Source organism: Cyrtonyx montezumae, unplaced genomic scaffold (genome assembly GCF_038088225.1).
Source record: "Cyrtonyx montezumae isolate F1298 unplaced genomic scaffold, pur_monq_1.0 scaffold_9, whole genome shotgun sequence".
Classification (NCBI taxonomy): domain Eukaryota; kingdom Metazoa; phylum Chordata; class Aves; order Galliformes; family Odontophoridae; genus Cyrtonyx; species Cyrtonyx montezumae.
In genome coordinates this window covers 9,824,024-9,940,222 of record NW_027072100.1, presented here as the reverse complement: position 1 = coordinate 9,940,222, position 116,199 = coordinate 9,824,024, and the positions used below count along the sequence as shown (strand labels likewise).

At 54.2% G+C, this 116,199-nt stretch overlaps 6 protein-coding genes and 1 non-coding gene across 22 annotated transcripts; 3 read left to right on the top strand and 4 right to left on the bottom strand.

Annotated features, from left to right (window-relative positions):
• Window positions 1-13,655: 13,655 nt before the first annotated feature.
• On the top strand, window positions 13,656-28,008 carry TPD52L2 (TPD52 like 2). 8 transcript variants are annotated; one of them, XM_065754386.1, is made up of 10 exons: window positions 13,656-13,711; window positions 14,045-14,190; window positions 15,193-15,341; window positions 16,198-16,257; window positions 17,755-17,814; window positions 21,585-21,686; window positions 25,470-25,496; window positions 25,768-25,809; window positions 26,931-26,979; window positions 27,194-28,008. In XM_065754386.1, the coding sequence occupies exons 1-10, from the start codon at window positions 13,693-13,695 to the stop codon at window positions 27,284-27,286; spliced, it is 747 nt and encodes a 248-aa protein (XP_065610458.1). In that variant the 5' UTR covers window positions 13,656-13,692; the 3' UTR covers window positions 27,287-28,008. The 8 variants fall into 8 exon arrangements, with proteins under 8 accessions (XP_065610458.1, XP_065610462.1, XP_065610461.1 ...); XM_065754388.1 differs by having other exon boundaries at window positions 13,675-13,711; window positions 14,072-14,190; XM_065754390.1 differs by lacking the exon at window positions 16,198-16,257.
• A 1,266-nt stretch (window positions 28,009-29,274) lies between these two features.
• Window positions 29,275-29,346, top strand: TRNAE-CUC (transfer RNA glutamic acid (anticodon CUC)). The gene has a single exon. It is a non-coding gene; the product is annotated as a tRNA-Glu (tRNA).
• A 5,849-nt stretch (window positions 29,347-35,195) lies between these two features.
• DNAJC5 (DnaJ heat shock protein family (Hsp40) member C5) lies at window positions 35,196-43,951 on the top strand. The gene is made up of 5 exons (XM_065754107.1): window positions 35,196-35,409; window positions 38,235-38,370; window positions 40,643-40,856; window positions 40,972-41,143; window positions 41,702-43,951. Exons 2-5 carry the CDS (start codon window positions 38,264-38,266, stop codon window positions 41,803-41,805), a joined length of 597 nt encoding a protein of 198 aa, XP_065610179.1. The 5' UTR covers window positions 35,196-35,409; window positions 38,235-38,263; the 3' UTR covers window positions 41,806-43,951.
• Window positions 43,952-48,228: 4,277 nt separating this feature from the next.
• On the bottom strand, window positions 48,229-48,663 carry LOC136060105 (corticoliberin-like). The gene has a single exon (XM_065754396.1). The coding sequence runs from the start codon at window positions 48,646-48,648 to the stop codon at window positions 48,325-48,327; it is 324 nt and encodes a 107-aa protein (XP_065610468.1). The 5' UTR covers window positions 48,649-48,663; the 3' UTR covers window positions 48,229-48,324.
• Window positions 48,664-56,398: 7,735 nt separating this feature from the next.
• UCKL1 (uridine-cytidine kinase 1 like 1) lies at window positions 56,399-70,283 on the bottom strand. Of its 3 annotated transcripts, none has more exons than XM_065754470.1 (15): window positions 70,193-70,283; window positions 66,911-67,104; window positions 66,552-66,658; window positions 66,212-66,382; window positions 65,878-65,949; window positions 64,968-65,157; window positions 64,470-64,531; window positions 60,839-60,858; window positions 58,804-58,902; window positions 58,602-58,695; window positions 58,384-58,446; window positions 57,954-58,076; window positions 57,721-57,828; window positions 57,227-57,383; window positions 56,399-56,765 (listed from the first exon to the last, which is right to left on the bottom strand). In XM_065754470.1, the coding sequence occupies exons 1-15, from the start codon at window positions 70,237-70,239 to the stop codon at window positions 56,689-56,691; spliced, it is 1,584 nt and encodes a 527-aa protein (XP_065610542.1). In that variant the 5' UTR covers window positions 70,240-70,283; the 3' UTR covers window positions 56,399-56,688. The 3 variants fall into 3 exon arrangements, with proteins under 3 accessions (XP_065610542.1, XP_065610541.1, XP_065610540.1); XM_065754469.1 differs by lacking the exons at window positions 60,839-60,858; window positions 70,193-70,283 and adding exons at window positions 63,600-63,616; window positions 68,606-68,683; XM_065754468.1 differs by lacking the exon at window positions 70,193-70,283 and adding an exon at window positions 68,606-68,683.
• Window positions 70,284-73,211: 2,928 nt separating this feature from the next.
• On the bottom strand, window positions 73,212-100,027 carry ZNF512B (zinc finger protein 512B). 7 transcript variants are annotated; one of them, XM_065754535.1, is made up of 17 exons: window positions 99,915-100,027; window positions 95,788-95,904; window positions 93,209-93,288; window positions 92,344-92,472; window positions 91,870-92,042; window positions 91,468-91,721; window positions 90,645-90,716; window positions 88,735-88,869; window positions 87,338-87,462; window positions 84,772-84,864; window positions 83,831-83,929; window positions 82,886-83,173; window positions 82,141-82,332; window positions 76,763-76,864; window positions 75,804-75,866; window positions 74,134-74,232; window positions 73,212-73,847 (listed from the first exon to the last, which is right to left on the bottom strand). In XM_065754535.1, exons 2-17 carry the CDS (start codon window positions 95,900-95,902, stop codon window positions 73,554-73,556), a joined length of 2,313 nt encoding a protein of 770 aa, XP_065610607.1. In that variant the 5' UTR covers window positions 95,903-95,904; window positions 99,915-100,027; the 3' UTR covers window positions 73,212-73,553. The 7 variants fall into 7 exon arrangements, with proteins under 7 accessions (XP_065610607.1, XP_065610602.1, XP_065610601.1 ...); XM_065754530.1 differs by lacking the exon at window positions 99,915-100,027 and adding an exon at window positions 97,967-98,244 and having other exon boundaries at window positions 82,141-82,325; window positions 82,882-83,173; window positions 95,788-95,902; XM_065754529.1 differs by lacking the exon at window positions 99,915-100,027 and adding an exon at window positions 97,967-98,243 and having other exon boundaries at window positions 95,788-95,902.
• Window positions 100,028-106,889: 6,862 nt separating this feature from the next.
• On the bottom strand, window positions 106,890-112,343 carry SAMD10 (sterile alpha motif domain containing 10). The gene is made up of 5 exons (XM_065754342.1): window positions 112,274-112,343; window positions 110,433-110,617; window positions 108,457-108,625; window positions 107,288-107,428; window positions 106,890-106,954 (listed from the first exon to the last, which is right to left on the bottom strand). Exons 1-5 carry the CDS (start codon window positions 112,341-112,343, stop codon window positions 106,890-106,892), a joined length of 630 nt encoding a protein of 209 aa, XP_065610414.1.
• Between the last annotated feature and the right edge of the window lie 3,856 nt (window positions 112,344-116,199).

Sequence of the window (116,199 nt, the reverse complement as noted above, 5' to 3'; positions counted from 1 at the left end):
AAAAAAAGGCAAGTTGGAGGCAAAAAAAAAGTGCAGTTATGGGATTTGGGGTGTGGAAGTCACAAGACATGGAAGAAGGGAGAAGCACAGCCATCACCCCTCCGGAGGAGTGTCAGGGAGTGCAGACCATGTGCCCAAGCTGAGATTTTGCATTCAATAAGCTGAGATGATTTCTTGTGCCTTTGTCCTGTGGTTAGCTGGGAGGCGTGCTCAAAAAGCCAAGTAGTCTCATTATTCTATTACTCTGTGGGGCTTTTTTTTTTTTATTATTTCCCTAGTAAAATTTTTAGGGGAAAGGGAGGCACAGAAGAAAAATCCCAAGAGATCTGTGATCCAAGGATTGCTTGCAAAGCTCCCCTTTTGTTTCCAGTATGCTCCATCGCCAAAGCCTGTTCTCCTAGCCCTGCAGGAAGGAAGTGATTTTAGGGCTCCTGCCCTGAGCCCTGCACAGCCTGGGACCATCCGCTGCACTCAGAGCAGCTCAAAGAAGGGTTAAGGACCCACATTCCTGTCCCTATTGCTGCAGACCAAAGGTCAGCGGGTTTCTTACCACGAAGGAAGGGAGGGAGGAGGTGTGCAGCCCTGACCAGGTCATTTTAGGAGTGAAGCACATCTGAGCCGTGCTAATGAACTGTGTTTGTCTCTCTCTCCCATGCACGTACTCCCGCTTGGAGCTTGGCGAGTTAGAATTCCTGCTCTAGTGGGAGTGAGCATGTCAATTGTGTTTTTTCCATGATGTGTATTGAGGCATTTGCTCGGTTGTGGGAGTAAACACTTGGGGGAATTCTCCATGAACTAGCGAGGGCAAGTCACAAGCCTACTAAATATGGTGAAGGGAGACTGCAAAAAAACCCCGGAGAATAAAACTCCCTCTTCCCACCCAGCTGCCCCAACCCCCCTCCCCCCCGTGTGCTGCTCCTCCTCATCCTGCTCCTGGCCGAGTGGGTCCCTCCATCCCGGCACACTGTGCCTCTTCCCATCGCAGCCACCTCACTGGGGTCCCGGGGCTCTCAGTGCTGCAAGGGCTGAGCAGTGGTGCTCGTGCACAGGGCATTTGGCCAGCTGCATCCCACTGACCTCCTCTGGTGCCGCTCTCAAAGGGGTTGGCCACATTGGCAAACAGTTGATCTTCAGTCTCCAAAAACCTTCCCCCTCTGAGCTCCGCTCACTGCCTGTGAGCTCACCCCAGGGTCCAGCACAGCTCCCAGAGCTGTGTTTGGGTTCAGTGGATGCAGTGGGGATCCTGGGTGTGTTCTGGCTCCCAAACCCCATCCCCTCTGTGGGAAGCTTGGGGGCCATTTCAGTTTCCAGTCCCTATTCATCCCATGGGAATCCCAGAGGTGGTTTTGGTTCCCAATCCCCATTTCCTCCATGGGAAGCCCAAGCAGACCGGTGCCTGCACACGGACATTGCCCTCTGGCTGCGTTCTGCATTCTCCCTGCTGTACCAGGTGCTGATTCAGGGCAGCTCCCCTTTCTCAAGCAGCACTCTGGGATGTCTTGCAAGCAGCGTGCTCTTCCATTGGAGCTTTTCTTTTTGCAGCTCTTGGCTCAGCTTCGCCTCTTTGCACACTGCTGCTTGCAGCGTGCTCCTGTGCAGGAAGGATGCAGTGAATTTGGGTGTCTGCAGCATCTCACGCCTCCAGCAGCCCCTTTGGCAATGAGAAAATCCTTCCAGCCACGAGATCCAGTCCCTTGGTGATGCACCCATGTTGGCATCGCTCTAATTACTGCTTGGTTCTCAAGCTAAATCCTTTTCGCTGCAGTATCTCAAACTACTCTGTGTTTAAGAGAGATTCATCTCAAGTGTATTCTTCTGCTTGCAAAGATTTTGTTTCCCTTGGAACCCAAACAAATTGCAGGTCTGTCTCTGAGCCCTTTGTTCCATGCAAATGATATAAATAGTGCATGCGATGGAGCTGCGCTTGGAAAGCACAGAGCAACAGTGAAAATATAACTGTGAAGGGTTGGGGAGTGTGGTTTTGGGTTTAGCCCGGCAGTTGGTGGCTCGCCTAACAATTTAGGCCACGCTTGAGGTTTATCTAGGTTAAATACGGTACGCCACATTTCGCCGCTGTTTGCGCAGAGCTCCGGGCACGACCGGAGGATGTGGGGCAATGAATGAGGAGGACCAGGGTAAAATGTCCCCAAAATGTTATTAAGTGAATTAGAAGCCTTTTTTTTCACAGTGTTTGAATCTTTACACTGTTGTCAGGAGGCGTGATGTGGCTGTGGCTTCTACCAGAGGCCATTTGTTGGTGCTGTCCAGCACCCCCAGGTCACGGTGAGTCCCCAGCACCCCCAGGCAGCTCTCCCATTGCCACGGGTCCTTTGGGACCATGCACTGCAGCAGTGTGGGGTCTGACCCAGTTTGAGCCATTGGATGGGAAATCTGGTGGGGATGGGGGTGGGAATGGAGACAGGGATGGGAATGGGATGAAGATGGGGATAGGGAGGGGACAGGCACTGCTCCTGCCAAGGTGGGCTCTGTGTTCACTGGGGCTGAGGGCAACCACAGCAGCAGAGTGGGAGCGCTGGAGACATCCTCATTTTCCTTCCCGTGGATGCAGTCGTTCCAGTCACCTCCAAAAATGCCCACGGCTGCTTTCTGAGCCTAGCTGTGAGCACTGCGCTGACGGCTCTCAGCACAAAGCAGCCCCACTCAAGTCCCTCTGGCACCTGGCCCTTCCCAGGCTTTATTCTGTGCCCTTGCTTGCCGCACCCAACCCCAGTTTGAGCAGCCTCAGCACCTCTGCTCTGCATACCCATTGCACAGCTGCAGCTGTGCTTCATCCTTCCTTTCCCAGGTAAAGCAGTGCCGGAGCAGAGGAAAGGAGAAACATTTCCATGGGGAAGGAGCGGGGCCGGGCAGTGCAGGTCTCTGCATTATGGCTCTGAGCCCCCACCCCAACCCAAGCTGGGGAGCAGCCCCCGCCAAGCGCTCCCAGTTGGCTCTCAGAGCCGTTCACACCTCCCCTTGCTCTTTCCCAGCTTGGCAGTGTCACCTCCGTGGGGGCAGGTGCCCATCTGTCGCCAGTTGCAGTTTTTAAACGATTCCCTCCCTCCCCCTCCCTCCTCTGCCCAGCGCTGCTGACCCCAGCGGGCGGCGTGCATCGCTCCGTGCATTTCTCTCTGCTGCAGCACAGGGGAGGACGGAGCCATGCTGCGGTTGGATCCTGCCGACCTGCGGCGAGGGCACATGCACCGGGAGTTCATTGCACATCCTTGCACACGTCTGTGTGTGTGTGTGTGTGTGTGTGTGTGTGTGTGCGTGCTCAGAGTTGCAGCTGGCCCCAGTAAGGGCAGGGGGAAGGCATACTGCCTGCTCGCTGCTTGGGATTACAGGGGGTATAGCCTGCATCCGTGCAGATGCGAGCTTGTTTACTCGTACCAGATAGTTTGATGGCTTTATCTGATCACAGGTTTTCCTGAGGAAGGAAGGGTGAGTCTGAGTCACTTGAAAATGGGGGCCCTGCACCGCTGGGTAGGACTGGTGGGGCCGGGGATGTGGGGGGGGGGAGGGATGCACCCCGCTGCTGTGCCCCCACTGCACTCACACCGCATGGCCACGGGATGCTGCGGTTCTTCATGGACACCACAGATGAAAATCCAAAGAGAGCCCCTGGGGTGGAGCAGAACTGGGCTGGGATGGCTTTGGGATGGATGGACAAATGATTTTTCCATAAAATGTCCCCCAAGCATTCACACTTTGCATTTGATGAGAACTGAGGGTTTTCGAGCATACTGAGCAGAGGAGCAGAGCCAGCAATCTGCTGAGCACACACCGCATGGCCTCTGGGGTCCAGAATTACTGGGACAGAGAAGGGGCTGTTCCCTGTGTGCTTTATTTATGGGAATCAGGGCAGTGAAGTTCCCCCAGCACGCAGAACTGGGCCCAGTGCTGCCCAGCACCGTGACCTTGAGAGGTGTCTCCACATGGGGCTGGGTTGGGGAAGTGCCACCGTGCTGCACCCTCATCCTGTGCCCGGGTGGGGTACAGTGGGGCTGCTGTGCAAACCTATGGGAAAGGAGCCACGGGAACCCCACCAAAAATCCCAAACACCGGGCAGACGCTGGGCAGCCCCATCCTGACCACCGAGTGGGAAACGAGGGTGGGAGCCAGGAGGCGTTTCCCAAAAACGAGGGGCTGGGAGGGGTCGAGGCCAAAGGGCAGCGTGCCCTGGGCCAGCAGGAAATCCTCCCCACGCATGAGGCAGTGCCGGCACGCTGCGCCCGCCCGGTTGGGTTTGGCTCTGGCATGGTTGGGATGGGGCTGCAGAGCCCATCAAGGACATCCAACACTGCTGCCGCCAGCGGAGCCAAACAAAAGCTCCAACCGCTTCCTGCAGCTCCTCGTGGGAGGGGGGGAATGGTGGCCAGACCCGCAACACCACCGTGGCCCTGGCCTCCGGGGCCTGGCAACCTCCATGGCTCAGGGATCTCTGCAGCCAGGGGACCTCCATGGCTGAGGGCCTCCACGGTCCCCCCCATTCTCCCACCATGAACTGCCCAGGAGGTTCCGCCCAGGGTGTGCCATGGCTGCAGCATCCCTGGAGGTGGGGGAGGAAGAGCCATTTTCAACCTAAAGCCATCGTATCACCTCTTGATGATGCCCTGACGATGCAGCATGAGGCTGTTTACTCCTTCCTAAAGAAAAGAAGCATCTGAAATCTTAAGAAAGGCCATGAATAAATTAATTTAATTAATTAAAGGAGCCTCGTTAGAGTGCAGCAATTATTTACTGAAAGGGGGGATTTGCCAAGTACAATAAACCTGGAGCAATTTTATCCCATCTTCGCTCGCTGGCGGATGCTGTAATTAACCACTCGTTATTTGCAGGGATGACAGCTCTGTATGCTGGGAGCCGAGCAGGGCTCAGATCATTTTTTTCCCACTCTTTAATGTGGGGTTTTTGCCATAGCAGTCCTGTTACACGAGCTCAGAGATACCAGCCCTATAACGAGATTGAACGAGCAGTGGGGCAGATGCTTAAAGCAAAGGGTTGGTGGGCGTGGGTTTCCTGGCAGCATCCGGGAGCCACGTGTCACCCCATGGGGACTTCTCCTTCCCAACCTCCTCCTCTGGGCTTGGAAGGTTTTACGCTGGGGATCCGCGTTGCAGTGGGATCAATAACACAGATGAGGCTCAGCTCCTACACAGAGCTTCACATCTTCAGAGACCTTTACCAGCGTAAACTCATTAACTGAGAGGAAACTAATTCCTAGTCACATAGGTCCCTGGGATGCAGATCTTGGGGGCAATGGACCGGAACGTACTGCAGTAAGAAATAGCTGCTGCTGGTGGGCCAGGGGCTCTCCATGTGTGGGAGAGCACAGCAAAGCAGATGGGGAAGGGAGGGCTCATCTGACCCTGGGTCTTACTCCATTCCAAAGGACACGAGAGGCTCAGGGATGGGCTCCAATATGGGCGTCCCCGGGGTGGGAAGCCCTGGCCCCATGCCCACAGCTGGGTGGGGACCCACAGCTCCTATTTCTGGTGCTCTCCATGGGAGGTGCTCCTGGTCCAGCCCGCAGGACAGAACACCCTGACCTGCTCCCCCACATCCCTGCAGTCCTATCTCCGGGATGTGCTGCACACACCCATGCCCAGGGGATGGCTGTGCTAGGAACAGGAGGGCACGGATGTCTCACACCTCTCTCCTTCCTCATCCCTCCTCCTCACACTCAGTACTGTCCCCAATCTTGTTCCTATCCTTGTTCCCATCCCTGTCTCCATCCCTGCCTCCAGCCCCATTCTTGTCACTATCCCCTTCCCATCCCCATCCCAACCCCACAAGCCAGCCCTGCCTGCAGCCCCGCTGCCCTCACTGAGCCCCCGCCGCAGCCAGGCCCCCGGAGGCTCCTCCATCTGCGGGGGCACGCAGGGATGCGGAGGCCGAGCTCATCCAGGGTTACCTTGGAAACAGTGCCTGAGCCACTCGTCCCTGTCACCGCGCAGGGACCTGTGCTGCGGCCATGCGAGGCACACTGAGCTCGGCACCATGCCCGGGCGGGGACAGCAGACGTGTTCCCGTGTGCCAGCACTGCTGCGTTCCAAACTTGGGATGGGGTGAGGCTGCTGGGGAGCATATCCCATGTCCCTGTGTCCCTCTGTCCCCATGTCCCCACTGTGCTGTGGCAGTGTCATACAGCAGCACCGGGGGCTGCGTCCTCCCCTGGAGACATCACCAGGGGATGCATTCCTGAAGGACACGGGGACACTGACTGCCATAAATCACTGCCAGCACCTCCCGGCCCCGCGGATGTCCCCATGCCAGGACCCTCCCTGCATGCAGGGACACCGGGTGTGAGGCTGTCACTCATGAGATGAGCGTTCGCTGCCAAGTGCTTTGCCTTGGAGAAAGCCAGCAAATATTTCTGGGGGGGCACAGGCAGTGGGGCTGGCAGCAGAGTTCAGGCAGAGGACAGGGGCAGGACGGAGAGCCAAGGAGCTTTGAACAGTGGCTGCAGGCTTCAATTTAAGGATCGTGCCTTAAATAGAGGCTCCGCGGGCAGGCTGGAGCTGGGGGGGCACAGGGCTGGGGGGTGCGGGGACAGAGCAGGGCTGGAGAGCAGCTGGGAGGAAGGAAGAAGCAGCTAAAATAAGCAGGTGGGTGGGCAGGGAGGAAATCATCGTGGGGCTGATAACACGAGGACTGGGGAAGGGGGAAAGTCTGTGACAAAACGTCCCTGGGAAATAGGAACAAATCCTCCCTCACCCCCACCTGATGGCACAGAGAGGTCACTGGGGGTGGCTGGGGGTAGGGGGGTGACATCAAGGGAGGGATGTGGGGCACACGGTGTTCTGCGGAGGGGTGCAGCGGGGGGCATGGGGACACCCACGGGGGTGGGCAGGGGGACAGTGGGGGTGGGGAGCAGAGCATGGTGAGGTGGGGGTCACCGAGAGCATTCCCTGGGAGTGAGCTGCAGTGATTTATGAAATGAACTGCTGTGATTTACACAGGCAGTGCTCGGCCACTGAGTGGGGGTCGTGGACAAACCCAAGGAACTGCCCAGGGGGGAAGGCCGTGGGCTGAGGGGGGTCCATAAGCATCCCCATCTCCTCTCGCATAAAATGGGGCTGGGGATGCTCATTCCCTCCCCCGGTGGGAAACGTGTTCTGGGTGGGTGTCCAGGCAGGGGCAGGAAGTGGCTGAGGGCTGGACAGCAGGACACAGGGCAGCACGGCTCTGCCCTGGGAGTTTCCATATTAACCACACTCTGTTTGCATCGAAGCATTTTCCCCTCTGCGGGGCCGCTGCAGCCGGGGGGTTATTTCCTGCCCTTTTCACTCTCCCCCCGCTGCCCGCCCCCCACCCAGCCCGTCTGCTTCCTCTCTTACGCCCCGGGGGCTTTCCATGCTGCCAGAAAATAAATCTCATGCTATTTATAACAGAGGGGAAAACGCGAAGGTCTCCTCCGGCCCTCTCCGCAGCAGTGATAAGAGCAGCCGGGCACCCCCGGAGAGATGAAGGAGAGAGAGGAATTCGCAGGGAAGGATGTGGGAGGGCAGCGCGCCCCGGCCCCGCTTTCATCTCCTGACCATGGGGCAGGGGCTGGGGGAAGGCAGAGGGGTGGGAGCAGGGGTACAGGGGGCTCCAGTCCCACCCTCTGTGGGCACAGAGGGTCCCCTGGGGTCAGGGCTGGCAGCCGCTGGTTGTAACCCCTGTAAGGGATTTAGGGGCTGTGAGCGGGATCATCTGGATAATGCCTGGCTGGGGCGGGATCATGCCCGGGGGGAGCAGAGATGGGCAGGAAGCATGGGGAGGCCCCCCCCTTGGCTGACCCAATCTGTGCCCCCATCCATGGCCATGGCCCCCCTCCGTGTCCCCCGGAGCTGGCACGCACATGGAGGTGTGGGCACACACCGTGAGCACACGTGTTCCATGCACACACACTCTCAGGGATGCTCAGAGATGTGGGATGTCCCAAATGTCAGTGTCCCTCTGTGTGCCCCATATTGGGCTGGGAGGTGTCTGGGGACGTTCCCATCCCATTCCTGTTGTGGGATGGAAGCAAAATGCCTGCTCCAAATTCTAAGCCGGTTTTTAGGGAAGAGGCTGGGTTTTATCCTGCTGAAACGTTGTCACTGCTGCAGCTCCTGTCCCCTGAACCCTCCCCACGACCGCTGTTGCTGCAAGAGGAGGAGGAGGAGAAGGAGGAGGAGGAGGTCTCACTCTGCACAGACCTTGTGCAGAGCGCAGCGCTGCCATGGCGAGCGGAAACGTGGGAAGAAAACACGGAGAGAAAGAAAAGCGGCTCCCAGGCCCCGGGGAGGGGGGGGGGGGGGGGGAGCAGAGAGGAGGGAGCAGGAGGGGAAATGCCGGACCCTGCAGTACCGAGCTGGGGATGTGGCTGAGGGACAATGGGATACTGGGACATAGGGACGCGGGGATACCAGGACACCGGCTCCTGCCCTCGGTGCCACTTCCCTGCAGCACTGGAAGGAGCCATGCAGCTCACCCACTGCATGTAGCTCCGCAGTGGAAATGGGGTCGAGTGCTGCTGGGAGGGGCTTTGGCACGGGTTGGGGCTCACGGCGCTCGCCCAAAGGACAAACTGGGCTCCAGATGTCACCCATGTCCCAGCGGGCTAGCATCCCTGCGGCTCTCTGGGCACCCTGTGTCCTCATGTCCCCGTGTCCCTGTGTCCCCATGTCCCTGTTTCCCCACGTCCCCCTGTCCCCGTGTCCCCGCATACCCCGAGTGCTGACTTCCTGCCTCCGGAGGCTGAGCCGCCACTGCCGCCGCTCCCTGGCCGTGGGAGCGATCCCAGACACCGGTCCCAGGGAGCCAGGAGCGCGGCCCCACGGGGCACGGCGGTGTGGGGGGAGCCCCACGTCCACTGCACATCCCACCCCGCTGCGGTCAGGGCTGTGTCTGTGCCCCAGCCCCGCTCCCAAGGCTTTTCCCAGCTCCCAGCTGGGGACACAGACCCTTTTCCTTTAGATTTTATCCTGCACCACCCTCTCAGGGTGGCACCAAGGAGCATAACGCCAATTGTCCCCTCTGCCCGTGTCCCCTTGAGCACTGCCATTGGGAACACCGCTATTTTTAATCCCAGGAAGCTATCCTGAAGGACGGAGGCTATTTTTGCTGCCTGGGGCTCATCCCTTCCTTCCAACCTCACCCAGCACTCTCTGGGGTCAGGCACCATGGGATCAGGGTCAGGCACCGTCCAGCTGCACCCTGTGGGGCTGGGGGCAGCACTGGCACTCTGCACTCTCCACACCCCATACCCCATGTGGGACGGGGCCACGGCCAAACTCCACGGCCATAACCGGTTCTGCATCGGGGCCGTGCCCCTTTGGGTGGGTTTTCCAGGATGGAGATGGTAGAGGTGATGGGGCCGCCTTTCCCAAGGGCGTTGCAGGGCCACGGGGGCCTGGGAGCAGCGGGACAGAGCAGGACGCAGGTGTGGGGCACGGCCTGGAGGGAAGGGCGGGATGTGGGGGGCACATCTGGCAGTGGGGGGGCAGGAAGCCCACTCGGTGGCCTCGGGGTCCCAGGGGCCGCGGTGCTGCCAGATGTTGCGCAGCTGTCTGCAGCGCTTCCTCCCCCCACACCCTCCAGGAAGGCCCCCCCATCCCCACACCGCTCCCCTGCCCCCTTTCTTCTCCCGCCAAGCTGCATTCTGGGGGCTGAGTCCCACTGCTGGGGGCACACAGCTCACCCCATGGCTGGGCAGGGAGCAGGGAGAGGGTGGGGGGGCACAGGGCACCTTTTTAATTCTCTTGGAAACCCATGCAGAACCAAAACGCATCAATTCCGCATTTTGCATCAATCCCTCATTCTGCATTTTCCATCACTGCTCCCTCAACACTTGCAGGGCAATGCCACCGAACCCCCAGGTACTCATCCCCACAACTCTGGGGGAGATGCCTGGGGCCTCCAGCTAGTGCAGAGAGGCAGATAGGATCTGGGGGATTAGAGCAGCTCAGGGAGCAGGGGGTTTGCAGGCAGCAGATGGTGCTGTATGGGTCCCAGAGTGAGGTGAGCAGGATGGGACACAGCCCCAGGCAGAACAGGGGAAATCAGGCAGAAGAGGGGAGGAGGTGGATTTCCAGCCCATGTCCCGATGAGAGGCTGCAGGAGGGCTCGGAGCCCCGCACTGTGAGGTCTGGGGCGTGTGGTGCAGCCACGGGAGCACATTCTGTACTTCAGGTGCCCTCTGCCCCATGGCAATGTGTGGTGCTAGTGGTGCGCAGAGCCCTGCGGGTGCACAGGGACTGTGGAACGAGGGACCATAGGACTGGGGACTTCGGGGCTCACTCTTTAGGGCTGGAGAGGGGCAATCCCCACTGACGTTTCCCTAAATGTGGTCAGGGGAATTTCCAGTGCTTGGAGTGGAGATGAGCGGCATGATTTGGTTCAGAGTGTGACGTGGTGGGGACAAGGGAGAAAACCCGCAGTGGGGACATGGTGCCCAGGCAATCCCCACACAGCCCCGGGGCTGTTTCAGGGCTGAGGGCAGCCACATGATAAGGGGGCAGAAATTAAGGCTCTGTTTCCAGGAGGAGGTGTGAAACTAGCCCCAGAAGAAAAGAGGGAAGCTAAAATCTGCCTCCAGCCCTGCCCTGGGCTCCTGCTACGCAGTCCCAGGGCTCTGGGATTTTGGGCAGGGAGAAGCTCAGAGTTCAGAAGCAAGGGGGATCTCATGGGACAGCCTGGCTTCTGGCTGGAGGCTCCCAACACAGCAAGGAAAACCAAGATCCAGCTGTGCCCACATCCCCCCCACCTCATCTGAGAGTCCCATCCCTTCTCCAGTGATGATTCAGAAAGAGGAAGCATCACCTCTGGTATCCCCCCGCTGTGGCCTTAGGGTTATTTTGGGTGCAGAGAAAAGAGGAAGGCTGCTCACGGTGACGGCAGGGCGAAGCCCCCACACCATGCAGGGGACAGCTGTTGGTATGGGAAAGAGGAATGTCACTGTCTCCACCAGCCTGTGGCCCCAGTGCTGCCAGAGATGGGCTGAAGGAAGTGGATCCCTCCCACCTGAAGCACTCAGGGGCTTTTTTAGGTGCATGGGTGATGCAACTATGTAAATACCAGCCTGGTATGGGAGACAGCGAGCAGCTTAAAGCCTTTTTGGTCTGGGGCCAAAAAAGACTGAGTGGGACAGAGAGACAGGGAGTTGCAGGGGGACATGGGGACAGCAGGGTGGCACCCATGTCAGGCTCTGCTCCTCAGGTGTGGATGGAAGGAGAACACGTGGACGGATGGGCAGATGGACACAGGGACAGGTGGATGGGTGGGTGGAAGGACTGGTAGCTGGATTAATGGATGGATGGAAGGATGGATGGGGATGTGGCTGTGGAGGGAGCAGGTAGGGCCAAGAGCTGCACCGGGGTGGCCTCCCACTGCAGAGCAGTGAGCTCCAGTAGTGCTTTGTGCCTGGGAAATAGCAAGCAAAACATGACAGGGGCCCATCATCCTGTGCAGGCTTGTTCCCTGCAGGGCTAATAGCCACCAGCTTAACAAGCATGAGCCAGGACTGCTCCGCTGGGCCTTTTCCAGCTGCAGGGAGGAGCGACGGGGAGAGCTTTGCAGTGGGCAGTGAAATCTAGGTCAGGGCTTTCTCTAAAAGGGGCACAGAGCCCAGCTTGTGTCAGCTTCCACGTGAAGCAGCAGAGCTGCAGCGCCTGTCTGAGCATGGAACAGCAGGGAAATGCCCGTGCTCTCCTGCTGCATCCAGGACTGGGGCAAGCAGGAGTGGTGGGGACCTTGGGACATGATGCCCTTTGCAGGGCTGGCCACAGCTCCTGGCTTTGCTGGGAAACAGCCATGTTTTGTGACTTGTGCACTGCAGGCAATGTGCTGCCTGGGGATGTGCCCTTGTGCCCTTGCCGTGACACAGAGAGGTGCCCAGGCATGGGGACGCTGCTGCTTGTCTCTGAAACACAACATCCCTGCAGCCATTGCAGCCATCCACTCCCCTCCTCGCTGCCTCTGTGTGGGAGCAAAAGCAGTTCAGAGGGGGCACCAGTGATGGGAACTGACTCCAGGTTGACATTTCAACAGAAAACCCCCAAGAGAGTGAAAGTCCCAGCAGCAAAAGGAGAACTGGGGGCAGCATGGAGGGCGCAAGCTGTGGCTGAAACCTCAGGAAAGACTTTGCTGGCAGCTCAGGGATGACAGCTGCCAGAGTCAGCCTCAGCCTTGCTATAGGGAATCCAGCATGCTGCCCGCTGCCCCAAATCCCTGACTGGCCAAACATCCTGGCCCCAACAGAGCTGCAGCTGCTCTGAACAGCAGCAGTGATCCTGGAAAAAGGAGGTTTCTTCACGGCCCAAATGCAGGATTGCTCTGTTTCCCCACTCCAATACACATGCAGGGCTTGGGATGGAGACTCGAGTTGGCACTGGAATATGTTTAATTAAAATCCAGTGCTTGAAGGTACAGCAAAATTAGCAGTGGGAGCGGCGGGCGCTGGGAGGGCAACGTGGTGCTTCCCGGGGAGGCACACCCTGATGCTGGCAGCAGTGGGGCTGGAGCTGAATTGGGTTTTTGTTCCTGGCAGAGCTGTTGGAGCTCTCCCTGTGAGCCAGGCCCTGCGCCTCCTGCTGCCTCTGCTCCGGATTTCCACGTGGGCTCAACACTTGGATCTCCACAGAGCCTAGCTTTGAGACCAGGCTGGTGCTAGACTGCATATAATGCCCCCTATATAAAAACAGCAGTAAAAAACTGAGCTCTCATCATGCCCCACATTCCTCACAGCAAAAGGATGGCCGGGTGCTCTGTTTTATGGGTGCTAGGATGACCTGCAGAGCCCCTGCTGGGTGTTTCCAGCAGCTCTCACCAATGCTAATTGCAAACTCTCTGCTTGGATGTGCAGCGTGCGCTGTTCAAAGCAGCTCTGAAAAATTAATGCACATTTCCCCATTTATATTCGCTTCCCTTTTCACGCTCATCTTGGGCAATGAAAATAGACCAGGTAGAAACGGCTCTGGAGACAAAAGTAGCTGGCAACAGGATTAGAGCCCAGTGGGGCAGGCTGCAGGATTTCTATCAGCGGAGCCACCCAGGGCCTCCCCAGCACGGGGCCGAGAGTTTCCCAAGACCAAGGCAGAACCCGCGTTGTCACAGCTGGGGGGCTTTTATCTCCAAGCCCCTTCAGCCCCACAGACAGCGATAGCAGAAGGCTGCGAGCTGCAAGGAGCGCTGCCCACGGGCTGTCCCCGCTATTATCGCTTCCTCGTTTCAGTGCTGCTCACAACAAGTGGGCATCTCCCGGCAGAAATCTCCGCGTCGGGGGTGAGATGCACCCCGGGCCTGCACCGGAAGGGGGCGGGGGGGGGGGGGGGGGGGGGGGCACGGAGTAGCTGCGCACGGCCCCGAGTGCCGGAGCTCAGGGTCCCAGACTCCGTATGTGAGGTTTGGTCTCCTGAGCGCAGCTGGGCTCCGGGCAGAGGCCGTGCCGCTGCTGCCCCCTTCCCTCCATCCGACCGCACAGCACCGCCGCGCAGAGCCCTACCGCCCCTACGACGCCATTTCGTCCCGCTCTCGCTGACGTCACCGCCGCCGTTTCCGCTTGCGGAAGGCGGAAGTCGGGGGAAGGAAGGAACGTGGCGCTGTTGTCATGGCGACGCGGCGAATGACGTCATCTCCCCGCGCCGCTACGGAAGTGGGTGGGCGGCGCGGAGTGATTGCGTCACAGAGGCGGAGGCGGCGGGCTGAGGGGCCTGGGGCGCCGCCATGGAGAGTGCGAGTCAGGGTAGGGGGCGGCCGTGCTTCTAGGCGGGGGCACGGGGAACAGGGGAGGTCCCGGGGGAGGTCTGTGACGGCCGGGCTGCGAGGGCCCCCGGGCGGGTGCTCAGGGGCGGCTGTTCCCATCCCTCCGGCCGGCGCTGTGCGATAACCGCTATTTTCGGGCGGCGGAGCGCGGCGCTTCTGTTCTGCGCGGGGTTGGGAAGTTCGGCTGAGGGTTTCTGTTCCTTTTTCTGCGAGCAGAGGGCCCTTTTCTTCGCCTTTCCCCGCCAGGTTTGCATATCGTGCTTCGCTTGCTGGCTGCTCACTGTATCTGCCCTGTGCTTCTCGTCTGTGACAGATATCAACCTTAACTCTCCCAACAAAGGTCTGCTGTCGGATGCCATGACGGACGTGCCTGTGGACAGCGCGGCCGCGGGGAGGACGGCAGCGCCCGAGGGGCTGACTGCTGCCGAGGAGGAGGAGCTGCGGGCTGAGATCGCCAAGGTAAAACCGCATCTGGGCCCGGGGTCTTGCCCTGCTGGGAGGGAAACGTGAGGGTTTGGGTGCTGTGGGAGCAGGGTGTGGGCGTTTTTGATTCTGCTTAATGTGGAGCTCTAAGGAAATAAGGGCTTGATATAGCCTTTTAGCTCTGCTCTAAGCAGGAAAGCACCACTTTAGGTGAGTGGTGTGCAAACGTAAGTCCTTTTTCCTTAGGAAGCTGAAACAATGGGGTACTTAATGTGGCTTCTCCTGCCTTTTCTCTTAAATATTTATGACATTTAATGGGTCAGTTATTTTAGATTCCTTTATGCTTTCCTAAAGTTGAGAGCTTGTAATGTAATATCTCAAATTTTAGGCACCCTCTGGGTTTTAAAGGTCAGTTTGTAATTGGCATGTGAAATATAGCTGAAGGTAGCTTTACTTGTTCTTTCTTGCACTTGATAATCTCATGCTGGTTATTTGATTTGCATGGTTTAGCAAGGGAGGAGTTCACTGTTCTGAATGGCCATGCAGGTCTTGGTAAGCTGTGATTAATTAACAAGTAGAAATGAATTCTCTCTGCCCTGAAACCGCTCCGGAGTATTCTGAAAATCTTGTAAGAAAGATCTCTGAGGAAAAGCTCTTTTTCCTCAGGTGTCATTAGAACAAGTCATAAGATTGAAGCCTTAGCTAAATGAGTATTTGGTAATTGTTTTTTTTTTTTTAAGATGGTATCTGCTGTTGAAATTACAGTGTGGGGAATGAGTTCTTTTAATCATAGTGCCATTAAAACACCAGTACAAGGGCTTCTTATGCATTTTATGAGCTGAAATATAAGCCATAGGTCTACTGTTCCAACACCAGTGGTGTTTAGTTGAATTGCTCTGTTCACACCTGAAATTCCTACCAGTTCTTTACATTCGGGTGAATGAAATCATGCTGGTTGTCAGGAAGGGAGAAAGTCAGCTGAATTCTCAGAATCTCAGTAAACTGTGGTATTGAAATATGCATCTGTTGATTTCTAAGGTTGAAGAAGAAATTGGTACTCTCAGACAAGTTCTGGCTGCTAAAGAGAGGCACTGTGGAGAGTTGAAGAGGAAGCTAGGTTTGACTCCCTTGGATGGGTTGAAGCAGAACCTGTCTAAGAGCTGGCATGATGTACAAGTCTCCAATGCGTAAGTGTTGCTTGTGATGTGTTTCACATGAAAAAGGAACTGTAGCATGTTCCAGAGCTTTTCCAGGTGGCTGGAGGGTTTTGCTCTGATAGGTATATATAGAGGAAAAAAAAAAAAGGAATTGAGTGGATCTCATGTGTCCATGTAAACAACTGTATTATCTGTGGTCTGAATGCATTGTTGCTGGATGCTTTCTTGCACGATGTTAAAGACCTTGCTTTCTACTTAACAGTTCAGTTTGTCTATTCCTGCCCATTTCTTTGAGACATGGACTGCTGCTACCTCATTCTGAGCTCAAGCTCAAAGAGAACTGCAAAAAAAATGCCAGAGTTCACTCAGTAACGCATCATGGTATTTGGGAATGTTAGCTGTGTTAGCTCAGTGTGTCTCCTGGGCTGCATGCTTTGGGTTAGAAAGCCTACACTTCCTAGGAAAATAAGATCCATAGCATTAGTCTGCTCTGAATGCAATATGCAGAGACATCTCTGCCTAAAGAAGGTTTAAATTGGACTGTTTCTAGACTAGTACAAAGTGCACAGTTGCTGCACTGTTTGACAGTGCCAAAAGAGAGTGAGGAGTGAATCTGAGCGTAGCTGCCAAATGTAAAGGCCCCTTGGGTACCTGTAGGGAAATAATTCAGTCTAAAAAATCACATGCAACTTAAATGGAATTTGGAATTACTGACATTGTGTCTGCAGGGCAGATCTTTGAGCTGTTCATATCACTGTTCACCCTTTTCCTCATCTTCCCCCTATCTCCCTGTTCAATTTCTGTTACTCCTTTGTGACTGAAATATGTCATTGTCTTCTAGAAATGAATATTATAAGTTATATTCATTAACACTTTCTGTTTCTAGTTATGTGAGAACATCTGAGAAACTTGGAGAGTGGAATGACAAAGTGACACAGTCTGACTTGTGAGTGCCTCGGGCTCCTCAGCAACACCTTCGTGCTCTCTGCTGCATTCCTCATTTGTGCTGCTCCTTGTTCTCACAGGCATCAGGGGTTGATTGGGAGCTGGAGGCATAGCAGAGCTACAATCAGGACTGTTCTTAGCAGCATGCCTGATGTCCAGCTATAAGCACTCCTCAGTTGCAGAGGAGATGAGTAAAATTTACTGCTATCATCTCTCTCATAGTCTTGCCATTGCTGAAGAAAAAATTCCAATCAGTTACCAGACCACACTTGATTTCAAAATAATGTAAAAAATCAACCACAGTTTCACTTTAACTGATCATTATTAGATTCATCTGTTGTAATTAGATGTCTTACTAGTGAACCACTGTCTTTGCTGTCAAACTACTCATCTGATGTGGTAGGAATCAGTTTGATTATTACCTTTCTGTTTGGCCACAGTGGGGATATGATGCCTGAAGATATTTGCCCATAGCTAAACATAGGGGGTTTGCAAATGCAAATATGTACAGTAGGCTTTGAAAGCTGCTACACTGTGACTCTGATGGATTGATGCACGTGAACCTTTCTGAATGCTGTCAGACATTAGAAAGCAATGAATTTTAGTCTTTGCAGTATATACAAGCAGGGGCTAAATGCTGCTGCCTGCTTTGGTCTCTGGAATGTACTCTTTTGTTGTGTTAGACCTCTGTTTTCATTAGTTACTAATCATTTTGATTTTTTCATAGCTGGATGTAAGGGTGACCTTGAATGTTTTCTGTGCTGAAGATTCTCTCCATTTTGCATTTTTGTGTTTAAGAAAGTGATTATTTAGCTAAGAAAGAATGTGAGTTAGAAGCTTCCTGTCAGCAGTTCTGATCTGACTAGGCATAGTTATTTTCCAGGGTTGACAGGAACTGCCTTCAATGTACATCCTTTGAATATTTATACATGTTGTCCAAGCTGGTAGCAGATGCTTTTATAGTACCTGTGCTTTTTCTGTACATCTAGTGTTTATTCTCACAACCCCAAGGATACTGTATTGCATACAGAGAAACATGGTTTTGAAAGATGAGAGAATGAAGTGCAGTTTAACTATTTGTCCAGTTCATACTCTACAGGTAAATTACAGCTTTGAGGATGGCACTGTGCTCAGTTCATTGTTGCGTGCTTTTAATTTTTGGTGTTTAGCTGCCATGCAGTGTTTATGAAGGGAGCAGAAGATCTGAAGTCTTTCAGTTCCCAACACTTTCCAGACTGCAGGCTTTCTTTGTGCACAGAGTTTGGAGATGTTTGGATAAGAAAGAAACCAGAGCTTGGGTGTCTTCCTGCCTCTCAAACAACAGCTCCTTCTCTTCTGTCTGTAACAGAGAAGGGGGAAAGCTGTTATCAGAGAAATGAAACCTGCAATGCTGTAAGTGTAAAGGAGCACTAATGTGGAAAGTGTCAGAAAGACAGCAGTCAGAAGAAGCATCAGTCATGAATCTTGGCACTGTATCTAACCTCCATTGTGTTTGTAGATATCTTTCAGCCAGCAGCACTCTGGAGGACTGGAATGAAAAATTAACTCAATCAGAAGCGTGAGTGTCTTAACCTTCAGCCACTAATGCTGCCACTAATGTTCTGTGCCCCTGCTTGCAGTCCTTTGCTTTCACTAGATCTATTTAAGTATTTCTTTATTCTAGCTTTCACTTTTTTACCCTAATAAAAGTGTGTTCTGAGAGAGGAAGCATTTTTTTCAGGTCAGTCTTTGATTGGTTTCGCTGTGGTCCAAGTGATACTTCAAACAGCTGCCTGCTCTCAGAGGACTGGCTGAAGCCACTGAGTACCTGAGAGCTGCATGCCAGCTTTTGTGACTTCAGCTGGTGAGCTGTGCAATATTCAGACTCATCTCTTCTCGTCACCCCTCTGTGAGGAGCAAGAGCTCTTCTTTTAGCTGTGGTACCTGATGAGAACAAATGAAGCTTCAGTGTTCAAGGCAAGCCATTCTGATACTTTAAGGCTCCGAATGGATGTGAACAGCTTAAACCCCGCAGCTGTTGTACTGTGTTCATTGGCTGCAAAAGTCTCTTAGCTATGTTCTTATTAAGTGTCTGGAATTAAATTCTCATCTGGGCTGAATTACAGAAGCATTTTGCAGAAGCTGGCCTTCATCCTTTTTGCTGCATGTGTCACATTGTACGTAGGTGAAACTCTTCACAGTAGTGCAGGTAGGTAGTGTCATTGCTTTCTGAACTGATTTAAACCATGGTAAGGTGTCTGTTAGGTAAGCATGATATTGCTGTTCTCTGGAGTAGGTATGGAATTCAGTCCTTTGAGGCTGGCCTCTTGCTTTCAGTGTTTGTGAATAGATGGTTTTCTTCATAAGACAGGTGAAAGATGAGTGCAGATGAAAGTTGTTTTGCTTTCTTTTTGGCACTCCTGATGTGTGCAGGTTCTATTTTTGATGTTCTGTGACTGTTTTCTAGATGAAGAAAACGTAAACTGTCACCACTTTACTTGCTATGTAGAGTGACTTTTGTGTTTATGCTTGCCAACAGTGTGACTGACTGCAGTGGTGTGTAATCAGAGTTCCTCCCTGGGCGTGCCTGCTGGAATAGAAAACTTCTCATTATATCTGTTTCTTTGTGCTCATAAGCACCAGAAGTGTACGGTGGGAGCGTGCTTCTGGAGCATGCTCAAGGCCTGAATAGCTGTGGCATGCCAGCCTTCCTGCTTGCTTTGGCACTAGACACCGTGGCAATTCATGCTACCAAGGTAGTTGCCAGTTAAACGGGAAGGATTGTGGGCTTGAAATGTAAAATTCCAGCAGGGTTTCAGTAAAGGAGCAGGATTTCTACTTCCTTTCTGTAGAACTTAGAAATATTAGGGGACAAGTTCAAGACGACCAAAGAAGAGGTTTTCAGTTGTGTGGTTTGGGTTTGTTATGTAAATGAATCCTCTTTCCTGTTGTTTTGGAGCTTCTCTGCATAATAGTTTACAAGCATCCTGACTGACCCAGGACCTTAATGTGCTTCTGTGCTCTGCTGAATTTCCTGGTGGTTGCTGCTCCCGGTCTTGGAGCTTGACTTGTCCTCTGAGTGCAATAGAGCAAGGACAGAGTGTCAGCCCTGCCTCTGTAGCTTCTGTTTTGTGGTATCTGGGATGCAGGGTGACTTAAATGGTACAAGTGGTGATTGCTGGATAAGAGCAAGCAAGAGGAGGCTGGTATTAGGGTAAGGAAGGATTTGAGGATTCATGTCTGGCTCTTCCCTGTTTGGGTTTATAGGAGTGGGATGTGGTGAAATGTTTGAGTACTGCAGGATGAGTGCCTCAAAGCAGAGACCTTTCCTGCAGCTTTCTCTGCAGCCAGTTGCCTGTTGGTATAGTGAGGTGTTTATCAAAGGTCATATTTAACTGCTCCCAGATTTAGGTTATTCCAGTGTGCATTATAGTAGCATCGAGGGAAATAGGTGAGCAGCTGAATTTATGGGGATGGTATACCTAGCCACGTCACTTGCTAGTTGTGACTTCTAGGTCACAGCTGAGTGCAGTTATGTTGCACTGAAGGCTTTTGTAAGCTGGTCCCTGCTTGTCACAGATGCAGTTCCACACATCTGCCTGATGGCAGTTCTGGGTTAAGGAGCTTCTCATCTCTGCTGTGCTTTCCTGGCTCTGCCTCGTGTGCTGCAGTGGTGGAGGTCTGTACGTGTGTGTAGGAGCTGTGGATGCAGGACTAGATTAGTGGACTGGTGCCTGCTATCTTTATTTATTTTTCCATCCAATCACCTGTTTCAGCCGGATCGGTTCCCTGATCTAAATCACTGTGTCAGCACACAGTTGTATTAGCACTGTGCAGGAGCATGCTCAGGGGAAAGGAGCAATGCCTGAGTGCGGAATCTTTGATCATCTTAAGAATACTGCTGTCAAGTGTGGAAAAAATAGTTGGAATATCTTATCTGCTGAAGCTCAACATAATACCTGAGAGTTTTCAGCTTGCGAGGTGTGATGCTGTCCTCTGATTCTGTAAACTCTTCCTCTCATTGCTGCTCTGGTCTCAGTGCTAATCTAGGAGAGCTGGGTGCCAAGCAGTGCAGTAAGCATGGCTGTTTTAGTCAGCACAAGGTCTTCCTTGTCTCTGGCAGACAGCCACGAGCAGCAGGACTTAGGGAGCCACACTGCGAGAGCGGAGGGATGGCATCCTCCTCTTCTGAAGAAGCCTTGGCCCTGCAGTTCATGCCTAGCTGTTGCAATCAGGAGTGCATTCTCGATTCAGAAATACTTGGCTGTGGTCTTGATCAAAACCATAAAGCCAAAGAAACAAATGTGCTGTAGTTGGCATTGCTTCAATCTAGTTCAGGTGTTCTGGTGCTGCCTCCCACTATTTTGTTTGGAGCGAATGAGAAGCTGTCACTATGGGGCTTCAGACCTCGGGAGCTCAGAGATGGGAGCAGTAGGCTGCTAAGGGGAGTCCAGGGGCTAAACTTGATGATCCTCATGGGTCCCTTCCAACTTGGGATTTCTGTTCTGTTTATATTTGTCCTTCTGCTGAATGTAGTTGGGCAAAAAAGTAATCTCAAGCTTAAGTGTTTGGAAAAAGAAAACTTGGCTTCAGTTTTTGGACTTGTTTTCAAGACTTGAGTCTTATAAGAATGTCATAAATGTGGATGTTAATCACCAGCTGTGGGATAGCTTAGAGTGAATCAGTTAAAGAAAATGACTTGAAGAGCCTTTGTTCCTAAGATGTGTCACATTTGATGGAAACAAAGGTTCTCAAGTGTCTGAAGCACTTGTATAAACCCAAATGTAATCAGCTGATAAATGTGAGCTGTCAGACTTATTTATTGTGGTTAATGGTAACTGATAGGAAACTTCTCTATCCATTTAATTCTAAACTGTGGTTATAGAGCTACTGCTGATTCTTGCATTTCTTTTTCTGTACAGTGATCTTAGTCTTGCCTCTATCCTCTGTACCCTGACACCACAACCCATTACTTGCTTCTTCAGTGCTCCAAGCATATTATGGAATGGATTCCTAGATTCAGCTTTCTCACTGTCCAAAATATATTAACAGAGCAAATAGTATGCTACAGTACTTGAATTGCCACATAGAAAATGGGCTTTTTTTTTTTGCAAATGTTTCTCAATTTTAAGAATGTGTGATCAAAATGGTAATGTAACTGAAATGAGTGTATGGAAAAGTTAATCCTACACTCGTTGCCTTCCAAAAACTTCAGTGAACTTAGTACAGCTCACTAACCTAGCTTCTTTCCTTTCATGTGGGCTCCTTTTTAAACTGGGGGATGCATCTCACTTTCAGAGCCTAACCCTGTTAGTTCAGCTTACTGGTTGGTTTTTTCTCTTTACTTAGTTACAAGAAGACCCAAGAAACCCTTTCCCAAGCAGGACAGAAGACTTCAGCAGCCCTTTCCAATGTAGGTTCTGTAATCAGCAGGAAACTTGGGGACATGAGGTAAGGTTTCTGTTTTGTGCTCTGCTGCTTTGATCTTGATTTCAAACAGACTTTAAACAATAACTAGGCTTTTTTCCATTTTTCTGCTTAGTTGGCAACACTCTGCTGTTGATGGACTACCTTCTTATGTGTGGCCCTGTACATCATCAAATTCAAAACAGATTAAACACTTATTTTACCCCTCAACCAGTCTTTAACCTGTTCTGAGGCATTTAACAGCATGATTTTGCTTAGGAGAACTGGCAGAACGTTCTTAGCTCCCTTCTCTCTTCTACTGTCTTAGTTTCACTGCAACTTTTTCACCACATGTAAGAAATTAGTATTCAGGTTTACTTTTCTATCAATTACTGTATGGTGGAGGTGTGTTTTCTCAGTGTTACTGCTTTAGATTAGAACAGGATCATTCTTGTGTGCTTTAAAGTGGAACAAAGTCTGGATGCTGCATATCATGCAATTCCAAACTCTGTGTGTCAGCTTTCCAGGAAGAGGAGCAGCATGCCTTCTGAACACAGTTTGGATGACATGAAATGCATCAGAAGATAGGATAATATTAAACAGTTCTTGTTGTCTCTGGTTATCTAGATTCCTTTAGATGGCAGCTGAATTAGTTGCATATTTAAAACTCTCTTGGATGAAAATTCAAGAGCTGATTCCCTCAGTTGCTCTCTGGGGTTCTGTCTCTGGGAGTTACGAAGCTGGAGGTTGGAACTGATGTTTTACTTCATCTTCAGAAATGTGAGCTAAGGATTGTTTCCCCATTAACAGTGTTGTGCAGATGTTGCATGTGGAATATCTTGCTGACACTCTTCTTGGAATTGAGAGCTAATTTGGAATCTACAGTCTAAGCGACTGAGGAAGTATTCATAGAGCTTGAATTTAATATGATGTTCCAGATCTTGGACAGAAACAGTAGCTGTTGTTCTTTGTAGGGAATTTCCTATTCCACTGTGGCTGGGATTACCCAAGTGGTAAGAACTTACTGCCCTCTGATCACATAGTGCTGATTTGTTCTATGTCTCTCCCCACTGAGTCCCTTACTGTGTTCCTGGAGGGTAATGTTGGTGAATGTTTTCAGTATCTCACTTGCCTGAATTTGGCAGAGGACTAGCTGGCTTCCTCCCCCTTCCAGTTGAGGAAGGAACTGCTTCAAGCTTTTAATTTTTCTGTCCTGGCAACTACCTTATTTATGGGAAGAAGAGATTTATGTATAATCACTTGTGACATCAACAGACAGATGCTGATGCAAGATATTACAGTAATAGCTCTTCCTAGGCTGGTAATGGTGAAGTAATCTTGTAAATTCTGTAGTCTGGTCAGGCTGTTGTGTCCAGGGGATGGGAACTGTACTCTCCAGATCAAACTGAGAGCTCCTGAGCCAGCATTGCCACCAGAAGAAGGGCAGGACCAAGGCTGTCAGCATGGCATCTCTTTGCTGGCAGAACAAGTTCACCATGTGACACAACTGTTGCTGCACAGTTGTTTGGGCCAGCTGATGGAGGGAGGGATGCGTGGCCGAGCCAGGAGTGGAACTTGGTCCTCACACATCAGGCCTTCACAGCCATGGCATTGCTCAGCATTAGTCACCAATTTCAAAACACGGATTCTTTTTTGTAGATAATACTTTGGATGATGTATGAGGAAGCAGAGGCAGCTTCTGTCTTTTAATTTGAGGATAGCCCTGCCAAATTTATTTCAGGAGGATTTGCTTTGTAGGTATGGCCCTATAGGGAACACAGTAATGATGATTATTTTTTCAGAAGACTTTCAGTTTTTTCTGTGCGTATGTAAATGAAATTCTCTCTGCTCTGCTGTATTCAAGTCCCGATATCTCTAATTCTGAACAAAGTTTAACTCTGAGCATAAGCTTCTGCAGGAACTGGCATTTTCTACCTCAACCAGGTGAAACTGTACATGGTTTAGATATGCGATCAGAGCTTCCAGGGTGAAGTCTGTCTTATTGCTGTTACCACTTCTCTGAATGCTGGGGGATGGTCTTTGTGTTCCGAGAATCTCTGTTCCAGGTCCCATAGCCTGCACTGCAGCCTTGTTACTCTACTTGCTTTTTCCTCTTCCACTACAAATTCACTTGTAATGAAGGTTTATTTTCCACCACTGGAAGCGTTGAGATAACAGAAGGGATTTCCTTGTTTAGTCAGCCTTCACCGGTTGATAAATGCAAGGAAGGCCTGATAAATGGACAATCTCCTCAGATATGCAGAGGGTGTAGTCATAATGCCATTAAAAATGTGTGGACTGGAAGGGTGTGAGGTACAGTAACAGGGGCCTGGGTTGAATCTTCAGAGTTGCTGCATTCTGTTCAAAGCACTTGTAAACGTTAAGGCTGTTAATTGCAGGGAGAGATTGTCTCTAAAGGCACCTATTAGTGCTGTTGCTCTATTAGATCACCACCAGTGAAGGAAACGTGGCTTAGTTATTGGGTGGGATTTTTCTAAGCCCTGGCCAATTCAGCTCTTTCTGTTATCTCCACATAAAGTTGAAAAATAAATTGACTTTTAGGCGTTCTGTTCCTGCATTTTACTGACCCCAGTAAACTGCAAATTGAAGGTGTTTTCTTCTTGTCAGATAATAGCTTGCTTTGTGCTTTTGTCTCCCAGTACATTTTGTGGTGTCTGATTAAGTTTGCTACTGTACATAATACTACAAGCAAAGTTATTTATGGTCAGATGGAGCCCCCAGACTCCTGGCTTCACAGAGATTTTAAATCCTTATGACTGGAGGAAAAAGGGCTGCTGCCAAAATGCCTACAGGTTTACCAGTGCTTGTGGTATTGCATACAGAGCAGCATGCTGCATGGATGTTATCTGTGCTCTTCTCCTTTTACAAAGAGCAAGTGGGAAGTTAGTTTATTTCACATGCACAGACAGCATTTCAAGGAGTCTGTGTTACCAAAGGGCCAACTTGAATACAGGGGAAATGAAATCCCAAAGCCTAATGTCATTGCTCTGGCTGGAAGGAAAAGCCTTTGTGTTCCTTGCCAAGCACTTTGCATCCAACGTGCTGTGACTGCTTCCAGCTGCAGAGGTAAAAATGGTATTTGAGTGAAATAAAACACTGCTTCTAGAAGGAGAAGCCTCATTAGAGCATCGTGGAAATCTTACTAGTAGCAGTAAGGAAACATGGTCTGTAACTTCAGACTGAGATGGTACTGCATTGCAAAATCTGATGTGGAAATTGGTAACCTGGTGGCAGATGATTCACCTTAAAAATGGGTCTGTGTGTGTTGGGTGTGCATGTTACCTTTTATCCAGATACTCTTATCTTTATTATGCTGTGATTTGTTTGTTCTCTGTGCTGTAACTCTGAGATCTGCAGGCTTGGCAAGATAACACGCAGGCACCCGGTGCAGGCTGCTGAAATGGGAGGTCTCGGCCAGAAAGCCTGGCCCTGCTGTCCTTGTGCCACAGCTCAGAGGGAAAGGAAGTATTTTTATCAAATCAGCTGGCACTTGGTAGAAACTTTGCTTAGGAAAGCAGGCTCTAAAAAATAATTAAGTAAAAGCAGTGGGTGGGTACGTGTGGTTAGGTGCTGTTACTGTCATCTGAGAAACCACTTAGTCTGGGTTGAGTTAATGAAAAGCAATTGTTTTTTTTGCTTGCTTCTCTAATTTATTTTGAGAGGCTTCCCCCTATGGGGATGACTTTACTGTCCCATGATCCTGCGACCGTGTCCCTGCTCAGCTGCCCTGCATTTAGCATTCAGATCTGCACAAGTGTCTGACTGTTGCTTCCCTTTTCTCTTTTTGCTGTCAATGGCTTCTCTCAGGGCTCACCCCTTCTCGCATTCCTTTAGGTAAGATATTCTCCAAGGTTGCTCTCAGAGCAGATGTTTCTGTGCCAAGTCCTTGCAGGCTTTAGTTAAAGGGGAAGCTAATAATTTAAGCTGGAAACCCCTTTTCTAAATATCTCATTGTCAGGAAAGGGAAGGGAGGGATTTTAGTGCTGCACTAGTGCTCAGCATCCTGTGTGTGGACTGAGGGGCTGAGGGCGTGCTGCTCGTGCGTGGCGTCTGTTGAAAACTGTCATTTAACTTTTTCCTCCTCATTCCAAATGCTTCCAAGCAGCAGTTACTCCATCCGCCACTCGATAAGTATGCCAGCAATGAGGTAATGTCACAGTGTTTCCTCAGTGGGGTGGGTGGGAGTGTACAGCTGAGTGGTGTTCTTTGCTTTTGTGTTCGGTCTGTGCCAGTGGTTCACTTCAGAAGGGTTTGCTGCTCGGAGTCTGGGGTAACAGTGTTGTGCAGTTTAAGTCATTCAGGTTTTCATGTTGGTTTTTGTTTTTAACTCCATCTCATTTTATGGCTATTAGCACCTGTGCTGTTTTTGGACTAAGAACAGTATTGGTACTGGACCAAAGTCTAATTGAAATTTGCAGCTCCCTCCCAGGAGGGGGGGCCATTACAGCCCTTCTCTTGCCATTTACACTGCAGCCATTCCTAATACTGAATCCTAACTCAAACCTTCTGTCTCCACCTTGTGAGCTGAGTGCCCTTCTCAGAGTGCTTCTGTGGTGTATTAGATGGTGATCCTTCAAGAGAAGCAATCACCAGAGCCCTCTCTCTGATCAACAGATGCTGTTTTGTGGGCACAAAGGGAAAGTGCTGATCTGGATGAAAATACCTGAGATGAGGCTGCTTGTTGTTGCCCAGCTCATGGTGCTTACGCAGTCTTCCCTGGGGAGAAGGCTCTGTGTGACTAATTGCCCAGCAGAGTGCTCTGCTCAGTGCTCCCCTGGAAACATTCAGCAGCAAAGCTGTCAGCACCACACAGCTGACCTGGCTTTCATTGCTGATTAATTTATTGCACTGTGATTCTTATGAGCATTTCCTGACGTTATGACCACGGCTGTGGTAACAGAACTGCCCATAGGCACGTGGCCCTTCCCCTTCCTGCCATCAGGATGCAAGGTGGGAAACCGAAGCCTTTTTTAAAACCCTTGTCAGCTTTTCATTTCCATGATATAAGACAGCATAGGATGTTTTGCCCCCAACTTTTTAGCTTGAGATTGCGTGCTGCAGAAACATTTTCCTTCAGAGTTTGTATGTGGGGTTTTTTGACTGGTGTGCCTGAGATATTTGTGCCAAGGGCTAGCATGGTGAGGAGCTGCAAGTGTTCTGGGTGCTCTAGAATTGTGTGGGAACAGCAGGGAGCCCAGGCACACCGTGGTTTCATTTACACAGGAGCTAACTTGTCTTTTTTTGTTGTTGTTTTCCTCTTTCTTCAAGGAATTCTGCAACCTTCAAGTCATTTGAAGATAGAGTTGGGACCATAAAGGTAACTATCTGCTTTGCCTTATACACATACAGTGTGAAGCCCTGAGCAGAAACTTTAATTTCTGCAGTGTTTTTGTTGCAAGCTATTATTTAGGCAAATGGCTTCTCAGATATACTGAGCCTTTGCTCTACAGTAGGTGACCTTGACGAGGGAGATTGGCTTGGTAATCTCAGTGCTGGTTTTTTGTTATCCTAACTAGCTTCTCTCCTTTCAGTCCAGAGTGGTGGGCAGCAGGGAAAACAGCACTGATGGCCTCCAGTCCCCCTCAGCTGGAGACAAACCTCCACAGGACAGCGCTCCTTTCTAGACCTGCAGTGTGGCTTCACACAGCTGTGCACGACTCCAAGAGCAAGCCTCCTCCCTCCCAAATCTTCACAACAGCAACAACATGTAAATCCATGAAGGGGCTGAGAGCCAGTCTGGAGAGATCCGTAACTCATTCATAGACACTGCTGCTGGATCTAAATCAAATAAAGAGAATGCAAAGTTTTGTACACAGATAATATTTTACACTAAAGTTTGTAGATGAATTGTATCACTGTGCTGTCCTTTTGGGAGAGCACTGAAGATGGAGTTTCCCTGAAGTAGCTCAGAAATGCCACTGGTGTAGAAAAAAGCTTTGTTTTTTTTCCCACTTGTGTCAACAGTTAAATTGCCCAGTGCAGTGTGAGGAGGGCAGTTAGGGGAGAAACCAAGAGGAGGGGTGTCTTAGCTTCAGCTTCTGGCTACGTTCTCTTGGTTCAGGGCTCGCCAAGCAGCTATTCTCCCATCTCCCAGGCTTCTCCCATTACTGCTTCCTCTGGTTTCCATATGAGCAGACTGGTAAATGGGGCAAACAGTTGTTTTTCTGGGCTTCCGAGAGGGAAACTTCACTTAGCAGCTGCCTCGTTGTTACACTAATGCTCTAGCTTTAACAAAACTAAGATCTTTATTTTTAAATGCAATGAACTTTAAAGAAATAAAGCTCAAAAAAAAAAAAAGCTTTGGCATCATGTTAGGGAACTGCTCCCTTGCACTCTTGGAACTGAACTGCAGGCCTTACATTGCCTTATGCTTTACTTGCTTATGATTTTTTTTCTATAGAGAAGACTGTAAGGGTTATAAAGCTGGATATTGAGCACTGGAGTTTTGCATCATACAGTAGTAGCAGCATGCTTGTAAGCCAGTTTTGTGTAAACTTTCAGTGGTGCACTCTGTTGCCCAGGTGTATAAAACTTGCTTCTCCCTTCTCAGCTTATGCTTTCGTTCTTGGAGGAAAAGAAATCTGAAGGCTGCTAGCAACAGGGCTGGGTTTAGAAAGGACAAAGCTGTTGCTAGCAGTACTTTACTATGCTGGAGGGACTTTGCTCTCTGTGGGCCTGCCTGTCTGGTACATCTGACTGCGACTGTGTGGGTTTTTCAGCTGAAAGCCCTAGCTGCAACCTTGGTTTACAAAACCAGCAGAGTCACAGAGCTCAGCCAGTTCCCAAAGTGGATGGTTTGCTCTTTTGATGCCCAACTTCATTGCTCGGGAGCTGAAAAGTTGTGAGTTGTCTTATGGAGCCCTGAGCTTATTCTAGGCAAGGTACCTCCACACAGCAACACCTAGAGTGAGCAATTCTGTGCCTTAGAGACCAAGTGGGACTTTTTCAGGTCTTTAGGCTTGCCTATGTACATATCTGGTAGCTTTAGTGGTTTATCACCCCCAAGGGACTGGACTGCCTGACCCTTAGAGAAGCAAGTTTTGACACGTTTCTGCTGATTAATCCCCACTTCCCACCCCTGCTCCCCTCCTGATCTGGGGACCTGTGATGTGAGTAGAAGGCAGATGTGCTAGGCAGTGCAGTGGAGTGGAGTGTCCCTTCCCAGCCTGCCCTGTTTGACTTCGGCTGGCCTCGGTGTGAGGAGCAGAGCGGGTGAGACGGGCCCTGCTGGAGCTTGGCTCTGGAACTGTTTCTTTTCACAGGTCAACTCTGAGGAATCTTGTCAATAAAGCATTCCTTCGGGAGAAAACGGGGTGAATGTTTTTGTCTCGTTCTGCGTGACGGTACTGCAGTGTGTTGTTGTGTGCTGTGAAGCGTTGCTGCTTTGCAGGGCTGGGGAACGCCCACCCCTCAATACAAGGGGCTTTTGCAGGGGAGCGCGAGGTGCGGAGGCTTCACGTGGAGGGCTGGGGGCTGCAGGGGACGGGGTTGCTCTGTCCCACGGAGCAGCAGCGGGCGGACAAACAGAACCGAAACGCGGCGGATTGCAGCGCCTGGGAGGGCGCTCCGAGCTTCAGCTAAGAGGAAACGTGATACGGCGAGCAGTCAGCTCTCCCTGGTGGTCTAGTGGTTAGGATTCGGCGCTCTCACCGCCGCGGCCCGGGTTCGATTCCCGGTCAGGGAAGATCCTTTTTGTCGCTCCCTCCCGGTGAAGAGCCACTTTTCAACCCCGGGCCGCAATAGGGCGCGCCCCACTGCGCGCGCCCCACGCAAACCCGCGCTCCGTTCCCTCCGTTTCTCGCTCGCTCTGCGCACGCTCCATCTCTTCCACGCGCGCTCCCGGCAGGAAGGCGGGGCGCGCGCAGGCGCGTTCCACACTGCGCGCCGCTCAGGCCCCTCCTCCACCCGCCCGTGGTCGGTGTCGCCGGGTCCCGGTGCTGCGGAGCGCTGTGGGCGCCGCGCCGCCAGCAGCCGCCGCCGCCGGGCCGTGTCCCGCCCCGCCCCGCCCCGCCCCGCCCGGGGCTGCGCGGCCCCCGCTGTCCGTCCGCCCGCCCGCCCGCCCGCGGGCCGCAGGTGAGCGCGGTGCCGCCGGGCCGGGCCTCGCGTCGCAGTGCTGGGCCCGGCCCCGCGGGGTTGGGGGGTGGGGGTGGGGCTGAGGAGGCCCGAATGGAGACGCGGGGCCTGGAGGGCCCCCGTGGGGGTGAGGAGGATACGAGCGATGCGGAGGTTGTGGGGCTGCGATGGGAGCGGGGCCCGGTGGGATATTCCCGCTGCCCGGTGACGCGCTGGGATGGGATGGGCCGGGCCGTGATGAGCCGCTGGGTTTAGCGAAGCATCCCTTCGTTGTGCAGGGCCGGGAAATGAACAGTAATAATAACAGTAATAACGATGGTACGCTGTGGTTCCTTCCCTGGGAACCTCCTGCTGGGGGGGTGGAAATCCCATCCTCCCATCGCCCACGCGTGCGTTCCTTGGCCGGGAAAGCAGCGCTGTGAGGGGCGTGGGGGCATGGGGACCCCCAAAAAAACACCCCAGCCCAGGGCTCGGAGAGGTGAGTCCTAACCGCAGCGTGCCGGTGTTACGTGCGGCAGTGATTCACGATGACTGGCGTTCCCCTTGGGGGAAGGGGGTGGGGGGATCTCTGTGCTTCCCCTTCCTGACGTCGTTTCTCCCGAATTATTCTCTAAACGTCATTTGTGACCGCTCGGATGACGATGCGCTCGGGGAATGACGCGGTGCCGGAAAGCTTTTCCCATCGGAAACCTGCCGTTGTGTTTCTCGGTGCGCTGCTGGAATTAAGCATTCCGGTCAGGACGCTGCGGGGATGCACCGCGTAACCGGGAGCGGCGGAGGGACGAGATCTGCAGATCTGCCTTTGTGCCGGGGCCCTCATCGGTGCCTCGCTGCCGGTGACTTTATGGCCGGGTGCAGCACGGTGGGAGCGGCGTTACCCCTGGGTTTGCGGGCTCTGCCCTCTGCCTGCAGCCGTGTGTCTGCGGGGAGCATCGCACCGACCGCGATTTCAGCACAGGGGTTTCGTGGCGGCGTTGGTGAAAAGCGGGTGAGGTCCGCTCTGAGGGACTGAGGAGCAGGTGTCGAATTCAGTTGTGCTATTGAATTGCTTTTAGTAATTGTAAGTGTGGTGCGCATTGGGAGAGGGGGAAAAAGAGTTCCCCGTGCACGCTGGGCTGGAGGAGGAATTGATTTCAGTGCGCACAGTGGACTGAAGAGCAGTGCAGTGTTCCTGGGATGTCCGAAGGACTTCGGGGCAACTTCTGGCAGTGCAGGTGTGCTCTGGGATAGCCCTGTGCTGGCAGGTGAAATGCTCTGCAAACATAAATGTGTTTCCTTCCCTCCCTCCTCTGTTTCATCCATGGTGTTTGAGTGGAAGCAGAGATGCTGGAATGCCATCTTCTTGCTCCCAAACCGTTGCACTGCAGAACTGCAGGTGGTAGATGAGGAGCAGCAGTGAAACCCAAACAGAGATCTGACTTCCCCAGGCAGGTCCAGAGCTCACCAATAACACTAGGACACAAAAAGCAGAAACCTGCATAGCTCTGTTTGTTTTCCCCCTTTCAAGCCTTTGAATTTTTGGCCGTACTTCAAATGAAAATACTCTTTTCCCTTCCATCTGTTGTTGCTCCTCTTGCAGGACTTTCTGTTACTGTGACAATATCTCAGCAATTGTGTTCACACTCAGGAATATTTTGCAGTTCTCGTGCTGTGGTCTCAGTGCGTGCCATACAAGGCTGGGCTGCTCCAAGCTCCAGGTTTGCTCCCAGTTTGCTCCTCCTGAGCTCTGGTTGGACAACGACCTGACTGCACCAGTAACAGATGTGGCTGCAGCACACTGACTTACTGCTGGAAGAGAAACAGGTGGCGAGCTGCATCTCTCCTTTGGAAAGCTGCTTTTCTGATCCTGGGGGCTTGGTGTGACAAATAGGTTCCTTTGGGAGGGCCCTAAGTCACTGCTGGGAAGTGATGCACTCCGCTCGACAGATCACTGGGCAGCACAGCAGTGTGCTGAGCAGCAGTGTTTGTCCTGGGCAGTAGGGAAATACCTCTTCTCTGCAGTTACGGTCTCCCTCGGCCTCTTTCCTCACTCAGTTCCTGATTTCTGCACGCACCCAGCTCATCGCTCCCAGACATTGCTCCGGCACGGTCAACTTCAAAAAGCTGTTAGAAATTATCTTCCAGTGATGTTTTCCACTCTGTTTTCCTTCCTTGCTGTCACGAGGCTGCTCAAACACGCCGGTGTACGAACTGCTGCTTGACAGTGACCCTGTGAGGGTGGGGGGAGCGCTGCGCTGCTGGGACAGTGCACCGAGCACTGTGGAGCTGCAATGTCAGCTGCAGGAAGCAGGCAGGTTCCTGGCTTTGCTCTCGGCTGTTACTTCTCAGTTTCCTTATTACTTCTAAATGATGGGCTCGCATCTTTCCTTGCAAGCTGTGCAGTGGTGTTGCTGGACTGCTGGGCACGCAGACAGCGGATGGAATGCGTGCAGTGTGAGATAACAGCGGGGATAACTCTGCGTGCTGTCTGTGGGAGCGGTGTGAAATACATCTTTTTGTTGATGAAGCGGCTCTGTGTAATTAGAAAATAGCCAAGAATTTATCCCCCATGAGGAAGTGCTGGCTCAGATGAAGGCCTCTTCACTTTGGGTATTTGGAGCCTGCGCAGACTGAGCCAGGTCTGCGTTGTGCTGTGCCCCCACGGCACCGACCAGGCGTCCCCAGGGGAGGAGCGGCCGTGGGGCTGTGTAGAAGTTTGGGTCGTGTCAGTAGCACTGAGCAGTTCAGGTTTCATAACAGAAATCTTTTCTTAACCTGTTTTGTGGTGATAGAATCTGCCTTAGGTTGGAAGGGGCCTTAACAGCCTCATGTCCAGCTCTGAGGAGGTGGTGGGATCCAACTTCAGAGAGCACTGCTGTTGGTTCCCAGTGCCGTGCAGAGGTGCTCCAGCTGCCCTAGAGAGTGCAGTGCTGGGGGTGGTTGCATCTGGGTACTCAGCTTTATTCATCCTGCTCTTCACTTCTGCTTCATTTGGGTTTTCGTTTGTCACTTTTTAATAGGAAGATTGGTGTGCTTGGCTGGAGCAGTTCTGGAGTAACACCAGGCCCTGCTCACCTGTTCCCATAGGGCCTTTCCATCTGCCCCCATGAATGACAGCAGCAGAATCATCACATCAGTGCAATCAGGGAATCATTAAGGCTGGAGAAGACCACGAGGATCAGGCACTGCTACTGATAAGAAATCAGTGCCTTTAGCATGGCTCACCCACAGCAGCGAGCAGTGCTTTATCCTGCTGCCTCCAGTGCACTTGCATGCGATGAGAAGTTGGTGATTCAAGCACTGCAGAGGTTTTTAATAGAGAAGTAAGGGGAAGGAGGTGGGCAGACAGAACTGCTGATTTCCTTTAGACTTTAACAGGGCCGAGCAAGCACATGCAGTTATTTTTTACAGCCATGTGTGGCTCATGACATTTGTACTCTGCCATATAAACTGCTGCAGTGCCATAAACAACGATATAGTTTTGCTAGAGGAGATGAACCCAAAGTAGGGAAGGCACTAAGAGTCGTGTTTGTAAGGAAATTGCTGTAGGTGAGGAGAGGGGATGGAAGATGGGAAGTTGTGGTGTGGAAGCCATTCTTGGGGAGGTTTGAAGCCCTCTCTTGTGTAAGTACAAGGTCACAGTTTTTGTAACAGGTCGGCCATCAGACTTGCATGGCTGAATTTTAATCTGCTAAGCTAATTAGGGGAACAAGGCTGGTATCACTGCCCTTAAGTTTGTTACAAGTTTCAGTGTAACCCCTGGGTTGTTAAGGGTGGATGCTATCTCCCTTAGGCCTGGAGGCTGTGGGGAGGTGGGGCTTTGCTCCAGAAGCGGCCCTGGGCATCTTGCTGTACCAGTGCTCAGTGAGCAATGATTAATTCAGCCCTGGGTCCCAGAGCAGCACCTCACCACGGCCGCTCATTTCCACCGTCCAGCACAGGAGAAACTTCCTGTGCTGTGGGTTTGTGGGACACATCCTCCCCATCTCCAGAGCTGAAACCTCGGAGCAGGACGCATCATACCCGGCTGTGAGTGAAGGGCTGCAACCAGACAGCCTTTGTGCACTGCTTTTCTACACTGCTTCACTTTGCAGGCGATGCAAACAAGCAAGGATGTGAAAACAAAAGCCCAGGCCTTTCCTTTCGACTGCTAATTGTGTTTTCTGCTTTCGCTGTGCTGTTGGTCCTTTAAGTCCCTGTAACTATGACACAGCACGTGTCAGTAGGTGTGGGGCCGGCGCTGGCAGTTCTGTTCCTTTGATTGTTGGATAATAATTGTCCTGGGAGAGGTGGGGCAGACAGAGGCAGTGCTCAGGTCTGAGGGCCGGCTCGTTTCTCTTAGAGGTGACTGTCTGTCTCGTGGTTGGGGGAGGACGTGATGCTGAGTGCTTTGCAGGCTGTGTGTGGGGAGATGTCAGAAACATAAGATAAATCGGGTTCAAATTTGCAGGACAGGTGAGGCTAGAAGAACTGGGTTTGGTACGGACATGGGAAGAACAGGCAGCTTTCTCTGTCTCTTCATTTGTGGTACAAACCTTCTTGCTGTGGCTTTATTCATTGCTGATCTCGGTTTGTGTTCAGGTGGCCTTCCCATGTGTCAGCCTCCTTCCAACTTTTCTTCTGAGCCTCACGTTTAGGAGGCAGAGTGTACAAGGAACTGATGATTGGTAGCTCATTTCTTCTCTTAATTCCACGTGTTCTGCAGCAATCAGTGCAGCTTTGGCTCCACCACTAGAAGGAGGGCTTTGTGCTGCTGGATCTTCTCAGGTTGAAGTGGACCTGCTGGGACCACATCTGAGTGCCCGTCCGCTTCAGGGCTAACCCACAGGGAAGGCATGTTCCTGTGAAGTTTTCTCAGTGCAAGTTTGCCCTGGCTGAACGAGCTGGTACTGCTTGTTTGCAGGAAGGCACCTGGCAGGTGGGTGCTGCTGGAGCTTCCCATGCCATGCTGCCCTGTACCTGAGCTGAGTGCTGCCTGCAGCTCGGCTGCAGCTTGCAGTCCATCGCGTCAGCTAAGCTCCTTTAGCAGTCTCTCTCTAACAACATTACAGATTACCAAGACTTAAAAAACACACTTCTCATGTTTTAAGTACAGCTATTTCACCAAGGCCTGAGATGCAGAAGGCTGGAGTCTCGAGCAGATAGCAGTTGTTATGGTTTCTGTGCTCAGAGCTGTCTGTGTAGTGGTGCCTCGTTTTCGCTGAGTTTATCTTTTGTGCAGTAGGAGGTTCAGGAACGGAGGCTGAAGCTGCAGATAGAAGCACACAGCCCTGGGTCTGAACTTCAAGATGTTTGTACCTTCATCCGACAGCCGATCGCATCGGAAGAGGATACGTTACACGGTGGAGATTTACTGCAGTGTATTTTGGACAGCAGAAGCAGTTCTGATTTTAGTTTGGACTTCTGTCACAAGGCAGTGTGTGATTGAGAGCATCTTGGAAACACAGAGTTCAGAACGTGCCCGCTGGTGCCAGCTGACCGTGCTGTGGGAAGGCATGAGTGCGTAACTGTGTCCATTAACCCCAGGGCCTCAGTATAGATCTGCTTTCAGCTGAAGTCGTGGGATGACAACTTTGCAACAAGCATGAGTTAGTGAAGAAGTGATTCATTTTTGTTTTGTCTTTCAGGAGACTCAGTTCCAGAAGTGTGTGGAGGCAGCTACCTCTTAACTTAGAATAGGCAGACTAGGTACCAGGTAAGTACTGTAGGTTTTGATTTCTTAAAGCTAAAAAACCCTCCACTAATTTACATGCAACGTAATGCTGAGGAAGCAAAGCTCAAAATTTCTTAAGGAATTCTCCCTGCTCATGGAGCCAAACTTAGGAGTGTTAGTCCTGCCTTCAGCCACGTGGCCTGCTGTCACCCTTGGTGCTGGCACTCACTGGGATGTACTCACTGTATTAACTCCATGGAATGACAGGGAACTTCCCATTTCACTTTGGTGCCATCACAGTTTGCTATTTAAATTAAATTCAGGTTATAAAAGGGCCCAATTAACACCTGACATAGCACCAGTGGTGAAGGCCAGGTTCCATATCACCAATGAGGTTTAATCTGCATCCTTCTGTTGAGATGGCACTGAGGACCCCAACGTGGCTGTGCCGCCAGCAGGTGTGTGTCCTGTTACAGCTGGCTGATGCAGGTCGTGCTGGTACACAGATGGTTAAAAACTGCTGTTTAATCCAGGGGATTACCTTTCTTCAGGGCTTTCTGAGAGAAACCTCTTGAGGGAATCCTGCTTGCTTAGAACATACAGCAGATGGCTTGTTACTGCAACCCTCCTTAAAAACACAGAGCAGCTTTTGGTGCTGTGAGTTAGAGCCACTTGTGAAAGCAGCGGGATAGGTCATATCCTGTTTTATGGAGTGCTCTAAACTTAAAGAGCTCGCAGCTTTATTGCGTTTCTGATTCTCTTTTATATTTGAAGAGCCAAAGGTTACATTCATTGTAATAAGACCATTCTTTAAATAACAAGTTTCCCGGATGAATTCCAGTTAGAATCTTGTCCTCTGTTCTTCTGCTACTGAAAATGCAAGCACCCCGTTGCCCTGAACCCCAGGTACCCTCAACTTCTCAGTCTGAAGTCATTGAAGACTGCAGCAGTAGGAAACGTTATTCCTGTGTCCATGTTTATTCTTGACAGGCAGCCTACGGACCGATGGACACAGCTGGATCAAGCTGACTTTGTTTTTACCAAACCCATTGGCTCAGTTTAACGGTGGAGGTTTGATTAATCAACACAGGGACTGTACCTGTGGTAGAGAGGCTTCCCTGGGCTGGGTGCTGCTGGGAGAATTTCCCAGCATGGGTGTGAGGGAGAGGAGGTGGTTCTGGCAGCGCAGGGCAGCTGTGTGCTGCGATTAGCTAGATTAGCTCCACGTCAGGATCAGCAGTCTTTGACCTCAGCACTGGGGCTGCTTAGGTGGAGGGGGCAGGGAGGTTGCTGGTGTGAAAAGCTGCTCCCAGAGGGCTGTGCCTCCTGGGGGTGTCCTATTTCTTAATAATTTTCCTCTCTTCAGTAGTTCTCTTGCCCTATGGATAGGGTTTGGTCGCTTAAGGCTGTATTTTTAAAAGAAAAATAGTTTTTCTCCCTATCTACCTTCTAGATTCTGAGTGTGTTTGAGTGTTATTGTCATCGTTATTAATTTATAAGCTTTCTTATTAGCTAACATTTAATTAAACTTACCAGGGCTGGCAGTGACTTCTGGAAGGAAATTAGATTTTACTAGTTCAGCATTCCATCTAAAGAAGCTGGACACAGAAATCAGCCTCAAACTAATTCAAAGCTGCTGCACCATGGCAGTTCCTGGTAGGCTCAGAGATGAGCAGGGGAGGTGTGGTGCCTGTGTCTGTGCTGCTTAGTCACTGTGTACGAGGATGATGATACCTGTGTGCTGGCAGAAACAGAATTGGTATTTTTTGAAGCATATCAGGAGAGTGTATGGAGAACTTAGTAGGGAAATAGACAGTGTCTGAGAGGTAGCCCTTTGAAACCTGAAGTTATTAGCTTTATTATATAAGATAAAGAGTTAAATTAGAAAAGTCTGGTGCTTTAAATATCTTTTTCAAAGTCTGCATAATCTGGTGTGGGCTAACTGTAATGACATAATCCAAAAATAGCCAATAGTCTTCAATGCTCATCCTTGCTGCAGTTCTGCAGCTAAAGAATGGCAGATGCTAAGCTGCTAAGGATGTTAGAGGACGTAACCATGTCTGTGGCATGTCTCAGGGGACAGCTCGAGGGTCTTGCATGTCTCATTGTAGAGCAGGAGGTTCTCAGGATCCAGTAGTGGGATTTATCTAACGTACATGTGAAACGTTTGATTCACAACTTCAAACTATTACAGGGGAGATTGCCTCCTCCCAGAGCAGGCAGCTGTTGTGTCTGTCATAGTGGGATCATTGGCCTAGTTCTGTTGGATTTTGGCTGAGGGATTGTGTGCCTGCTTCCAGTGATGGGCTGGGGGTTTTGATGGTGCTCGGAGGTGCCTGTGGTTTTCTGTTCTTTTAATGTACAGAATGCTTGCAATGGAAAATGCAAATGAAAGCCCTGGTTAAGGACTTGGAACTTTGTGCTGACCTGCTTCCATCTAACTGCAGCCTACCTGTTGTCCAGTTATTCTTGTAGGCATTATCAGGAGTAAATAACATTGCTACTGAGAAAGAAAATGGAATAGCAGTAGGGATGTGGATGTGATTCTTACAGTTACATTTCAACTGCTGATTTTGAGGTTGTTTTTTTTTTTTTTTTTTTAAATAGAAGAGCTGAGTATATACAGCAGTGATTCCAGAGTGCCAAAACCAGTTGGTTTTGCTGATAATTCCCTGATTTTTTGGCAACCTTTAAACTTCCATGTGTGTTAAGAGCCTTTTTTCTTCAAAGCCCATTAAGACCTAGAATGTGAATTTTCAGTTTTCTCACTCTGAAGCCTCCAGTTTCAAGGCTGAGCTGTTTAAGGTCTACGAGCTTTCTAGTTGAAGCCTTTCTTGGTCTCATTTTTTTTCTCTGTTTTTTGGCAGGGACACTTCTCTGTTCAGGTTGGTTGAAGATGGCAGACCAGAGGCAACGTTCGCTGTCTACGTCCGGGGAGTCGTTGTACCACGTGCTAGGGCTGGACAAGAATGCTACTTCTGATGATATTAAAAAGTCATACAGGTAAAGTTTCAAGTCTTCCATCTGTTGCCCAATAAAACAAATGTCTTTAAGTGTTCAGCGGACGAGGTGTTTATATATAGGCTCCCGTTGGTTTATTTAAAATCTGTGCAAGAAAAGCGAAGGAAAACATATGGTTTGTTCTTAGAAAAATTGCATGAAACCAAAGGCACTGACAAAGTGGCATGACACAGTTGTTAAATCCTTATGTTTTATCTGTCACAAGTTAAATTCTCCAACGTGCAGTACTGTTCTGAAAATTCTTTGGATAAAATGGAACAAAGTTTTAAGAGTGCCACCAGGGTGAAGTTCTTTGCTGTGTGGCTCTGTGTCTGGGTTGGAGACCACAGGTGGGCAGTCTGCACTTCTGTCCATCATTTCAAATTCTGGCACAGCTAGGTATGGAATAAAGATGTGAATAAGAGTGAAAACTAAGTATGAATTCTTTCCTAAAACTGCTTTTGAAATGTCTTATTCTATGTGGAATTATTTTTAAAAGAAAACTTTTTTTAACCCTTTTTCTTAGACACACAGGTTGGTTTCACGCTGACCAAATAAACATCAGAGTCATATTCTTCCTTCCCACATTCCCTCTGAACCTGCTCACGTGCAATGGCTTTGCTGTAAGCATGAGCTGCAGTCCTGTTGGGACTACCTGGAGAGTGGCAGTGTGTTTAACATCACACTAGGTGTCAGTAGTCATCTTCACTCGAGGTTGCTCTTTGCAGAAGTTGTGTTTTAATCTTCAGTGTTTACCTAAACTTTTCCCTTTCAAAGTCACTTTTTTGTATCACTAGCAATTACAGAGTGAAACGTGTGAATAAATGGGTCCAGAATTAGCTGTGTCTTCACCAAGTCCTCCAGCTGCTCACGTGGGACAGTCATCTTCTAGCAAAAGTGACTGAAAAATATTTTCTCCTCATGGGGAGAACAGCTAGAAGACTTTCTCTTTTGGAAGAAGGGCACAGCTGGATTCAAGGGGGAAATGTAGCTGCTTCATTTGTACCTGGAACATTATCTGATCTTGTTGCCTCTTCTGCTCTATTGAAGGCTGCTTCTTGTTTTCATTCCGTTTGAGCTGGAATGTCCTTTGGTGGCCTGTGGGATATGGGGTCTGTGTTCATGTAGCAAGCTGATAGTAGCTAAGTCCTCTGTGAGTTGGCACACCTTCCCTCTAATTATGAAGTCTGCAGTTATTCCAGTCCTTGCTGATCCAGTGGCACCGTTGGCAGCTCTGGGTAACGTTGTCTTCCCAAGCAACACCATTTACAGCTTCCGAATGTTTCAAGTGCAGCTCAATTTGTGGTTTGAATGCTGTGATGGGTGTGTGCATCCAAACCAGTGCGAGCAGAAATCTTTATCATGCACTTGTCTGAATGCTTCCCTGCTGAGGAGCTGTGGTGTGTAAATGTGTGCAGGCTCTCAGTGTGTTTGTCAGACTTGAGGCTCTCGTGGTACGTCCCTGTAGGTCACGTACCATTTTTGGTGGGGCAAAACTGTTAGAACTATTATTCTGAATCATTCTCTCCTTTGGAGCACAAATGACTCAGACTGTGGTCGTGCAGGCAGGAGGTGCTTGCCTTTTATTGCTTGGGTCATGTCTGAATTTGCACATCTATCAGTGCCCAATCTGAATTTCTGTGCTGTGTTCAGTGATCTCTGAGGACTGCAAACTGCTGTCACTTAGTTGAAAGAGATCTAGAACGAGATGGGGAGGTGTGTTGTGATTTCCTGCAGCTGGTTCTCGCCCTCACAGGTGTCTTGTACCTGCATGGGAACTGGTGAATTCACCACAAGTGGTTCTGTTCTGCTTTTGTGTTCAGATGCTGTAGATGAGTTGTTGGAGCTTGCTTGTGTTTGTTCTTTGATGCTGAATCTGAGATTTGTGGTGTGTCTCATTTCTGTTAGCTCGGCCTTTGCTTTAGCAGGAGCAGAACTTGCTGCTGGAAATTGCTGGAGCTGAAGGTGAAGAGAAGTGCTTTCTTTTTGCCTTAAATATTCTGATATTTTCCGTTGGATATCCAAGGGTCTGATCCAAAACTCTGAATTCAATCCTGAGAATTAAGCTAGATAGTGCTGTAGCATTTTGTAATCCACAGGGAAGTGAATCAGAAATGAAGGAAACTGTACTTGTGGGGATACTCTGAACTGAAACTTGAAAGTATCCCTTCAGTGGTGAGCAGTGGAACTGAAAAGAACCAACAAAACCAAACTGAGAAAAGCAGGAACCCAAATCCCAGCTTCTGATCTATCATCTCTTTTTTGCTTTTGGCAGGAAACTTGCACTGAAATATCATCCTGATAAAAACCCTGATAATCCAGAGGCAGCAGAAAAGTTTAAAGAGATCAATAATGCACATGCAATATTGACGGATGCGACAAAGCGAAACATTTATGATAAATATGGATCCCTGGGTCTGTACGTAGCAGAGCAGTTTGGAGAAGAGAACGTGAACACATACTTCGTGCTGTCCAGCTGGTGGGCAAAGGTAAACTCGAGCACAAAGAGAAAGGATTCTGGTTTGGCATTTAAAATGCTTCGAGTACTCAGTTGGAAAACCGTGTTTGTTTTTGCTTCTGGAACTTGCTTTCTGTCCTCTGCAGGCCTTGTTCGTGTTCTGTGGGCTCATCACAGGCTGCTACTGCTGCTGCTGTCTGTGTTGCTGCTGTAATTGCTGCTGTGGGAAGTGTAAACCTAAACCTCCCGAAGGCGAGGAGCAGGAATACTACGTCTCTCCAGAGGACTTGGAGGCACAGTTGCAGTCAGATGAAAGGGGTAGGTAACACAGCTGTGAGGTTTCTAGAACTGGAGACCCTCTGGTGTTCAGACAGCATCCGTGTCTGAGCTGTTTGTGTGCTGGTTGAGGAGCGGTGCCTGCTTTGTAGAGGGATCAGAGCAGGTCCCTGCGGGGGAGTAACTGTAGCACAAGAGTGTAAAGGGTTGTGGGTAACTCCAGCACCAGAAATAGCGTTGCTGAAAACTCCTGGTGGGTCTTCACTGAACGTGGTGAGGTCAACTTCAGAGAAATGGGTGAGTGTTGTGGTTTCACCCGGCAGCAGATAAGCACTGTGCTCCCACCGCAGCAGAGTGGGGGAGGGAGCTGGGGAGCACGAGGCTGAGATAAGGATGGGTTAATGAGAAAGGACAAAGAAAAAGAAAAGGAACAATAACGACAATGAAAATATGCAAAGTGAGTGATGCCAACGGATGCCTGGCCAGACAATGGTGTTATCAGAGCATTGCAGAGAGGTACCTTATGCTGACCAAAGCACACAGCACTGCTTTTTTCCTTTCCTGCCTTGGCATACTAAGCCTTTTGTCTTTGCTTTGCAGAGGCCTCAGACGCACCTATTGTGATACAGCCAGCATCAGCCACAGAGACAACCCAGCTCACAGCTGACTCTCACCCTAGCTACCACACCGATGGATTTAATTAAGTTAAGGAAATACTGTAATTAGAACGGATTAAAAAAAAAATAATACATGGCCAACTCAACACTAGAATAATGAACATTAGAAGTAGAGAATGGGGAGGGGGAAAAACTCTGCCACAATAAGAAGGCAGCTTTCCAACCTGCTGAGAGTATTTTGTAATCCCTTCAGCCTTTTGTCACCTTTCATTGTCGTATCTTGATGATACTGAGTGCTGTAGCATGCAGTATGTAAAGCAGTTTAGCTACGGTCTTACCTTTCCTTTCTCTTCCTTTTTTTTTTTTTTTGTTTTTTTTTTTTGGTTGTTTTTTTTTTAATAGCATGTATGGAGTTGCGTTAAATGTCTGTGGTGTAATGTATTGAGTTGTCACAGTACATGTGATGGAGACATTCTGCATTTTAAGCAGTAGTACTGGCCTAAAATGAGACTTAAAGTTTCACAGGAGCCACCGTTCTTTCTTACAGCCAAGCTGTTGAAGACCCTGAAAAAAAAGAAACCCTCATGACTTTCATTTGGGTGCAACAAGCCAATCCTCTGATTCCTTCTTCTATTCCCACATTGCTACCTAAGCAAGTTTACAAAGCCAAGAACCAAAAAATGCCAGGCCTGCAGAGCCAGAATTCTCTTTTAACGCTGTTTTACAGCTGAAATAAATACACCTTGAAAAATAAGAAGGGAGAGTTGGCAGTCTTTGAACAGTTAAATTGATCAGCAGCTCTTTATGTGCAAGGGTTATCTTCAGTGATGGTGTAACCACAAACCGTAGTGTGTCACAAAGGCAGCTGTGAAGGGTTTACGTGGTGGTGATGGTGGGATTTTAACTTCAAGCACAAATCTGTTCTGGTTTGAGTTCAGTCGTTTTCCTGAAATGCTAAAGACCAAATAGTGCAGCTTCTTTGAGTGCATGAGAATCTTAAAGTGAAACTGGTTAATTGGTTTTCACTGAGCCAGTGAGTAAAACACAGGCAGTAGGTGACAGCATAAATGTTAATTGTTGTTTCTTTTTACATTTCTGTCTAATGGTCTGAGATGCTGATAGACAAGTGGGGTATTACTTGTTTTTTTAAGGTTGCTGTAATGTGTTAGCCCTTTAATTTTCTCATGGGCATCTCTGTGGAGCTTTTTAAGAACAAAACTCTTTTTATGCTGATACTGTATGATTTGCACATTGTCTTACCCTTAGACTTGTTTACACCAGTGTTTTTCTTTCCTTCAGAACAACAGTGGGGAAACAATTGAAAAGTTTCCTGAGATATTTTGAAGCCAAATCATGTTTGAATACTGCTTTTGAAACAGCTGTTCCTTGGGATTTAACTGTTAAATAGGCATTCTAGCTGCTGATTCTGTTATTAATAACCTTGTTTTAAATGATACAGAGTCGGGATATGAACAGCAACCCATAAGCTTGCACTTGGCGTATTAAGCAGTTAATTGCAGCCTCCTGAACTCGTTCCTTGTGGTTTCTTATCACAATGCCTCTCCTGTCCTTTGTACCTCCACCTCCCCTTTCCTGTTGGTCACCTGGTCCTATGGAGAGGCATTTCACAGCCCTCCGTCCCGGGTTTTCTTTGAGGTCTTTCGTGCTGCTCTTTTACAAGACACAGCTGTTACTTGGGAAGGGGGGAAAGAGCACTGTCAGTCTGTAGGAAACAGCCAGAAAACGAAGGGGGGGGGAGGGATCTCCTGACGGATAATCTTTCTGAACATATTTTCACTTCATCTTTGCATGAGCTGCAGCTGGCACTGCACACAGGTCTGACGTGAAGCTGCACTGAGCAGGCTGCTGGAGGAGAGCGTTAGGGCTGTGTCCAGATACGAGCCAGGAGTGTGTGCAGAATGAGGTGCTTGCTGTCACTGTGGGTACCGACACGTTTACTGCCTGCATGTGAGCTTGGTGCAGATATAGGCATGCTTCTGGTGCCGCAGCAGGTTCAAAACACTCCGAATTGCCTGACTAGATTGAAGGGGTGCACTCGTTAAGTTGTTCCTTCTTGGTTGTCCTATCCTGAAATGCTGTGGATTACTGCAGGACACTTCTAACTCAGTGTCTCTTGGCTGCCCTCGGAGATGGCCGTGTGTTATTTGGCTCGAGGTCCTTATTTAATTAAAGCTTTTGTTTGACCCCTTAGAACGAAAAACAGTTTTAAAGCTTGAATTAGCATCACGTTGGCTGTCCTTGTAGTGCTGCCAGGTGCCACTTCTCGATGTCGATCTCCAGGCATCCTCCCTCAGAGCTGGCTGGCTGACGCTGCCCCTACAGGCTGCACGTGTTATTGGTAACAAACAGAGCTGGTAGTGCTGAGCCTGGCCGTCACGCTGTGTGCTGTGCACAGTGCTCCCCGCGTGCATCCAGGTGTGTGGCACAAGGCCCAGCTGTGTGGGACTGCTGACAGCAGAGCTGCTGTGCGGAGGCTGAGGTGAAACCTTTCTGTGTTTTGCACTACTTAAAAAAGGTGATATCCAGGATAAGTGCTGTTTTAGTTCTTAAAGGATGTGTTGAAGAGCTGCTGCTTTCCTTTCGGCTGTTCTGTGGGTGGTGTGAGTGGCAGGTTAGTCCGTGTCCTCTTGGTGCTCCACGGGGAGCTGTGCAGGTCCCTGACCCAGGGAGTGAGGAGAAAACACATCTTTAAGTGAATATTCCCATTTTCTGAAGTGGTTTGGTTGCCCACATTACTCTGAAACCTCTGGATTTAACATTAATGATGCAATTCTTCCTGAATTGTGTAAGGAAGTTGTTTAAGCATTGCTGCTCGAAGAGCTGGAGCAGTGTAATCAGAAGATGTGTAGGTGAGTGCCCAATTGGTTGTAGGTAAGGTACAAGAGCATCCTGGGCTCTGACACTTCAAAATGGCCAAATTTAACCCTAATAAAGGCAGAGTTGTGCTGCAAATAATGGTTAACAGATGCAGTGTGCTTCGGAGCGTGAGCTGGTGGAGCTGCTGCTCGTACACGGAATGCTTCCTTCCAAAGCTCCCCCTCTCCGTTCAGCCTGCTGCCAGAGATAAAACTTGAGCTTTGATTTCTGTTGTTGTTGGTCATGAAGTCGCATCACCGTTGCTTTGTTTTGTTTTATGAGTTGCCTGAGACCTCCGTGTCAGCAGCCCGAGCTCCTCCCCGCTGGGCAGTGCTCCTCCTGGCACTGCAGCTCCTCCTGGTGCAGGACAGCCCCTCTGTGTGCGGGGGGGGGCCAGGAGGAGGGAGAGCTGCTGCCCTGGCTGGGGGTGCAAATGAAGCAAATGAAGGGCATTGCTCCGTTAGGTGCCAGTTTCCTTTAGTTAGTGACGTACGTAGGATACCCTGAAGTATTTATCTGTATATAAGCTGATGTAAAACCTCAGTGGCGTCCGACCCGGTGTGATTCCTGCCGATTCCACGCGGTGATGTTTTCTAGCCACGTTCCCTTTTTAGTCTTATTTTTAAATTTGTAATATTTTTAAACTGCTTTAGATATTAGCTCTCGTCGTGTTGTTCACGTGTGATGCTCGTCAGGGCCGGGCCTGCACGCTCTGCTCCGGAGGGAGGCACGACAGCGGTGTGGACGGGGTGCCCTTCTCCAGACCCTGTGCACCGGAGCCTAGGAACACTGCAGGAGTGTTGGCAGGGTGGGAGCCTGGCAGAAATCACATTCCTGTCCCATTCTTAAAGAGGTTTTGTCGTGTGCTGAGGGACCCCAGCGTGCTGTGCTGCTTTGGGCTGTGTGGCAGAGCGTTGTGCTCCGTCAGCTACCCCTCATCCTCACATCGCTCGGCCTCTCTGGTGCCCTTCAGTGTTGTTGACATTCCTGGGCCGTTTGGGAAATGTGTCAGTGCTGCTTCTCTGTATTGCAGAAATCACCTCGTAGTGCACTGTTGCACCAACAGCTGCTTCAGCTGCCCTGAGAGAAGCATAACTGATAGCTGGCACGGTGGCAGCAGCGCCCGAGTCCTGCAGTGCTCAGAGCTGCAGTGCTGGGACTGAAATGCTCGTGTCATGGCAGGAGGATGTGCTCTGTGCCTCAGGGAGCGGCATGGGGAGGGCTGGCTGGCTGTTATTGCACGAGCCAGACGCCATACATCTGGAAGACAAACTTTGGGTTGGAAACAAAATGCCAGCAGTAACGTGCACAACGGGTCGTTTTGTTTAAAGGATAGGTGCTGGGAATTCCTGGTGGTTATATATATGTATATGTGTAGAGGAAGCTCTTATATCAAATGGCCATTTTATTTCGAGTGCTGTTGTTTTCTCTGCTCTCTCCCCTCCCCCCCAGCAAGGTGGGTGTTTTCTCGTGGTCTGTAGCAATAGTGCACTGTGCTGTCTGTACAGCCATGGCTCCCACACAGTGTGACATGTGCCTGAGCTCTGCCTGCATCCCTTGGCCCAAGTGTGCTTGACAGGAGCAGGGCCTCACCGTTCTGGCTCTGCTGTATGTGGGCTGTGCTAAAAGAGGTTGAGGGACTCAGCTCTGCAGGTGAGTGCGTTGGGTTTTTTCCCTGTACCAGCACTCTACAAAGTGGGACTTGGCTCACAAACCTGTGCTGTAGGCTTTGGACTGCAGCTTTGTGTGTGTCTGTATGCACATATTTATACAACAGGAGTGCACCCAGTCCTTGCTGCTGTTTTTCTGTGGTGGTAAAACATGAAGTTTGGCTCAGAGTCCTCACAAACAGACAGGTTTTGTGTGTCCAGAGCTGTGCTTCCTCCTTTCAGCTGCAGGCAACGCCAAATGAGATCTGTCTGCTTGAACCACTGATGGAGGAAGCGGTGGAAGGCTCATGTTGTGGAAATAAATAGCTGGTACAGCCCAGAGCTTTCTGCTGGGGGGGGAGTGGTCTTCTACCCTTGCAGCATTCCCTCCTTGCTGGGATGAGATGCAGAACGATGTGCTGGCGCAGTCTGATCCATGGCTCAGTGTGTGGTGCTCACGAGTTGGGTGTGTACGGCTCGGAGCTGAAGTTGGGAGCTGATCTGTGCAGGGGCACAGAGCACTGCTGGATGGGGGTGGGCACGTGGGGACTGCCCCACTCTGTTCCACGTTATGGTTGTGTCCCAGCACTGGGGTTTGTTTGCCACGTTCTGCACTGCGTCCTCCTGTGGCGCGGAGCAGAGCTGTGCATCCCTGGGGGGCTGAGGGCAGCAGGACAGAGCGTTGTGGTCACACTGCACTTCAACTCGGGTGGGGTGGGGTGGGGGGAGCCCGAGGCAGAAAGCAAAAGGAAAAAAAAATGTAAAAAAAAAAAAGAGAGAAAAAAAAACCCTCAACCCCCCCCACAATCGAAGTATAAATGCATCTGAGAAGCAATTATAATATAGACATATATATATTTTGTTATGTTACGAAAGGACCATACTTTGAATTGTATGTAAGTAGATGTGGCCGTCAGAACTCTGTGGATTGTAACACTGATACTACTGAGCTCCTGTACATACCCGCAGTTACAGCAGAAGGAGTTACTTTATGTTTTAGCATGGTGATCTGTGTATCGTATGTCCGGATAGAAACTCAAATAAAGATTGCTAAGTTATCTGAAACCACTGTTGTAAAATAAATGTTTTCAATGCAGAAATACGGATGGGCTTTTTCTTTCTGTCTCAGCCCGCGGTGCTCCGCGGGTGGGGGATGCTGTTAGCCGTGCAGGTTGCTGGGGTATGTGTGTGCACCTGCTTGTGCTGTGGCAGTGTGTGTGTGAGGCCACAGCTCCGCGGGCTGTGATTCCCCACGCAGCGTGGGGCGGGTGCAGGAGCGGTCACAGCGGCCGCGCTTTGGCTGCTCGGCAGTAAGTGCGGGCAGAGCAGCACCGGAGCTTTTCCGTTTCTGCCCTCGTCCCCTGAGCGCCGGCGCTCCCATCCGCCCCCTGCAGAGCCCCCCCTTGGTGCGGGGTTCAGGTGCTCAGCCCCATCCTGACGCGCCCCAAACCCCGCTGCGTTCCCCCCCTCCCCCCGACCCCTTTGTGTGACCCCGAACAGATCGCTTTGGGATGGGTGAGGGTGCGTTGCTGAGGTGCCGCAAATGCTCAGCGGTGCCTGCAGTGCTTTCAGATGCTAGAGCTGCGCGTGTGCGCCCACGCGTGGGTCGGTGGTCCCGCGGACGCCCATCTCAGCCTCCCCTCCCCCCGCCCTGAGTGCGCTTCTCCCCGTCCCCAACACCACCACCTCGTGGGTGCGCCGGCGACCCCCCCCCCCCCCCCACAGCCCCCCGTGCTCCCGCAGCTCCCGTGGGTGAGCGGGGCACAAGGGAGCGAGCCCGGAGCAGAGCGGGACGTCCGCAATTCGGCTCTGAGGGGCAATGGGGAAGCTCCATAGGGCTGGGGGGAGTCCCGGCCCCCAGTGTAGGGTGGGATGCTCCAGCCCCGTCCTATTGCCCCCCTTCCTGCAAAGGGAATCCCCTTTGCCCCCCTCGGTACGGAACGGAGACACCGCCACCATCGCGGGTCAGCACCGCAGCGGGGCACGTGCGAGGGCGACTTTAATGTGCAGCGGCAGCACCGCGAGGGGTGGGGGTCCCGAGGGAGAGGGTCCCCTCCGTCCGTTGGGAACCCCCCCCCCGTCATTTCCCTATGCTCTGCAGCAGCAGCTTATTGCTGAGCGCCTTCTGCGCCAGCCTCTCCTCCCGGGACATCTCGAGGAACTCGCGCAGGAGGTGGAAGGTGAGGTCGAGGGAGTTGGGTTTCCCTTCTCTCCTCTTCCCCGCCTGCAGCGCCCGAGGGCCGCGGGGTGGGGCCGGGCCGGGCGCTGCCCCCCGCGGTCGGCACAGTCCGTGGGGGGGGAGCGGGGCGGTCGGATCCCAGCGGGGCTGCAGCGGGGAGCAGCTCTCCGAGGGCAGGAAGAGCAGCACGAGGACGGAGGCAGCCGAAATCATCCCGAGTCGCATCGCAGCCGCTCCGGCTCCGGGGTGAGGGGAGGGGTGTGGGGGACCGGATACCTGCAAAAGAGGTCCCCCCCCGCCCCCAAACCCCCCCCGCGTTCCCCCCCCAACGCTGCGGTCAGGGGGCACCCGACGGGATGAGCATCCCACCGCGAAGGGTGAGAGTCCCCCACCTGCAGGCGGGATCCCACCCCGCCAGCTGTACCGAATCCCCCCTACCACGACCCCTCTCCTCCGGGAACGGTTCCCCCCTCCCCTCACACACCGACCCACGCAGGACCCCACCACCCGGACGCGGGACCCTCATGCTCCGGAGGTGGGCAGTGCTTCGTGTTCAGCGCACCCCCGGCATAGGACAACCCACCCCCCCCACCCCACCCACCCAGGGAACCGGACCCCCACGCCCCCCCCGTGGGGGCTCAGGACCCCCTTCCCGCGTGGGGGTGGGATGTTGGCGGGATGCTCACCGCTGCCGCTCCTCCTCCCGCAGCTCCCGCTGCCCGCACCGCCCGCCCGCTTCGCGCTATATAGGGGCGGCGGCGGCACCCCCCTACCCCCCCCAAACACACCCACCCCGCCACGTGACCGCGCTATATCGGGGCGGCGGCCCCTCACGTGACACCGGGCGGGAGCTGTCCGTGGTTCTGAACGGCCGCGGGGGCACGGGGGGGGGGGGGAGGATCGCACATAGGGGGGTCTGGAAGGGAACGTGGGGCAACGCGAGGGTGGAGGGGGGAGTACCTGGGGGGGTGGGGGCACGTGGGGTGGTGGTGGGATGCAAACGGGGGCGAACGGGATCGGAGGAGTTGGAGAGAGTTCGTTCGTGGGGACACGTGGAGGTGTGATGGGTGAGGACGCTTTGTGGGGTCCATAGGAGTGGGGGGGGGGGAGGGAGAGGGCTGAGTGCCCGTGGGGGGCACGTGGGGATGGAGAAGAGAGCGGCGGGCGGAGGTATGAGCACTGCAGCTGAGCTCCCACACGGACACGGACCCACAGCAGGGCCCCCCCAGACCCCGTGCCCGGGCTTGCTCCGCTCTGCGTTTCACGGGCAGCGTTTCCATGCAGGAATCGAAGGCAGCGAGCTCCTCCGAGTGAGACACTGCGCGAGAGCACGCAGCTTACAACTTTCCTTCCCGAGCTCAAATACACTTCTGGAGCGGAGTGCTCCTCCTCTAAGGGAGCACAGAAGGCGTTCTTCTCCGGCCTCGCCTCCCCGCGCAGATCCGCACCTCCGCCTGCAGGTTGCACTCCTTTTGCCTCCTCCTCCCTCCCCGCCGGAGCTGCCAGCGATCGCTTCCCCTCGCAGAAGTGCTGCCCCTGAAATTTAAATTCCCGATGAGGTATAAATGTTTCAAGAGAAGGAAAGATAATAATAATAATAATAAAAAAAAAAAACAACAAACCACAAAACCGAACCATGAAGTGGAACTTGAGCACAGTGGTGTTTCGGGGCCGCTCTGCCCCCCGTCCTTATGGGGAGCGGCCCAGGCACAGAGGGCTGCTCCATCACAGCAGGGGCAGCCAGCTCGGTTCATCCACGGGCAGCAGTTGGGCTGCTGATGCTTTAGAGCATGACTGAGCCTTTTTCTTTCGGTGCACACGCTTTGGGATTCATCACTTAACTGCTGGGAAGATGACGAAACCGGCAACCGCATCTTGTTTGTTTTATTTAGGAAGCTCAACTCAGGAGATCAAAAGTAAAAAAAAAAAATGATCAGCCACTCGTATTTCTTCTTCCATGGTAAATTAGCGACACGTTCAGTGCTGGAGGGCCCCGTGTGCCGCCTGGGGACTCATTATTGTCACTCACAGGGATGTCACTGTCTCCTCCTCTACTCAGGAGTGTGGTAGCGATGCTTCAGGGATGCTGGGCTCACCCCCAGCTCCGCTCACCAACTCGTGCTGGCACGCAGCTGTGGCCTCGCAGCAGGGAGGAGGCAGAGCAGCTCCTAATGAGGCACTGGGAGCACTCGGAGCCCTCTGGCTCGTGAGCAGAGCTGCAGGAAGGAGCCCCTGCACTGTGGACCGTGACAGCTCCGGTGCTAAAGCACAGCCAAGCTTCCAGAAGCTTCTCCCAAGTAATGCTGCTGCTTATCTCTGTTTGCTCCTGGCACCTGTTCTGTTCTTCCTCCATCCCCATCCCCACCCCCACAGCACAAACAGCCGTGCCAGTGCTCATGCATTTTTCAGGAGTGATGTGCCCTTCATCCCTGGGGCTGTGGGGACGGCGCTGCCCATCCCGCTCTGGAGAAGGCATCTCATGGGCTGACGAACCTGAGATTGACCTTCATGTTTCACCATTCTCAGGTTAGACAGTCCTCGAGGTGCCCCTCACTCGGGCAGCCGCCGCCCCGTGCCCTGCGTCCTGTGTCCGTGCACCCACCCAGAACCCCCATCCGTGGGGATTTTGCAAGAGGGAGCAGGGACGCGGCCCCTCAGCTCCTCTTGGCCTTAAGATGGATGCGTCTCTGCATCCATCCCTCACCACGAGGTTCTGTAGCAGTCAGCCCCTTCCCAAATGCACGCTCACCCACTGTGCTTCCTCCTGCAGCCAGTGGTGGTGGAAACCTTTGCACATCCAGAGTGCGGGGCTGAGAGCCGGGCTGCTGCGTGCACCCAATGCCTCCAGAACAGGGACAGGGCAGCCCCGACCCCACAAATCCCAGTCCGGCCATGGGCTGTGCTGCTGGGACAGAGGTGGAGCAGCAGATTCCCTTCCTTTGCTCCCATGTGTGGTTGGCAGCACGCAGGGAGCATCAGAGCACTTCTGCAGGGCTCACCCCAAATCTGCTCCCAGCTCGAGATGCAGTGGTCTGCACCAGGTAATGGGGGCAGTCAGTTTCCCAATGCTGTGGGGTGCGTAAAATTGCTTCTGTGGGGAGGGGGCTCTCATGGCTGAGGGATTTCCATATGCGTGGAAAAGGAATATTAAAACTTTGACAATTAACTGTGTCATTGAAGGAAAGGACCGCCAATCTTAATGCAAAGCCTGAGCAGGCCCAGGAAGCTGTGAGGAAAGGCACCGAGGAATTAGTGACTGGTTTCAGTCCCTTCTGGATTTCTTGCTCCATTTGGGCCCTTTGGGATTCTTTTAAAGCTTTGCATTTTGGCCTTGCAAAAGCGGGGAAGGACAAGCCCAATGGAGCCCGCAGCAACAAGGCTGGGATGGGGGGAACGTTGGGCAGAGCAACGAAGGAGCAGCAGAGCCCTCCCAGCCCCACTTTTTGCAAGAAGGAGCCCGGCAGAAAGAGACAGGGAGAGCTTCTGAGAGGAGGGGGGAGTCAGCTGTGCAGAGGGGAGTGCTGCCTTACCTCTCATGTGTGGCTCCCGGCCCCATCCCTCCGCCCGCTGCTCCCGTGCTGCTTTTATGGCCGTCCCTGTCCTCGTGGCTCAGAGGAGTGGAGCCGGGCTACGGCGAACTGCCACACTTTCTGCTGGCTTCCTGTTTGTGCATCGCGAGCGGCTGCGGTAAAATTTCCATTACACGCTGGACAGACAGGGCGGCAAAGAGAAGTGAAGAGAAAAAAAAAAGACAAAAAAAAAACCCCAACCCCAACCACCCAACCCAACGCAGCACTGTGCTGCAGCCCATCTCTAGAGCCATCCAAAAGTGAGAAAGCATGCAGCTGTGTGAGGGGCCGGGAGGGATAGAGGGAAGCTCTGGGTGCCCCCTCCCCAGCCCTGGGGGCACAGTAAGTGGGAGATCCTCATTTTCAACCCCTCCACCAGAAGCTGTGGTTCCTAATTGCTGCCCCTGTGAATGGGGGAAGAGTGCTGGGGGAGCAGATTGTCCAGCGAGGCCCACAGCGGAGTGCAGGGCGGCTCCTGCTCCTCTTGACCTTAAGGTGGAAGATGCAGAGGGTGTTCGATTTAATTCCATTCCTTGTTTCCCCTTGGCAGGAAGAGGCTCCAGGCAGTGTTCCTCCCTTGCTCCCACCCAGGCTGCGTCCTGCTCCTTCCCCACGTGCCCTATTCTGGGGATTTGGGGTTTTCTCCCCCTTTATGTCACAACATTTAGATGCCCCTTGTTCTGGCTGTAGTGCAACGTGCCCTGTGCACCGGCAGGGAACCCTGCTCTGAGCTGGGAAGCTATGGGGCTGGAGGAGGAGACCCAAAACAGGAGAACCTTCCCAAAGTGCAGCTCCGTGAGATCCCAAATGCTCAGAGCTTCTACCGTGGACACGGTGGGAACTTTGGGTTTTGCCTCTGAACTCTTTCCCAAAGCTTTCTCTTCTTGCAGTTATTCCGTTTTGGGGACGGTGGGGGAAAATTTCTGTTATCTTTGTCTGTTTTTTTGTAAAGAACTATACTGGTATCTTTATAAATGTCTCTGCGGTGAGCGAACAGGACCGAGGGCTGAGACAACGTGAGGTGTCACTGAAGAAGTTTCCAGTCACTCTCTGTGTTGGCAGCAGGTACACACGTTCGTGCACAGTGCCTCGGATGCACTGTCTGATTGCTGTGCTCAGGTGCACCCCGTTTTCCATGGCCATTTTGATGCTGGCTTCTGAAAAACCGCCCCAGTGAGTGGAGCAACGTTTTCATTGTGAGCACCACTGCAGGCTGCTTGCTGCTAATGTGCACTAATTGCTCCTTTGTGATGCACAGAAATAGAGGTTTGGGGTTTTTCTTTTCGCAATAGGACAGGGCTGTGGGATGGGACTTCTTACTGGAGCCCTGGAGTGCTGCTTGGGGTTGGATGGGAGCCCCCACCGTGAGCTGCTGAGTTTTGGGATGAGTGGTGAGAACTGCCCACATCGAAGCTATCTTTCTGCACAAATAGGAAACCAACGGACAGAGATCTTGAAAGGAAAATAAGATGTTTGTTCTGATCTGAGAGAGCCCCACTGATGGGCAGTGCTGGAGGGGCTCAGCCCAGGGCTGGCAGCAGTGAAACGCTTCATCTCTGTCAGAAAAACCCAGGCCCATCCGCTGCAGAAAGAGAAAACACAACCCCAGAACTCTCCTTGCAGGTGCTTCTGCCTCGAAATGAGTGTATTTGCTCTTTGATGGTCAAGCAGATATTGTTCTCAGGTTGGGTTTCTTTTTTTTATTTTTTTTCTTTTCTCTTTTCTTTTTTACCACTCTGCTCTATTTTTAGTGCTGGGAGAACGGTGCCGAAGAGACTCTGCTGTCGGTCAAGGTTTGTGGTTTGGGCTGCTCCTGGGGCAGGGCAGGAAGCCCATGGGGCTGTGAAGGGTCTGGGGGGGCTGAGGTGGGGCAGCACTGGGGGCTGCAGTGGGGCACTGTTGGGGCTGCCCAAGCAAGAGATGGTGATACACCAATATTGCATTATAGTAATGCAATTTGTTCAGGAGAATGTCGGCTGCTTCGTGCAGCACACAGGAGAGCTGGGTGTGTGGCGTCGTCCTGGTGTGTAATGAGAAAAAAGAGTTTTTCCCCATTATTTGGTACCCCTGGACATCAGGTGGAGGTCACTGGGCTCTGGTGATGGCTGTCCAGAGCATCCCCTGTGCTGCAGGGTTATGGGAACGCTGGTGAATGCTAACACTACCTCTCACCCATCAGGCTCTGAGGAGCACCTGCAAATATCTTGGCCGAGAAAAGTGTCATTTTGTCCTCATTTTCACTGCTTGGCCCCACGAGCAGCCATCATGGCTGCCACACCGGGCGGCCCGAAAGGCAGAGGTGGGGAGGGAGCCGCCCACAGCCCACGCAGCGTTTCCGAAGTGGTGTTTTTGCCACCGGCAGTTTGTCACACGCAGAAGAAAGCTGAGCTCAAAGCAATGGCAGTGGTGGCGTGGGGAGAGGGGGACGGTGGCATCTCAAGATGGCGGCCTCTCAAGGTGGCGGCTTCCCAAGATGGCGGCCTCTCAAGATGGCGGCCTCTCAAGGTGGCGGCTTCCCAAGATGGCGGCCTCTCAAGATGGCGGCCTCTCAAGGTGGCGGCTTCCCAAGATAGCACCGTGCCCCGCAATGGTGAGGGCAGCGGCAGCGGGGATGGGGCCGCCCACCATGGCGTGTGCTGCTCATTTCAGCACTTCTGCCTTCAGAGAGGCACGGGGAAAGGCAGGCAGGAGCGAGGAGGGAAGGCGCCATGTTCTTGGGGTGGAATTCAGCACTGTGGTGGCCAAGTGGGGGTTTGGATGTGGTGGGGGGAAAATATGGATCTGTTAAGGGAAAATGTGCATCTGGTGGGGGAAAGGCACGGGTGTGCTGAGGGAAAACGTGGGTCTTCTGAGGACAAATGCAGACACGTGCAGTGGAAAATGGTGGACACAGTGCAGTTAAAGCAGGAGCTGCCCAGGGTGCAGAGGTCTCCAGCAGCTGTCGGGGGCAGGTGTGAGAGCTTGGCCCTGAACATGGCGGCTGTGGGGCTGTGCCATGCCTGGCCGTGCTGTCATAGTGCCAGCTAGGGCTGCGGGTGTGTGGGGCTGTGGGTGTGTGGGTGGCACTCAGCAGCCTGGAAGTGCTGCAAAACAAGACGTGGTGCCACCCCTGCTCCCCGAGGTTGCTCTCCTGCAGCCCTACCGCTGTCGGTGGTGCCCATCAGGCTTGCAGGGTGACGCACACCCTTTGCTGCTGTGGTGGTTCACAGCCCCGTGGCTGCCTCGGGCACGCTGCCCAGCAGGGGCTGTCCTGAGGGGCTGGGAGGTGCCCCAAGGACATGGGGTGCGTGGGTTGGGATGAAGGATGCTGAGTGGGAGAGGGTGCTTTGCCCCCCAAGGAAGTGCTGGCAGACCCTTAGAGCAGATTGGGCTCAGGACCGCATGTGGTCTCGCGTCCCTCAGGGAGCTCTGCAGGATGGTGGGGCATTCCTCCGTGGAGCTGAACATGGTCCATGAAGGGATGCTGGGCTGCACAGAGGCAGCACTCCGGGAGCAGACGATGCCCGGCGATGCTCAGCTCCCGGCCGCACGCCCAAAGCCCCTCGTCTGCCTCTCCTGTGTTTGTGCTTATGAGCTCTCCTTCCACCTACGCAAGGAGCTATTTTTAGAGGCACTAATCAAGCGCCGGCGCTGGCTCAGAGCGTGGCTTTCAAGCCGAGGGCTTCGTGCTTTCACCGCGCGCTTGCAGGAACTCAGGCGGGTGCTTTCTTTTAAATTCAGAGGAGGGTTTACACAACGTGCTGCAGAGCTGTGGCAGTTATTTCGGGCTCCTCACGGCTGAGCCCACACCGAGCTATCACCAGGAGGCTCTGTTTTGGCACAATGTCCCCCTCCTCCCTCTCCCCACCAGTGCCAGCCTCGATCCAGGGCTGCCCAGTGCAGGGTGGGCTCCTCTTGGCCCGCTGACTGCCAGTATAAGATGTGGCGTCGGTACTTTGAATCACTCAGGAAGGGAAAATGCTCTGTGTTCAGCACAGCCTCCTCTGACTGCCTTTCTCCCTCCTGCTGAGGTTTCTCTGGCCGCTGGCAGCTTCCTGCAGGCTGTACAGATCTGCACCTCCATCAGCTCTGATTCAGCAAGAGCAGACTTGTGCTGGGCGAGCCGTGCTTTGGTCTGGCTGCAGAACTGAAAGCAGGGTCAGTGCTTTTTGAGCTCGAGTGAGGCTGGATCCAAGCTGAACTTCAGCATCCTTGCAGGAAGGAGAGCTACAGCAGGCTCTGGAGTGTGGCACTGCATTAGGGTTAGGACACATCTCCAGAGTCATGGAGATGTGGCACTGAGGGATGTGGGTGGTGGGCACGGTGGGGTGGGCTGGGGTTCGGTTTGGGGAATCTCAGAGGTCTTTTCTAACTTTAATGACTCTGTGATTCTTTTAGGGCAGCCCAAAGCCATGACAAGCAATATCTCCATTCAAGAAAACCAGAGAAAATTATTTTTCTTTATAAAATATCTCCAATAAGTTATATAGGCAAATAGTTAAATTAAAATAAATTAACTCCACTCTATGCTGGGACACATGGCTGTCCACAAAGTCACACTAGGATTTGCGTTTGAAAAAATATGCCCTAGATCTCTGATGAAAGATTTGAAAAAAATATATGCTCGGTGAGGGGGGAGGAGAAATCTCTGTGATGGACAGGAGGGGTTAAGGTGCGGTGCTGAAGCTGCCTGGCGCCGGTGGCATCTCCCACCCAGCTAAGTGCTGAGAGCATCCTCATCGTCGCTCCAGTCGGGAGGAGCATCCGTCCCGAAGTACCGATCACCGAAGTTGCCTACGGGGAGAAGGGAGAGATGCAGCTCTGGAGAGCTTGGGACAGGCCCAGCAGGCGAGGAAACAAAAGCAGGTTTATCTGACAGCTTGCACGGTGCTAGTGCTTGTGTAGCAGCAGAACTGGAGCAGCCCGGAGGCTGTTTTAGCACACTGGGGACTGTTTTAGCATGTCATGGCAGGGGTGTTTCCTGGCATAGCAGAGGTGACGATGGAAGGACACAGTGAAGCTTGTTGAGGACAAGCTTCCTTCAGGCAGCAGCTCAGGGAATGAGGCACAGAGCTGCTCCACCTGCCCCAGCCCAACTTCTCCACCTGGTGAGGCTAAGGGCCCCTCAATAAAACAAGGGCAGGCTAAAACAAGGCTGAGCTGCTGACAACAGGGCTTCACCTCGTCTGGTGAGCAGGCCACAAACACCCAACATTTACTCCCCTGCAGCAGCACATTCCTCCTCAGGTACTCACCAATGCCGGGGATGATCCGGAAGAGGTCATTCACCTTCTTGTCCACGGCTGTGGTGATGATCTTCACCCGGGGGAAGGCATAGGCAACCGAGTGGACACCCATCTCTGCCATCAACAGGGAGAGGAGGAAGATCTTGTCTTCTGGGACATCATGATCCTGCAGGAACAGCACAGAGCTGTGTGGGATGAGGAGCCGGGGCACCTTAGGTGTGCTATGACCCTTGTTCTGGAGCTCTTGAGGACCTTCCTGGAACCACTTTCTCCCCCTGAGCATAGGGTTTGCTGGCGTAAGACCAAGGACCCCCATAAATCCAAGCTGTTACTACCCAAGGGAGGGCTTTGTCAACGCCTTGGAGACATTCCAGCTGTTGCTGTGACTCCAACACCCTCCTCTGGAAGGCTCAGTGTCACTTCAAGGCCCTCAGCAGGGCTTTTGTACACTGCCTGGGGGCAAAACCCCCCTCTGGTCCCCACCCACCCAATACCCTCTGTACCAGCAGCACCCGCACGGCCATCATGGCTGCAGCACCCGTGGACACCGTGCAGTCCATCAGGATGACGTGGTCCTCACTGATATCCTTCGGCAGCCGCAGGTAGTGGAGCTGGGCAGGGGGAGACAGGGATCAGCTCAGGGGCTGCAAGCACAGGGCTCACCCCCATCCAGATCTGCTCTCAGGTGGCCGAAGAGCTCTGACAACACACCCGAGCCATCCCCGCGCCTCCGTACCTCCGGCTCGCCCGTGTTGCAGTTGGTCTGGATGAGAATGGTCCCGATGCGGACGTCCTTGCACACAGCTCGCAGCGCTGGCTCCATGGTCTCGCCCGCCCGCAGGATGGACACCCCGGTGATCTGCAGCGAGGGCGCCCGGGCAGGTGGGGGCACACAGTGTGGCATTTGGTCTCCACACTGGGAACCTCTAATGGACAACCCTGAAGCGCACCCCCCCCCCCGGCAGAGGGCCGTGCTGCTTCTCCAGTGGCACTGCTGGTGGCAGCCCTGCCCCAGTGATGCAAGGTACCACGCTCATGGCAGCAGGCACCAAACCCAGGGCTGATGGGAACCCCAAGAAGGTGGTGGTCTTCTTCCCTGCATGCACAGGGCTTTCAGTGCAGCCCCACCTGGAAGTTTGAAAACAACACCTTTTGCTTCTGCTTACTTGCTTCCCACTGTACGTCCTCCCTTCGTAGTCCTGTCCCTGCGGGGTCTGGACAGTGCAACTCTGCAAAAAACCCCATGAGAAGCATTAACACAGTGGCTCTCAGTGAGCCCTGCTGCCAGGGAGCCAGGCAGGCAGGGGCTGCTTGGGAAAGCTAACCAGCCCTAGGAAGCTGAGGTCGGACAAAACCCCATCACCACAGGCAGCCCTGAACCCACCTGGAAAGGGAGAAATGAGAGCGCGTGCTCAATCAGCAACCGCATCAGCCTCTTGGAGTAGAAAATGAACTCGTCCCTGCTGGTCTCCTTGTTTCTGAAAGGCAATGAGCAGAGCTCTGGGGACTCGGGGGCCCAAAGCCAGCTGAGTCCAGCCCAGCCAAGCCCCCTCCTCCCCCCACAGGGCTGTGGTGCCACGTGTTACCTGATGATGGTGTGCATGCCCCGCACCTGAGGGGTGCTCTTCAGCACGCTGAGGGTCTGTGGAAGGGGGTGGTACTGGTGGGCAGAGGCCAGGGCGGCCCTGAAACCAAACACAGGGTCAGGAGGGCTCCGAGGAGCTGCCCGAAGGCTGGGGCACAGCACACGGCCGGAGCCATTCTCCCAGATGTCAGCTCTCAATGCAACCCAACACTGTCTGGGTGAGCTCAATGAGCGGCCAGCCCTGCCCAGGACCCACTAAGGGGCAGGGAAGGGGCAGGCAGTGCAGCCCCAGGACATGCCCTCCCTGCTGGGCCACCTAGCCACAGATGACCCATCTCGGGTGGGAAGTTTCTGTGGAAAACAACATGAAAACTTCCTCCGGCTCGTGAGGAGGACCTGGGGGGGGGTCCCCAGCTCAGTGGGTGAGGAAAGGCCATCACAGTGGTCCCTGCCCCACAGGACAAGGTCTGGATGTGGGGCAGGAGCTCAGCACTGCGGTGCTGTCCCTGGTTCCCCCAGGCAGTGCCGCAGTGGCAGGCTGCAGTGAGGCTGCTTCAGAGAGCATCCGGCCCATTCAGGGCCGGTCGCAGCGATGCCAAATTGGGAACAGCTTCAAGACTTTGCTGCTGGACGGGGCTGGCTTTATGTGAGTCATCTCCACATAACTAATAGGGTTGGGAGCTATTCTTGGATCAAGGGAACACCATTCACAGGGAAAGCACACAATGGGGCCCCATTAGTCACCTCTCTACTTGAGAGCGGCAGTAATGAGATGAAGGTCACAACTCTTTGGCTTCCATGGGGCTGGGCAGGATGGGCCTCAGTCTGGGAGGAGGGCTGGGGTCACAAAGCCACGCGTCGGACCACAAACGTGCCATGGCCGCAGCCGGGCAGGGAGATGGTGGGGAGGGGGAGAAGGGAGCCAACAGATGGAAGCGCCACATGAGTAGGATTTCAAATCAAGCAGAAACCTGCATTAATTGCACACACACACATAGGCACGCAAGCAGAGAGGAAGAGAAAGATGACTGTGTAGGAATGGAGGAGGGCAGGGCATGATGGTGTGGGGCCTCGAGCACACAGCCACCACGGAATCACAGAATGGTCTGAGTTGGAAGGGACCCATAACGACAACCTGGTCCAACTCCCCTGCAACGGACAGGGACAGCTGCAGCTCAGTCGGGTCGGTCTTGGCCAACCGATGCCAAATGAGACATTCCCAAAGCCGGGGGAGGGGGGGGGAAACAGGGCTCCTCCTTGCCACCAAAGCCCCCAGTGCCCCGTGCCAGCCCAGCGAGCTCACTCCGTTAGTCACCAGAATTGAGGTTAGCTGCCCTCGGAGCTCTGCCCACACTGCAACCGCACCGCAGCAGCACTGCATGGCTCTGCCCCCTCCTTCCTGCCACCAACCCCAGCCCAGGGACAGGTCCTGGGGACACAAACAACACCCACAGCCCTGCCTGACCCCCCTGGCCCTGGGGACTCCAACCCAAATGGCGTGAGCCGCTGTGCAGAGGGCTGAGCCCTGCCTTTGGCAGGGTGGGGTGCCTGCTCCCAGTGCAGAGTGAGCTCTCTCATCCCGAACTGCTGTCCCAAAACCCTGGGCGCTGGGGCACGTCCCTGAATATGCAATCACTGTCACCCCATGCAGCTCCACGTGCCCTGAAACCCAGCTCCTGCTCCCACCTCCTGCAGCAGCCCCAGAACACCTCCCCTGCACCCCGAGCTGTCAGCAGCCCTCGGGGGACGCTGTCAGCAGCTCCTCCCTGCACCTCCTGCACCTCCTGCAACCCCCACACAGGGCGGGGTGCGGGATGCAGCCCCGCTCCTTGGGGTGCTGCCTAGCACCATCATTTTCAGGGATGGAGAAAAAGAGACTTTCTGGTCCCACCCACTCTATTTTGACTTGCGAAACCCGAGGGAAGCAGGGACCCCGTGTGCAGCCTGGGTTAGTAGCACGCTCACGCTGCACGGCCCTGGCCCCAGCCACGCTGTTAGTGTCACACCCCGAACGCTGCCGGTGGAGGTCTCCTCACATATCCCAGCGCAGCTTCCTCTGGTCACCAGGTGGGAGGGGCATTCGGGGAGACAAGACGGGAGACACCAGAGTTTTAGGGGAGAGGGGACAAACAGGACATGAAATAAAGGAAAAAGCACTGGCATTAGTCAAAGGGGGGAAAAAAAAGCCCCATTGGATCGGTGGTTCTTGGAGCTGCCCAAGAATGGCTGTCACCATACAGACCCCAACGCCCTCTCCTGGGTCACCCAACCATGTCCCCTCTGCTCCCCAAAGCACCAGTTCAGCTCCGTGCTGAGCCCTGTCCGGGTGGCACCACAGGGATGCTGTCTCATCTCGGTCCCATCCAGCACTGCACTGCAGGGCGATACCTCCTGGGCCAGAGCCCTGCAATCCCAAAGCACGTGCAGGAGCTGAAGCCTGCACAACCTGCGCCCAATGTGCACGCAGCGGTGCCCACCTCAGTGACACTGTAAAGCCAAGAGCAATGGGAACAGTGGGAGGAACACAGCCCTGAGCTGAGCACTGCCAGCAGCTGGAAGACCTGGAGGACCTGCAGGGCCTCCCATGGACCAGATGTCCATGTAGGGGGAAGCACACCATAGAGGGACACAGGGCACGGGGAGAGCAGGTCCTGCAGCCACCAGTGATGCTTCCTGTCCCCTCCCCAGTGAGGCAGTGGAGCATTCACACAGGCAGCCATGAGCACGTCAAGAAGATGTCTCACTTTGGAAACTTATTTTTCTCCCCCAGAACAAAAAAATAAAAAAATAAGAAAGAAAGAAAGAAGAAGAAAAAGAAAGAGAAAAGAGAGAAAAGGGACGGCCATCGCTCAGGAAGGCTTCAGGGAACATCCTCAGCCCTTTGTTGAGCATGCTATCAAACAGGAAGCAGACAAGAGACATCCAGCTACAAAGGAGTGATGCAGTCAAGGCATTTCAAACACGTACAGCAGCTGGCTTTCACAGCTGACATTTCAAACAAGGGCTATCAGACTGCGCCACGGGCTGATATTTAAAGACACAATTGGCAAAGGGCATGCCAAGCTGATCCAGACCTTGGGAGAGGAGGAGGGGATCGATCGGTGAGGGTAAGTCAGCTGAGAAGAGCAGTGGCTCCCCGAGCCAGGCTTGCTGCTACAGGGACAGCAAATGGGCTGCAGGTGCTGCTGGGCACAGGGAGAATCACCTGGCATGATGCAAGGGGAGTGTGTGGGTAACCACAGCTCCAGCACACGCGTGGTTAAACGTGGGGAGCTGGATGGGATGCATCCTGATAGCAACGACCCCAAGACCTGAGCTTCAGCCTGAGAGGATGCAGAGGAAAGTGGAGGTGATTCCGGCTGCCAGTGGTGATGGAGCCACCACGGGTCTGGGGCACCACTCTCTTAAACCTCCTCAGAATTCACTCACTGCATAGAACCACTGAATGGTTGAGTTGGAACGGACCTTACAGCCTGCTCAGCTCCAACTGCTACCACAGACAGGGCCAGCTCCCATAGACCCTGCTGCACAGGGCTGTCCACGGTCGTGGGCACCTCCAGGGATGGGGCATCCAGAGCACTGCCAGGGCCCCACCACCTCACCACGGAGCATCCGAGGTCAGGCAGAGGCACAGCAGCCTGCGTGAGGAGCAGGAGGGTACCCCGAGCCGGGGCCAGGCCCGAGCATCCAGCTTCTATTCAATGGCCTGGTGGTGTCCCCAGAGCCAAGAGACAGTTACACCAGAATGACAACAGTGACATTTTGAGGAAGCCATTCAGGATGGGGAGTTGCCTGGATGAGAAGCCCACTCCCTGCCAAGTGCATCATGCTGGATCTGCATCCCATGGGGCTGCAGAGGAGCGGATGGGAACCCAACATCACTCCAGGAGCATCAATGGATTTTCACAGGATATTTTTTTCAGACTTTCTGGCAAAGGCACACATGGGAACCAGGAGCCATACACAGAACTTAAACATTCCTGTGGCTGTGGTTACCAGCCTGGAGGTCAAAGTCACTTCCCTCAGCTGGCTGTCACTGCACTGCCCACACTGACATCCTGCTCCACACATGGAGAAAATCACCTGTACCGAGGGCCAGATTTGATTAAAGCAGGGAATCACTGGAGAGAAAGGCAATGTGATATAGATCTATCTGTACACACATATCTATGCTACAGAGCAGCTTCCCACCTGAGCCTCCAGGCACACAGGGGGCTCACACAGGGCACTGTATGGAAACACCAGGCCCCACGGTGCTGAACAAGCAAGAAGTAAAATAAAACATCCAGTCGCTCAGGCTGGGAAATAAATGGCTTGAGGAGAAGGAAGTAAAGCAGACAGCCTTTCCCTGTTCATCTCTGGTATTCTGAAAGCTTTTGTGTGCCAAATATAAGTTTCTGGGTTACTTGCCTAAGCGTCTCCACATAACAATGAAGATCTAAATGGAAACCTGAGCGCAGTGATGCTCTGCCTCCTACACAAACCCTGTGAACCCAGCTGGCTGCCCCACGGAGGCACGTCCCACCAGGATCCAAACGCTGCAGGGGGAGGAAATGGCTGCACGCACTGGAGCATCCAGCCAGGGTTGGAAGGTGGCTCTGGATGTCTGTCTTACAGAAGGGCAATGGGATCGGATGCTGGCACACAGAGCGCTGCTGCAGAGCTGGTGTCATGGCCAAGACTTGGTGCCCTTACACCACGGGTCATCCTCGCCTGCGGGGCAGGGTTAGGCCAAGCAGTGCCTGGCATTGGAAATGCCTCTGGCTGCACGGACAGGACAGAGTGAGGGGCTCTTACCTGACACTGAGTTCACGCTGCGGCAGCAACACAAAGACACAATGCAACCGGTATTAAGCATTGCCAACACCAGGGGCGTTTCAAGACAAAAGAAAAGGAAAAATAGGAATATGTTCCTGCATTCACATGTAGCTTTTTTTCCCCTTCTTCCCCTCCCCAAAGAAATGCTAAGCCCCGGCCAAGCCCTCGTTCTGGGCAGGAGCTGCCATGTCTGCTGGCTGCAGATCTCCCAGGGCTCTGGGCTGTGTCCTGTGCCCTAGGAGCAGGGTTCAGACTCCTGACAGAGTGTACTGCTGCAGATTGGGGTGGCCAGAAAGCCCTGGGGCTGCACAGAGCTCACCAGGGGCTCAGGAAGGTCTGCAGGAATTGAGCCCTTTACTTACAAGGGCATCAATGTCCCAGAGCATTGCCCTGAGCACCGTCACAGCTTCAACATCAAAGCCATGAATAGCACGGAGCAGGCTGTGTGACTCAGGGTGCAACACGTAACCATGTCCTCTGGTGGATGGGTCCCAGGCTCAAGGCACTGGCCCAGAACCATACGAAATATGACTGTCTGAAGCCATCGATGGGAAGGACATGGTTCAGGCTGCAAGTAAACTGTGGCAAGGCTTTGGGGTTTGACACCCAGCATCAAAGTGGAAAACGGAGTTCTGGACTGGGAAGGCTGCAGCAATGGCTGCAGGGGGCAAAGAGGAGAAGCCAGAGCTGGAGAGCAGAGGTGCTGGAGCCAGGCAGGATGCTTTGTCCCCACATGGCTCGCTGCCCCCAGGGCACTGCAGTGTGTGGGGTGGGTTCGTTCCCAGCAGAGTACTGGGACACAGAGAAGCAAGGCACAGAGCAGTTCACGGAGCTGAAGCCAGGACATACCTCCTCCAGCTGGCTGTGCACGTGCTGGACAATCAGGTCGATGGCCACCGTGTTTCCACTCCCTGGAGAGAGCCAAAAGCAGAAGAGAAATGGTGAAGTGTGGCCGCAGAGGCTGGCACTGCCCAGCTGCAGAATCCAGAACCTGCTCTTGTTAAACTCCATGCAGTTGGTGATGGCCCAGCTCTCCAGCTTGTCTACATCTCCCAGCAAGGCCTCTCCACCCCTAATGGAGTCAACAGCTCCTCCTATAATGTAGTGCTGTTCCAGAGCCGTGGGGATGTGGCACTGAGGGACGTGGTCGGTGGGAATGGGGGTGGGGTTGGTCTTGGAGATCTGACAGCTCTTTTCCAACCTTAACGATCCCATGGCTGTCAGCAAACTTGTTCAAAACACTTTCTAGTCCTACAACCAAGTCACCGACGAAAGCACTGAAGAGAACTGGACCTAAAACGGAGCCCTGATGGAGCCCCACTCAGTATAACGAGCATGGGGCCGTACCTCGGGGCACGACGATGTCGGCCAGCCGCATGGTGGGCTGGATGTACTGGTCGAAGGCGGGCTTCACAAACTTGTTGTACTGCTTGATGACGCCCTCGATGTCGCGGCCGCGCTCGCTGATGTCCCTGCGCAGGCGGCGCACCAAGCGGATGTCCGAGTCCGTGTCCACGAAGATCTTCAGGTCGAGGAGCTGGAAGGAGAGCAGCACGAACTAACCGCACCAGCTGAAGCTCCAGCAGCTGCAGCCAACCCCAAAACCTGTCCTGCTCCAGGACCTGCCCCCACCCACACGCAGCAGCAGCACTTTGGGGGATGCCATTTCAGAGCAGGGGGGTGGGATCCCTGCTGCTTGCCCTTGGTGGAAGGAGATGTGGAAAGAATGCTGCACCCAGATATCCACTGGAGGTCATCGTTGCTCCAGGAAAGTGCAGCACAAACGCTCCCTTGGCAGGGAAGGGAACTTCCTAGACGGAGCTTGGCTATGCTTGTGCATAGCTATGAGCCTATAGGGCTTTCATGCAGCCAAGCACTTCCCAGGAATGCCTGAGGTGATGGACGAGGTCACCCTGGGAATATCAGGCCGTGCAGAGCACGGGAGCAGCCCACTTTGCTGCAAGCAGAGACGGGCAGCATGGAGGTGTGCTATTTCTGGTCATGTTGATGCACCTTTGCTGCCAAGGACCAGGTCACCACGTGGCTCCATATTCCTGGGAAGGAATGGCTGAGACATGGCTCTCTGCTCCACATCTGCCTGGGCCTCTTCCCCTGATGCACAGCCTCAGGGTGGGCATGCAGGCAGAGCTGGAGCACCGTGGGAAGACAGTGTACCCAGTGCCCCCACTGCAACCAGGACACCCAGCACACCCACTTTACCCAGCAAAGCCCGGGCTGCAGGATGGGGCTGCCTCACCTTCAGCAGTTCCTTGTCTGCGAATGCCATGATACCTTCAAAAATAATCACATTGGCACCATAGAGGGTTTTCTGCAGAGGCAAAATCGATGTGGTTGGATAGAGAACGTGTGCAGAGATACCACGCTCCAGGGAAGATGACAATAACACAATGCACCATCAGCTCCTTCTCTATTTCTCATGCTCTGGAGTCACTACTAGGAGCCAAAAAGCTCTCAGTGACACAAGCACTTAGGTTTCCTCCTCGGTGCAGCCTGCTGCCTTGCAATCTGCAGGCAGGCTGTACAGAGCTGGCAGCCCCCCACCTCTTCCCACACCCCTCCGTGTCCCCTACCCATTCCTTCTTCCTGCTGTGGGTGGTGAAGTCGTAGATGGGGATCTTCACGCTCTTGCCTTGCTTCAGCTTCTTCAGGGTGGCGATGATGAGGTCAAAGTCAAAGGCATCGGGGTGGTCGAAGTTGAAGTCGTTGCTGGCTGCCTGCTCCTGCTGCTGCTTGGTCAGCACCTGGCCCAAAGAGGGCTCAGTGAGTGGCCATCCCCTCTGCAGCCCCGGATCACCATCACCCCACTGCGGTGCCATCTCTCCTCCTGACCCAATGCCACAGGGTCAGGGGAAAGCAGGAGGATGCTGCCTTGTCCCCACCACGTTTCCCCATCGGGCTCTGCAGCCTCACCTTGTAGAAGGAGTCCATGGAGAGCAGAACCACCCAAGGGACATCCAGAGCCTCGATGATCATGGTGGCCACCGTGGTCTTCCCAGAGGCACTGCCCCCTCCCAGACCTGCCAGAAAGAAGGGATGGGGCCACGGAGCCCTGACCTGCCTGCAGGTCATCTCTGCCACACCGACCACAGAACGGCTTGCCTTGCATGACCTTAAGCACCACCCAGCTCCAACCCCAGTGGCACTGGATTATCCTCTCCACCCATCACGACTCTGTGACTGCAATTCTGAGGCTGTGGGAACACAGGGGAAGCAGGAACCCTCTCTGGCTCCCCCAGCAGCACCGACAGGACACAGCCACCCGTGCCCACCTATGACAAAGGCCTCCTTGGACTGCGTCCCGTGCTCATTGTACCAGGGCGGCCGCCCTGCCGTGTAGATGGTCCTTTTGCTGGTGCGCAGCAGCGGGGGCTCCGACTTGCACTGGCTGGTGGTCCGCTTTCGGGGCGGCTTGGAGGAGCCCACTGCTGGGTACAGCCTGTCCAGGGACTCGGCACTGCTGTTGCTGGGGAGACAGAGGGAGCAGTGGGTTCAACGAGCACAGCATCCCCACCTGCAGCTCTGTAACTGTGCCCAAATCCCACACTATGTAGGGCCGAGATCCTTCAGGAGCATCCCATGAGCTTCCCAGCAGCAGGCAGTGGGGCTGCAGGCAAGGACACCCGACCTGGGGCTGCAGAGCTGCTTGTGCCTGTGCTGCTGCATGGGCTGGAGCTGCTGAATGCTCCCTCTTATCTATGCTGAGAGGGAGAGGAGCAAAGGGAGCCCAGAGCCAGCATTTGGCAGTGGGATATGGTGGCTGTGAGGTGATAAGGGCAGGAGATGAGCTGTATGTGCACGGCCGTGGCATTGTGATCAACACCCAGAGCCAGTCCTGCTTCTCCAGAGCCAGCATCTCAGAAATCAGCCTTTCTCCCCCAGAACACCCAGGGGACACAGAGGTGGGATGGGATAGGGACAGTATTTCTGCCAGGTCCGAGAGCTCCAGTACCACTAGGTACAGCCTGGTCGGGCCTTTGCTGCCTCTCAGCTCTGCTTTGCTCTTTGGAGGGCTTAAACTGCAAGGCTTTGCAGGATTTTATTGGGTTTTAAGCTGTTTTGGTATGAAGATTAGTCCCCTTCCCTCCCACGGCCCCTTTTTAGAATAATGCGAGATCATGACCAAAATTTCAGACCGGCCATCTGTGCGTAAAGCTGCCCAGTGCTCCCAGCACAGAGTGCACCCCGTGCACCCACTGCAACCCAGCCCTCCCCAGCACCGGGAGCTCTCACCACCAGCATCACCCCAGACCGCAGCCCCGCTGTGGCAGTGCTGCTCACACTGCCCCATCCCGCAGCGCTGCCATCCACGTGCAGCGTGCTCCTGGCTGCCTTAATCCCATTTCCAGAGCCTCTCTGCTTCCCCTCATCTCACCCGTACCCCCACGGACCTCAGCGTAAATCCTGCACCCCGCCTCTCAAACTGCTGCCGTGATTTATCTCAGACAAACACCGCTTTGGGGCTGCGCGACCGCTTCGGAGCTCTGCAAAGGTCACAGATTCCCTGCGCGGTCCCCGGGGCTGCCCCGACTGCTTCTTGCTCCTCTCTTCTCCTCTCCCAGTTTCCTCCAGTCCCTTCCCACCGTTCAGGGCTGCACTGCTGACCCGATGCAGAGTGCTGGGCACTATTTATAGCAGTGGACCCTGCAGCGCTGCCCTCGTCCTTGTCCTGCACACGGGGCCCCTCACTCGGAGCAGCGTGAGAGCAGAACAAGGTAAATCCAAATGGGAACATCACCCGGGGTGGGGAACCCTCCTGTAGAGCCCTCCTGGGGTCTTGGGGCACCCCGACCTCCCCTGGGGTTGGGGATCCTCCGCAGTCCCCACTTGCCCGTGCATCCCTTTCACTTTGCTGGGGGTAGCCCCGTTGGGTCGGTCCCTTGTGTTGTGATGCCCACTCCCCATCCCCTCTGCTTGGGGAGAACCGTTAACCCTAAACCCAAACCCACCCCAAAAGGGGAGCTCACCTGCCCGCGGGTGCCAGGGCCCGGCAGCCCGAGATGCGGACGCTGCCGTAGGTGGGGGGGCTGCTCATGGCTGGGGGGGGTCGGTGCTGCTCGGCTGGGACGAGCCATGCACGAGATGGCCCCAAGTGGTGCGGGGGGGGCCCGGAGCCAGGAGGCACTGTGGGGAGGGGGGGTGGGGGGGGGCACAGCGCTGGGACGGGAGGTGCTGGGAGCTCAGCGTGCATAAGAGGATAGCTTAACGCCGAGATTATGTTCATTACCTGATATTAATAGCTCTGGCTTGATTAAAGAAAAAACAAGGGGGAGGGAGGGGGGGGGAGCAGGGGTGACACCTCCTGCGGGCGGACCAACAACCAACAGCTGCACAGGGGCTCCTTTGGGCACTCAGAGCATGGGACCGCTGGGCACGGTGAGCGTGGGGCTGGGGGGGTCCTGGGGAGGGATGGAGCGGGGGCAGTGCGGGGGCTCCGAGCCTCCCACAGCTCACAGTGTCCATCTCGGAGCCCCTCCGGCTCCGTGGGAAGGGCCACCAGCGGTAAACAAGTGTGAAACTCAACACCGGCGCTAAGAATAACGCTGCTCGGTCGTCCCTGTGCCGCCTGCTCCCCTCCCCTCCCCTCCCCCCCCCCCTAACCCCCCGGCATTTCGGCAGCTCCGAGCCCAGCGCAGGGCTCGGAGAATCAGCTCCGAGCTATATCCGCGTGGGGACAGCGGGGACAGCTTTGGGGATGGTCACCAAATCACCCCCAGCACGGGCAGGTGGCGGCTGCGAGGGGGCAGTGCAGCACCGAGCTGGGGAAGGGCTGGATGGGGCAGGACCTTCTTCCTCCTCCTCTTCCTCCTCCTCCGGAGATGTGGGGATCCCACGGTCCCGGTGTGCAGCGCTGTAGGACAGTGCCAATGCCGCGGGCAGCAGTGGGATGAGCGCGGGACTCCAGCAGTGCCAGCACAGTGCTGGGGGACACGGGGACCCACGGGCGCACCCGCACCGCTGCAGCCCTACAGCTCTGGAAACGCACTCATGGGGCTTAAGAATAAAGTGCCCTTCCGCAGCGATTTCTCTTCTTTCCCGAAACAAAAAAGGGGATCAGAAACCGGAACCCAGCGGTTCCGCGTCCCCCAGTGCGCTGCCCGCATCCTGCCGCCGTCCTCACCTCGTCCTGTGCGTGGGGGCTCCCGTGCGGGATGGGATTTTATTCTTTCCTACCGGAAGGTTTCTAAGCCCACATCCCACCGCTGAGGGATGGGCTGCAGGAGCAGCGGGCTCGGGCTGGAGAAGAACCGACGCAGAGGGGAAGGGATGGAGATGCTCTGAGCGGCGCGGAACCACGCACGGTCGGACCCCACGGCCCTAACCCACCCCCCGGCTGCCCCCACCCGCGGGACGGACGCAGGAAGGGCCACGGAGCCCCGCGTGTCCCCGCAGGATCTCAAGCACAAAAGGATACGCAAACAAACACCCCACCCCATCCCGGCCCTCCGGCGCTGCGCACGCGGCCCCCGATCCCCGCGGCGCTGACTCAGAGCCCGACCCACGCGGGGACGCGCTCCGCTCCGTGGGGACGCGCGGATCCGCACCGCCCGTACCTCGCGTCCGCCGCCGGGGCCGCCTCGGCCGCCGGGGCCGCGGCCATAGCGCTGCCGGGAGAGGCCGGGCCGGGCCGGGTAGGAGGTGCGGAGCGGGGCCGGGAGGGGCGGAGCTGCCGCGGGGATCCCCGGGACATGTAGTGCGGGAACGGGCACGCGTGGGTGCTGCGAACACGCGGTGCTGTGGAAGCGGATGGGTGCTCCCCCCCCCGGGGGCACATCCCCACCCTCCGGGCTCAAACGCTGGGGTAAGGGAGCGCTAAGAGCAGGGGGAGCACGACGAGGAAGAGGTGACATCGGACGGCGAAACGACGACGACCGTAATAAAAAATCAATAAACATTTATTCGGTACAGCTGCTTTGAATACATACAGCACACGGAGCGATCCCGACGGTGCGCGGCACAGTGCTCTCCCGCTGAGGATCTGTCCGTGGTTTTAAGAACGGATCGTCACAGACCGGGAGGTCATCGTAAGAGTTTTACTGTTCAAACAAGGTTGGTTGGGTGGGTTGTTGTGTTTGGGTTTTTTTTTTGTTTGTTTTAATTTTTATTTTTTGCAAATAAACACTTTTTTTTTAATATATATATTTATATATTTATATATATGGTTACAAGTGATAAATTGAAAATTCTTAATTTTTTTTTTATTATTATTTTTATTTCTCCCTCCCCTTCTTTCCCCCTCTCCACCCCCCAAAAAAAGCGCTCCTAACCCGGCATCGACGGGAAACATTCGGGTATGGCATTGGGGCGGGCATCGCGGGGAGAGGAAGGAACAGAGGGCCCGGCAATTATGTGCGGGGGGACAGCGCTGCCGGGGGGGACCCGTGCAGCGGGGACATGTCACCGTGGGGCTGGGGGGGTCTCCTTCCTGCCCCTCCCCCCCCCCCCGCGCCCCGTGCTGCCACGTGTCCCGGCCGTGTGCTCCGTGGGGTGGGTAGCGCCGGTGCTGGGCGCTGCCGGAGCCGTCGGTGGGGTGGGCTCTGTGGGGAGGACGTGTCCCCCCCTCCCCACGCACGCAGGTGTAGCCCTTTCCTGAGTGATGTGCGGCTGTGGCGGTACCGGAGGGGTCGCGGAGGGGGACCCGAGATGGAGGAGATCCGGAGGTGCTGAGCTCACCGCACCACACCGACCTTAACCACCCCCCCCTCCCCACTGCCGACCCAACCGGCATTGCTTTGGAACGGGAAATCAAAGTGCTCAGAGCAAAGCAAAACGAAAGCGTTTCCTGCTCCGCAGGGCAGAGCCGGGCGCGGGGGATGCGCGGGGCTCCCGGTACCGGCAGCGGTTCCCTGGGGCTGCCCCCAAACCCGGCCCTGCCCCAAACCCGGCCCTGTCCCAAACCCGGCCCTGCCCGTCGCTGCTTGGGAAGGAGTACCCCCCTGCGCTTTGATGATCACTCATAGGTTGGTTTTCCTTATTATTCTTGCAGGATGCCTCCTCCCTCGAGAACAACACAGTGGGACAATGCATCCCTGCTGAATAACGATGAGCGGGGGGGAAAAAAAACCCCACAAAACAAAAAAACCCCAAACCCCAACCGTGAGGAGTTCAATTCCTCCTAAACACGTCCCTTTTCCCCAGGGCACCACGTTCACACGGGGCTCAGAGGCTCTGCTCTCCCAGCTGCAGGCTGACAGCACCCCCGAGCTGTCCCTCATCACAGCACCCTGCGGTGCAGGATGCCACCCCTCCTCACCTCCCCCCCTTTTTGCTCTGCTCTGCCCAGAACCACCCCACAAGAAGGGATGACCGTGGGGATGCATCTCCCATCCCGTGGGACATCCCAGCTGCCACCTCTGAGCCCTTTGCTGCGGGGCAGCAGCACTGACACACGGACTGGGTGAGGCTGGGAGGCAAACAGGGCCAGCAGAGCGGCTAATTACGCTTCCTCTCTAATTGCTCCACAGCCACAGAGACCAGCAGTGCCCTGAACGCATTCGTTCCCTCGCTGTGGGGCAGTGCAGTGCCCGGCCGTGCAGATGTTGGGCACTGGCTCCCAGAGATGCCACCACGCTGCCCACGTCCCCACCCGCAGCGCACTGGTGGGGAAGGATGTGAAGGGAACCAGGGGATGCTGCTGAGATGGGCTGCGAAGAGCAGCGAAGGAAACTGAGGGCTGGGATGTCAATCCAACCGAGTAAAAGTGGAACCTCTTCTCCCACAAAGGTCGCCTTCCTGAGCCCCGATATGGGGGAGAGTGCAGGAAAACCAGAGTTAAGGTTTTCTGCTGTTACTGAGAGAAAACCCTGGGGAGACATGTCCACAGCCCGAGGACAGAGGTAGCCTGGCTCCTGTCTGCGCACACAGCTCGCTCTGGGGCGCTTCCTCCAAGCCAGAGGTGTCACACGGACACCAGTGCGGGAATACAGACACGAAATACAGCAAGGACGGCACAGTGCCCCGCGTGACCCCGTCCCCAACGCTCGGCTGCACTCAGGGCCCAGCAGAGGGGGCTCACCCGCCAGCAGGACCCATGATTGTCACTTGATGCTGACCCGGTGTCCCCATTGCACACCGCCCGCAGCCGAGCACGGAGCCGGCTGACTGAACACCCCCTCCCCCATCCCAAATCAGCACCTTCAGGATGGGCACGGGATGAGGACCCCCAAGTGCCCTCGGGCACTGCTCTGTCCGCCGCACGCCCTTCCATCCCTCACCCTCGCATCATTTCTGCAACTTTCGGTTACTCCCACAAACCCTAACCCATCCTGCAGCAACCCTCCTCAGTCCCCTCCTCGTGCCGCCACCAAAGCCCTGCAGCACACACATCTCAGGCACGTCCCTGCTGATGCACGGCCCCACACAGCCCAGTGCTGCAGCAGGAAGTGCCACCCCACGTCCCCTGCCCCCCCCCACCTCTGCAGGCTGCCTGCACGGGATGAGCACCACCGGGAACAACGTCCTGGGGGGCTGTGGCCACGGGGGTCCAAGAGCAGGTGGGTGTCCAATGCGGCCCTGCTGCTATTGCACTTTTCTTTCGCTCAAGTGTCACCAGTTTCACACTCAGGCGGAAGGGAAATCACGTTGGGGGGGTGGGGATGGCAGCAGGACCCCACCGGGCAGGGATACAGCCACAGGGGTATATACACGGGCAGAGGAGGGGACAGTGGTCCAGCTTGCTTGAGCCTGTTTGTTTTCCAGTGTGAAACAAGGTCCGTGATTTGCTTAAAGTGGTTAATTGGTATTTTCTGTCTTTTTTTTTTGTCTTTTTTTTTTTTGTAAAAACAAAAAAAAAAGGGGTGAGCGAAGGGTGGGGGAGAGGAAAAAGGGGGGGGGGAGGGGATGGAAAACTGGGAGAGACCCCCACCCTGTTACCCTGGGCTGTAAACGAATCCTCACAGATGAGTCTCTGAATGCTCACTTCTCGGGTGCCTTGCTGGCTCCCCCCTTGCGCTGGCTGGGGGGTTTGGGGCCACACTCATCCCCATCAGAGCTGCATCGGGAGCCCTCCCAGTGCTCAGGGCTTTTCTTGTGATTAGTCTTTGCTGCCACGCTCTCTCTGCTCTTCAGGGATGTTTCCAGAGGCCTGTCCTTGGGTTTTCTCCCTCTTTTCTTCCCGTTTGTGCTTTTTTTTTTCTCCTCCTTGTTGGATGAAAGCTGTTCCCTGTTTTTCTTTTTCCGGTTGGTTTCTGAGGAGGTTCGGAACCAGTTCTGTGTCCACGGGGTGACAACATGGTTGGTTAGGGACCTGCCTTGGGCTGGCACCCCCCTGACCCACATCAGCCCGGGGCTCTCCTGCCCTCTTTCCCCAAGTTCTCACTCCCCCATGCCCCATTGCTGTCCCCCCAAGGACACACAGCCTGGCATCAGCCCCCCAGCAAGGGATGCCAAGTCTGTGCCATGTCACCACTGCTGACAGGAGCTCCTTGGTGGAGAAGGACAGAGCGAGAGCACTGGCACGTGGCAGTGACCTGAAGTGGCCCCGGAGCTCTCTTACCTCCGAGTGAGCCTTGATGATGTGGTACTTGACCCCACTCTCAGAGCTGAACTCCTTCTGGCACAGCAGGCAGCGGTACTTGCCCACTGAGTGCTCCCCCTGCAAGACAGAGCACTGCTGCACCCCACGCAGAGCCAACGCACCCTTTCCCTTCTCCTTCCCAGCCAAAGCACACTGACCCTTCCACCCCTCAGAAGCAATAGGAAATAGACAATCATTTCTAAAGCACCAGAACTGCCACCGACACGGCGTGTGTCCATGTGGCCACGTGGGCTCACTTCCTCACTGTCAGCACATTTGTGATCTACTGGGACTGAGCCCTCAGCTAATTTATGTCCAGCAGGCTCACCTCATTTTCCTTTTATGCTGGCAGGGAGATGCAGCCACTGCTGGATTTCTGTCATTGGAGCCCTTCTGGGGATGACTGATCTCCTGCTCCGCTGCAGTTCACGACTCGAGGGAGATAATGTGCTCTCTATTGACGAGGGGTTTATGGATGGGCCTCTCCAGGCAGTACATCCCCTGCGTGGGAATTTCCCCGTAGCTGGCTCTGCGCCCTAAATCAGCAGCTAGACAGGGCTCCCATTTGGGAGACAGGCAGGATACGGGCAGCCTGGCCCCATAAATCCTCATGCAAAAAATCATCTCAGCCTATCAATCCCTGCTGAGGATGGGGCAGTGCCTGGGAGCCTCCTCCACTCTCAGTGCTCAGCTGCACCGTGGGCTATGCCAGGCTCAGCTGACCTGGGTGGTGCAGCTGCGTGCTTACAGAAAGCACTCCTGGAACTGCTGGCTGCTTTCTGTGCACAGCAGCGGAGCAGCGACAACAGCAGCAGCCAGAAAAAGGCTCCATTTTCTCCCAGAAACCATTTTCTGGTTCTGCATACCAGCGAGGGAACTGCTGCAGCCTTCTGAGCTTGCACTTTTGTCCGTTTCTTCTGCTGGATCTCTGCAGCCCACTTTCCAAATGATCTCATTAGGGGCTGATGTTCCAGCTAGTGCTGGAGGAGTGCTGGAGTTTGTGTTTTCAATAACGATGGGATATTTATTGGAGCTGCCTCCTGGAAGCTACATTCAATGAAGCTGCAGCTGGAAATGTTTCAGGGTATAAAGCTTTATGAGCTCTTACCCAGTTCCAGTCTAAGGGACCTACGCTGAGCCCTTCTCCCGTGGTGGCTGCAGGCAACTGGAGCCCCATGCTGGGTGCTGGCCCCGGCCACAGATGAGCTGGGGGCTGCAGGAGCTGTGCAGGGGCTGCTGTGTGTTGTTCTGGGGTTTGCACAGGAAAGAGCTCTCCTCCAAGGCTCAGGTGCTGGCTAAGTCTGCTCGGTGACTTCTGCTGGGTGGGATGTGACACTGTGGCTGTGGGTGTGATCCTGCCCAGCACGGTGCTGGGCTCTGGCTGCAGTAGTGCCACAGCTGAGCAGTGCCATGCTGATGGCAGCGTGTTGCTGGCCAGCCCTCCCTGCAGAGCTCCTGCCCTGCCTTCAGCCAGGGCACTTCAGGCAGCTTCCATCCCTCCCAGTGCATGCTGAAAGCCACAGGGATGCGGTCACAGTCCTTTAACCCATGTCATTGTCCCTAGGAACACTTCTCCCAAAAGATCTGTGGGCACGGAAGGATAAAACCAACCCCATCACTGAGCCAAAGCTGTGAGATGAGGGACTTACCTTATTGCAGTTGGCCAGGTGAGCTTTCAACCCGGAGACGCTGGAGTAAATGGCTTCACAGCACTGTGGAAACAAACAGAGGAGGGTTTGCCATGATCCCTCATCTCTGTGCCTTCCTCCACCCCGTGGCCAGCAGCCTGCTGTGCCAGCAAGGCCACGGGTCTGGGCTGAGCAGCGTGAGGTTAATGCTCTGCAAGGCGTCCAGGGCTCCGGTCACACGTTTCCTATTAGTGCTAATGGGAGTCATGTGGCCACATCCTTCTGCAACGGGCTGAAAAATGTCTCCCTTAAACGTCTCAGTGGAAAACGTACATTTGGGAGCAGTCAGGAGGTCCTGCTGGGCTACAGGAGTTCCTGGAGCCACAGCAGACACTTAACGGAGGACAGAAATCACCCGGGCAGCAGCATGACTAGTTTCTGAGCAACGACTTTTCAAAGTGCCTGTGCATGACATTAATTAGGCAGCGTGTCTCCCCCGGCCTTGTGGCAACAGCTCCGTTCAAAATTCCCATTACTAAGGCTTTGTTTCAGATTATAAATCAATGGCCCAGCACGAGGGTGGAGTTCATCTCCCTGCGTGCTCAGGCCAAGGCTGTGCTTTACAGCGAGATGGAGCACACACACCATGTCCTGGAGGCCTCTGCCTATCCCAGCACTTCAAAAAAAGAAAAGAAAATATATAAAGATCTAAAATCAGCCCCAGCTTTGCTCTGGGAAAAGCAGGTTCTGTGCAGAAAAAGGCTTAGCACAGATGATGCAGCCTTCGCCCAGTGCTGGTGCTGGGAGCCCCCCACCAAGCAGCTCCAGAGCCCAAAGCATATGGTGCAGGCTGACCCCAGGGCCAGGGGCTGAGCAGTAACAAATGAGAACCTGGCACTGGTGGGTTTCTGCCCCCAAAATTCCCCCTGCCTCCTGCAGAGCAAAACCAGACTGGCCCAGAGAAGAGAAAAGGTGCTCACGTTGTTGGGACAGTTGATGTGGCCCTTCTCCTTCACTTCATTCTTCCAGTTTTCCAGCAGCCTTGGATTCAGCTTTGGGAGTCCCGGCCGGGTGTAGTTGAGCTGCAAACAATGGAAGATGATTACTGGAGCGGCACGCACCGGTCCCATCCTTGGTGGAGTCCTTCAGCAAAACCAAATGGGTTTTGTCCCCACCACGGAGGTGAACTGGAGCCAAAAATGCACTGGGAAGCTGCCCTACAGGCTGTCAGCCCCTTGGAGTGGCTCTCCTTCCACTGGTGAAGGGAAAGGACAGCAGGAACAGCAGGGCAGGAAGCATGGCCACCTCCGTGCGGTGTCACAAGTCTCTCGTGCTCCTGCTCCCTGGGCACATACCCCACTGCTGCACGGGGCCAGGCTCTGCTATTGGTGCCCTGTGTCAGAGCTGCCCTTCAGCCATGTTTCATAACCCACAGAACAAACAGCCCTGCATGCCGGGCAGAGAGGACCATGCCAAGTTTGAAGAGCCTCCATGGCTGCCTTCCACCCATTAATGAGCAGAGCCTATTAAACAATGAAAGGCTCTTGTGTCTCTGCCTCTCCTGGCAGGGCAGCTCTTCCCAAGTGCTTTTAATTACTACTTTATTAGTGACTTTGAGGTTCAGCACAGCGGGCTGGCCTTTCCCATTCTGTTTCTGCATCTTCAGCACATGCAGGAGTGGCCGTGGCACCTCGTGCCCGGTGCCCACCACAGCACATGGCCCTACCTGTGGGTGTGTGCCCTGAGGTCTGCAGCACAGAGCTGCCCTTGGCCACATGTGTGCCAGCAGGAGCTCTGCAGGGATGCTGATGGTGTCCTGAACTCCCAGCTTGCTCGCTGGCAGAGCATGGCTAGGTGAGCTCAGAGATGGTGATGAGTGGGTGCAGGTACCCGAGCAGCTTCAGGGCCACACAGCTCTGCTGGCACATTCATATTCATACATCCCTGCTCTCTGGAGAGGAGATATGCACAAACTGTGCTTGCAGAGAAGTGCAAACCCAAGCTGTTTTGTCCAAGCGTGCTCCTCGGACTCTGCGCTCCCGTTTGGTGACACGAGGAGGTGGCCAGCTGTATTTCTTCCCCAGCTGTGACTTTTCCTGGACGTGCTCATAAAGCTGCAGATTTGCCTTTGTCCAGCTGGGTCAGCCCCGAGCATGCTGCTCCAAATCCTCCTGCTCCATGCCTGAGGGACTGGTGATGGGGAGGGCAGGCTGTAGATGCTGTCACATCGACCCAGGAGGTCCCCTCTGTCCCCAGCTCGGCCAGAGGAGGGAGAAGGGGCACAGGGACTTGTGAAAACGGCGGTAGGGCCGTTCCTGAGGATGGATGTGGAAATATGCCCCAAGGCCTGGTGTGCTCTGCAGCCACGAGGATGCCAGCACAGCTCTTTGAACCGCTGGGATGGTGCTCGCCAACCACTCGGGGAAGGCAATGCCACCTCCGGGGGAGAACACAGGGCTCCCTTTTTGTCACTGATGCTGAGAGCTGGGATGCCAGCCGGCCTCCTTAATTAAAAGCCAATCAATCCCATGAATGAGCAAACATTAATGGTAACCGCACACAGCCCCAGCAACAACCTCTCCCTCTGCGTGTCCCCAAGGAGGAGGTGGGGGGGATGCTCAGAGATGTGGATTCAGCTGCTCCGGATCCCACTGCACAGAAGAATCCCTCCCTGCTCCGCTCCAATAGGCACTGCACAATAACATGCAAATCCCATGTCTTCCCGGGGCGCTGCGGTTCTGGGAATGTCAAAGCCATCTTTATGTCTCTATTAAGAAGGAGCCCCAGGCATGGAATATTTTATTTTCTGCCATTTATTTTCCTCAAACAGCCTGTAAGTGAAAATCTTCATGGCCAAATCATTAAATGACTACAACTGGTTTTGGCCACGGCCCATCTCCCCTGAACAGTTGAAGGATGCTAGGGTGGGAAGGCTCATTCTCTTTGACTGACAGTTCTATTTAATTAACTTTCATATTTCCATCCCCTTCTGCTCCCTAGACAGCTCTCCCCTTCCTCAAAATACATCGCAACAAATGAGATCCATGTGTGCTGCCTCGGCCCCAGCCAACATCTTCCCCTCAAACAGACCTGCCTCGGTACGGGGTCCTCAGGATCGCCCCGTGCTCCTGCCCCAGGGAAACCACAGCTCCTTCCATCCTGGAGGCAAAGCCAAAGCACGGCCAGAGGAGGGCTGGAAGCTGCTGCAATGCACAGGGCAGCTCTGCCACCCAGCCAGGGCTCCTGAGAGAGGGCAGAGAGGAACGATGACCCCATGTGGTCCTTACCCTGCACTAGGATCCAGCTCAGCCCACCAGTGAGATGAGTTTGTAGGGCTCAGCCTAGCTCCAGGACTTCTGCGGGGATTGCAGAGCCATTGTGTCGGGAGATAGACCTCAGCCAGATTTTTCTGGTCTAGAATATATTCTGGTTCCAGTATGGGATTCTCTTAAAGACTCAAGCCCGCAGATGACTTTTGCCCTCCAGCTTTCAAACTGGCCTACTCCAGCCCTTTGATGAGAGCACTGACTCTGCCAGCAATCACAGCCCAGGCCTGCCTGGCCACATGTGAGAGCAGCCTGGCACCACAGTGCCACGCAGACCCCGTGCCATGAGCAGACCCTAAAAGGCTGGGGATGGGATGGCTGTGCCCCCCCTTCCCCCCATCACATGAATCCCACAGCTCTGGCACAGAGCTCAGCTGGGATCCGACCTTCCTTCCTCGCTGCAACCAGAAATGAGGCACCCCACCTGGAGCTGTCACCAATTAATAACTCATTAACTCGGCAGTCTAAAGCAGCTTGAGTACAGCAAGCAGGCAGTTCTCTCCAGGAGCAAGCACAAAGGCAAACTGTTCCCTAAAGAGCCCAGGAAGGACTAGGGTATAGGGCCAGAGCTCACTGTGTCAAAACAACATCCTTCCCCTAAAAACCTCTGAGAGCACTAGCTGCTCCACAGGGATGCAGAGAAAGCATCAAACCACAACCTAGCTAGGTTTCCACAGTGTTTTTTCCCACCTCACCTCTTCTCTAGGAGGCTGCTTCTCTGAGGCCAACCTCCAAAAAGGGTCAGGGCACTCCCCTGCTGACAGGATTTGCAGGGCCCAGCCCAGCTTGTACCTCCCAACCTCTCGCTCCTCCTGCTCAGAGCTGGAATTCTCCTGCAGCACCAGGGCTGAGCTGAGCCTTACAGCGGGCAGGTGATGGCTCTAGCAAAGGCCAGAGGAGACTCAGAGGATCAGCAACATCTTCATGGAGCTTCTGGAAAGGGGATTTTTCCCAGAAAAGCAGCAGGGGTGTGTCCTTCCCCATCTGACATCCTCAGCAAGCGGCCGTTGTGAAATACCCCATCTGTTTCAGCTTATCCAGAGGCAAATAAAGATCAGCGCGAGAAAATAAGGCTCCAGTATATATTTAGAAGTGCTGGATTTGGTTAGTGCAGAATGAAGGCACTGCAGGGCCTGGGATCCGAGCAGCAATCGTTTATTCCGATGCCATCGCTTTGGTGCGGAGGAATCCACCCTCCTGGGAAAAGGCAAACACATCTCACCATGGGCCACCAACGGGATCCGGAGCCGGCATCCCTCCCCGGCCAGGACCGGATGAGGCACGAGGGCTGCAGTGTCACCGGGAGCTTGGGGACACAGCTCTGAAGCAAACGGTGAGCAGCCTGGACACATCCAACCATCACTGGGTGCTGCCTGGAGCTGGGAAGCATCGGTCCCTCTGGGACACTATAGATCCTGAAGGGATGGTATCTGTGCAGCTGCTGGCCCCCATCACCTCACCTCTCCCTGGGTCCAGTGAGGGGCCTCAGAGTTGGCAGCATGCATCCAACAGCTGGAAACAGCCCGTGGGAAGAAGGGGTGGTGGTGCGCTGGGAACCATCTGCCCTGCTGCCCTGGTCATGGTTAGCCTGCATTTGTCTTTGCAGCCCTGGTGGCTCTGGGTTGTCAGCTCCCTTGGAGGGACTGCCACAGCTTGTGTTTAGCAGCAGTGCTGAAGCAATGCAGAAGGATGAAGGGATATAGGCATGCTCCCCACTGCTCCTGTGCCGCCCAGGGTTGGACCCACTGCAGAACAGTTCTGCCAGCATGACTGAAGCTGATCCCGAGGAAGCAGCTATTTGGGGGCCGTATTTGGGATGCTGGGATGCTCTTCCTTACACTAATCTGAAGTACCTTTTAAATACAGGCACCTCCTGAGCGATGCAAGGCACTCCTTGTCAGGGCAGTGCTGGACCCAGCACAGCTCTCACCCTCTCCCACCTCCCCCAGTACTGTGCCTCGAGAAGACAGCACAGACTGAGCAGCTGATATTCGAGAGTGTTGTCAAGGGAACGTGACAGCCGCTGCAAGACGTGCCCAGAGACAGACAGACACAGCTTACACATGCATTTGCTCCCTTCGCTGACCTCTGATTTGTCAGGGCAATGCAAGCCCAAACAGCTGGGGACAGCAGGGACAGCAGCACGTGCAGGTCTCAGGGTCCCAGTCCTCCATGCCAAGAGCCTTGTTTGCCACCTGGGATCTGGTCCAACTCCCCCCTCTCTTGTCTTCAAATCCAGCCCGCTTCCACCATCCTCCCTGCGTGTTGTTTTCTTAGCACTGACGTGGGGCTCACATTAAACAATTAGACTCTGAACACGTGAAACATTTCATAAAAAGCACAAAAGGAACACCATGGTGCAGCTGTGCCGAAACCCTTCAGGTGTCTTTGTGCACTCACACATGGATCTGGTGTCCAATACCCAAAGTCAAGAGAAAAGAGGAAAAGAGGAATGCATGAAGGGGGGAAAGACAGCACAACACCTCTCCTCTCCGAGGACTGCAAAGCATTTTAAATGAAACAGCTCCTTTGGGCTTAGTTATTTTTATGCTATAAATGCATTACAGCTGAAGTCATCTGGAAACACACTGGGGAAATCAAAAGTGTTCAACCACCACTAGCTCTAAACCTTCCAGTTCTGCTCCAAGACGGGTGGTGGCACCATGGCCTGATCCTTCTCCAAGCTGTGTACCTCGCAGAGATGCCAAGATACATAAGAAAGATGCCAGTTTGTGTGCTAGTTTCCTGCCTGCCTGCTACATGCCAGTGAGCTCACCCGAGCTCCTCTGAGCCTCTGCAAGATGATGTGCTACAAGCACACACCCCAGGACAGGACAGCACAGCCCACCCAGCAGTGAAAAGGCATTCCCACTGCTGGGTGGGCTGTTCAGCAGTACATTTACCATCACTGCTGATTCACTGAACGCACAGCATTCGGTACATGTGTGGCCTCAGCCACCTGGTACCACACTGCCCTTCCAGGAGCTCTGTGTACAGTTAGCCTGAAACAAGGAGAAAGAAAATTCTCCTACCCGCTTAGTTTCGGGTACCAAATCGTCCTTCATCCTCCGCTTGGTCCAGTCCCTGGAGAGCTCATCCTCTGCTATCTCCTGGAGGTGGAAGACGGCCACTTGAGCCGATGTGCGCCGGATGCGGCCGCTCGGGGTCCTTTCAAAATCCTCCACGGGGGTGGGCTCTGGCTTCACCTCTGGCTCCTCTGGCAGCTGCAAAAGAGATGTTGCTATGAGAATGGGAGAAGAGGTGAGCTCCAGCCCTGGGACGCGGATGCTCATGTTCAGGTTATGTGTTTGCCAACCTGCTGTGTGCAGAAACACCAGCAGCCCAAGTTAGGGACCACAGGCACACACACAGCTGCCTCCTCCCACCACCACTCAGCCCGAGTACTGTGCTGACGGCATCCCTCCATATTTTCAGCCCTCTCACGGGTATAAACATCCCCATTTATGAGTTACAGGGTTATCAGAGCCAGACACGCTGCCAGTAGGGATCAACAGAACAGAAAAGGATGGATCCTGCCACCCCAGCACTTGTGAGCAGCTGGCCCTGAGGATATTACCCTTAGGTGTAACCACGGATGGAGTGCTGGCTGGAGGTCAGACAAATTGCCCGCCACACCACTCACTTAGAAACAGCCCCCTGTTTTCTTGGAGAGGCAGAGAGTGCTGTCACCAGCTCCCCACCTACACCGCACAGTACAATGCACGCGCGTGGTAACGTGAATGGAGAGAACAACATCAGTCTGACGTCTGCACCTGCCTTGCCCGGCCCGGCTCTGCCCGGCTCGCTCCTGCCCACCGGCTCTGCAGCTCTGCAGTCACCCCCAGGGAGGGATGGCCCCGCTTCTCGGGCGGCGGAGGTGTCCGGGGGGCTCACCGAGGCCGGGTGTTCTGACCGCACATGGTAGTCGTGGCCAGCCTTGGATTTGTACTTCTTCCCACAGTGTGGGCAGCTGAAGACAGGCTTGTCAGCCTCGGCGAGCTGCTTCCCGCAGCGCTTCTGGTGGTACTGGTAGCCCATCAGGCTGGAGAAGTTGGCTGTGCAGCCCTGCAGAGGTGGGGGGAAGAGAGGAGTGAGGGAGGGCTGTGGCAAAGCAGTCACGGTGCCGTCGATCTGGGCACGGCTGGGACACGTCCTGCTCCGAAAACCCCTCCGAGACACAGGGGATCACCTCCCCGACACAGACAGGCAGAGGGAGCAGTCCCAGTGCCCTGTGCTACCTGCCCTGCTCTGACACACAGACAGGGCTCCCCAGACAGACAGACAGACGGCGGGCAGGGAGCAGCAAGTGGCGGGCAGGCACTGCCATGTATGCTATGCAGAGAGCAAACCAGCTGCAGAGACAAACCTCAGCCACACACCCTCGTTACCTGTTCGTGACTTGTCTGCAACTGCCTCGTCACCGTTCTGGCGCTGTTTGGTTGATTTTTATGCTGTGCCAAGGACACCACCAGCAGCCCTGTGTCCCTTGCTGGGTTTAGGAGGCAGAACTTGGCCTTCAATGCTCCTCAACCCGCCCTGCTGCCACCCTCCTGCTGGGAGCCAGAGGGAGGGAGATGGGGACAGGGACAGGTGAGCTAAGACAGAATTGTGTGCAAAGTCGAGAGCACACCAAGGGATGCCCAGAGGACACGTGTCCCCTCTGCACTGGGACTTGCCCCTTCCACCTTCTCATAGAACAAGAAACAGGAATCATTCTTATACCTCATTGGGGCATTTCAGTTTTCCCATCTGCTTTAGCACTTTCCTCAGCCTTTCCCGCTCTTCCTGTTCACCAAGTGCAGCGGTTTCCACAGGAACAGGCTGGAAACAAGGAAGTAACAGAAGCGACAGAGTCAACCATTTACTCATGTCCTCTGTGCCAGGAGTGGGTGGTACAGCCCTGCCTCACCGCACCTGTGAACCTCACACTAGGTCTCCCACTGCCTGGAGCCTCCGTTCAACACCAGATTTGCTCATGCATTTCCTGTGTTTGCACTGAAAGGGTTAATTGAGAAACGCATGAGCAGTTTCTGCACGGAGAATGCACCAGCCAGGCTAAAGAGCAGGAGATGAACACACAGGTAAAAGACAAGTCACAACTGGTAAGCACGGGACATGTAGAAATACGGTTATGCCTTGCCCTGGTATCTCACAGGCAGATGTGACTGGCTTGTTAAGCACAGCATCAAAATAGCAGCCTGCCAGACTTTGTTCATGACCAGTTTTGTTGCTATTTCTCATGTGGATGGTGGAGAGCAAAACATCGGATTTTGAGACTTGTGCAAAGCAGAATCCATCAGTCCTAAGTGTGTAGGCACAGTTTTGGAGGCAGAGCTTTGCCACTCAAAATCCACCTCACCATACTCACTGTCTTCCCCCATTCTGGGATTGGAATTCCTGTCTTATTTTTCCAGTTCTCTGCTCTATTCCCAGGGATCAACACGAGCCTAACTAGCTGCCCAGGGATGAATGGCTTTGCTTAGCAAGGATAAGGCTACTGTTTGGACTGAGCAGCATGCAGGACACTGCAGAGACAGTGTTGTGAATCCCTCCTTTGTAAAGACGAAGGAATGTGGACAGTTGATTGCTTTGTCTTCTGTATCTGCTTCTTTGGGGAGAGAGGAGAAATGAGGTGTGAGATGAGAGCTGCCCAGCTCTCTTACCTTGCTGACGTGTTCAGCCATGGTGTGGTAATTCAGCCCAGCTTTGGACTTGAACTGCTTTTTGCAGTGTTGACACTTCAAGGCATCCTGCAGCTGAAGGAATCAGAGGCAAGTCACCACGGAGGCCCCGACACCTTCAGTTTTCCAAGGGTTGCCCATCAGTGAGTCCCACAGACAGCTGCTGCTGCATTATTACCAATGGAGGGACTCAGAACCCCGTCCCCCCAACCCAGTTTGAGCCTGCAGCTCAGCTTTCTCTTTGTTGGCCGGGATCTCTCTGTAATCTGGATACTGTTATCAAACCCATGTGCCCCTATTTTTGGAAAACATTCAATTTTGCATGTAGATTTAAACCCCACTGGCTGGAAGCATCTGGACCTGGTGTCTTGGTCTTCCTGTGAGAGGGTCAGGACAGAGAAGCAGCTTTGATCTACTGACATGCAAGAGGCCTCTGCTCTGCAGCCCTGTTAACCATGACAGATGCTGCTGTATGATGTGCTTTCTGGGTGTCTGAACTGTTTAGAATTAAGACGCTGCAGGACACAATCACACAGACACTTCCTGCCTCATATTACTCCATCGTTTGACCCAGTTTGGTCTCCTGAATGATGCACACACTGATGCACAGGGGGAACTTGGGAAGTGACTAAGTGGGTGATGACTTTCGCTGGGGCAAGTACAAGAATTTATTGACTCAGGAGGGGAACGCTCTGAGCATTAAGAGACAGGATGTCTCAGCAGGGAGACTGTGTTGGGGTGGCTGTGGCTATTCCTGCTCCTCCTGCCTGGAGGATGCTCCACCTTCACCACAGTCCACTCATTCAAATCTGGCCTAGAAGCTGAAGGAGAATGCAGGCTGAACTGCAAACCCCTCATCATCCTGGAGCTCTTGAAAACAAAACCTCACAGCAGCCAATTGGAAATGACTCACTTGCACCTCTGCTCTGATGAGTCTTGTTCCAGACTGCAGCACCAATCCTAACAAGGTTGATGCTAAAAGAACCTGAACTCATCAGATGCCAGTGTCAGCCAATGTAGAGTTTCTTGATCTGGTTAACACTGAAGAACATGATAAGTTCATATCTTAATCCACGTGGGATGCTGGCAGGATATATGTACCTGGTGTCAACTCCTTCAAGCCCAAGCATGTTGCAACCCTCCCTATTCTTTATTTCCTTTCCAAAATCTAAGGAAAGAAGGCAGACTCCAGCTAAGAAATACTTCAATCATTACAGCAGAGATCAAATGGAGAGCGTGCCTGCACTCCAGGCTCATTTCTGATGGGTGTAGCTCAAGGCAAAGCTGCAGAGATGCTGCTGGGAGGTGGAACTGCAGCCAACACCCTGAATAGAAGGACGGTCCTTGCTGGGCCACAGACTGCGCTGGGAAGGGTGCTGTGAAGCACCCCAGCTTCTTAAGTGACAGTTACCTCAGGAGTGACTATGCCTCGTGGGAAAAAGGAGCAGCACAGCTGTTCCTACAGCCAGAGCATGCACATCCACCGGGGCTGGTGTGTCTGTGCACACAGCTAGAGCACAGGTATGCCCTCTTGGGCAGGTCTGGCTCTGAAGGCCATTGTTATTTCTCTCTGCCGTAAGCTTGGCAGGCTGTGCAAACCCCAATTCCTTGGCTGAACACCCACAGGCCTATTTATAGAGAGGAAGACAGGCCCGACGGCTCTCACAGATCTGCATTCATCAGGCTGGCTGGCCTTGCAGCCCACTCGGAGCCTGCCTGACTAGGGAGCTGCTTGGAAAGCACAGAGATAGGAGATAAAATGGCCAAGATCCCTACTCCACTCAAGCCAAGACCCTAGCAGAGGCAGGAGGCTGCCCAGCATCAATGTAATGCACCGTTTGGAAGGGCTAATAGCCTCCCACTGCCATATAAATAGTGAGGCACAGGCTGAGGAAGCATTTACAGAAAATGAATGTGGAATCAAAGCTGAGCAAAGTGTTTTCAAAGCAGGAGGCATTGATCCCACGTTGGCTTTCTGGGGCAATGGCTCTGCACCACACCAGGTGACGGATGAAGATGTAATCCTTTGCTCTGACGGATGGTGGTGTGGCGGAAAGACAATTTTTCACTGCACCATTACTGAACTGCTTCTCAACAGTCTGTCCAAGCACACCCAGGCTTGGTATCTCAATGAGACATGCTCTCATTCAACCACAATTTATCTGGCCTGATGCAAGGCATGGCACAGAGCAAAATCCTGCAGCCAGGGCTCTGTAGGAGGCCAGATCAGAGACAACCCTAACAATCTCTCCAGCTTTGAAACTATCTATTTAGCTACTAGAAATACCCAGCTCTGCTGGAGATATGGTAACAAGGGGTCCAGATCACAAAGGGATTCTGAATTGATGGGAATTAGCTGTCCATGTCCCCCTGTGAATTCATATCAAAGTGAGGCAGCCAGCTTTCAGAAGATGACTAGCAAGTGCTCTACCAGCCACAGCCCAGAACTGGTTTTAGAAATACCAATACACGTTTAAAAGCAGCACATGCACGCAGCCAATCCCCTCCAAAATACAGATGTGTGTGACAGAGTATGGCAAGCTCTTACTTTCTGGCAGACATCCATATGCTTTTTGAGTCCGACAACGGTTTTCCGGGTTATAACACTACAGGTTGGACAGGCAACTTCTCCCTTCTCACTGATCTCCCGCTGCCACTGGTCCTCAGGATTTGCTGGTGAGAGAGAGGAGAGACGTGTGACACCCAGAGACAATCAGAGAGCAACCCTTTCATAAGCCTTGGTTAGTCAAGTTGAAAGGCACTGAAGCAAGGAAGTTTGTGATGTTTAAAACACACTTTCATAAGCACGAGCCAAACCAAAGTTGGACACAAACCATGCAGGTGTAAACCATGCCTGTCCCTGCAGCTGCAGCAAACAGGGTCACTGATGTGGGGTACCCAACCTGCTGGCATTTCGTGGTACCTCACATTTCCAACCCCTGCTGGTATTCTACACATTGGGAGTAACGGTGCCCTCGTCACCTGAACTTGCTCTGCTTGGAACAACTCCCTCCTGCCAAACAAAACAATTAGTGGAAGTGAAACAAAGGTGAGTGCCTCAGCTCCATTCAGACGTGTGCCTGGAAACCTTCCCTGGCATTCCCCTTCCCAGCAGACACACAGGCAGCTAGGGGAGTGCTGTCTTCCAGGCATGTGTTTATTTGAATGGCCAGGTCCAGCTTAAAAAAGCCTACATTAAAAGATAAGTGTGGCTAAAACCTGCCCCCAGATCCAGAGTTCATGCTGTGTTCTCAGCAGAACTGTGCTGGGTTTCCTGCAAGGGAAGCCCAGTCTGAATAAAATCCACCAAGTCTGTTTATTTGGATGCTTTCACATGGCTGTGAGATCACAGACTCGTTTATTTGAATTTGAAACCAGTAGAAGGTATTGCAGCTGTGTTTATCTTGCACATCCTGCGTTCCTCCTGCTGTCAGAGCTCCCAGGGAAAGTCAGCAACCTGTGCTAGGTTGTAGGCTGCACTCTGAAGGCTTCAGGAAGACACAATCACAGTCAAGATGCTGGCATTGTTCATAGAGATGAAGTTACAAAAATATCAGCATCACAGGAGCTGCTCCGAACTGTGGTCACAACGAAGCCAGGTGGAACCAGGCCATGGCTGCCAACTCCCAGCACTTACAACAAACCCATCTATCTTCACAGAGACCCCCTTCAGGATTTCAGCTGTGGCATTACAGTCAGCCTGCTACACCTCAAAAGGGCAGGAACTGTTTGCTCCTGTTTCATGTCTTGTGCTGAGTTTAGCCCCTGCTTTTGCTCACAAACCTGCAAGAAAACTCACCCAGCACAGAGGATCCCTGACCAGGAGGGCTGCAGGGATCACAAGCAGTGCAGGTGGGGACCCTGCAGGCTCAGTGCAGAGCACAGTGCAGACCCTGCAGGCTCAGTGCAGAGCTGCTGCCTCTGCTCTGCCTCCACCAGCCTTACCTGCAGGTAGGTGCACAGATGCTTCCTTCTTCACACCAGCTCCTGGAGGTTTCTTTTTCAGCTCCTCCATGTTGGTGCTCCCCTCCAGCTTCTTGGCTCGATGGGCTTTTGCCTTGTCCTCTGCTTTGACAAGACCTGTAGAGAGGAGAGACTTTCATTCAGCACTTTAATAGCATCAGACCAACTTACATGTAGCAGGAAAAATACCTCAACTTCTGACATAGGAACAGTGAGATAGGTGCAGGTCTGCTAAGGCTACACATAGTGTAGGACCTCATCCATAATTATGACAGTTACAATTAGCCTGTGGTGCTTTGTAAACTGAATCATTTCCCTCAACCCTCACAATTTAGGAACTACAGAAACACCATGGCAAAGCAGGTAGACTGCTTCTGTCAAGGGAGACAGGGAGAAAGACATTCTGGGGAGAAGGCAGAAGGGCATTCTGCAAGAAACCAAAACGAGCAATTCAATGGCAATTTCAAGATATAACATGGATGTTCCTGCTGGTGAACTTGCTCTGGAAAGGCTTAATGCTTCCTCCAAAGAACGAGGATTCCTCTAAGAAAACTGGATAAACTGAGTTCCCAGATACCAGATCCCAAAGGACCTCTCATCGCTGGCTCTCCTCACAACTGTCACGATGGACACAGGTCTCTCCTGGTCCTGCTGGCTTCTAGGAAGGTGAGGAAGGATAGAAAGGGAGGAGAGGTGACCTGGCAACAGGTGCACAGGAAGAAGAAACCTAGCACAGAACCCCTGGCTGATAGTAACTGTCACTGAGCTGTCTGCAAACCAGAAAGGGCTCTGAAACAGTAAGCTGGGAGAGGGACTCGAAGGCAGGACTCTCCATACATAGAGACAGCATCCCATAACCACAGTAGCACCCTTGCCCCCACGGAGCCGACTCTGTTGTGTTACAGATGGTATGTTGAACCATGGGGACACTGGGAAATGCTGCTCTATCAGTTTCCATTTGAGGCAGCAGACCACAGGGGAATGGGCTTATTCACAAGGAACCCACAGCAGACATTTCAGTCTGTGGCAGTGCCTCTGTGGGGAAGTTAAGAGAAACAACCCCAGACTTCCCAGGAGCCAGAGGACAGGAAATCGCAGAGACCACATCCCATCTGCTCTTTGGTAAGTATGTTTAATTCCTTCAAAGCCATTAGTGCTTCTCCCCCAGGACTTGTACTGGAAGGTGCTGCCTCCTCCAGTGCCTGGAAACGCATGTTTTATTTCCTCGGTTGAATGAGTTTCATAGCCAGTATGAATCCAGTTGCTTTCAAGCTGGGGGTGTTCCAGGTTTCCTCCCTCCATACCCAGCTGGGTGTGCTGATGGAGCACAGTCCCACTCACTCTTGCTTTGTTAGGCTGAAGCAGCCAAATTCTGAGTCCCCTTTCAGAAAAGATCCTGGTAACGCATCTCTTCCCTCTTGAATTCATTCTCTGTAATGTGGGCGAGCAGCACTGGAGACAGTCTGAGGGGTGGATGCGTCACCATTCTGCTTAGCAGAAATCCTTCTCAGCTCCACTGGCAACACTGTGGCATCCCAGGCCAGAGTTTGCCTGCCTCAGGGCTCACTGGTGCCAGCAGCTCTTTACTCTCTGTTACAGACTTAACCAGGTCCTTCCCTCTCTTCCCTCATTTTCCAGGAAAGGCTCCCAAGCAGAGAAGACAAGGTTGGTATCAATGACAACGCTACTGCCTTTCATTTCCTTTTCTTTCCAACTCTACTGTGCTCAAAGGCACCAGTTCCTCTGCTATGACATCTCTGTGCATGGTGGCTCCCACATTACCTCCACCACAGGGATGGCTCTTGGGGAAAGAGTTTGAAATGTCCCTGTAGCTTCTCCCTGAAATGTCCCAGGGAGAAGCTACAACCCACAGCTGAACCATCCCATATTACCTTTTAGTCCAAATGTTCCCGAGATGGACGGCTGCTCCCCAGTAAACTTCTTAGGAGTTTTCTGTTTCCTTCCTGACTCAAAAGAGAGAAACAGAGAGAGAGATTTGGTCAAATACCCTTACTGCCAGGTGGATTTCAGCTGTCCCAGGGCCAGGGCTGTGTACACACTCCATGTCAGGAGAAAAGGGATCACCCCAAGGAGGCCTTTACCACTACAAAATAAAGGAGATGTTGAATGCAGCAGGCAGCCCCAACAAACACTAACAGGATGCTGCTTTCTGCACCACAAAACCAGAGTCATGATATCTAAGGACAATTCAGTGACAGAAGCCATGGTTCTGTCCAGTGCCAAGAGCGTCACGAGCGAAGTGGTTCACTTGGGAGCTACAAGCAGTGCAAACCCACACAATGACAGGGATAACCATGGCCCATCCCAGGCCCACCTCCCAGCAACACAGTGCTAATGGAGCTTCCTGACACCCAACAGGTAAGGAAAATGTGTCTGTCACTCAGCCTGGTTTAAAGCCACACTCATGACAGAGGAGCTGACCAGGTAGCTTGCTACACTGCAGGTAATTCAATCCATGTCCAATCCTATGGGTACTACAGAAATACCTCAACTGTGGCTGCAACCTGTTTTTAACTCACAATGGAAATCACTGCTGCAAGAAACCACGGGAGCGAATTAGCAGGATGTTGAAAACAGGCTTAATTACATCCAGAAACCTGCAGCAGCACTCACTGGATCAGAACCCTGACTCTTCCCATGGGATCCCACTTCCCTGGGCTCCTGAACCAGCACAGCCCCAGGCTCTAATCTTACTGTGCTTCATCCTCTCGGGGTCTTCCTCCTGCAGTGAGGCCTGGCTGCCCCCCTGCTGCCCGCCATCCTTGCCACTCGAGGACTTTGCTGTGGGGGTGGCAGCTGCAATTGCCTCGGCTGCGGCGATCTGAAACTCCTTACTCTCCCGGCTCTCTGCCGGGCATTCACCATTCTCAGCGTGATCCTGGGACACGGCTTTTTCCGTCTTTGCCTGTTTGGGATGGATGGTGGGGCAAGCTGAACTCTCAGCAGCTCTAGGGCAAAGCACAGAGGGCTTGTTTAAAGAGGGGTTGAAAGACAAATGTCCTGACACTTCTCCCCGCTTCCTATCCCAGATCATGGGAATGGAAGCTTCCAGCCATCCCTATGCCACTACCACACAGCCCAGCCACAGCCCGGTACCTTTTCTTGCCACTACTCTTCCCAATGGCCTTCTGCACTTTGTTTTCTGTTTTGCTGGTTGGCACTGGTCGGTCCAAGTGATTCCAGAGACGATGTTTTTCCAGCTGGGTTTTGGAACTGAAGGCAGCTTCACAGTACGAGCACGAGTACGTCAGCTTCTCCGAGATCGCGCCCTGCGTGGAGTGGTAGAGAAAGGTGGGCGTGGATGTCAGACCTCAGCTGGGCCATTTTTCTGATGCAGTGATGGACACAGCATGTAATGATACCCTTCCCTTTGTGACAGCTCCCAGAGGTCCACATTCCTTCCAAAAATCACACTTGTATGCACCTTCCAGCCTGTACCCAGCCCATCCATGCCCACCCCATATTCATTTCATGTTTCTCACAGGGTGTAAGGTCTGAGAGCAGCTTTACCCTGCAGACAGCAATGTAAAAGGCCACTGGGATGGACACACGGTCCTCCAGTCTCCTTACCCCTTGGCAGCGTTGATAGTGGTACTTCAAGCCATAAATGCTAGGGAACTCCAGCCAGCAGCCTGAATTGGGGCATTTCACCCTGGAGTGGGCTTTGAATTCATCCTTCCACTGGTTCATCAGTGGGAGCTGGGAACAGGAGAGATGAGAGACACAGCTGAGAGATAAGCACCTTGTGCCTGGAGGTGCACCGATATGTTCTGAGAGGGCCAGGGGCACACATGAGAATTCTGATCATCCCTGTCCACTTCCAGCACCCTCCCAATGGTTTCAGTGCTCCCTCATCCCTGTGAAAGACACTGGGATGGAGCCTTGCATTGCAGGCTCTGCAGGCTCTCAGTTTCCCCCGAGAATGTACCTTGCTGTGCCTCCTGAGGCACACAGCATGCTCCTGGCCAGGCTGAGGAATAAATCAGGCCAGAAGCTGCCTAGGTGATTTAACTACCCCACATTTCATCTGAGTGGTAAATCACACCGTGCCCATTCCCTCACAACTAACTGCTCTGTGTGCTGTCCACACCAGTGTGCCGGAATTAAACTGCAAGATTCAGAGGGAATAAATCAACCAGTACTCCCCGATCGTTAGCCAAACCCGAGGTGGCTGCAAGAGAAATGAGCTCATCAGGAAACAGCCCTGGGAAGGGGAGTTTGAAGGGGGTACTGTTCACCACTAGGGTTTTTTAGGGCGCTTAGCAATGCTGTGCACTCACACAGAGGGGATACAGGGTCCAAGATCCTGCTAAGCCCATTAAAATGCTGCTCTGAAGACTAAACCACCAGAAAGTAAGGTTTAACAGAGCAGGGCTGGCTGTAGTGGGTGATGCAGGGAGCAAGGCAGAGGCAGGGACCACATCTGGGCTCTTACAGGGATGTCTTTCAGTGCCTGGTTCTCAGCCTTGGGTCGTCCTTTCTTCTTGCCCTCGGTTTTGTCACTGGTTGCATTTCCTGCAAACAGATGTAGTGCATGTCACCTTCAGCCCAGCCAGCCTCATGGTGCTTTCCTGGCTCTGGGCTGCCCTGCCCAAGATGTAGATCCCCCTCTGAAGGCAATTCCAGAAGTTTCTCAAATCAAACCACTGTAACACACTAACTTTAATCCTTCCTAGCTGGAGCAGAGCTCTGCAGTCACCCTGTGGGTCTGGAGAGCCTTAGTGAGGTGCTCTTGGGCAAGGGATCTATTTAATAAAACCATTCCAGGCTCACCAGACACATGCTCAGGTTCATGCTCCACCATCAGAGCACAGGCAGCCAGCTCACACCCCCCTGTCTCAGAAAAACTCCAGCACAAGCAGCCTCCCCCAGAGGACCGGGCTGCGCTGGTGCTGCATGACTGCCCTGGCACCGTGGGTGCTCTGTGCTGCTCAGTCCCTCTGTTGTGCTCTGCTTTTAGAGTCTAACAATTGCTAAGAGAAACATTCCAAATCAGGGCAATTTCGGAAAATAGAGGTCAGGCACTAGAGCTGAAGTGATGGAAATAGCAGGAAATAGAAATGGCAATTTTCTGACATAGATTTCAGCATGGTTCATAGCGTGGCTGCAATTGTACAAAAGCCAACGCCGTGGACAAAGGCAGGGCTCAGGAGCTCAGGCCACGTTGTTACCCTGCTCCCTACTGGGGCATGTACAAATCTGCCTGCACAAGCACTTGTTGGCACAGCTCAAAAGGAGGAAGCAGAAGTAACAACCAAGAGGAATGAAAATTGCCTGGACAACAACAAGGCGATCAAAGCACCGCCAGCTCCTCCTCTGGGGGAAGCAGCACGTGTGCTGTACGAGACCCACCTGAATGGAGAGCTTCCTGCAAGTCTCCTTAGATTGTCATGCTTTAGGTAATGCTAAGTCTCATGCATGAGATTCAGAATGAGGTCTGGAAGGGCTTAATGAGTGGGATCAGGAATGAAAGCCATTTGTTACGACAACAGAACCAAGCCAAAAAGCATCCTGGAGAAAAAAACCCGAAACAGCTGGCGGAGGGGAGTTGAGATTAAAAACCTCAACTAACTCAGTCTATAAAACATCCTTCCCTGGTGAAAATCAGATATGAGGAAGAGGCTGAAAGGTGCATCATCAACGCCCCCAGCTCCTGAGCAACCAGAGCTCAGCTCCAAGCCTGGTGCTGGTGGCACTCCGAAGCCAATCCTGGAATTCTCAGCAAGTGAGAGAGATTAAACAGAAAGCCATCCAGTTACCTAAAGAAGTCCTGCCAAAAGCACAGGTTCTCTCCATTTTCATGCCTTCTGCCCCAGCAGCCAGAGGTAAAATAGCAAGCAAGACAATTTCCTCATTTATTTCCAGCCCTCTGAAGCCAGGCCAGCTGGTTTGCTTCATTTTGGTATCCATAAAGCCATCATCTGGAGATGCTGCATCCCTTGGGAATCCCACTAACTCAGAAGGCCTCATCTACAAGAGCTGGCTGCTCACACACAGCACAGCAGTGACCTTTATGGAACATAAGAAATCCTAAAAAGCCACCTACTTGTCCCTGCAAAGCAGCCTCACCGGCTTTTCCTATGTGCTTATGTAGGGAAGAACCTCATCCTCCAGGTGAAATGGAGCTACTGCACATCATGGGAGTGCATGAGCTGGGATTTGCAGTAAAACCACGTAAGCTCACAATACAGCAGTTACCTGCTATTCCTCTCCTTTTTTTCCTCTGCTTTCTCTCCTAAATGCTTCAAAATAACCCCAATTTAGAAGATCCCAAAGCAGTCAGAAGAGAACATCCCTATCCAAGAGCCCAGCATGCTCACAGCCACAGCTTGCTTTGGGGACAGCTCCTCTCTCCTTTCTACAACTTCCACAAGTTTCAAAACTTTTGGGAGTGCTTCACGTCAGTTAAGTGTCCAGTCCAGATGCCTCTCACTGCCCCCACTGACCACCTGCCAGCTGGGGACAGCATTAAGCCTTATTTGCCTTGACAAAGGGAATCTCCAAAGTCGTTTCCACCCTCAGCACTTTCCCAGGATTAGCAACAAAGCATCTCCATCACCCTTCACTCCACTGCATCACTTTCAGTCCATGTAAATCAGAAGGAAGGGCTGAAACAAGGTCTGCTCTACTTCTAAGGTGTTAATGCCACCAGCTATAGGTACACATACTCTCCCTGACTGGAGCCACATGTGAGCCCCATAGAGGGGGTGAGAGCCTCTCTGCTCAGCAGAAGCAGATGGGAGGAAGCCTCCTTGGGTCTGGAGATGCCCTGACAGTGAAATCTGCCATCGATCAGAGCGACAGCACACAGGTCCCCGAGGAGCCTCATCCAGGGGGTGCAACACGGCAGGCAGCAGATGGCTGAACTCATTTCAGCCTTCCCATCCTTTCACATAACATTTAGCTACCACCGTGACACACAGACTTAGAGACACCCATCTCGTTAGTCAGATGCAGGGAGAGATCGTCCCCTCCGCCCCTTCCACATTCAGAGATAGAAAAGCAGTTCCTTACCCAGCCTGGGGAGCTCTGCTGGCGGGTTCAGCCTCGCCTCTGCCCTGCTCTCTTTGCTGGGTTTGGTGGAACCTGCAGTTTTCTTTCCGCCTTTACAGGCATAGGAATCCGCCATCTCTGAAACAAGCAGGGGATGTGTTAGAAGTCACATGGAGCTGGGAAGGATGCATGCTAAAAGCAAGGAGAGCTGCTGGAATGGAGGGAAACTAGAAATCTGACAGCTGAAGCATTCCCACAAAGGGAAGAAACGGGATAGGTTTCTAAGTATCTGTCCTCTGGCTGAGCAATGCCACAGACATGCTTGAAAAGCTGCTTTCATGATGGGCTGGTTTCCTCTCCACGTATAACAGCAAAGACTTTATTAAAAATTATGGGCTGGCTTCGTCCAGAGAAGTAACAAGTAAATGGCTTTTCCTCTTCGTTTATTTCTATGCTTTCATTTAAGACACCAAAAGGAAAAAAAAAATAGCGAGTTTTAATGAACAGATGCAGTGATAAATTTCCAATTTTCCTTATTAATGGGAAACTGTTATAAACCGAGAATTGCTAATGTTATCTAAATTTTCTGTATTAATAATTCAATTTGGCTTCTCTATAAATAATGAAGATCAGAAATTATCGTGGAAGGCCCAGTCGTGCTCCCCACGGAAGCAGCCCGCAGGAGACCCCTCCGCTTCAGGAGGATTAAGGCCATGGAGTGGCTGCTTCTGCCCAAGTTCATTTCAAGTATCCTCAGACGTCGAACCCAAACCTCACACTCAAACAAAGGGAGATAACAGCCAGCTAGAGCGAGCCACCTGGGTGCACTGCTGTGGGCTGCACAGTCTGGTACAGTGCAGCAGGCTGAGGGAAGCACCTTACAGGACAGGCTCAGCCCGTCAGGGTCAGAAACACCTCCTGTAATGCAGACAAAATTCACTGCTGGTCTGAGGAAGTGTAGGTCTGGGGACCAGTGAGCAGGGTCTGGATGAGCAGCAGCGCTACAGCTCTCAATTCAGCTCTTGCTGCACAGCCCAGCTGCACTGAGGGACCAAACCTGCCCCAGCACTCCACTTGGTTGAGACTTGTGGGGCAGAGCATGGGTGGAAGGGCTTTGGGGGGTGGGTCCTGCTGCCCCCCACAGCCACCATCAGCCTGGAGACCATGGATGATGCCGGAGAAGTGATGCTGATGCTCTGCCAAGCACCAGCAGTGTGACTGCGGGAAGTACCACCTGCTGCCTTCATTTCACCTCTGCTTAACACTTCTCTCCCACATGCACACATTTTTTAAAACACAGATGTGACTTGTCACCCCCAATGCCTCCCAGAAAACCCCGTTTGCATCATTCAGCTCAACCCAATCCAAAGTGCTGCCCTGAGCATCCCCTATCACCCTGCCCATGCGGTGCCCAGCGGGGAGCAGCTCCCCTGTATCCACACCACAGGAAAGGGGGTTGCAGGCCCCCAGCCCCACAGCACTGCTATCACAGCGTGCTGTCCCTCGAGGTGTCCTTTCAGAGGTGACAATGGGGACTTCCTGTGCAGGAAAGCATAACTGTGCATGGCACGCAGACCAGATGCTCCCAGACGAGCTGGCAAACTCCTCCAGCAAGCGTTCAGCCGGTGACAAATATTGGGTTGTTTGTGCAGACACAAAGGTTAATCAGATCAAATGAGAAATTCCACTCTTGGCAACAGGTTCTCTGGCATTCGGTGCCGAACACAGGAATCATTTATTCCACTCATCTGAACTCCTGCAGCAGAAGATATGGGTACGAGCTGCAGTGGCTCTGGGATTGGGTACCAATGGGGACAAATGTGCCAGCGCTCTCCCCTCCTGTGCCACCTGTGAAGAGCAACACACAGGGAAGGTCCCTCTGGGAGCAAATGCATGACACCCTCACGTTCACACCCAGCAGCAGTGCACGGACAGCAGTGGGAGCAGGGGATGAGCTGAGCATCATCTCCAAAAGCTCTATCCTACGGCTGAGCATCACCTCTGAGCTCTCCTGTCCTGGACCTGCAGCCCTGCTCTCACTGCTGACCACTTCTTGTCCCCCAGAACACATCTGTCCCATCAGATTGGTCACTTCTGGCCAGTTCTGGAGATTTGAAACTTCTTAGCTTTCCCCATCAAATACTGCTTTGATTTCCCCCCCCTCTAATTTTCAGCTACAGGAAAAAATAAAAGCCAATACAGCTCCTAGCGAGAGCCAGATGCCACTCCATGGCCATCGATACAACCCCGGGCATCCCAGAGGCATTTCCCAGAGCCAGAGAACAGAAATCAGCCCATTGTCTTCAGTCGTGTCCAAACTTCTCACTTGTTTTGAGTCATACCCGCTGACACCAGCCAACAGCCTGTGCCGTGTGCTGTTCCATGCTTCCATTGCGTTGCGCTGCATTTTGCAGCCAGTGATGGGAGAAACAGATATTGGCAGGTCCCAGCTGTGAGCAGAGCTGGGATGCACTGGGGGAGGCCAGGACAGCCACTGTATCTGTGCAGGTCGAGCTTCACTCCATTACAACTCCTCCCGAGGAGGTGTTGGGTACAGTCTGCCACATCTGGCACGAACCGTAGAAGGGGAACTGATTCCACATGTCTGTTGGTCACTGTGCACCAGGTCAGCAGCAGGACACACATTGCCACGGACTGCTGCGGTGCCCCCGGCCCCAGCACGTTGTGACCACTACAAGGGGAAGCAGCCACCTCAGCACACATCACCCACTGATCCGCTCCACTTACGGTTAATAAGTGATTAATTGATGCCTCGGTGTGATGGAGGTGATGCCAGGAAAGCATGTGAGCTGTGGGGTGAGTGGCACGCGGGGGCAGCAGGGATGCAGTGAGGCTGTCACAGGGGACAGCCATCAAAAGGAGCTCCCCAGCTTCAGGGTTGTGCACTGAGAGAAACTTTTGGACACCGGGAGAGGCTCCCTTGGGAGGAATAGGAATCACCACAGCGGGAAGATCTCCAAGAGGGAAGAATCTGGCAGACGATGTGACCCCTGGGGTAAGGACGCCCACCCTATGCCAGTGGAGATCTCAGGACAGAGCCATGCATGTTGCTGCCTCCTCAGCTCCTCTGCAGTGTTCTGAGTGCAGCTGGTGGCTGCACTCTGCCCCTCCGAGGTCCTTTGGCATCATCACCGTCACCTAAACCCAGCAGCACCCGCCGGCTGATGTTCCCCTTAACACCCCTGCAGGAAATCACTCTCATGGAGCAGAAGCAGCACGCACTTCATCCAAGTGCCTATTTCTGGGCGTGGGTGAAGCTTTTGATGGTTGAAAGTTTCTGTTTGAAACAAGTCCCTCCCCCTCGGCCATCCTCAGGCACAAAAGCAAATGGGAAAAGCACACACACACATATATGCATACACACATAAAATCCCAGCAGACAATGAGCACCGGCAGCCCCAGCCAGAGCCAGCACCCGGCGTCCCCACCTCCCGGTGACCAGCGGGGCTGTGTGTCACATCGCTGCTGTGACAGGGTGGTGGTGGGTGGCCGTGTGCCATGGGTGCAAGCAGAGGTGGATGTATATTCAGCTGTCAGCTCCTTGGGCCTGCCTGGGTCACGCCATCACCTGTCACCTCCGTGGCCTTGGCTGTGCCATCCCCGGTGCCCAGGTCCCTCATCCTCCTGCCTGGGCCAACTCATCTTCCCGTCACCTCCGTGACCAGGAGCCGCTGTCACCTCACAGCCAGGACCACCCCACCGCCCCTGGGTCACCTCGCTGGGTCCACCACCGCTCCGTCTGTCACCTCAGCGCCCCGGGCCGTGCCACCCTCGGCGGCCGCGTCCCCCATCCTCCCTCCCGGGCCACCTCCTCACCTGTCACCCCCCCTCCCACCCACTACAGACGGGTCGGGCTCACCTCACGGCCCACCGACCCGTCCGACCCGCAGCCCGTCCCCTCCCTGTCGTCGTCACCCCGGGGAGGGCCCCACCGAGCCCGCCCGCCGCCCCCGCGCAGGGCCCGGTCCGGGCGGTGCCGAGGCCCCGTCCCGCCGCCTGCCCCGCGTTCCCGGGAGGGGAAGCGAGAGGCAAAATGGCGACGCGGGCTGCGGCCGGAGGAGCGGCAGCGGGAGCGGGGGTGGGGGGGGGGTCCCCGCGGCGGGGCCGGTTGCCCGCTCGGTGCTTACCTCGGCGGCCGCGGTGCGGGGCGCTGGGGCCGGGCGCCCGCCGAGCGGCGAAGCGGGGCCGCCGTACGGGGCTCCCCGGCGCGCCGCCACCCGCGCTCCCGCTGCCGCTCTCCCGCCCGCCCCTCCGCCGCCGCCGCGGCTCATGCGCGCTTCCCCGCCCGGCCCGGCCCGCCCCGCGCCCGCCGGCAGCACCGGGCCCAGCGCCGCGCGGCTCTCGCGTGGCTCCGCCGGCGGGGCCCGGCCGCGGGGCGGGAGGGCGGCGGCACCGCCCCGGCAGGGCGGGACCGGGCAGCGGCCCCCGGGCCGGGCGGATGCCGACCGCCTTCCCCTCCGGGCCGCCTCGGGCAGGGCCCGGTGGGCGCCCTGCTGCCGTGGGGGACGGCGGGGGCACGGTGGCACGTCCCTGCTGCGTGGTGGTGACCGAAGGGAGTCGTGGGGGTGGTGTGGTCAGAAAGCGGGGATGGAGCGCTGACGGCCTGCCCCGAGGTTCGGTTTAAGCTCGGGGTTGTCCCGCCGGCGGCTCCGTGTCTGCAGCTCCCGGTGTCAGCAAGGACTGGCGTCTCAGGGCAGAGCTGTCCCCGGGAACGCCGTGACCCCGGGCTCTCAGCCGCCATCCTCGTAGCCGTGGCTGCGCAGCAGTGTCGGGAAATCACGCAGCTGCTGGCAGCCCGGTGTCCAGCGCTGCCGGGCTGGTGGCCCTGCTCAGCGTCACACATCACTGCGGCAGCTCTGAGCACGCACCAAAGGCACATGGCAGTGCTCTAAGTTCCATCCCTGCTCCGTTTCCCCCCCCCCCGATCCCCACGGCCACGTGGGTGAGCAGACTCCGGGTTAGAAGGCTGCGAAATGCCGCTCTGCTCGGGAGGAATGCCATTTCGCAGGTGCCGGCAGTGCTGCCATCACGGCTCACGCCCGGCAGGGACAGCGCGATGCTGTCGCCACATGGGTGGACAGTGACAAGTGACTGTGGCCAAGCTCTCGGTGCTGCCCACCCTGCGGGGTCCTGCTACGTCGCATCACCGGAGCAATGCAACACCAGCTGGGAGCTCCCCCGCCGTTCCCCTCTTTGTCTCCGTGGAGGGGAAGGAGCTTAATTAATGTCTACAGAGAGCATGTAAGGCTCGATGTAATTGCTGGGTATGATTATCAACGGAGCAGAGGGTGCTCAGCGGGGTGGGAGGGGAGGCACAGCCCACCTCCTTTGTATAAATGGGGCACAGTCGAGGGAGCTCTGTTCCCTGCGGCGGGGAGAGCTGTGGGTCTGCAATAGGGCTGATGCACGTCCACTGCACTGCTCCTCGGTGCCAGGCTGCAAACTGCACCCATGTCCCTTCGAGTGCCATCACACGTACGGCGCAGATGAGAGTGCTGGTGGCAGAGCTGCAGCCCCAAAGCTGGGGGGATATTAAAAAGGGCTCGGAATGGGCTCTCTGTCACCATCCCCATGGCTGTGCTCTCGGCTTTCTATACTGGCCAGGCACAGTTTTGCAGCACATGGTGCATGGTGGCAGGGAGTGGCTGTGCAGCCCAGACATGGTGGGTGGGTTCGGAGAGCAGCCAGTGGCCAAGCGAGGTACAGAAATCCTAAATAGTGCCATATAATAACAGCCACAGTTCCTATCTTCAGGCCATGCTCAGAGAAGGGGAGGGGGCTGAGGAACGAACTTGAAAAGAGCAGCAAATGCGGAACAGATGCTGAGAAGCGCCTTTTTGTTGTCGTTTTCCAGGCGTAGAGTTGTGAGAGCCTGGCTGGGAAGGGCGAAGCGAGGAGGAGGAGGATGGGGGGGGGGGCATGGCACAGAGGAGTCGTGCAGCCACAGCACTGCCATTCTTCACGTGCTCATGGGAAGCCATCGTGACCCTCCTGCATCACAGCATTGCTCATGGAGGATGCAGAGCCCACAGCTGCAGCACGTCTCACCCCATGCTGCCAGGAGGCCGCATCCATGCCAGGGCAGAGCTGTGGGGCTCAGCTGCCCTGCTGGTGCTGCAGCAGCTCAGTGAGATGCTGCTGTCCCCACACGCTTCCCAGTTGCTGAGGTGGGTGTGCAGGGTGGGTGTGAACCCCCAGAATCCCACCCTGGGGCTTGGCACGGCCTGCCAGGGGCCAGTATGACCTGAACTACACTAGTAGTTAGGCTAGCACCTAAAAATACAAAACATGGGCAAAAGAAATCCCTCTCAAGGGCAGGAAATTCTTTATTTGGTGATTTTTTGAATGCAGGTCCGTCCTCCCTGGGGGCAGAGGGTGCCAAGGCAGTTTGGGACTGGGAACAATTTGTCCTTGAGTCCAGGGTTATCCCTCTGCCCAGAATGGGGCTAGCTGGCCGCAGGCACTTACTGGTGAATAACTACAAAACCCCTAACACCCAGCAGGCTGCAGCAGTGGGGTGATGTGGATATGAGATTTTACCTGCTGCTGCTCTCGGGACACCTCTGAAACTCATGCTGCAAGCTGCCAGCATGGGGAGCCGCAGCCTGGAGCCGGGATGTGCAGCAGCATCACCGACAGCAGGGTGCTGGGATACCCAGGAGTGGCACTGGGAGGCACTGGGAGCACAGCTGTTGCCTGTGTGCACTGAGCATCACTTGCTGCAAGGCGATGAACAGGCATCTGCATGTATTTTGAGGACACACACACCTGCCACGGCCCTGTCCCCAAACCAGTGCTGCCCTTGGGGACATCTGGTGGTGTTGGCTGCTTGCTCTCCATTATCCTCATGAGGAGGAGCACAGCCCCATGGCTCAGCCACCACCTGTGTGGTGCCAGAACAAAGCAGGAATCACTCGTGAGCATGCAGGCCATCCCCAGCCTCCTGCCAGCCCGCAGCATGGGCCTTTGATAGGAAACCAGAACATGTGCCAGCTATGAATGATGCTGATGGCCTGTTTTTTTCTTTTATTTTTCCTTTTTTTTTCTCCCACTGTGCTTGAATGAGTTCAGCAAACATAAGCTAAAAAAGAGGGGAAAAAGAGTGAGCAAAAATCCAAGCAGATTTAATTTCAGATAGGGCATGGAAGCAAAATGGCTGCAGTGCAAAGAGGGGAGGTTAATGGAGAAACCCTATGGCTGTGCTGCTATTCATTATTTATGGGGCATTCTCGTCCTGTCCCAAGCTGAGTGGATGGGTACTGGGGCCATCCTGAGGCAATGGGGTGGGTTTGAGTACAGAGCAGTAACGTTTGAAAATGCCCTTGAGTTGGTCTCAGTGTTTCTTATGAGTCCCTTCCAGCACAGGACACTCCATGATCCCCAGAAAGCCATTCCCTGGTGGGAAGTGAAGTGGCTCATTGCAGGTTGGCGATGTGGGGGTTTTGACTTGAGCCCCCCTCACGCTAACAGCCCATAGCAAACCAACTTAGAGGTGTGTCAAAACCGAGTTTTCCCCCAGAATTGTTCTGCTCTGTGCCTGGTGCTGCCTGGAGGAGTTTGGATTTTGGGGGGCACTGCTCACTGTGGTCCTTCAGGAGTTGGAAATGAGAACCTGAAAGTGAGGGAGGTTACATGGGGAAAAATATATGAAATGGAGCAATTCTTCCCGCTCCGATACATTCTAATTAAGGGAACTGTCACCCTTATTAAGAGGCCATTAATTCACCATCATAATTCACCATCAGGAGTGCGAGTACCCAAAATGTGCCTGGGCTTTGGGGACTGCATTTCCCAGTCCTGCTCCCCTCCTTCCTGTGTCCCTCGGAAACTGAACATCACCAATCTCCCCCTGCAGCCCCAAGCTCACCCCTGCCCGTGTCCTCTGCCCTGTCTGCTCTGTGTGCTTTTGCAGTGCAGAGGGTGGAGGATGATGCTCCAGGGGATGCAAAGCTGCAGGGGCTGCCAAAATATCCCCAGTGCTGCCTTTCTGCTGAACTCACCCCCTGGTTACAGACAGCTCTGTCTGTGGAGCCTCTCATTATGCATTCTGCGTGGAGGGCCTTGCATCAGCTTAATTAACGAGGTAAGAAAGACAGGACCTTTGAGGAAATCTTAATTATATTATCCATCTCACCCTGAGTGGCACCTGATCCATCCCGACACTGTTCCCAAGTTCATTAGCAATGATTTGAGATTGATTAGTCCTGGGTGTGCAGTGACAGGGGACAAGGGCCAGAGATCCAGGCTGGGGACTGGGAGTATGGAATGGTGAGCAGGGCTCTGGGGTGGGAAGCAGGGCTTCAGGATGGAATATGAGGTGAGAAGCAGATCTTTGGGATGGGGTGGCAACCAAGGGTATGGAATGTGGAACAGAGGTATGGGATGGGAAGTGAGGCTTTGGGATGGTGAGCAGGGCTTTGGGATGGCAATCGAAGTATTGGGATGGGGAACAAGGTTCTGGGATGGGGAATTGGTGTGGCTGATATTCTCACAGATACCTGATGGGAGGACAGGCTCCTGATGTGCTGGGGCACTTAACCTACCAGGGAAGGGCAGCAGATCCCAACTGGCCTCGGTTTGGCCCTTCAGCAGACACTGACATCCATCAGCAAATCGTGTCCCATGGCCGCATGCATCAGGGATATCTGCGGCTGTGTCTGTAGTTAAGCATGAATGTGAATGCTCTGAGATCGCTTCCTGAATCACAGAGGCAATCAGCAGCGTTTCAGTTCTGGAGATATCTGTATCATCAAGCCAGGCACAGTAATTACTTGGACAAATTAGGCATGCATTTGCTACGTGCAACTGTGTTGGTGTTGACTATTTTATTTTTATTTTTTTGCTTGTGAAGCCTTGCTGCAATCAGCAAGCAGCCTCCACCACTGGGAAGGGATTGCTGTATTTTTCCTTTTTAAAGCAAGAAAAATCTGGCCATTATTTTTTATCCCAATAGCTCTCTGTCCTGCTTATTGCAAACAAAGTAGCTGAGAGCAAGGAAACAGCTCCGGCTGCATCCCATCAGGATCTGGCCCGGGTCCCCTTCGGATATGGGACTCTGGGACTTCGGACACAGAGGGCATTAGAGGGCGCCAGATGATTGCCCAGAGGCGGACCCGTGCTGCGGTGTAGTGCAGAGGATGCTCAGCTCTCACCAGCTGCACCAGATGCAGAAATAGCAGAGCAGTGGCAGAACGGGATGTTCAGCCCTGATGTGGGCTTTGCTTTTGGGGTCTATCAGCTCAGCGGGTCTCTGTCTGCAGAAGGGAAACTGGAGCGCAGTCTGACTCGGGTGGGTGTGACACGTGGAGCTGGAGCTGGGATCCCAGTGACAGCAAAACTGCCCCCAGACTGCTTGAGCACAGTGGGCCAGGAGCCATTCCATCCCCTCACCTCTCCCCAAAAATCTCAGCATCTCAGTCTAACGATGTGGCACCCAGAGCTCCAGCCCAGCCACCACAGTCTACTCCAGGTCACAGCACCTGCACTTATGGGGACAGCCGCCTGCTGCCAGCCTCCCTAGTGCCACCACCATGCTGCCACCTGCTCCTCATACCCAGCACAGGGATGGCAGCACTACGATCTGGGTGAAGAGGTTTCACAGTGGAGGTGATGGGTCTGCATCTCGCGTGGGGCTCTGCTCTGCATGACAGCACAGCAAGGAGAAAATCTGCACTCTGTGTGGGCTGGGATCAGGCACCAGGCACTGTGCTTTGCTCCCGCACACGAGCTGGGAGTGCCAGCTCTGCCCTGCAGCTGCGGGAGCGATGGTTTTCTTCCTTCTTGTTTTCTTTCTTTTTCCTAAAATTCAATAAATTCGCTCAGCTTTGTTGCTTGTGAAGTACTAGCGAGGTGAGAAGAGCCAATTTCACTGCATTTCTAAAAAGGTCAATATTAGCAGAGGAAGAGGAAAGTCAGATTTCTGAGTATGTGGAGGAGGGAAAGGGGCAATGAGCAGCAAACCCCCATGGCTGTGGGGTCCCTGCAAATGGCCCCCTGAGCAACCCCATGTTTTGGAGGGGAGATATCCCCTTGCACACACCACAGCAATCCCACAGGGACAGCGTTGGGATATTCCCTCTCCCTGACTCAGTGGCTGAAATCTTCCACTTCGTTTTCCCCAGCTGGGGGGCAGGGAATGAGCAGAACTGTGGGACGAGCAGGAGAGCAGCAAATGGAAACAACAGTCCAACTTTATTCACAGAGCAGGAGGTGGTGCATGGTGGCACCTGGGTGCCTGCTCTGCCATGGCCCTGGGGTGTCCCCAGCACTGGTGGCACTGGGGGATGCAACTGGAAACATCACCTCCTCTCAGTCAGCTGTGATTTGGGGACGGTGCTGGTATGGATGGCACTGTCACAGCCCCTGGAAGGATCAGGAGTTTGCAAAAGCCCTGGAGGGGTAGAGCTCTGCAAGGGGCCTGGACAAAGCCTGGGCAGTGTAGGGAAGGAATGAATAGAGCCCGGGACCAGAGAACGGGGAGACAGGCACGTGGATGAGGACAGAGAAAGGACGCGGAGTACCTCCTGCGTACCATCCCCTGGAGCATGCCGACCCCTGCGCTTCCACCGCTGCTGACTCAGCTCCCTTTTTAATTCACAAAGTGGAGCCAGGCACTGGTGACTGCCCCGCTGTTAATTTCTTTGCCTGGTTGGGTCATCTGATTTGCTGCTGATAACATTATCTCCTAGGACACTGGAAGACAGCCCAGTTAGAAGGGAGAACGAAGCCCCGAGGCATTGACACCAGCACAGCACGCAGCTCTCCCAGCCCCTCTGAGTGCTGGGCATCATGTGCAAAGGCATCAGCATCCCGTGTGCAGCTCCTGTTTATCTCCCATGAAAGGCCGTGCTGGAGTTGCCCACACTGCTCAGCCCTGCCCGGCACTGTTTTTTTTGCAGTCTCTCCCATCAGGCTCAGATGGGCCCAAGTTCACCTGTCCCACTGGCTGCTTTGCTAATTTTCTTCCAGCTGAGAGCCACATCTGCTGAAGAAAGCATCCCATCTCTGCGCAGAAATATATTCATAAAAAAGAAAGAGAGAGAAGAAAGAGAAAAGCCCCGGAGTGGCTCGGGAGCTGTCTCTTCATATTCCAAGCATGCTGCTCAGGTCTCGTATCTGCGGTGCACAGTCCATCCCAGAGGTGCTCGGTTCACAGTGTCGGTACAATCTGCCAAACAGACGGATCAGCTAGGAGACATTTCCGAAAGATGCTGGAACAAGGAGGGGAGAGGAAGGAATGAACATCCTGCAGGGTGGGAGCCCGTCTGGGAGAATCCCACCCCTCCAGTGCCCCTTGCCATAAACAGACTTTGTGCTGCATACTGCAACTCATCGCTGCGCATCCCAGCCCATGCCCCACAACCCATCCCCCAGCAGCACAGCCCATGCACAGCTCATCACAGCCTCAGGGTGCACGGGGAGCAGGGCAGCTGGGTGCCTCCATCTCACACAGCCACTTCCCCCCTTGTCCCCACGGTTCCTCTCCCTGTACCAACCCTACCTTGGCTGAGCAGCTGCAGGTTCCGGACCTCCTCGCGCACCTGGAGCTGCAGGACCTGCTGCAGCACCTCCTGCCGCTGCGCCTCGTGTGCGATGCCCATGCGCTGCAGCTTCTCCCCATTGAGCCGCAGCAGCGCCCGACCTGCAAGCACAGCATGGCTCAGGGGCTGCCCAGCACAACGGGCACTGCGGGGACATCGGGAGCGTGTGGCTGGGGACAGTGTCAGTGATCTGCTGGGAGCCGTGTCCATGTCATGGGAACAGGGAAGAGGAAAGGGACCAAATGCTAAGATGGTCTTTGACCGCTTGAACTCGTCAGTATGAAAGGAAAGAGAACAGGATGGGATGGAATAGGGTAGGATAGGGTAGGGTAGAAAGAGGGAGAGGAGAGGGGAGGGGAGGGTATAGGATGTAGGACGGGATGGGATGGGACAGGGTAGGATAGAATAAGAAAATAGAACAGAGAAAAGGAGAAGGGAAGGGGAAGGGAGGAAAGAGAGAAAGAAGGGAACGAAATAGAAAAGGGAATGGAATGGAGTGGGAGGCTGCCTCTAGCCTCCTGCATTTGGAGGTCGTGGGGCAGCAGGCCAAGGTGCCAGTATCAGGACCAGCGCTGGCCACAGCGATCACGTTCCCCATCCCTTCAGGCAGGAGCTTTCCATTTCTCCATTCTCCACTCCTCACGCATCAGGATGCATTCTCCTGACCCCATATGGACGGATGGATGGGGGAAACGGGGCACACATCAAAATCCATTAGCGCCGCAGCCACCACCACCATCCAGCCACTCTCCTCCAGTCCAGGGGCTATTAAACAAGGCGTTCACAACCAGCTTTTGTCCTTATTCCCCAGCTAATGCTCCTTTTATTTCTCACGCAAGGGCTCTCTGAGCTTTTGCATTAAGGCTTTGCATTCCTCACGGGCACAGGGCTGTGCAGAGAGCTGCTCCACTCCAGTGTGCCCATCCCTGGTCCCAGCAAAAAGGGGTCACGGAGGGTCAGGGAGGATGATGCTTGCAACATCTCCATTGAGCAGCTATGTGCACTGCACTTTGTGCTCTGTGGGTGCTGGCCAGCTCCGAGCTCTGCTCAGCCATGGCCACGTTGTGGTGGGACCAGAGCAGTGCTTCATGCACTGAGCACAAGGCACTGGGGGTAGCAGCAGCAGTACCTGTGATGGCGTGGTGGGAGAACGCCTCGACATAGATGAGATAGTTGTGAGGGCAGTGCTTTTTCAGCCATTTGCACACATCCTGCTGGCTCCACAGCACCACTGGCTTGGTAAGGCTGCCCAGTGTCGGGCTGGTGTGGTAGATGCCATAGTGATCACAGCCACGGCCCTACAAGAGAGATGGGAAGTGTCAGCGGGGCTCAGCAAACCCCTGTGATGGGTCCTACCCCATCTGCCCTGGGATGATTCCCTCAGAGGAAGAGTGCCCAGACCCTCACACACCTCCCAGCTCAGTGGAGCACTGCACGGCTGCAGGGCCACCCTTGGGGTAAACAGCTGGGGACCATGAGCTCTGCCCTGGTGGCAGATGGAGGGACCTGAGTCCTGATGTGAGGGATAGTGGACACTGTGTGGTGACACCGGACGCACAGCAGAGTATGGAGCCAGGCAGCTCCTCTGTGCTGCAATGGCAGGGGGCTGGATTTCCAGGGTCCCTCCTGGCAAGCTCCTTTCCCTTGTTTTGGACAGTAAAGAGGTGATGTAGGAATCTGCTGGCATCAGGAAGGTCGGCAGCTCTAGGACTGCAGTGTGCCAGCGCCGACCTCTGTGTGTGAACATTGGCTAATTAAGCATGCCTAATAGAGGAGCAGAGATAATTAGTGCAACAGGGTCTCCAGACATCCCGTGGTCACTGAAACGAATGGCACATCCCTGAGCGGTGTCAAACATCGGGCGGAGGGGTCAAAGATGTTCCCATTGCTGGGAGCAATGCTGCATCCCACTGCCCATGTTGCATCCCTCTGCCCTTGCTGCATCCTGCTGCCCACGCTGCTGCACCCTTGGGCCCAGCTTCTGCTCCTGGGTGCTGGCTCTGCTTTCACTGCCACGCAGCAGTGAGCGGCGGAGGGGCTGAGCCTGCTGCTGCTGAGCTCTCTCCTCACAACACCACGCACAGAGATGACGGTGAGCTCCCAGCAGCTATTACCCAACTAACCTCAGGGGCACTGGGGAAGAGGTGACTGACAACCCGCAATTTCTCCAGTCAGGAGCGTGCTTGAATCCTCTTACTGTTTGAGCTCCTTTTCACAAATGGGGGCCATATCCATGCTCCAGGTTCCCGTGCTCTGTGCAGCCCTGTGTCCTGGGTGCAGGCACTCAGCGGGAGCAGCAGGATGTGGGGATGGCTGTAATGGATGCTGGGCTGCTTTTCCAGGCGGCTGAGCTGTGCTGTCTCTCTGATGAACTCTCAGCCGTGAATGGAGGCGAGCAGGCAGCAGCAGTGGGGGGTTGGATGGAAGGAGCCCACACAGCAGCGTGGAGACCCGCAGCAAGAAATTGCCACCTGCACTCCCTGGGGTATTTTCTCTTGTTTTAGCACCATTAGAAGCTTTATCACTCCCAAACCCCACTGGGAGGCAGAGCTGCTGCCCAGGGAGCAACCCTGCACTGTGTTGTGTTCCCATTGGGAGTGAAGAGGACATGGAGGTAGTGGGGATGAGGGACATGGGGTATTGATGCCACCAAAGGGCCCCAGCAATGCCCCAAGTCCTTAGGCACCATGGGCACAGGAGCCACTCCGTCAGCATCATGAGTTAACAGAGCACCAAAAACTGCAATGATTTTGATGCTCGGGGTTACAGAGCCCCAGAGATCCATCCCTCTCCTCCCCATGGCAGCACAGAGCACAGCAGCAGTGTGGGGTGGCCAGGAACCTTGGCTTCACTGCTTCACTGCTGCACGAGTGACATAAAGTTCACAGTTATAGCCAAGTTCAGACCATTTCCCTTCTAAGAGACACAACGAAGTCCTCTGTTCTTTTAAGGCATTACAAGGAATTCGGCTCTGGCGCATCTCTCACACAACAGTGCCAACTTTCAGCTCAGCACGGGGAGGAGTGGCGACGCAGAGCTCACCCCGTGCACCCCAGAACCACAAAACCCAGCACCCAAAGGCCCGGCCCTGGAGCCGAGCAGTACCTGCGAGCCCTCGGTGCCCGGCTGCCGCAGGAGCTTGATGGCACGGCCGCCCTCACCGCGCTGGCTGCGCCCGTCGTGCCAGGTGAGGCTGGTGCCGGGGCTGCGCTGCAGGCGGTAGCTGAGGTTCTCTGCCGACACCGTGTGCTCCAGGAGGCTGCGGCAGAAGCTGAAGTGAGCGGCGGCGGCTGCAGAGGGAAAGGGGGTGAGAGGCGTCCACCCAGCATCCCCACGATGCCTCTTTCAGCCTCAAGCTGCACAGACGTACCCCGTCCCTGTCCATCAGCACCTTGCTGGGGAGCAGCCCATCAGAAAACGCTTTTCTGATCCAGTCAGCTGGATACCAGGGACCAGGTGGAGTAAAGCTGTCCCTGTGGGACTGGAGAAGGCTTGGAGCACACCAATAGGTGCCGGTTGGACCAGAGCTGGGGGTGTGTGGGGCACACACGCACTCCAAGGTGCTCACCTATGCAGCAGACATAGCTGGATTGTGTCCCTTGCCCCTTTTTATAAGCCCAGCCCATTGCATTTTGTTTGACTGCATTGCAATGAAGATGCAAAGCTCTCCTTCCGTGGGCCAAAGGGGATTAGACGCTGCTGGGGGTGTGTGGGTAGCAGAGGGCTTGGGATGAGCAGTGCTGCTGTGCAGCAGCTTCCCCAGCTCAGCTGCCCCAAAACACCTCCAAAAACAAAGCAGGAAATCATCAGCAGCTGAGAATAACCCAGGGTTAGGAGGGCTGGAGGGGACCCGCTGCTGCTCGGCCCCAGTGGATGCTGAAGAGAGGAAGTTTCACCTCTCCCACACACCTTTATGCAAGAGGAAGGTGGGATGTAAATGCTGCCCATGCAATTTATAGCCAGGACAGAAATAAATGTGTCTGAAGGCTGAATGTGTTGGATCTTGTAGGAAATGGGAAGTGAAAAGCGGAATGTCAGAGTTGGCTCTGTGAGTGCTGCTCCAGCTTCGGATCAGCCTCCCAGGCCCTCTCTCGTGGGGCCAGAAAAGGGGATGGTTGGGTCTGAGCTGAGCAAAACCATGAGCACCTGTGCTGGGAGAGCAGCAGCTCCGTGTCCCAGCAGTGTGCGTGGGCAGTGTGTTTTTTGTTTCCCAAAAAACCCCGTTTCTTTGGGAAACAAAAGCTTGACCCTAAAACTTTGCTCTCATTCAGGCTCGTTTGGAAAATGATGTCTTGCCCTGGGAGCAGGGGATTTTGCAGAAAATAAATGGATTGGAGATGCACAGAGATAATCTGTGCCCAAGGATGGAGCTGTGCAAGGGCTGTCTCTGCAGAAGGGCTCTGCCACTGCAGGGACCTTTAGCCAGAGGTGACCGCAGAGCACCCAGTGCCATTGTTGTGGCTCACGGAGCAGCAGGACGTGGGTATATCCATTCCTCTTGCAACACGGCTCAAGGCGAGGCAGGAGAGCCAGTGAGAGCAGATGGGAGGGAGGGGGTAAGCAATGGGGGAAATGAGCCCAGAAGAGCGGCGGGCAGGGAGCTGAAGGCTCTGCTCCGTGCTGTGGGCACCTCGCACCCCTCTGCTCCCACATCCCAGCCCCAGGGACCCCAAGTTTCCATCACAGGCAAAGAAGGAGTTCTGAACCAACCCTCCCCCCCCCATCCCCTCTGTCCTTTCCATGCGGCTTCAGCACAGTGCAGGGCAGAGCCGCTGCCTGCACGGATGGAGTGCCAGAGACGCGGGTCCTCTTCAGAGCAAGGGGAGAACGGAGGGAGATCTCTCTCCTCCCTTCCAGCAACGCATCTCTCTCTCCCAAACCAAACGAATCTCCCCATCCCTCCTGGATGCCGCACCGCCCCCCAGCCCAGCCCAGGGCCCCCTCACCTGGCTCAGGTGCTCCCTGCGAGCCGCGGACGCTGGCGACGCAGCATAGGGACGGGCGGCCCTGCTGCATCCCGGCGGGAGGAGGGATGCGCTCGAGCGCTCGGCACCGGCTGTCACCAGCGCCGCTCCATCCCTTCCTCCCCTCATCCCTCTTCCACACCTGACTGCCTTCGCTGATTGCCTCCGTCCTTCTGCCAATAAACGGCGGCCGCACGCTCGCCCCGCATCCGGGAGCTCCGGGCTGGGCAGCCCCCGCCGGCTTCATACGGGGGGGCACAAACCTACCGGCCCCTTCCCCAGCATCTCACCGAGCAGCAAGCGGGCAGTCCAAGGGCCTTAATCCCACCCACGCCGTTGGATCTGGAGAGATGGTCCGTGCTCTCCCCGCATGCCCCTGGCTAATCCGGCGGTGGGGCCGAGGGGGCTCGGCCAGCTGGCACCGAGTGGGAAGCATTCAGATATCAAAGCACACCATGGCCGGGAAAAAAGCCATGGCAAAGCCTGGCATGGCCCTGGGACCCTGCTCAGGATGTGCAGCTCCTCTGCTCCCGTTGGGCACAGGGGGTTTCCTGATATCCCCATAACCCGTGGGCTCTGCTCCGTGGGATGGATGCCTGCAGCCTTGGGAATCGCTGCAGGGTCCTTTTCCCTCAGTGGTTTTCATGCATTTTGGGCACTCCTCCAGCAGCATGGGGCAGACATGGAGTGCAGAGGCCGGGCTGCTGCATGGCTGTGCCTTCCCCTCACCCTGCACATGGTCTTTCCATATTTTTCCCCCTCTGGACACTTTCAGGGACAGCTGCAAAGTGCTGCAGGAGCTCAGTGCAGAAACAGCACCACTGGAAAGGGGGAGATGGATGGGAACTTCCTGGGAATATGACACTGAGACAGAAAGCTGAGGATGGGATCTCTGAATGCCAAGTGCATCCTTGGGCAGTGGGATTGGTACCTTCTGCAAATGCACTTTGCCCCTACACACACGAGCTGTGCTTCCCCAGGGAATGCAGTTGCAAGCAGCCCAAGTTCATGTGTTAATGGTGCAAAGAGGTGTGAGGAGCAGCTTGCCCTGTGTCCCTGATGCCATCAATGTTCCTGCCCGGCTGTAGGGACACATTTGCCATGGGGAGCAGATGAGCTCCCAGGGGTGACACTGCTGCAGCAGTCCCTGGGAGATGTGTGTTTTGCAAGGAACAAACCCCAAATCTGTGTGTTTGGTGTCTCTGAGGGGGAGAAACATTTAGCACCAAATGGTGCGAGAGATTTCCCTGCAGTCAGAGGGGGATTTGTGGCAGGGATTCACCAGAGTGCTCAGCCCACTGCTGTTGCTCCTCGAGGTGAGGAAGGGGCTGAGACCTGAGCTCTTCAGAAAGCCCTGGGATAGGGGAACTGAGCACAGCTTTACTTGCAGGGCGGCTCTTGGAGGGATTTGTCTCGCTTTCAGCAGTGTCCACGTGAGCCACAAACCTGTCTGGCATTGCCATTGCCCCAGTCCCCTCCGTCCCTTCCACACAGCTTCACCACTGTGCAGGGCAGAGCTGCTGCTGGCATGGAGCCCTGGAGCCAGGGGGCACAGCGATGCACTCTGCAACCCTCATGGCACAAGGTGTTAGAAGCCAGACCTGTGTGAAGTTCTGCAGAGCAGATCCTGCTCTGAGACATTCCCAAATTCCTGCTGGCACTGAGCAGGACAGGACCAAACCCAATGCAGAGCAATGACCCCAGTGAGCTCACGTTCTCCAGGTCACCCCCAGGGTACCCCTGGCTCAGTCCCTTGCTGCCATTAACACCATCCCAGCATTTTCCTTGTAATTCTCTGCTTGTGAAGGTGAAAGCCTGAGCCCCTCACATGGCTGGGGACAGAGCCAAGTGGGAAGGGAGGAGGAAGGGAATAAAAGGCAATGTCCTTCCCATGGCTGTGTGTGTCTTTGTGGGTGTCTGTGCTGCTGAGGCCCATGGGCACTGACAGAGGGTCTCTGACCACCTTGGAACAGGGGTTGTGGGCAGGGCAGGGTCTCTTGGGGGGAGCCCACCAGCACAGAGACACCACGTGCAGTGAGCCCATTCCACGTCCCCGAGCTCTTCCCAGGTATCCCACCCTGCTCAGCACCCTGCTCCTGCTCTTGCACCCCCTCCCTCCAGCCCAATAGCCCATTTCATTGGTATCCTCAAAACCGAGAATGAAAATGGGGATGGACAGGCAGACACTCACCTCCCCAGGACGGAGGGGGCAGCGTATGGGAATGGAGGTGCAGACCCCAGGATGGAGGAGGCAGCACGTGGGGATGGAGGACAAACCCTGGGGATGGAGGGTAGACTTATGGGATGGCGAGGACACTGCAGGGGGCGATGGAAAGCAGCCCCTGGGATGGGAGATGGACTCCGGGATGGAAGGGGCAGAGCGCAGGGACGCAGGGGGCAAACCGCATGAATGGAGGGAACAGAGCCCAGGGACAGAGGGGACGTTCCACCAAGGATGGAGGACGTACACCGGGATAGAGGGAGGAGCTGGGGACGGGGAGAGGGGCGATGGAGGCAGCCCCTAGGACGGATATACATCCCCAGCGTTTCGGGTAGGAGGACCTGAACCCCCGCGGTGCACCTGAGCCTCTTACTCCCCCCTCCCCCCGCCTCCCACCGCCGCTACCTTCCATGTCCTTGGCCTCGCCGCAGCTCATCCTCCGCTCGGAAGGGGCCGAGCTCCTGCGGGGACGGAGCCCCCTCGCCCCCCAGCGCCGCCGCCGGCACCGGGAGCTCCGGGCCCGCCCCGCCCCGGTGCCCGCGCCGGGGGCGGTGCCGCTCTCCGCCGCCCTCGGGCGCTCCGCCCGCCGCTCCGCTCCGCACCGCCCCGCCGCCAGCACGGTGCTGCCCGGACCCGGTGTCTGCCGGATCCCCGGTGATATCTGCCCGGTGATGCTCTGTCTCCGGTGATGCTCAGCCCCCGGTGCTGTCCACTCAGTGATGCTCAACCCCTGGTCCCACCCAATCTCCAGTGATACCCAGTTTCCAGTGATGCCCATGCCGTGACATACCCAGTTCCTGGTGAGCTCAGGTCCCTGATCCCCAGTGCTGCCTGCTGCCTGGCGATGCTCAATCCCTGGTGCTGTGCACTCGGTGATGCCCAAGCTATGATGTGCCCCATTTCTGGTGACACCTGATCCCCAGTGATATTCACAAGTACCTGCTGTTTCCCAGTCCCTATTGGTGCCTGATCCCCAGTGATACCCAATTCCCAGTGATGCCTGCTCCCTGCTGATGCCCACTGCCTGGTGATACCTTCCATACCCTTCCTTCCCCCACCCCAGACTCTGTCCCTACCTCCTCCAGGCACACACCTCCAGCTGCCACCAGTCCCCTTCAGCCAAACACGGGGTTTGGGGACACATGAGTTTGTTCTCAGATGGGGACTGGGATGCAGCTGTGTACGTAGGATGAGGACAATCTGTGCCATGACACGCTGCCAGGGGCACTTCACCTTTGCAAAGCATTCTCTGTTGCAGGACCATCCCAGCACCGAGCAATGCCCAGCCCTTTGTTGTAAGACCAGAAAAATTCATGCTCGTGGGATGCTGCCTCCAAAATCACACCCTGTCCTCAGCAGAGAGTTTCAGGGGCTGAGAGCACAGCAGGTGTGCAGGGTGCAGCGGTGTCACTGAGCTGGCATGAGGCTGTGCACAAAACCTATCGCTCCTACGGCAGCAAAGTGTCTCATGCTCGGGTGGCACAGGCTCGTGTCTGCACACAGCACTTGTAAAAAACCACAAAACTCTGCAAAGCTTTGTAAAAAACTGCAAAATGTTGGATGCTCGTGCAGGAGCTGCTCCAGATGGGACTCAGTGCACACACCCCTTCGTGCAGCGTGGATGCAGCCCTTCCTTGCTCAGCTTGCCCCTCTTTAAAGCAGAACACAGACAGCCCCAGCAGCACAC

What these genes read in the sequence shown, in the direction of transcription:
- TPD52L2 (XM_065754386.1), top strand. An exon ending in GATGTACAAGTCTCCAATGC is followed by an intron (nt 15,342 to 16,197) that starts GTAAGTGTTGCT and finishes TTCTGTTTCTAG; the next exon opens with TTATGTGAGAACATCTGAGA. An exon ending in ATAAGTATGCCAGCAATGAG is followed by an intron (nt 25,810 to 26,930) that starts GTAATGTCACAG and finishes TCTTTCTTCAAG; the next exon opens with GAATTCTGCAACCTTCAAGT.
- DNAJC5 (XM_065754107.1), top strand. Translation starts at nt 38,264, where the DNA reads ATGGCAGACCAGAGGCAACGTTCGCTGTCTACGTCCGGGGAGTCGTTG. An exon ending in GATATTAAAAAGTCATACAG is followed by an intron (nt 38,371 to 40,642) that starts GTAAAGTTTCAA and finishes TGCTTTTGGCAG; the next exon opens with GAAACTTGCACTGAAATATC. An exon ending in GTTGCAGTCAGATGAAAGGG is followed by an intron (nt 41,144 to 41,701) that starts GTAGGTAACACA and finishes TTTGCTTTGCAG; the next exon opens with AGGCCTCAGACGCACCTATT.
- LOC136060105 (XM_065754396.1), bottom strand. Translation starts at nt 48,648, where the DNA reads ATGCGACTCGGGATGATTTCGGCTGCCTCCGTCCTCGTGCTGCTCTTC.
- UCKL1 (XM_065754468.1), bottom strand. Translation starts at nt 68,673, where the DNA reads ATGAGCAGCCCCCCCACCTACGGCAGCGTCCGCATCTCGGGCTGCCGG. An exon ending in CAGACAAGGAACTGCTGAAG is followed by an intron (nt 65,158 to 65,877) that starts GTGAGGCAGCCC and finishes CTCTCCTTCCAG; the next exon opens with CTCCTCGACCTGAAGATCTT. An exon ending in AGGAAGCTGCGCTGGGATAT is followed by an intron (nt 58,903 to 60,838) that starts GTGAGGAGACCT and finishes GTTTGGTTTCAG; the next exon opens with GGCCGCCCTGGCCTCTGCCC.
- ZNF512B (XM_065754529.1), bottom strand. Translation starts at nt 98,173, where the DNA reads ATGCAGCGCAACGCAATGGAAGCATGGAACAGCACACGGCACAGGCTG. An exon ending in TCTGGCTCTCGCTAGGAGCT is followed by an intron (nt 95,903 to 97,966) that starts GTATTGGCTTTT and finishes CTTGTTTCAGAG; the next exon opens with ATGGCGGATTCCTATGCCTG. An exon ending in AAGAGTAGTGGCAAGAAAAG is followed by an intron (nt 91,722 to 91,869) that starts GTACCGGGCTGT and finishes GCTTTGCCCTAG; the next exon opens with AGCTGCTGAGAGTTCAGCTT.
- SAMD10 (XM_065754342.1), bottom strand. Translation starts at nt 112,343, where the DNA reads ATGCAGCAGGGCCGCCCGTCCCTATGCTGCGTCGCCAGCGTCCGCGGC. An exon ending in GCAGGGAGCACCTGAGCCAG is followed by an intron (nt 110,618 to 112,273) that starts GTGAGGGGGCCC and finishes TTCCCTCTGCAG; the next exon opens with CCGCCGCCGCTCACTTCAGC. An exon ending in CGGGCACCGAGGGCTCGCAG is followed by an intron (nt 108,626 to 110,432) that starts GTACTGCTCGGC and finishes TCTCTCTTGTAG; the next exon opens with GGCCGTGGCTGTGATCACTA.